General features: G+C 39.5%; 2 protein-coding genes across 2 annotated transcripts; one reads left to right on the top strand and one right to left on the bottom strand.

The window, feature by feature from the left end:
- Positions 1 to 1,369: 1,369 nt before the first annotated feature.
- Positions 1,370 to 97,173, bottom strand: LOC126089145 (ras-related C3 botulinum toxin substrate 1). Its single transcript, XM_049906888.1, has 7 exons — positions 97,060 to 97,173; positions 96,740 to 96,886; positions 76,385 to 76,499; positions 67,029 to 67,146; positions 53,943 to 54,103; positions 20,377 to 20,510; positions 1,370 to 4,023 (listed from the first exon to the last, which is right to left on the bottom strand). Exons 2-6 carry the CDS (start codon positions 96,853 to 96,855, stop codon positions 20,433 to 20,435), a joined length of 588 nt encoding a protein of 195 aa, XP_049762845.1. The 5' UTR covers positions 96,856 to 96,886; positions 97,060 to 97,173; the 3' UTR covers positions 1,370 to 4,023; positions 20,377 to 20,432.
- Positions 97,174 to 97,389: 216 nt separating this feature from the next.
- LOC126089102 (nucleoporin NDC1) lies at positions 97,390 to 99,492 on the top strand. Its single transcript, XM_049906885.1, has one exon. It carries the CDS (start codon positions 97,505 to 97,507, stop codon positions 99,182 to 99,184), a length of 1,680 nt encoding a protein of 559 aa, XP_049762842.1. The 5' UTR covers positions 97,390 to 97,504; the 3' UTR covers positions 99,185 to 99,492.
- The last annotated feature ends 44,687 nt before the right edge of the window (positions 99,493 to 144,179 follow it).

The following is a 144,179-nucleotide window of genomic DNA, read 5'->3' on the forward strand; positions in this document are numbered from 1 at the left end:
TGGTTTCTTGTATACAAAAATTACAATGTTGTATGGAAAAAAAAAATCTACACACACATTTATGTCCCCAATAGTTATGTTAGGAAAGGTAAGAAACAGTATCAAATATACACCATAACCTACTTCATAACAGCATTCTGCACCGTTTGCAATAGGGAAATGAACAGAATTTTCTTACAACAAATAAGCTACAATACACAGTTTCAAATGTATGATATATAATTCAATACATCTCTCACAGAATAACATAATGGTATTCAATAACAACAGAATGGCTTGGAGACAGCAGACATGAGGAGTAATGTTGACAAGTCTTCAAAAACAGTTTATGTGAATTACATGATGTAACTTAAAAGACTTTAATGATACTGAGACCATTCCTTTCATGAGGTGGACATTTTGTAGCTAATGTCAGTTTGTGATTATGGATAGCAACAAGAATGGCTCATGAGCATGAAAATCACAAGATTTGCAATCTGGCAAGACTCAACGGAGAATGACATTACAAATATCTTTACATGCACTTTGTACTAACAAAACTGTAATGTGTACCATAAAACAGAAATATGAAAAGTATTAACAAACATGTCTCAGAAAAGACATTCACACCATCCGAGATTTCTCAATATTAATAAAGTGTATCTAAGCAGAGTGGGCTAAAATCGTGTCTCACAACAAGTTCTCACAAACTGGAGGGATACAGTCGTTGGGAGGTTGTCATGGCAGAAACAATGTAAATTCAAAACCTAGTTGTTATGCACAACAAGATGTTCCAAGAAACTTGAGACTTTTTCACATCAGACCTTGTTAGCCACATTATTTATGAGATAAGGTGCACTGTATCCCTTCTTCACTTTATTTATTTCAGCAATAACACTCCTACCACCTGAACACAAAACTTAGCTGTTTAAGAACAGCACACTGATGCACCTTTCAAACATTATTTATATTTTACATATTAACAGTTTCACAATCCATGGAGAGTGAATAATTTACTTGTTACAATAACAATGGAAAAGACAGAGTGCTGCTTACCACATAGATGAGGCGTTGAGTTGCACACAGGCACAGTGAAAAGAATACTAAAAACATTTATGCTTTTTGACGAAGTCCTGCCCCAGAAGTAGAATTCTTGACATTCACTCAACTATTCAGACACATGGTACTGTCTGGCCACTAGGGCCCAACTACAACTACATCTGATGTAAGTAGCAATCTGCTAGGGGGGGGGGGGGGGGGGGGGGTGATGGGAAGTTTTGCTTACACCTCAAGAATTATTTCTGTATTAGTAATAGGCACACTTTTAGTACTCTTATTACTGATTCAAGACAGCTGCCTCAGAATATAATGTTCATGAAGTAAGATCAACACCAGCTTTTCTAAATTGCGCAGGTGGAAAATATCCTTACAACATATCGTTTGTTCCCGTAACCCCACGGCTTCAACCTTGGCTAGTCCCTGTCCTCCACCTCCCTATCCCCTTTCCTACTCCTGCTACAGTACACGCACTCACTTTCTATCCTACCAATGTGCCTAGAAGTCCTTTCCTCTTTTCTACTTTCTTCCCTTTTCTACTCCCCCACTCCAACCCCAGCCAATGCTATACCTTCCCTCCATATATCTCCACATTCTCACGGGCAGCACTTGTTGTTGTTCTTGTTGCTGCTGCTGCTGCTTGAATGTGTGAGAATTCTGCTTCTGGGGAAGGACTTTGCCCAAAAGATTAAATTTTCCTAGTATTCTTGTGCCTGTCTGCAAATCAACATCTCCTCTAAGTGGTAAGCTGCAATCTATCCTTTCCATTATTATTATTCTTACCCTATACTGGACTTTCCATTGTTTACTTCTTACTTATAATGATAAACGAAAAAAAAATCTGTGTGTGACATACATATATATAATTAACATAACACAAAAAGCTCACAAAAATCAGAGAGCCATGTAAAAGGAAATCCATACAATGGATTTCTTCCATACATGGAAGAAATGTAAGCTGAATTTTCTATTTTGTATTCAAGGAAGTTAAGCATTGTTGAAACTGCAACAAGATTTTGGGAACTTGAAATATACTGAATGACATTTTATTTCATAAAAATCATCATACAGGACACAAAATGGAAAGAAACTATGTAGGAATTTTATTCAAAAATTTCAATTTGAATGAAAGGGGCCCTCATTCCAAGACCTGAGAATTTAGTTTTCATTTCTGCATATAACCTGCAAGATCACTTTTACATTTACATTTATATTTATTGTTCACAAAAAGTTAACATGAGTGATATCCCAAATTTGTGTTAAAAAATGAAAAAAGCATAATCTTTTTACTTGAAAAGTTTACCAAAAACAAGCATCAATATGAAAAGAAAAGTTTTTTTAACAGCACATATAATGAAGGTAACTGTCCATACATGATCACAAACATTCTTACACGTTCCAAATATTTCATAATACTTTTTGTTCTGATGTTGATCACCCATTAGAGTTTAAATAGTGCTATACACAACGTAATACATGATCACTACTGTTTAAAAAGTAATTTAAAAACATTACTGAAAAATATTTTTGATGAATTTACGCTACTGCGGCATACACAAGGAGATTCATCTTTATTTATACAAAGGTATGACACTACAAACAGTTACAGATCTTTGTCTTCAATAACTACAATACAATAATAATTCATCCACAAGGTTTTCTTTACTACTTCAACAATGAAGTCTTCAATAACAAAAGTAAAGAAATTCAAAATATTAGGTACATAAAATTTCTTAGAATACTTTCATTGCCACACTGTTTCTGTTCCTAAACTTTAGAAGACCTACTATTATTATGACTCCATGAAAAGAGGTCACATATGTTCCTCTACTCCTTCCATCTTTGATGTTGCACGAATTTCTTCAATTATTTGACAATATGATTCAGACTTTAAAAAGTAGGAAACAAAGATATTAAGGCATGACACAGACAATTATCATGAAGACAACACATGAAGTGAGATTCTGCTAATGTTTCTATTGCACTGGCCACAGCGTCACATATTGTGTGACAAAACTCCCAAATGCCAATGTGATATATGATTTACGATAGAAATTTCCATCATATGAAAAGATTATTTGAAATAATGTGAACTCTAATCAATTTGGGTGCCAAACTAGGTACAGTGATCACGGACGGCAAACAGTGGTAAACATCAAATCCCATTGCGTAAAAATGGAACTGAGAAATTTATTATTGAATATCTCATGCAAAGGGTTTAAAGAGAATAAAAACTGTGAGATCTATTGTCACTCTTATCTGCGATTAACAAGCTTAGTAAGAGAAAATACGACTTTCATGATGATAATCTAATCTGTAATGTAAGCCATCCAAAAGAGTGATCCATCATGAAAACAATGGGATCTGGTTCACAAAGAACTTATTGTAATTGGAGGAAAGAACTGCCAGTGGCATATCAAACACATTTTCTTTACAAAATTTCTGTAACTATACAACAGCAGTGATCACCTATCACTTAAATACTGACTTCAATCATCTAATTTAAAGTAGTAGTTGAAACATTACACAAGTTATTGTGGAAATTTATTTGTCACAATCTTGATGCTGGTGTGAGGCACAGTAATTCATTTATGTAAATAATGATTTACTACTCCTTGTAACAGCTATGCATCACTCTTCTTCGCCCATACAAAAAGGAATAGAGCACAAAAAAAGAGATAAAATTAATGAACATGCAAAGCTTGTAGTTTTGCGTTTCAAACAGTTTTCACTAACCTATAAGTATTACATTCACTTTAAAATTCCTGAGCTACAGAGAAGATCACCCTGTAAAACAGCAAAAATAAAACTTTAGTCTAAGCAGTTCAAGTTTTGCAAATACAAATCACTTGTATAAACCAAAAAGTTGTTTCTGAACACAATGGTTTTTTTGTCCCACTGGTCATATAATTCAGTCATACTCTTCACATATTCTTAAAATGCAGGTGCTGGATGAAGAGGCAGTCTTCCAGTGGCAGACTTCAGTGACTGAAAAACAGATCAATGAAAAAGAATTCAACTTCCAGATCAATGAAAAAGAATTCAACTTCCATTTTACATACACCAAATGCTAAATCACCATGTGACTTTTTGAGTCAGTGTTCACTAAACTCACTCCACATATTTATATTTTCTACCACATTTAAAGTCTTTAAGGGAAATGATTTGAGTCTGACAATTACATACTCTGTTCTAAATGAGTACTGCAGAAAACTGTTTGGTTTTTAACAGTCTGATGAAAACTCAAAGGCTTGTAATTGTAATCATCACCTAATTGAAATATATGTTTAAGTGAATATTTTACAAGTACAGATTCTTTTAATCTTATACGACAAGACAATATTAATAACACATAGGCAAAATTATTTTTGAAAGGAAGAACAAATTTTAGAATGTTCGTGAACAATGCAAAATTGCATAAAAGTCTTCATTCAGACATTTTAAATAGCTATGAAATGTTATTTTTAAATTATTACAATTTTACAGTCTCTCTTTTCTTTCTTTCCTGCAAACACCATCCAGAAAGTTCATGTAGAGTTTTTCGCAGCTGTAAAAGAGTCAAAATAGAAATTCAGAAGCCAACAGTTTCTACACACCTGCAAGGACTACTTTGGAACATATCTGATCAATCACGACACAAAACAAGTACTTGATATGGTTTGTGGATGTTGCAGACCCACTTTCAAGCCACAACTTTCAAGCAGTTCTACTTGCAATATAAATAAATTTATGGCACTTGAGAAAGAATAGTTGAAAATCCAGGATGGAATGTAACAGTATTATGAAAAGGATAGCTGCTACTACTCTCCATGTAGTGGAGGTGCTGAGTCGCAGACAGGCACAACAAAAAGAATGTCACAAAATAAGTTTTTGGCCAACAAGGCCTTTGTCAAAAATAGACAACAGCAATCCCCCCCCCCCCACACACACACACACAACTGCAACACATACACACCTTTCTGGGCAAAAGCTTACTTGTTTGACAGTATTTTTGTTGTGCCTGCCTGTGACTCAGCACCTCTGCTATATAGTGAGTAGCAGACATTTGTCTGCTTGTGTCTGTGTATGTGTGGATGGATATGTGTGTGTGTGTGTGTGTGTGCGCGAGTGTATACCTGTCCTTTTTTCCCCCTAAGGTAAGTCTTTCCGCTCCCGGGATTGGAATGACTCCTTACCCTCTCCCTTAAAACCCATATCCTTTTGTCTTTCCTTCTCCTTCCCTCTTTCCTGACGAGGCAACCGTTGGTTGCGAAAGCTAGAATTTTGTGTGTATGTTTGTGTTTGTTTGTGTGTCTATCGACCTGCCAGCGCTTTTGTTTGGTAAGTCTCATCCTCTTTCTTTTTAAATATATTTTTCCCACGTGGAATGTTTCCCTCTATTATATTCATATATATATTACTTCCTAGATACTCAACAGTATCTACAGTACTACAAATCACATCCTTGATTTTTTTTTCATTTTTTTCCTGATTTCCATTACTTTACTTTTTGTTAAGCTTATTTCCACGCCTGCTTCTTCAATTACACTCTGCCAGGTCTTTACTTCTTTTCCCATTTCCCACTCATTTCTTCCCAAATCATCACATCTGCTTATGCTGCAATTTTAATATGATCTGTTATTGACCTTTGGTGAACTTTCCTTATGATGTCCATGGCTATATTGAAAAGCACTAGTGAGAGCACACTCCCTTGATGACCCCTCTGTCCGTTAGAAAGCATTGTAATCTTTTTGCCATTTATTAAGCCACAATTCCGACATTTCTTGTGCATGTTTCCTATTTTCAGTCACATTCCTTTTGACAGCTTCAGTCTACTTCGAATTTGCCATATCTCTTTCCTTCTAGCAGTGTCATATGCCTTCTTTATATCTATGAATGCAATTGTGATGTCTTTCCCAAACTCCCATTTCTTTTCTACAACTGTCTGGCTGTAAATAAGGCATCTACAGTTGATCTTATGAGGTTGAAATCCTTGTTGTTCCTCTCTTAATTGTGGTTCTATCTTATTCCCGATTTTCTGCAAAATTATCTTTTCGTAAATCTTCGGGTAGTGGCACAGTAGTGCTATTCTCCATAATGCTCACAGAGCATGTTGTTACCCTTCTTAAAGATAGGTACAATAAATGGCTTTGTCCAATCATGAGCAGTCTTTCCGTATGTCTATACTATCCTCATTATTCTATATGGGCACTAAATTTCGAAAGGTCCTGTGGCTTTGATCATTCCCACTGTGAAGTCATCTATTCCTTTCCCAATTTTCATTTTTAATAAAGCTTTCTCTACATCCAACATCTGCAGATCTTCTGTTTTTATTTCCTCTGTGATGGTCATATTTCTTTCATCTCCCTCTACTTTATCACATGTATTTGTTTCATCCTGTCCTTCATATGGTTTTTGCAAATATTCTTTCTGAACTTTCAAAACTTCTACTTCCTCCTGCAAGGGTTTTCCTTCTTTGTTGATGACTTTTGAAGTAATTTCTTTTTGCTTCCTTCTGTTGCCTAATGTGTGGTATAATATCTTCTTTTCATCCTTAAAATTTTCTTTTTCCCAAAAAATTTTCTTAGCCAATGCTATCATTTTTCTTGATGCCCTGATTAGTCATTTCCATCTGTCTCTACTATGCTCCTTTCTGTTCTGTTTTTGAACCATTCTGCCCACGAGTTATTTTTTTCTCTCTCGTTCACTCCATCTGGGGACTGTGTGTGCCTCAGGACCGCTATGGTAGGTGTGAAGGCCCTATAGGAATCCTGAAAAGTGCCAGCCATCAGGGCTCTGGCGAAGCTATGTTAGACCCAGCAAGCCAGAAGTCGATAACCAATCTGCTTTCAACAATCAAATGAGTCTCGGACCAAAACCAATACCGAAAGTGACAAAGCTTTTGAACAGATCTGCCAGCGTCCCAGCGAAATACAGAGCTGTCTGAAGAAATATAAAAGAATTGGCACTATTAATGTTGTATCCTTAGACAAAGATGCAAGAATACACGAAATCAGACAGTTGATGACAGAATGGAACATACTGATAACCGGACTAAGCGAGGTAAGAAGGAAATATTCTTAATGTAGTCCATGTTTACTCTTCTCAAATAGGATGTGAAACAGATGAGTAGGAAGAGTATCACTAAACTGGAAGATCTGAAACACCTAATAAGACTGTGATTATAGGAGACTTTAACGCTAGAGCTGGGAATGATAGAAGAGGATATGAAACAGTAATAGGAAACCATGGAGAAGACCACAAAAATGAGGAAGATGAGGTATTGCCAGACACATGGGTAAATCATAATGAATGGCGTAAGGAAACAGACAGCCACATTTTTTTTTTTTTTTTAATGATGCTGCCACCATTTGACTGTAACAATTTTTATTTTATTGCCGTACAAGCCAAACTTCAGTCTTGGGCCATTTTCAAGTACAAAAACTTATTTATATGTCAAGAGACATCAGATTGGTTTGAAGTACAAGTTCTTGTTGAAAAAGTGTATCTGGTTCTTGTTGAAAAAGTGTATCTGGTCATATAGGCCAGATCTGACATTAGTAAAAGTAAGAACATCTCTAAAATGCTTAAATATATAGCAAACTTTCATTTCTGGACCCTAAAGCACAGATGTTATACGAAATTGCTAACAAGTTTCATATAACAGCTGTGTTTCTTCAAATGTATTAATACTTCTTGAGATGTATTTTTTGGTTGCTGTGATGTTCTGTTTCCAAATTTTTTTAGAACTCATCTACAGTTTAGAAGCTTTGAATTCTACAGAAACCAAGATGAGCTAACAGGATTAATGAGGAAAAACAGTGGTGTGAAATTTTTACATGCCATATAGTCTGAGGTGATAATATAACTTTCCTCCTTCGTATTTATTTGCAAACTTATATTTTTGGTGCTTGAACATTTACCATTTACGTTATGAAGGACACAATTTAGTTTTAGGATTGCCTCATCTACCATCAAATCATTACGGATGAAACAGCAGCTCATTCGGAAATTGATGGGGAAGCATGTTGGCCAAGGAATAAGGAAAAATTGCACATTCACCTGAAATGAGTTAAGGAAACAGAAGGTGGTTTGAATCCTTAAATTTCCATATCAGAGTTTATTGATATAAGCAATTTCCCTCCCCGGGGTACCAATAGATTATTAATCCTCAAACCATAATACTATTAGATATTTGGAACTATATAATACACATTCTGTTTGAAAGAAACAATAACTAATACTTATTCATGTGTTTGTTTGGGTGTCTATGTGGTTGCTCATGTGAATCGCACTTTTGTTACAGGAAGGGCAAGAGCTTGAAAGCTAATGTGAATACTGCTTTCTATTGTGTGTTTCTATGCACCACACATCAATCAGCTATAGGTGAGCAAATGTCTTTCCTTGATTTTACGTAATATATATTCTGTATCTGCTTTCAGTATCATGCCTGAAATTCCATTGTAACAACCACTATCCACAGTAGAATTATTGAACACTTTAGTTAGGCCGCTAAAAGAAGGTTCCTAACACTTCACACATGTGGAGTGCATTGTATGGAGGGGACGATCTAGCACCAAACTGATCTCTGGAATTCGTAAACGTTGGCTTGGTGACAAGTGTTGCCAGCCACTTGTACAACTCTTGGTCGCACCTGGTGCTACACTTTCTGTGTGGTTGCAAAGCATTTGACACCAATCGTGAATTACCTATTGATTTAGTCTCATATTGTTCATTTCAAACTTATGTGATATGACCTTTTCCTCAAACTGCAGGAAAGTAAGTAGGGGCACTAACGTAAGGAGCCAATATCTTGAGCTTGTATTTAATGTATGCTGCTATTTTTATGAAGAAAGGGACAATTATGGGCCTCTTGTCAAGTTGTCAAACAAGTTGCACAAGGAAAGAATATAGCACATAGAAGCAACTGCTTCTCTCACTATGAGATTGTGAGTTGTTTTTGGGAGGGAAAATGGCCCTTCAGTGGTACTAAAGAAGATAGTGTTTTGATGGAAGACATTTTCTGGAAGAAGAGTTCTGCCTGAACTGGAGGATATCATTGCCTAGTCCATTTTTTGAGGGCAGTATCTAAGTGCAAAGCTCACAGAATCGTCTGGTTGGACAAAATGTGGGTAACTGCTGGTTATTACAGACCGACTCCATGGGCTGATGAGACTGCACGAGGAACAATGAAAGCTCCAGATGGAAAAGGCAGTAGCCTCATTCTTTCATACGTTGGAACAATCAGTGGGTTTGTTGCAAATGCCTTATTGTTGTTCAAATCAAATGAAATTTGAACAGTTATCAACACACTTTTTGCTTGAAAACACAGACAAGAATTCAGCAATGATATTTGATACTGTACCATATTACATTAATCAGTGAAACAAAAGCCCCAACATGCACCAGAAGGGATAATGACACTGTAGAATGTTACATTTTGTTACACTCCATCTTGGATTTTCCATTGGAGAAGAAAGACATAGAGTCATTTGATAGGGAACATCAAAAGACAGAACTTATATGAATGTGTGGTGTCTGTTCATTGGATGTGTCCCGAGGACTGTTGAAAAAAAGTTGAATGGAATAGAAAGAATCTTGGAAAGAAGTCGTATGATGAAATCAACCAATGTAGAAAAAGGTAATGGAATGTGATCGAAATAAATCAGGCAATGCTGAGGAATTAGAGTAAAAAACTAAACACTAAAAGCAGTAGCTGAATTATTTGGTTAGCATATGTCTAAAGTGAAAAGGATTTAAAAAGCGGACTTGCTATAGCAAGAAAGCAATTTTGAGGAAGAATAATTTGTTAATGATACAAATTTAAGTATTAAGAAGTCTTTTCTGAAGCTATTTGTTTGAAGTGTAGCCTTGTACGAAAGTGGACGATAAGTTATTCGGACAAGAAAAGAATAAAAGCCTTTGAAGTGTGGCACTACAGAAGAATTCTGAAGACTAGATAGGTAGATTGAATAACTAATGAAGCGATACTGAAGCTTTTGTGTTAGCAGAAGAGCCAACACCGTGTTACGAGTGGAGGCCTAAATGCACGCGTTTTAGCTCACGCAGGCTGGCGTGAGGAGGGAGGAACTATACTGATGTTAGGTCTGGAACATGACAAGGAATGAGAATTCAGAAAGTGGACGTAATTAGTTTGATACCTAACTTTAATCCATTAATGATGAACGTCGCTCTTGACGGTACATGATTCACAATATTATCTGTTCAGAATACACTGTTGAAAATATGAATTATAGTAACTGAATATCGTGCCTTGCTAGGTCGTAGCAAATGACGTAGCTGCTAAACTGTCATCTCTGCAAATGAGAGCGTATGTAGACAGTGAACCATCGCTAGCAAAGTCGGCTGTACAACTGGGGCGAGTGCTAGGGAGTCTCTCTAGACTAGATGTGCCGTGTGGCGGACCTCGGTCTGCAATCACTGATAGTGGCGACATGCGGGACCGACATATACTAACAGACCGCGGCCGATTTAAAGCTTACCACCAAGCAAGTGTGTTGTCTGGTGGTGACACCACAGAATCAAACTGGGGAAAATGAAATTTATGGCACAACTTGTCTAAAAGAAGGGATGAGCTGTCAGAACACATCCTTAGGCATCAATCAATCACCAATTTAGTAATGGAGCAAAGAGTGGGGGCTAACAACAGTATTGGACTGACACAGCGCTAACATACTATCGTATACTGGAGACATCACCTTTACAGATGGATGAGACATGAGACATCAGAGATTGTGGACAGAGTAGACGTTTCAGCAACAATAGTGTTTATACATATACATGAGCGCTAATAAGCTAAGTGATTCCACAAAAACACCTCGGCATCTCATCCATGCAAAATGAATGATGCAAAAAGTGACACACAGTGCAGCAAAGCCCTTCATGAAAACAAAAGCTTCTGAGTACTCAGAAACTAGTAGATCAGACAAACCTGAGGACATAATATAAATACACTGATGAGGAATTCTGTGTAAACGTGAAGGTTACTGCCACAAAAATACTAGAGTTAAAATACAAACTCACCCATCGGGCAATATCACCAGCAAAACTGACTGAGCATATAAAAAATTTAAAAAAGAAAATCGTAGGCTCAGCAAGGAAAATAAAGACAAGACAGTCTGGTCATTCACTAGTGTGGCAGCCACTGCACCATTCACTCAAGTGGCCACCACAAAATCAAAGACTGAAAGTGCACAAGCCAAGCAATGTAGCACACTATTCATCAAATCTAAGAACAGAAAAAGATGCAAAGGAAATACACATGCGCCTCATAGGGCTAATTGATCTGGAAAAGAGAGAGAGAGAGAGAGAGAGAGAGAGAGAGAGAGAGAGAGAGAGAGAGAGATCAGAACTGAGAAAACGAAGATAGCAAACAATATACTCATATCTGAAACAGAAAAGGAAAGTAGGAAGCTGACAAAAATTTCAGAGCTAAGAAAAGATAAACAGAACTTGAAGGTAACTATAGATAGTGAGCAATTCTTACAAGAAACAAAAGTCAAATTTAAAACAGAGCCACGGGGGAAGCTGACAGTAAAATATGTACTGCAGGTAAATCCAAAGTTCAGTGTACAGTAGGTTACACGGAACAGAATATACATTGGGTTTTAGTCAATCAGGGTGCAGGACAACCTTGTTGTCATCAAATGACTGTCATGACTATGGACACACTGCAAAGAACCATAAAGAAAAGAAACTGATATCCTGAAGGAAAAAAGGAAGGAAAATTGACTGTCATGACTATGACTGTCATGACTATGGACACACTGCAAAGAACCATAAAGAAAAGAAACTGATATCCTGAAGGAAAAAAGGAAGGAAGATTGGGTTCAAAGTCCCATCCACATTGAGGTCATTAGAGACTGAGCATGAGCTCAGATTGTGTCATGATGGGGAAGGAAATCAGGTGTGCCCTTTCAAAGCAACCATCCCTGCATTTGCGTGGAGCAATTTAGTGAATTCACAGAAAACTTAAATCTGGATGGCTGGACATGGGTTTAAACTGTCGTCCTCCAAGTGCGAGTGCAGTGTGCTAATCATTGCGCCATCTCGCTCGGTAACCAATATGCTCTCACTGTGCACCATCTGATTGTCTATACAAAAATTTGGGTTTCATATCACTTACCAAACTCATGCAGGTGTGGTAACAAATATAGATATAATCCTTGCAAACTTTAAAGTCAGTGACTATACTGCAAACTGGGACGTCCATAACAAACTTACAACAGGTGACAATCATCTCAATTATTTCACCGTTACAGATGCAGATAATGACTTAAGATGCTAACATCCAACTGAGTGAATATACAATCTATGCAAAGCGAATTGGGAACTTTTAAAGGGAGAATTCAAGAGGCAGTCATGTCAAGGAAGTGGATCCGATGCTGAAGCCATAGGTTCAAATAGCTTGGAAACAGGTTGGAGACTATGGGTCACGCTGCTGGAAAACCATTCTGGAGTGTAATTAGCAGTCTTCGAAAGGGAGGTAAGAAGGAAATGACAAGTATTTTGGACAGGTCAGGAAAACTGCTGGTGAATCCTGTGGATGCCTTGGGCAGATGGAGGGAATATTTTGAAGAGTTACTCAATGTAGGTGAAAATGCGATCAGTAATGTTTCAGATTTCGAGGTAGAATGGTATAGGAATGATGATGGAAATAGGATCACATTTGAGGAAGTGGAAAAAATGGTCAATAGATTGCAGTGCAATAAAGCGGCTGGGGTGGATGAAATTAAGTCGGAACTCATCAAATACAGTGGAATGTCAGGTCTTAAATGGCTACACAGGATAATTGAAATGGCCTGGGAGTTGGGACAGGTTCCATCAGACTGGACAAAAGCAGTAATCACACCAATCTTTAAACATGGAAACAGAAAAGATTGTAACAACTACAGAGGTATCTCTTTAATCAGCGTTGTGGGTAAAATCTTCTCAGGTATTGTTGAAAGGAAAGTGCGAGTTTTAGTTGAGGACCAATTGGATGAAAATCAGTGTGGGTTTAGGCCTCTTAGAGGTTGTAAGGACCAGATCTTTAGCTTACGGCAAATAATGGAGAAGTGTTATGAGTGGAACAGGGAATTGTATCTATGCTTTATAGATCTAGAAAAGGCATATGACCGGGTTCCTAGGAGGAAGTTATTGTCTGTTCTACAAGATTATGGAATAGGAGGCAAACTTTTGCAAGCAATTAAAGGTCTTTACATGGATAGTCAGGCAGCAGTTAGAGTTGACGGTAAATTGAGTTCATGGTTCAGAGTAGTTTCAGGGGTAAGACAAGGCTGCAACCTGTCTCCACTGTTGTTCATATTATTTATGGATCATATGTTGAAAACAATAGACTGGCTGGGTGAGATTAAGATATGTGAACACAAAATAAGCAGTCTTGCACATGCGGATGACTTAGTTGCGATGGCAGATTCGACTGAAAGTTTGCAAAGTAATATTTCAGAGCTAGATCAGAAATGTAAGGACTATGGTATGAAGATTAGCATCTCCAAAACGAAAGTAATGTCAGTGGGAAAGAAATATAAATGGATTGAGTGCCAAATAGGAGTAACAAAGTTAGAACAGGTGGACGGTTTCAAGTACTTAGGATGCATATTCTCACAGGATGGCAACATAGTGAAAGAACTGGAAGCGAGGTGTAGCAAAGCTAATGCAGTGAGCACTCAGCTACGATCTACTCTCTTCTGCAAGAAGGAAGTCAGTACCAAGACTAAGTTATCTGTGCACCGTTCAATCTTTCGACCAACTTTGTTGTATGGGAGCGAAAGCTGGGTGGATTCAGGTTACCTTATCAACAAGGTTGAGGTTACGGATATGAAAGTAGCTAGGATGATTGCAGGTACTAGTAGATGGGAACAATGGCAGGAGGGTGTCCACAATGAGGAAATCAAAGAAAAACTGGGAATGAACTCTATAGATGTAGCAGTCTGGGCGAACAGGCTTAGATGGTGGGGTCATGTTACACGCATGGGAGAAGCAAGGTTACCCAAGAGACTCATGGATTCAGCAGTAGAGGGTAGGAGGAGTCGGGGCAGACCGAGGAGAAGGTACCTGGATTCGGTTAAGAATGATTTTGAAGTAATAGGTTTAACATCAGAAGAGGCACCAATGTTAGCACTGAATAGGGGATCATGGAGGAACTGTATAAGGGGGACTATGCTCCAGACTGAACGCTGAAAGGCATAATCAGTCTTAAATGATGATGATGATGATGATGATGATAGCTCTAAGCACTATGGCACTTAACATCTGAGGTCATCAGTCCACTAGACTTAGAACTACTTAAACCTAACTAACCTAAGGACATCACACACATCCATGCCTGAGGCAGGATTCGAACCTGCGACCGTAGCAGCAGCACGGTTCCAGACTGAAGTGCCTACAACTGCTCGGCCACAGCGGCTGGCAAGGGGGTATAAATGTCCGGCCCTACAGTCATTCAGATGCAAAGCGAGGCAGATGAGGAGATATTATCATACATCCTTAAGGGAAACACAATGACAAAGACAGCTTTCTATCGAGCAGTTAAGCAACAATATGAAGAACTGTTACATCAAACCAGAGTAGAAAAATGGGAGGCATACATCAAGCATCAAATGGTAACAGAAATATGAGGTTTTCCAGACAAACTTCCAACAAACAAGGTTTGATTACCCACTGTATTATTAAGATTGAGGTACTCCGATGGCATGACGATGACAGACTTGGAACACCAGAGGAGTGCCTAATGAGATAAGACATGCAATATGATGATGAAAGACACAGAGTATCATCAGTATCTTCGGTCTGAGTACTACAGCAGCATGTGAACAATAGAATTGAGATTCCATTTGTCCAGGAAGAAGTGAGCTTGGCAATAATGAAGTTAAAGAAGAAGAAAGCACTTTGGCCAGTCAGAATTATGGCAGAGTGTTGCAACAGCTAGTAAACCAAATTGTCTCATACCTAACAATGCTGCTAAATGAGAGTCTTTTGCAGGGACGGGTGCCCAAAATATGCGAAATCTCAAATATCATTATACCAAAAATGGGGGTACAATAAAAACTCACAAGAACTGAAATCTTACCGGCTGATTGCCTGCTGAATGCCCTAGCCAAACTACAGGAAAATTTTCTGTGCCGCCGCCCGAGGTATCACAGATGGGTAACTGGCATGAGCCCCCAGCAATACTGTTTCAAGAAAGGGAAACCCACTAAGGATGCAGTAGATCACACAATGCATACTTTGTACACATCAGATGACAAGTATTCATTGTAGTCATAATGACTGAAACAGTTGGGGAATTCGATAACATATGGTGGCCCGCACTGTTCAAAAGACCGAGACAGATGGACTGTCTCAGGAATTTCTGTAACAGCTTACAAGATTACTGCACAGACAGGCAGGTGAAACTGGAATGTTCCACAAAGAAAACTGCGAAAAACATCACCAAAGGCTGCCGACAGGGCTCTGTTTGTGGTCCATAATTCTGGGATATTGGCATAGAGCTTTCACTGAATCAGCTGTAGATTATGACACACACTACAGGCTGCATAGCCTATGCAGACAATATACTAATTATAGTATCCGACAACATAAGAGCTAAATTAGGGGAAAATAGTGGGGGAAGTTCTTGCATAACTTTGCAATTGGTGTGCACAAAATAAATTAACAGCAGCAGCACACAAAGCAGTTTATATGTATTATCATGATAAAGAGATCACATAATCAGACTAAATGGCCGTTCTAAGAAGAGAAAACAATTTTATAGGTACTAGGTACGAGCATTGACAAAATCCAAACAAACAGAAATTGTTTGCCAGATAGGCATTAAAGCGAACAAAATAGCAACAATGGCCAAAGAAGCTTCCAGCTGTCTCTAAGTGCATAAAGAACGTACCAAAATGCAATCTTAATCACTATTGTGGGATATGGTTGAACATTTGGGGCTCATACAGCCATAAATCAAGAAGGTTGAATATGATGACTTGGAGGAGATAATAGACACAAAAGCTGCATAAAATAACAAAATAAAGGCATGCATTGATAGAAAAAGGCAGGAAATCTGGGACAGGGCAGAAACAGAAAGGAGAACCTACCTGTTCCTTCCTAATGTTAAAGAAAAATCAACAATGTCATACTTCCTTCTGATCAAGGAAGCTGCACAGAACCATTCAGGCCATGGTACACACCCCAGATACTTGATAAAAATATGACAGCATACCACAGATACTTGTGAATGTGGAGTAATCAGTACACAGGGATCACATTGTCCAGTAGTGTGCCGTTAGCCAACATATTACACACCAACATAGGGATGTCTTTGGTAATACACCTGTGCATAACATAATACAGAATGTAGAGCTTTGGTACAAGCTGAAATTGCTGACAGCTTTCAAGCTGCAAGCCCACACAGCCGAGAGACACAGCTTACAAGCTGCAAGCCCACACAGCTGAGAGACAGCCAAGAAGAGGCCATACATCATGACAACGAGATGTAATGCCAGAGAAGATCCATCTCAACAACCTTCCAGAAGCAGCCAGGAAATAAGCCTCGAGAAGAACGAGGAAGGATTTCCTGATATCCTGCAGCTACCTCCCAATCCTTTCAACTTTGAGTAGCACTGCAGTACAACTCCTGTGAACCCTGAGTTGCAACTCAGCATGCCAGAGGCTAACTACCCAGACAAATGAGGTAATCTAGGTTTTTTTCTGATACCAAATACAGGAATGTAGTGTAGTGCTATGTAGTGAGATGTTATGTGGTGGTCAAGAACAATAACTTACAAAATTTGTGATTTCAAACAAGGGGAAGTTCAGATTGGAAAGCAGCCATGTCATATACCAGCTCCGCTGCAAGCATTGCACACCTTTTTACACCAGTATGACTGCCAACCAGATGTACACCAGGATAAATGGCCACCGCCATCTTTTAAATTATTTTTATATTTTTTAAGTAGGTACTTTAGTGTGATTTTTTCATTAAACACGGAATTGCTTAGTTATTCTAACTTGTCTCCATCATTTCATCTGTTTTGCTTCCAGATAACAGATTAAAAGAAAATAACAAATAAAAAATAATCCACTTATTTCTGAAAAGTCTGGATGTGGAATGACAATATCAGTCATAAGCAAAGGTGCTGTTTTTGCTACCTCCAGTTTCATCTATGTAGTACACCTTGCCCTGAACAAATTTGGAGGAGCCATGATTCAGAAACTGTACACGCTATTAGGATTAGGTTCAAGAAACAAAAACTGGCCTACAATGCACAAATGATAAGCTTCTTAATACCAACTGGACACATTCAAAGCCTTTTAGTTACAAGTCAGGTATAATATGAATTGAAACAACCTGCTAGTTTCTACTCTATCAAAGAATATACCTATGGCACTAGTCCAGATTTAAACTTTTTTTTCTGAGCAAAGTTACCGCTAAATGACAAATAACCTTGCTTGTATTCTGAACTTTGACCTGGTCGGCAAATTAATTCTGTCTCCATGGTCAACAAATCTCTCTGTGGCCAGCTGTGCAATAGTCCTGACTTCTGCAACACCAATACAAATATATCTGAATGCAAGGAATCTGTGTAACGCAATACTCTTGTCACTATTGCCCACAAATTGAACAAATCTTTAAGCAAAAAGACAATAAATACATTTCATGAGCCACTTGGATTGAAATAAACGAATCAGCATCTCCACAATGGGTATTACCTTTTACTGAACGTATGTCCACCGAATGTCTATATGTTGACCAAAACATCTGTTTAGCTTGTTTTGCAATTTTAAGTATATGTCATTGTCTTATTACCCACAGAGAAATATATCTAAAAAGAAAGATGATGAGACTTACCAAACAAAAGCGCTGGCAGGTCGATAGACACACAAACAAACACACACATACACACAAAATTCAAGCTTTCGCAACAAACGGTTGCTTCGTCAGGAAAGAGGGAAGGAGAGGGAAAGACGAAAGGATGTGGGTTTTAAGGGAGAGGGTAAGGAGTCATTCCAATCCCGGGAGCGGAAAGACTTACCTTAGGGGGGAAAAAGGACAGGTACACTCGCGCGCACACACACACATATCCATCCAATCCATCCATCCATATCCATCAGGATGGATATGTGTGTGTGTTTGCGCGAGTGTATACCTGTCCTTTTTTCCCCCTAAGGTAAGTCTTTCCGCTCCCGGGATTGGAATGACTCCTTACCCTCTCCCTTAAAACCCACATCCTTTAGTCTTTCCCTCTCCTTCCCTCTTTCCTGACGAAGCAACTGTTTGTTGCGAAAGCTTGAATTTTGTGTGTATGTGTGTGTTTGTTTGTGTGTCTATTGACCTGCCAGCGCTTTTGTTTGGTAAGTCTCATCATCTTTCTTTTTAGATATATTTTTTTTCCACGTGGAGTGTTTCCCTCTATTATATTCATACCCACAGAGAAATGTTGATATACTCTGCATACCGCTACACCTTGATTTCTTATGGTATAATCTTTTGGGGTTGTGCAATTAACTTCATAAAAAGTAATTGTTCTACAAGAATGAACAATTAAAAAATTAAACATAACACACACTTCCAAAATTCAAGATGTAAAATTACTTTTCTTGCAGACTCTACATTTCTCTGTCTAGCTTCCTCAGTCCTCACATAGCATATAAGCTACATCCAATCCCCCCCCCCCCCCCGTTAGCTCAGACAAATAACTAAACTTACTGTGCCTGTTAGCAGCCAGTACTTTACGCTATGTGCTTTCTGTGCAACACTTGTTTTCATTTCTGCAATTTCCCAGCAAGTTTCCGCATCTGATGGAAGAAACCTGTTTTCTGCAGTGTTAGTGTGGCTTTGAGAAATAAAGATAATACCTACTTGTTTTTCGTAATTATGAAGCAGAAGGTGTTAAGAATAAGATGTAATAAGTTAATGTATCTTATATTACTTTTGTTTCCTCACAACAATGTGGCGATACATACTTTCAATGCAACACTAGGTCTGCATTCAACAATAACCTGTAATTTCACATTCAGATGAGAGAATACAAGAGGAACGAGAGAGTGAAGAAGAAGAAGAGGAGGAGGAATGTGTTGACAAAGACAATGCAAGGAAATGCTCCAGTAGACAAAGCCTTTGCCACCACCAACAGCAATGTTGTTCCATGCCATCTACCTGAGATGAAGAATAAAATGCAGCAAGTTGTTTCACATGTGTGTTTCCTGGACATAAGAGTTTCACATTTGCGCAGATTGCTGAATGCCAAATATGTCACTGTTTTGCCGAAAAAAAGTATCTTTTTTACAATGTCATAGAAAAATTGTAGAATGGACAATATACTTAGTGATTTCAAAAAATAAGTTTTGCTTGTCTTCCCAAGCTAAGATCACTGCATAACAAGAGTTGTGCGTTGTTAGATGAGATGTTCTGCTTTTCCTGCATACACAATGCCATATGGACAACAGATGCATCACAGTGTGGGAAATAAATGGCACAGCAACAGGAAACATGCTCCGAAGTCTAAGTAAGATGGGCAGTACAATTTTTGTGGGAAAAGTATCTAAATTGCACAGATTCCCCATAGATTTCTGGTGGGGTAATGGACCAAACGCAATGTCGCATAGAGCTGTAGGGAAATGGTGCCAATAATTCGATCAAAGCCACACAGACATGGGAAATGTTCAAGAAGCTGGTAGCTATCACTGAGAAACTGAGCAATTGGTAGAACGTTCAGACCACTGCTTACACACATTTGGTGACTATGTTGAAAAATAATGCTGTGTATCTGTGTCACTTGTGTGTGTAGCGCAGCATTCAATGAAAGTTACATGACCTGCAATGGTAGTGTGTAACTTACTTTTTGAAGTCCCCTGCTGTGAAAAGTGTTTAGATTGTATTTTCAGATATAATCAAATAACATTTTGCAGAACTTACATAAATCATATTTATGTATATCAGTCTTCAGTTTATAACTAAAATCCATCAAAGGAATCCCTGAAAAGATGCCACTGCTAGCATGAAAAATGTATTCTAATCCTGATTTACCATATCTGCTGCATGTCCTAATATTTGTGTGAACCACAATTTTTTTTAAATTCAATACTTTAGTCTTATTTTGCCACAGAACAACGAACTGGCCACCAATATAAACTCTGCGCTCAAACAAATCTAAGCTCAAGACTGAGGGGGCTAGGCCACCACAATTTTACACATGAAAGCTCCTGTACTAACTGACCAAGTTTGAACGCCAAGCTCTGCTCCCTTTTTTCCTGTAAGTACCATAACTATTTAGAAGTCATTTCAGTTCTCTAGAGCACACTTAAACTAAAACACATAACTACTTCCCTTAAAAATGTTTATCACATTCTTACCTTAAGTGTAATCGAGTTACACACTTCTGTACATATAGTTCTTTTGTTCTTAATTTTTACAGTATAGCACATTTTCTTTGGCGTCTTTTCTGAGGTTCTGGTCGTAATACAGCACGGACTGCCTCATCAAATACCTGCAGGCAGCATGTCATGAATTAGTAAAATATGTATGAGTTATTCTAGCAATACTAAGTGTATCAGGAAAGGGTATATACTGATTTTTAGTTGTATGATAATGAATTTCGTGTATTGATATATAAGATTATCACTGCAAAAATTTGCAGTGCTGGATGCACATGTACAAGGTAACTGCACAAATATTTGAGGACTTACAAGCAAGGTGGTTGTAAGCTTCCTTGAAAATGTATAACTATAAACAATGAGTAATACTATTAACAGTAAAATGTGGCTAAGAAATAAAGTGTGTACATGCAGTGCCTCTGAATTCCCTATTTCCTAATCCAAAGAAAACTCACTGTTTTATGTCTGATAACTTCTGGTTCCCTTATAAATCATTCCAGGATTAGAGTTTTAACATAATGTCAAAACATGGAAAACTTCAATGAAATTCTTAACACTGATGTTTCTCTTCACCTTTATATTAAGCAGTAGTCAATTGCAGCAACTTCTTTTCTACATTTCATACCACATGCATTCATCTGTCTGTCGGCATTGGCATCTTTACAGCTTAATCCATCAGATGTCATAATGTAAAGAAAAATACCATGATATGTATTAGTGTTATGAAAAGGCATGAAACTCATACAGAAATACAGCAAAATCATGGTAATTTGTCCCGCCATCATTAGCATAACTTCAGTAAAATTTCATTTCTGTGGTTATAAAAGTGCTATATTGTCTTCACAAAGTTTCAGATCCACTTAGAACATTCTAACCTTCATGTACGAGGCACAGCATTTCATTTAAACAGTGAGTTACATGTTTCATAATGAGTAATACATCGATTATTTAACTGAGAAAACAATCAATTATTGACAAAATTATCCCCTCCTTCATCAAAGATACCAACCATTTCCTTGAACATCTGAAATCCGGGCCTGTCCCACTCCCACCACACACCTTGCTTGTCACCATCGATGCAACCTCCATCTACACCAACATCCCCCACATACATGGTCTGTCTGCTGCTGAAAATTTTTTCAGTCAGTGACCACTTGATTCCAAACTTACGACATCATTCCTACTCAAATTAATCAAGTTTATGCTTATCAACAACTACTTCACCTTTGAGGGGCAGACATACAAACAGATCAGGGGTACGGCCATGGGAACCAGGATGGCTCCTTTCTATGGCAGCCTTTTCATGGGTTGCTTGGAGGGGGCATTCCTGGGATCTATGTCTTCAGCCCCTGGTCTGGTTTAAATACATTGATGAAATCTTTACCACATGGACTCATGGTGAGGCTGACCTGCTAAAATTCCTGCAAACTCTGAATACCCTCTCCCAATTAAATTTCCCATGGTCCTATTTCGAATTCCATGCCACTTTCCTTGGTGTTGATCTCATCCTCAACAAAGGCCAGCTACATACTTCCGTCCACATTAAACCTACCAACAAACAACAATATTTACATTTTGACAAGTGCCATTCTTTCCATGTTAAACGTTCCCTCCATATAGCCTTGGCATCAGAGGCAAATGTATTTGTTCAGAAGCAGACTCTTTACTGTAATTCACCACCATTCTCATCACAGCCTTCAGCCTTCACTGCACATAATTACCCCACCATCCTAGTTAAAAAGTAGATTTCCTGGGCCATCACATCCAATCCTGGTACTGCTGATCCCGCCAAAAAATAACTTCGGAGCACACCATTGGTGACTTAGTATTACCCTGGTCTGGAATACGTTAATCAGCTACTTCGACAGGGGTATGACTTCCTAAAATCATGCCCTGAAATGAGATCCATTCTATCTGAAATTTTCCTCACCACACCTAGAAAATCTTTCCACTGCCCTCCCAATCTCCGCAATATTCTTGTAACACCCTATGCTCCTTCTGCACCCATCTCTCTACCACATGGCTCCTACCCCTGTGATCGTCCCCGCTACAAGACTTACCTATGCCCCTCGTACCATCTCCTATAATAGCCCTGTAACTGGCAAAACACATACTACCAAAGGGAGAGCCACCTGCGAAACTACATGTCTTATATCAGCTGTTATGTAAACACTGTTTGGTCTTCTACATCGGCATGACTGCCACCAAATTATCAATTAGGATGATGGGCATAGGCAGAGGTGTATACTGGCAACTCACAATATCCTGCTGCAGAGCATGCTCTGCAACATGACATTCATGACCTTGGTGCCTGCTTCACCACATGCGCCATCTGGATTCTTCCCTGACACAAGTTTCTCATAACCCCACAGTGGGAACTAGCACTACACCATGTACCTCGTTCTAGCCATCCATCTGGCCTTTTTTTCTGTCTCAGCATTTCTTCACTGTAACTGCTCTTTGCTTAACTCCGTTTTAGTTTTCTACATCTTTCATTGTCTTTCCCATATATCTTTTTTCAATGTCCCCCTCCCACCTCTGGTCACATACAATGCACTTAGCTTTTCACTCTTATTAACTCATGCATGATATTTAAGCAGTAATCTCTGTCTGCATATTACCCTGTCTTCCACCTTTAATCTCTCAGGTTTTCAAATCTCGTCTGATGCAGTTTCCAACAATCAGTCTTTCCTTCTCATTCTGTACGGTAAGTCTCCCCTGACCCGCAGTTCTGGGTGACCCTCTCGAAATCTATCCATTTTCCTAGATCTCTCCAGTCCTTTTCCTTCACTCCTCTTCCTTCCCCTTCATCCCTTCTGCCTGAAGAAGGAGCCACTGGCTCCAAAAGCAACGAATTACAACCATCTTTTATGTGTGTGTTCTGCCGCTGCTTGGTGAGTAGACTTTATCTATCAAATTAAATAATTATATTGTGAAAAGGGAAGTTACTGCTCACCATACAGCGGAGATGCTGGGTCACAAACAGGCACAACAACAAGACTGTCACAAATAAAGCTTTTGGCCAGTAAGCCCTTCGTGAAGATTAGACGACAAACACACTCAAGCAAACGCAACTCGCGCACACATGACTTCAGTCTTTTTGTTTGCCTATCTGCGACTCAGCATCTCCGCTATATGGTGAGTGGCAACTTTCCTTTTCACAATATTGTTACATTCCATAATGGATTTTCAACTGTTCAATTCATAATTATTTAACTGAGATTCATACATGTGTAAAATATATATTTAAGGGAGCACAGAATGACCTAATTTTACAGCTACAGTAAATATTATAGTAAGCCAAATAATAAGAATCTTTATTCTCTTCATACACTTTGGAACATATTTTCCACAATAAACACCCTTCTTATGAGTCATTCTAAATTCTACATTACTGCAAGCTGTTTGACAAACTGCAACCCAATCAGTCAATTTCTCTGCCATAATTTCTTTTGAAACAATAAATTAGTAATAACCTACTTTCAAAACATGATGCACATAGCCAGTGTTCAACAAGTACTATATAAAAACCAACAACTGCCCTTGAAAAGTTACAGATCCACATAATGTGGGTCTGACCTGGCTAATGTATAGTTACATCCCAAACATACATTTAAATTATCAGTTGCAAATAAATAATAACAAAATTATCATATTCTGTGTAGTCCTTAAAATAAATTTTTTATATTACAGCATAAAAATCTATAGCAAAAATACTGAAAATGAAACTACAATCAAATACAGACAAGACCAATTTTCTACTTACCAGTTAGAGACTGACAAGCACAAAAACTCACAAAAGTTGACAGAAGTTGTTGACTTTGTAAAACTAGACTTTTTCATCTGATAAGGAAGGAAAGACCCCCCCCCCCATGAACCATGGACCTTGCCGTTGGTGGGGAGGCTTGCATGCCTTAGAGATACAGATAGCCATACCGTTGGTGCAACCACAAAAGTGGGGTTTCTGTTGAGAGGCCAGACAAACATGCGGTTCCTGACGAGGAGTAGCAGCCTTTTCAGTAGTTGCAGGGGCAAGAGCCTGGATGACTGACTGATCTGGCATTGTAACATTAACCAAAATGGCCTTGCTGCACTGGTACTATGAACGGCTGAAAGCAAGGGGAAACTACAGCTGTAATTTTTCCTGAGAGCATGCAGCTTTACCGTATGGTTAAATGATGATGGCGTCCTCTTGGATAAAATATTCCAGAGGTAAAATAGTCCCACATTCGGATCTCTAGGCGGGTACTATTCAAGAGAACATTGTTATCACGAGAAAGAATACTGGTGTTCTATGTATCGGAGTGTTGAATGTTATATCCCTTAATCGGGCAAGTAGGTTAGAAAATTTAAAAGGGAAGAGAAGGAAAAGTAGTAGGTGAGTATGGAAAGGGGGTAAAGAATGAAAGATGAAGCCACCTGGTAGAATTTTGCACAGAGCATAATTAAATCATAGCTAACACTTGGTTTAAGAATCATGAAAGGAGGTTGTATACATGTGTTGCAGCCACATGTAGTAAGCGTTGCTTCACGCAGTGGAGAATGGCAAAACAGAGGCATGCTGGCAACCAAGGCGTTGCGAAGTAAGCACGCACAGATAGCCTTGCTGACAGCAGCACTCTACCAACAGACTGACGCAAGGACACACACAGACCGAGCGCTGAGCGAAGCCTGGAGAATGCTGAGTAAGGGGAAGTGAGGCCAGCACGCTAAGTTACGCTGCAATATACTGCGGGAGTAATAACAAAAAGCTACCACCGAGGGTAAAAAACATCCTCCTGCTGGATATAAATAGTGGAGCTCAGGCAGCAACAGACAGAAGCCACTAGGAAGCAGTTCAAATCTGAGGACGGACATAGTCCGTGTCCGAATGTTCAATCTTCGTAGGTGACGATTCCGGAAGTCTGTTCCAGCTCGCAGGAGTCATCCGTTCACCGCCAGATGTCAACTTCAGCTCTGGAGGTCAGCCTGAGTTCGGTCGGCACCATGGCTGACTGACTACGGCGAGAACTTCCAGCAGGACCGGCTGCAGCACGGTCTTGGTCACAGGCGCCGCCGGGGACTGACATCCGGACTTCACGGCAACCCGGCCCCACGGCACGTGGTCCGTCCAATAAATACTTGTAAAACTCCACGCCGTCTCAGTCTTTGGCGTGGCCACTGTCTGCTGCTGCTAACAAGTGGTGCAGAAGTCGTAACAAGTGGTGTCAGGCGCACCCACGTCACGACTTTGACTAGCACTGTGCCAAGCAACCGAGTAACACCGAATATGGCGAGTCCAGCAACTGCCTTCTCTCTATATTTTCTGTGTAGCTAGACATGTCGAGGGTAACATTACGGGATGTGAGAGTGTCATTTGAAAGGCCTAGCAGCCCTGTGGACTTATCGCAGTTTTGTGGGAATGATAGTCATGTTAACTTAGTACCATCTAAATGTGTAGTGTATGGATTAACAGGTCACGTCGCTCCTTGCGATAAATTTGTACCAAGCACTTGTGATGTGTGTGGCTTCTATGGTCATGTAACGGGGCAATGTAGTAAGTCTAGATGGCTTTCCATTAGACGTGCTAGGAATTAACTTGCTTCTGGGTAATACAATTTTATTTTTGTGAGGGGAGGTATACCACACGGAAAATGACAGACACACATGCAACCGGAACAAGTGACGCCATAGTCGCATTGACAGAGCAAGTTAAGAAGCTGATTGAAGAAAATAAGTTGCAAAACATGCAGAGGATGAAGCAACAATTGTTGCAAACTACTCAATCAGGGTCGGGAAGCGATAGTGGACAATACAAGGGTACTGTCTTTTCCAGTGTGGCAGATTGTTCAGCGGCTAATTTGATACCTTCCATCTCGGGTAAAACATCAGAGGATGCGAATGTTTTCATTGGTGATGTACGTTGTACAGCTAGACTGTGTGGCTGGTCGAATGAAATGTGTTTGCAAATGGCGAGGTTACGGTTAGTAGGTGACGCAAAGACTTGTGTGGCATACCACGAAGGGTTAAAGGATGCTACTACATTCACAGAGTAGGCTGAGGGATTATTGCAAAGGTTTAGGAAACAAAACAATGCCAGATTTTTTAGAGAAAAATTGGGCAGGATGATGTAAAAAAACAGGTGAAACGGTACAAGTATTTTCAGACATAATTAGGAGAACGAATGCGCACACGTATGAGTTAACGCAAGATGTGAGTGCAAATGAAGTTCTATTGAAAGAAGCAGAGAACAGAGCTTTAGACGCATTTTTGCGAGGGGTCTCGCCGGATTTTTCATGCCGGATACGGATGGAAAATCCAAGTGACTTAGCAGCAGCATTGCGCGTAGCTACACATTTGCAGGAAGTGGATAGCACCACTAGAAGTCACAATGACAAGAAAATTTTTTCGTCTTCCAAAGAGTGTTACTGTTGTGGGAAGCAAGGTCATTTTAAGGGACAATGTCGGGAACCGCAGTGTTTCAATTGTCAGAAAATAGGGCATAAGGCACAGCAGTGTAAAGCCAAGAAACAGGTTAATGATACAGCAGGCAAAAAACTGTTAAATGAAAAAGGGAGTGTTCCAGCTGTTGGGAGGCATTCCCAGTAAAAAGAGGTACTCAAAGAGTGCATGAAGAGACGGATTGTAGTTTGATGGTCTGGATAAATGATAAGTGGCGAAGAGTTTTAGTGGACACTGGAGCGCATGTATGAGTTGTCAGTGTGGACCTCGTGGGCAAGAAAGGATTGGAAGTTCCGAATTACAGATTGCGCGCAGTAGTTGATAAAAAATTAGATTCACTAGGGACAGCACAGCTCAAGTTTAAGATAGGGAACGTGTGGTTCCGGGAGCAAATGGAGGTGTTGTCAACTGTGGGACAGGGATTTTCAGTGATACTTGGGTTAGACTTCCTGATTAAACATCACACCAAAATTGACCTTTCGAAACATACGCTGGAACTCGATGGAAACTTGTTCTCAATGGGTACAGCCATTGCAAATGTTTCGGAGTCGCAAGGTGCACCGATAGCTAAGGTGATACCAACTAAACTGCGTACAAGTGCATTAAAGGTGATTTCGTGTGACAAAGTACGAACAGGTACAGTTGATCTTGGTACCGGTGGATGTCAATGTGCCACAGCAGGGGTTATTCTTGGTAGAGCCACTACTGAGTAATGAGGTTTTAGATGAAAAGCATTGCTTTATTCGTAGGAGTGTATCACGGGTAACGGACATAAACGGGCAGTTTATGGTTCCTGTGAGTTTAGATAACTTTGGGCGGGATGATGTCGATCTGCCGAAGGGATTAGTAATAGCCACAGTAGAGTTAATGGATGAAGAGGACATCAATAGTTCGAGACTAGACTATGATGTAAAGCAAACCGTCAGCACTTCTGCACTTTGTGACAAGGTAAATAATTTGAGGTGAAATGATCGTTCGGGTATGAAAGCATTATTACTAAAGTATAAAGCATTGTTTGAAGCACAGAGTACGTTACCTGCTACACCGATAACACAGCATCGTATTCCGACAGGGGATCACACTACGGTGTATCGTAAGCCATACAGACTACTGAAGCAATTGCAACCAGTAGTAGAGCAATTAATAGAGCAACAACTGGAAGATGGGATAATCCAGCACAGTAATAGTCCTTGGTCTAGTAGCATGGTCCTAGTCCCGAAGCAGTTATCACCAGATTGAAATATGTCCAGAGGACTGGCAAAAAGTAGCATTTACGACGCATTGCGATCACTTCTAGTATAAAAGAATGCTGTTTGGACTAAAAAACGCTCCAGCAACATTTCAGAGGTTCTTGGATGGAGTCCTGCGCGGGTTGAAACCGAAAAAATGCATGGTGTATCTGGATGACATTATAGTTTTTTCAAGAAATATAGAGCAGCATGTGGAACGGTTAGAGGAGGTGTTTAAAAGATTAGAGGCAGCATGACTAACATTAACTTTGGAAAAATGCCATTTTGCGCAAGCACAAGTAAATTATCTCTGGCATGTTATCAGTCAGGACAGGGTAAGGACAGATCTTCATCTCACTTCTGCAGTACGAGATTTTACAGTTCCACAAACAGTTAAACAACTGCAATCGTATATTCGTCTTGCGAGCTATTATTGAAAATTTGTACAGGGGTTCGCAGAAATAGCGAGGACACTTACTAAGTTGCTAAGAAAAGGTGTTACCTTCCAGTGGCCATCAGAGTGCAAGAAAGCATTTCAAGAGTTGAAACGGATACTGACATCAGATCCAGTTTTGAAGTTTCCAGACTTTTTGAAGTTTATACTACAATGTGACGCGTCTAATCACGCTCTTGGGGTTGTAATTGGGCAAGAAATTGATGGCAAAGAACATCTGATTGCGTTCGCGTCTCGTCAACTTAACAAGGCAGAACAAAATTACTCCACGATGGAGAAGGAATTGTTAGTGGTAATATACGGGATTTCGTACTTTCAATGTATCTGTACGGTAGAAGGTTTAAGGTTTTGACGGGTCATTCAGCTCTTAACTGGTTATTAGGTCTGAAAGACCCAGCGAGTAGGCTAGTGAGATGGGCACTGAAACTCAGTGAGTTCGATGATAGGGTGATACTCAAGCCAGGTGTGAAACATGCCAATGCTGACGCATTGAGCAGGAAAGTGGCAGTATTACAAATAACAGGGGTGACTGAAGATGAGTGGAAAAGGCCACAATCCACGGATAGTGATTGCCAATTGTTCAGAAAGCAACCGCAGTTCCTAGTGCAGGACGGGTTACTTTGCAGGTCGATGAAATGTGGCCCGCGCGTCGTCATACCAACAACATTAAGATCTGAAGTTTTGCAACAAGCGCATGACGATTTTCTTTCAGGACATGGCAGGAGAAGAGCTATGGATAGGCAGATAGCGGAGAAGTTTTGGTGGAGGATACAATATCAAGACATGGACAAGTACGTCAGGAATTGTGTGCCATGCACACAGCGTGCGGACTTGAGCCATCAAAAGATTCAGCTTCAAAGATTACCAGAGGCAGACAGACCTTTGCAACAAATCGGAATTGATGTATTAGGCCCATTTAATAGGAGTACAGCAGGGAATAAGTATGTGTTAAAAGTGATTGACCACTTTTCTAGGTATTTAGTCATGGTCGCATTACCAGATCAGAAAGCAAGTACGGTGGCACCAAGCTTTAGTTAATAATTGGTTCCTCAGGTATAGGATACCTCAGTCCTTAATCTTGGATCAAGGTACTAATATCACGTCTGAACTGATGAAGCAACTGTGTAAGTTACTGAAGGTAAAGTAACTACGGACTAATCCATTCCATCCACAAGCAAACGGACAAACGGAGAGAGTGCATCACACGATCGCTAAGATGTTGAGTCACTATGCTATGTAAATAGTCAACACATCGACTGGGATGTGTACTTGCAATTCGTAACCAGTGCATATAATAGTAAGGTACATATGTCGATAGGATTGTCGCCGTACAAAGTGGTGTATGGGCGGAAGATGACATCATCTTTTGACATGCTTCGTCCAAGGCTGGGAGCGGAGGGCAAGCATGTAAGGCAATTTGTGAAAACCATTAAGGAAGTATGGCAGAGAGTTAGACGAGCTAAGACGAAAGCGTTGGAACAACAAGAACGGATGGGAGGTACAACGAGGAAGTTGCCACCGTACAGAGTAGGCCAATGGGTGCTACTAGCTAATCCGTATGTTCCAAAAGGGAGAACCAAGACTTTCACAAACAAGTTTCAGGGACTGTATAAGGTAGTGGAAAATTACAATTGCCTATCAAGACAACGGTGGTTCACGTTAGTAGAGTTAAGCCGTTCCAGGGGGTAGTAGATCCGTGTATATGTACTTCTCCTTCTGGCAGAAAGCGAAAAGAAGTGCCAGAAGCAGACAGCAAACCGGGTATTAAGTATAAGTTGTGTTCGAGGGCTGTGAAGTTAGCAGTAATTATCATGTGTGTATTATTTGCGTGCACGGACTAGGGTTATTTTACTGGTATTAAGGGGTAGTGATGGGAGTTTTTTCCTTTTCTCTCCATTCTGTAGGTGATACAGGATGGGGTACAAGTGGATAGTATGAGGCGTAGTCCTCTGGCAGCTGACACAAGCTGGCCAGGTACAGGATATGCCGTTGTGAAGTGGGGTGTTGTTCGGGAAACAACCGGATGTGGTCCTCACGAGTCACGAGGGGACGCTTCGGCTGGCACTCAACATCCTGCAGGTAAGGAACGAGATGCGGCAGCTACAAGAGGTGGTATCGAGTGTGGAAATGGTTGCATCTAAGAACAGAATATTACAGGATGTGCAAGAAGAGTACAAGGCTTTGGATAGGTCATGTAAGGAAATAAGGGAACAACTGCGCCAAGTTGTGAGCACAATTCCAGGGAGGAGAAAGAGAGTAAAGAGGGGTTGGTTGAATGCAGGTGGGAAGTTGCTGAAAACAATTTTTGGAACAGCGGATAGAGACGATATTGAGTGTTTGAACAATTCTTTAACAGTTATTCACGACAGGGAGGAAAGCATAGGGAAATTAGTGGATATACACACAACAGAGATACGGGGATTAGGTACAGAGTTGTTGAATGTGACACGCGTGGTGCGTGGGATGGCTACAGGTTTACGAGCATATATAGAACAAACACAGAAATTATTGAATACGGATCTGGAACACGTAGAAACGTGATTGGATATAGTGGAAAGGAAGCTGGAAATGTCTAAATTGCTGCGGGAACTGGTTAACAGCATTGGTGATGTACGAGTGAGGATGGATGAATTGCAAGAGGCAGTACATTACGCATTGCACGGGCAGGTGAGTGTGATGTTGATGTCAACAGAGAAATTCAGATGGAGTCTGAACCAGGCAGAGGGAGAGTTTCCAGCAGGGGGTAGAGCACATAGTGCTGATAATTGAAGTGAGTGTGTAACTTTTTTATTATATGGCTAGGATTAAAATAACAACGGATCTAGTTAAGATGTATATAGAGATTAGATTTCCAGTAACTAGTGTGGGGAGACAGTATCACTATTACAGTATCACTGTTACATTATCACTGTTAAATTATGACTGACGGCTTCCCAGCCGCCGGTGCAGCAGGCGTTGGCAGCTGACCTCACGGCGACGTGGCTTCGTGGGCGTGCCCGTACTGGGGCGCCAAGCGGCGACGAGTTCATCTCAACCACAGGGCATCCTGGCTTCAGCGGAGCACTGGTGGTCTGAGGGTCCCGAGTGCGATCAGCGGCACACGTTGCGTGCATTGTCGGAGAATCTATACAGCAGCAGCCAGGCGGAGGGATCTGCAGGGCTGGGCAGCGACGACGAGGGAGAAATTGTAAAGAAAGTTCAATAAATAATTGTAAAACTCCACGCCGTCTCAGTCTTGGGTGCAGTCACTGTGTCTGCTGCTAAAAATTTGTGCAGAAGTCTTAACACATGGAAGAGGCCTGGAGACACTGGAAGATTTCAGATGGATTATATAATGGTAAGACAGAGATTTAGGAACCAGGTTTTAAATTGTAAGACTTTTCCAGAGGTAGATGTGGACTCTGACCACAACTTATTGGTTATGAACTGTACATTAAAACTGAAGAAACAGCAGAAAGGTGGGAATTTAAAGAGATGGGACCTGGATAAACTGAAAGAACCAGAGGTTGCAGAGAGTTTCAGAGATAGCATTAGGGATGAAATAATGAAGGCCACAGAGGATCAAGTTGTAAAAAGACAAGGGCTAGTAGAAACCCTTGCGTAACAGAAAAGACATTGAATTTAATAGATGAGAGGAGAAAATATAAAAATGCAGTAAATGAATCAGGCAAAAAGGAATACAAACATCTCAAAAGTGAGACTGATATGAAGTGCAAAATGGCCAAGCAAAGATGGCTAGATGACAAATGTAAGGAGGTACAAGCATATATCACTAGGGGTAAGAAAGAACTACTAACAGCCTTGGGAGAGCCAGGCCTAACAAAACTCTACCATCTGGTGAGCAAGATGTATGAGACAGGCGAAATACCCTCAGACTTCAAGAAGAATATAATAATTCCAATCCCAAAGAAAGCAGGTGTTGACAGATGTGAAAATTACCAAAATATCAGTTTAATAAGCCATGGCTGCAAAATTCTAACACGAATTCTTTACAGACAAAAGGAAAAACTGGTAGAAGCTGACCTCGGGGAAGATCAGTTTGGATTCCGTAGAAATGTTGGAAAACGCGAGGCAATACTGACCCTATGACTTACCTTAGAAGAAAGATTAAAGAAAGGCACCCCTACGTTTCTAGCATTTGTAGACTTAGAGAAAGCTTTTGACAATGTTTAGTGGAATACTCTCTTTCAAATTCTGAAGGTGGCAGGGGTAAAATACAGGGAGTGAAAGGCTATTTACAATTTGTACAGAAACCAGGGTAGAGAGGCATGAAAGGAATGCAGTGGTTGAGAAGGGCGTGAGACAGAGTTGTAGGCTTTTCCTGATGTTATTCAATCTGTATATTGAGCAAGCAGTAAAGGACACAAAAGAAAAATCTGGAGCAGGAATTAAAATCCATGGAGAAGTAATAAAAACTTTAAGGTTTGCAGATGACACTGTAATTCTGTCAGAGACAGCAAAGGACCTGGAAGAGCAATTGAATGGAATGGACAGAGTCTTGAAAGGACGGTATCAGATGAACATCAACAAAAGCAAAACGAGGCTAATGGAATGTAGTCGAATGCCGAGGGGATTAGATTAGGAAATGACACACTTAAAGTAGTAGATGGGTTTTGCTATTTGGGGAGCAAAATAACTGATGATGGTCGAAGCAGAGAGGATATAAAATGTAGACTGACTATGGCAAGGAAAGCGTTTCTGAAGAAGAGAAATTTGTTAACATCGAGTATAGATGCGTTTCTGAAGAAGAGAAATTTGTTAACATCGAGTATAGATTTAAGTGTCAGGAAGTCATTTCTGAAAGTATTTGTATGAAGTGTAGCTATGAATGGAAGTGAAACATGGACGATAAATAGTTTGGACAAGAAGAGAATAGAAGCTTTTGAAATGTGGTGCTACAGAAGAATACTGAAGATTAGATGGGTAGAGCACGTAAGTAATGAGAAGGTATTTAATAAAATTGGGAAGAAGAGGAATTTGTGGCACAACCTGACTAAAAGAAGGGACTGGTTGGTAGGACACGTACTGAGGCATCAAGGGATCACCAATTTAGTATTGGAGGGTATCGTGGAGGGTTAAAATAGTAGAGGTAGACCAAGAGATGAATACACTAAGCAGATTCAGAAGGACCTAGGTTGCAGTAATTACTCAGAGATGAAGAAGCTTGCACAGGATAAGGTAACATGGAGAGCTGCATCAAACCAGTCTCTGGACTGAAGACCACAACAAGAACAACAACACAACAAGGAAGGAAAGAAGAAACAAAGATTGTATTTTATGTCCCGTTGATGTCGAGATCATTACAGACAGAGCACAAGCTCGGATTGTGTCAAGGATGGGGAAGCGAAATCAGCCATGCCCTTCCAAAGTAACTGTCATGGGCCTTGCCTGGAGCGATTTAGAGGAATCACAGAAAACCTAAATTCGTATACAGGGTGTATACGGGGACAAGGAAAAAAAAATCCCGGATTATTCCCGGATTTCTCCCGGATATCCCGTTTAAAAAATACGCTTTTTCCCGGGTGAAAATACACTTTTTCTGTGCTGAGTGACACTAGGTTTTCCGTAGATTTTCCCTCGGAACTGTAAAACTTATCAATCCTTTGAATGGTTAACGTCTTATACAATCGCGTAGAACTTCCCGGAAAAAAAAAAGAAAAGACGGGCATAGAAGTTTTGGAGAGACTTTTAATTTTTAAAAAAGGAGAGAAGTGTTGGAAAGACCTTTGATTTGCAGCAACATATACGTTCCATATTTTCGTATTACAAAAATACAAATTCGAATTGTACCAAAAAAAGCGCGTTAGTTTGCGGAGCGTTGAAACCGAGGTTGCGATGTCCTTTAGTAAGCAAGTCATATCTCAAGCCACGAGATCTCGTCAGCCAATGGCAGCAGCTATTCAGAGCATAGGACACGTGTTATAGTCAGCCAATAGCAAGATCACTGGTTACATAAAAAGGCGAATACGCAAGAGGAAAAGTTAATGGTTTACATTAATGTACACAGTATCGTATACCTACAAGAAAAGCTAAGCTTTCACATATAATATTAGTCTCTAAGATTAATACGCTACAACAGAAGCTAAGCTTTCACATGTAATATTGATCTTTTTTGCGTGTGTTATATTTTAAGATACATCACACAAATGTGCCAGTAAGCTTAAAATTATGACATAAATGTCTCGACTCGAAATTCTTGTAAGTGGCTGGTCCTCAAACTGTTCAGCTTCGAACGCTCTGTGATTTAGATATCAATCCCACTTTCTCACAGGTAACATAATTCATCTTGCGTAAAAAGAAATTTACTTTGAAAGTAACGCTTTTCTAACCACCGTTCGCAATACTATCCGACGACTGTTAGAAATAGGTTCGATTTACGTTTCCAGAGAGCGCCAGAAAACAGGCATTATTGTGCGTGTGCAACTGCAGTGGTGTAGGACGCCCGTATGTTCGTTTGTATAAAGCACTAAAAGAGCTTACATTACACCATAAAAGAAACAGGGCATCAGAGGGTACTCCAAAGAGCATCAGAATTTCGTAAACCATACTAAAATGCATAATTCGGCTTGAAGTGCGAATTAACTTTTTCCAGATTCACAGTGAAGTAGGTCCCATCTGATATTAAGCTTTTCAGTGTGGTTCTTGGGATGTAAATTTTCTTGGAGTACCAGTACTCTACGATCTCATTTTTGGTTCTTTATTATGGCATAATGCCATATATGGCAGAAGATGATAACGTGCACTTGAAATTCAGCGAAAAGTTGGGACTAGCCAATACTGTAGAATGAAACACTTCATTTCAAATAAAATTATTGCCTCAGCGGAAAGATTAATAAAGCTAAATTTCTTTAGCAAAGTTGCAAAAATAACTTCACTGTTCTGCAAGGCGATTGATGCTTGACTGCTACTAACTTGGAAATAAAATAAAATCAGAAAACTGAAATTAATAATATATTTTTGCCCTCCGTAATTATGTGAATGTATTTTAATTCACTTGATAGCTCCCGGCCACAGAAATCCGTTTTGTTTTCATTTGACTTGGGAGCTGTACACGAAGAGAAGCAGCGAAATCACTTAAAGTAAACACGTGTCACGTGGAGGTTAACCCCCTCCCCACCTCAACTCTGTGCAAGCGTGAATCTGGCAGCTAGGGCGCGCGAGAAAAATTTTTCTCGCTTGCATCTGGCTGCTTGCTGCTGCTACCGATACAGCTAACAGCCAAACTTCAAGTAGCGGGAGAAGCATACGCGTGTCAAGTGCGCATGCGCAACAAACCGCTGGCAATTGGTCAAACGAACCTAATGTGAACAGTTGTGACGTCATGCTCATAGCAAGCAGTTTATTGTTACGAAGAATTACTGTCTGCGCCCTACGGCCTTTGACATATTTTTGCTATTTGCAAACGCTTGTGCGTGCACGGTTTTTTGTTGTTGTAAATTGCACATTTCCTTTGTCACTAAAGTTTTATTTTTTTCCCCTTTCGTTTATATTTTATTGCTGCAGTATCACTCTCCAGCAGCAGGGTACAATAACATTCTTTGCTAGAGAATCAGTTCTGCGGCCAAAATTAAAAAAAATGTAACTGAAAGCTAAAACAATGAAAAATTCCCGGAATTCCGAAAAATTCCCGGGTTTTTCCCGGTTATCTCCCGGATGAAAAAATTCCCGGGTTTTTCCCGGATTTCCCGGTTGTCCCGGGTCGTATACACCTTGGTATAGCTGAATGCTGGTCTGAACCATCATCCTCCCAAATTTGAGTCCAGTTTCATCTGGAGAGTATTGGATGGACAAGACAATTCAGGAAGTAAGATAGAAAGGCAAGAAAGGGGGCAATGACAATCAACACAATCACTGTTGACTATATCCTACCTACTTTTCCTCCCTTAACCCAAGCCCACAAAGTGACTCCTACTCATTTAACCTTGAGATAAAAGAAATTATTCAAATCACTATGAAAATTTAATTTTGATGGGGCACAGGAAATCAACAGTAGGAAGAGCAAGACAAGGGGAAGAAGAAAAAAAAAAAAAGAAACTGCAAAACACTTCCTGAGACAGTTGTGATCTCTGGCCATAATTTATTGTTTAAGATTGGCAGATCAAAACTGACGAAAGTGTGGAAAGGGAGAAAATTAAAGAGATAGGACCTGGGTACATTAACAGAACCAGAAATTGTCAACAGTTTCAAAGGGAGCATTAGACAGTTATTGACTGAGACACAGGACAGAACCATAATAGAAGTTAAATGTGTAGCTTTGAGAAATGCTACAGTAAAGGGAGCAAATCATCAAACCAGCAAAAGACAAGGTTCCTCCTGCCAAGATTGATATGAGAGCTATGATATGTCGCCATGTTGCTTGTGTTATGCCACCTATAGCACTTGAGAATGGCCTGCAAAGTTGAATTTGACCAACGGCGCAAAATGCAATAAATAAAAATACTTGGAAATAAAGTAACTAAACCAAGGTAGAACAATGCCTCTAACCATAAATTACACAAACGGAAAAGGAAGTAGATGAAAAGGGTATGGGAACTGTGTTCCTGAAGGAGGAATCTTACAGAATACTGAAGGATCTAAGTTGAAAAAATGCCCTGGCACACGACATTCCTTCAACATTATTGAGATCCTAGGGAGAGCCAGTCATGACAAAACTATGCCACCTGGTATGCCAGATATATGAGACAGGTGAAATACCCTCAGACTCAAAGAACAATGTAGTAATTTTTGTTCCTCTTCATGTTCCATGGATAATTTGTATGACTGAGTGTAATGATGTGGAACAAGTCATTTTACATTCACATTACATATTAATTTGTAAATATGGCTATATGCTGACCATTTTTACAAATGTAAGTTAGTAACTCTTCTCTGCCAAGGTGAAGCAAATGGAGGAGAAATTGTTGAGGTTCTGGAGGAAAGTGGATAGGGTGTCCTCAAACTCGATCCAGATGTCAAAGTTCTCATCAATGAATCTGAACCAGGTAAGGGGCTTAGGATTCTAGGTGTTTACGAAGGATTCCTCTAGATAGCCCATGAATAGGTTAGCATAGGATGGTGTCATGTGGGTGTCCATAGCCATACCCCGGATTTGTTTGTAGATGCATTCCATCATCGACTTTCCATTATATTTATGAATTGTTTGAATTGAATTTCATTCACGATATGTTGCAAACAATAGATTCATACTGACAGATCAATCTTAAAAACAATAACCCACTCAGCAGAATAATCTCTTGACATTTTAATTGAAAAACTAAAAGCTCAGTTACACCATTCATTCACTGCAGAACAACAGGCAATTTTCCAGACTGAACTGAAATCAAAACTCCACCAAAATGCACATCTCATGGGACAGGTCCATGCAATGGTGAAACAGAAACAGTTAAGCGATTGGCTGCACATGCGTCTTCAGCGAGCCTACAATAATCAAATTATAACACCTCTTCAGCTTCATAACTGATGTGTGGAGAACATAAGGAGTTGTACATTTAAATACTTAACATCCCAACAGCATCAGGATGAAGACCTTAGTCTGTCAAAATGCTTTTAAAATGTGAAGATAGTGACAGGAACTCAAAAATAGCATGCCTTCATGCCAATTACTTCACACAAATTAATAACAAAAACCTACTCTAACCCTGACGAATTCAAGGAAGAAAACTTGAAACCATTGCACAAAGAAATCAATTTGGAAGGTATATCAGGATTCATTGCTAGTGTTCAGGATGACGAGTGGTGGACTGCAAGTGTTTTGAGTGTTGAAGAGGATATCAAACAAGTGAAAGTAATATTTCTTCATCATAATGGACCTCCTTCAGCACTTGCCTATTCCATGAAACCAGATATTCATTTACTTCATAAGAAATCCATAATCAGCAAAGTTGATTTGCATACCATAACTGGGAGGACCTATAATATTACAGCTCCGGTGACTGATGAAGTAAGAAATTTTTCAGATCTGTTAAATAATAGTTAAGAACTTCGTCTAATAATTCAAATAACTTATGGATGTAATTACCTGGTTGGCAAAGTATATTAAATTTAGTACAGCAGGTAAAAGTTCATTCAAACAGGACATACTGTATTATATTACATTTCATTTCTCGTAAAGTCTAGAGTGTTCCCACGTCAAACTACTGGAAAATAACTAACAGCATAAATCGACAATTTTACCAATTTTCCTGATTTTATGACATCAATAACTCAGAAAAAATTAAAATATACAAGTGACATATACTACATAGCCATCTCTCATAACACTAAATGTTTTACTAAAATCTAACATGGTGAGATTGAAACTGATACTTTGGCTTGTTGTTTTCACATGGATTGACCCATTAACAACATAGTTTTTAAAGAGATACTGATGTGGTAAGTAGGATCCAGAAACCTAAAATATCTTTTATCACACACTTAACAGTACCAACACACTTTCAGTAAAGTGTACTATCAATGGGAGTGAGGAGTGGGAGGTTGAGTAGGGAGGGATGGGGGTGGGGGTGGGGGACCATAATTTATGCCCAACGTGAAAGAAAAAAATTGTTAACTGCTGTTGACTTTTAATCACAACACACTTTTTAAAAAAATATTGATGTGTAAGGAAAGTCCTGAACCTGAAAATAGTGAATATGACATTCACTGAGGTAAGTGACATCTACTACTGGGACTTAAATTTTTGGTTAAGTTTCACTAACAAATTTAAATATTTATGAAATCTGGTAGAAGAATTAATTAAAAAACTATACTTGTTTTTACAAAATTTTAAAATATAAAGTAACTGGTTAGATTGCATTATTTTCAAAAGGTGGGCGATAAGTACCTCCTTCCCCCCCGGCACTGTGAGGGTTAATACAGGTAATAACTCCCCATTTTTCCCACATTACTTCCACTTGAGTACAACACTCAAATTTAATCTTTTATATGTAAGTTCCTTAACTCTGTGGTTATATGGTGCACACACAGGCATAGGATGTCTATTTTTTCACAGTTCTTTAAATTTTCCACACAGAGAAGCAGCTCTTCTATCTTATTACTCAATCCTCCAATATTCTGAAGAAATAACCTAACGTCACTTTGCCGTGCACTCTTAAGCATTCTCTTCTGTTATTTTAACTTCTTTCATAACAGGATGCCTAACTCCTGATTCTAATCTTAAAAAACTAACCCTCTGACACCAGTTATCATCACAGGGCTCTTGCTTTGTGTGGCAGTGGACCCCTGTACATTTTCTGCAAAAAGCTCAGCCAACCTGTCTTTCCCTCTCTTATTCAGGTGTAGGCCATGTCTAGTACATCCCCATTTTCCGACTGTAGCAACAGACACTGCACTCATATGAGATTTCATTTCAGTCAGCAGCAACCTTCACAACTCCGTGTTCACACAGATTGCAGCAGTGTTAACCCAGGGCTGGTTATGACACTGTAGGATCTTGTAGTGTAACGGAATTTAAGTGACAGTTACACCAGATTTCTTACCACCTCAAGTGGGTGCATGTGAGAAGATACGAAAATGGTTTTTATTGAATTCCAAAATTGTTTTCTTATTTAAATGTATTGTGTTGATAATTTTTGTAGAGTCTAAGTCATAAAACCCAGCCGCCTAAGAGCCGCTGCAGAGATTAATTTGGAGTCATTCACTTAAGGTGGTCAATATAACCAGCAGCCCCTCAGAATTCTATGTCTGGCCATATGCATGAACTGACAACACTGCAGGATGTGGAACTGTACGGAGGAAATGCTGTCATTCTTTGCTAACCACTACAAGCTGTATCTGCTCATGGTCTTCTGATAAACATCGCGCAAGATAGATATGAGGTCGCATGTTTGAGAGCCCCCGATGCCTTTTTTTAACACACCAATAATAGCAAAAACTTCAAGAAACAATTCCACTAAACAGTTTGTGGCTGCATCAAGAAGAGGAAAGTTCACATTCAAGAGCTCCCTCTCCCTACAGCGGGCACTGGCTACCAGCTGAACGCCATCTGCCGCCAAATGCCAGGTGCCATCCAACCAGCCTAATGCAGCATGGTGCTTCGAATGTATTATCAACTGTCATTTTCTTATTTGCAGTTCTAGTATTTATCTTGTAGTCAAATATGGGACTGTGCAAAGAAGACACTTATAAGAACCTTTATATTGTGTGTGGGGTGAGTGCTTTTGGGAAAAAAGCACATCAGAAAGTGGTTTTCTTCTTTCAAGAAATATTGTTCTAGCATGAATGATTTTTCCCCATTCAGGAAGCCTCGCTAACAGAATTACGTGGTGAACTGTGAACATTTAAATGTCTCGCTACATTTGCATTCAATAGGCAAGGTTCAGGAGTCTGGAGTAGGAGTACTGGATGCTCTATCTTAAAAAGCAACAAAAGTCAAAGGAATGACTATTGCTGCATTTTTCCTTGAACATCAGTTCGCTCACCAAAAATTCCAAAGTAATATTGTTACTTGTGAGGTGTTCAGATACCTTCACGTTAACTTCTTAACAAGAAATTAATCTCCGAGCCCTAACAAAAGAAACATACTTGAGCAAAAGGCAGTCTCAACACAGCATTTTCCATCTGGTGGCTCAAAAAGGACTGCACTGCAGAAACACAACGTATCTGCAATATGAATGAGCCTACATCATCAGGAATTAGCAAGGTATTACTCACACTGAAATTTGAAACATTCCATGTTTACTTTTTGTCCCATGTTGCTATTGAATAGTACAGGAATGTGGCAGTTAATAAATAAAATAAAGTTTTCTTGTTAATTTTAGATCTGGCTGCCTGTAGCTCTGTCACAAAACCGATACAAATAAGGCCATCAGCGGAACCGGAAACACGAACCCCTTTCCTTCACAGGTGTGTTAGGGAAGAGCTATAGCATTAATCTCTCCCTTATTGCCCCAGTTGACAGCTATGACAGCTAAATCACGATGTAAAAGATGTGGAACTAGAAAGTAATTGGTAACCTTATTTCACATCTTATGAAACAAACACTCAGGTTATTCAACGGAAGTAATACGAGTAGATCAAGTGAATTTAGCATGATAATTCAGTGCCGTCCAGGAAGTAACTCGTTGTTTACAGACTTGCCAAACATATCCCATCACTGTTGCCAAATTCAGTTACACTACCAGCATGAAGAATACCACCAGACATGTTCCTTGAGTCAGTTGTGATGTGACTACAGATTCTTTCTCCAACACATAGCTGCTGAGGGCTGAAATACCAAAAATGTACGCCACTGAACCTTAGTCGCATTTATGTAACTAGGTTTAGGGAGCAGAGCACAGTTATTAAATACTCAGATGCATCAACTGCAAACTAATCATCATACATCAAAAACTGTCACAATTGTTTACGTTTTTCTACCTTGAGCATACTGAAAACTATAATCCGTTCATCATAAGAATAAACTTGATGTAAACAAACACAAACACGATGATTGGTCAGAAGCTGTAGCACACATGCACTGGTGTTGTTATGCTCTTGGAAGTAGGTCCTACTTAAGTTTTAGATATCTAATTACTAAGTTATGTTAAATGAAATTTTAAGATATTCAAGTGTATTAAAAGCCATCAAAGTTTTCTTAATCACGCTTTAGCTACGTAGTTTTTATTTCAAGAATCATGTACAGTCACAGCCTCTGCAGCATTGTGCTCTGATAGTCGTGCTGTTAATGTGCACTATGAAAATGGCTGAGGCTGCTTTCTGTAACGTAGTGAAACACGTGGGTGGATCACGGTCAAAAAGTGCCGAGAAACAGGCTGTTCTTAATGTTTTTCATAAATTTGTGGAGATAATCAGCTCTGAAGTTTTCCCAGCCTTGTATACTATGCAGTTGACAATCCTTTACATGTTGAACATGTACTGCAGTCAGCAGTGTAATGGAATGTGAACCTATCGTTATTCGTGCATTGGTTCAGCAGTCCCCTCCCCCTCCTGGCCTCAAGCTTCATTAGTCACTGTCCTCACCCATCCAGCCCCCTCCTGTTCCCATTCCAGCACTACACAGCCTTCATTTCATGGCCACACCCAGTATTTTAATTTCCTTTTATTTCTCTCCTTTCCACTACTTACCCCCTCACCCTCTGCACCTTCTCTCCGGCCCTCCGTCAAAACTGCAACACTTCACTATCCGCCACTCTCACCATACTACCCCTCCCCCTCCCCACCCCAGCCTCATCATGCACTGGTGCTGCTGCTCGCAGTGTGGTTTCAGTTCTCTGAGACTGCAGACATGTATGCAAGTTGCAAGTGTGTGTGTGTGTGTGTGTGTGTGTGTGTGTGTGTGTGTGTGTGTGTGTACTGCTGACAAAGGCCTTCAAAAGCTATAATTGTGTGCATCTTTTTGTTGTGCCTATTGCGACTCATCATCTCTGCTATATAGAGGTAGATAAGTATCGTAGAAACATGAAAAGCAATCATTTTCACAGCATCGAGCACATCATACAAATGCCACATTTACATTTGCTACTGTACCATTACAATATGAACCGAACAGAAGTGATCCGGAGCCAAGCTGCGGGATTTGGCTCGAGAATTAACAAGACTGTTAAGCGGCCAGACATACTGGAACTAATGCACGCAGCTTTTTCACTCGTCACTGCCGAATGCTGGCGGGATATAGAACGGCTCGTCATAAAAGAAGAAGAGAAAACGCTGCGCCTGGTTGGCTTCGTGGATTCTGTTGCTGATAGGCTCATTATCAATGTAGCAAGTGATACTTTAAGAACTGAAATGTATTTCTCGGATTCGTATAAGGAAAAAGCTAAGAGATTACCAGATCACTGACTGTAAGTAATACCTTCAGGGGCTGCAATATTTAACTATATGGTGCAATCCTTCAATACTCTCTTACATTACACACAGCTTGTGCAGAAAAATTACCCCGTGGTTAAGTCAGGAATTCCATCATTCTTGTTTTTAATTACAATAATACATTAGCTAAAAACAATTAAGTGTTGCGGTTTTTCTCTATTCGTCAAGGAGCGTATTGTGGGAGATTTGCAGCGTATTATTTCATTCTTCCTAAAAATCAGATGACATCTGAAGCTGTATTGCTCCTGTGCTGGTCTCTTTTTACATGTGAACTGCAACTGGCCACGTCACTGCAGGCTAGCTATACCAGTTGACCACCAGTGTTGCCCAAGTTAACTGCGCCGGTAAAGCTGTTGCTCCCATATTATCACTAAGTCAATGTGTAAGTAACGCACAGCGTAAAATGTACCATTATTATCGTACTTGACAGTACTCGAGACAGCTTGGCTGCAGTCTCATGTGAAACTGAAATCCAATGGCGTTCCAGCAAACGTGGAAGAATACATAGTGCAATGTTTACATCGGGTTTATTCTTATGATGAACAGATTATAGCTAGTTCATCACCAAATGTGATTCACATTTCTGGAGCACCTCCAGTGTTTACACTGTCAATGTTATAAGTATGCAATACATGTTTTTACAAAATTTTAGTATTGGAGAATATTTTTATAAGATTGCTATTATTGGCACGATCCCTAAAACAAAGAGGTGAAGAGACAACAGCAAAGCATTGATTGCAAAATGTTAACATCCACAGGGACACTTCATACACTACAAAAAACTAAGTTCCAATCACGAAAGGCTACTGTGCAGGAAACCGCTTACAATACTATGTACACATTTCTGTTACTAGGCTTAGGGAGTACAGCGTAATTATTAACAATAATGATATAAAGAACAGTCATAATTATTTGTGTTTTTCAGTCTTCAGTGTACTGAAAACTAAAAACTCATCATCAGGTACGATTCACATTTCTGGAGCATCTCCAGTGTTTATATTGCTGAAGTTATAAGTAGACAAAGCATCTTTTTTATAATTATAGTATTAGAAAATATTTTTTGAAGATTGCTATCATTGGCACAATCCCGAAAAGAGAGGACTGAAGAGAGAACACAACAACACAACATTGCAAAATGTTAACACCCACAGGATACTTCACTTCATAAGCTACGAAGAACCAAGTCCCAGCCAAGAAAGGCTACTGTGCAGGAAACCATATGCAGTGACAGAAAATGTGGACTCAAAAAGCCATTGTAACTTAAACCAGTCACAGCTAGCGAGGCATCAAGAATGTTCACATTGTCTCATTGCTGTAGTTGAGGCAAAGGTAGAAAGAAGCAGGTTTCTCACTATGTAAATGACAGAGGCATTGGAATTTACTTGTAAAATAATCCTCTTGCAGTTGAAAACACCTTTTTCCAACTAACTGTCACCTATTTATACATGGATTGTTTGGAATATTTACACATAAATATCTAGCGAACGTAGTAGGACAACGCAGTTCCAGTCCTGGAAATCCATCGACTGTCACTCACAAGGGAAATTCCCCATTGTACCCCCCCTTACATTTAGTAGCAAGATGGCCCAGTGGACAGCCCCTGTCAAAATTGGACATGGATCGCGCATGAAAGCAGGAAGAAGGTGTACTGAATTGTGAAAAAAGAAGCAAAATAGAAACAGTGAACAGTCCAAGCTCAAGATATGCCACATTGAGCGAACATGAATAGCTCTGTCATCATGGTTATGTGGTCACGGTGGTGGGCTGTGAAGGGGGAGATAAGTGTTCAAATCTATCTCATGCCCCATTCTTCCCCCCCCCCCCCCCCACCCTCCCCCACGCACACACACACAAAAAATTATGAACTGCCCGTCTGGCCATTAACGTGTATGTTCATTGTATTCAAATTTGTGTCTGTGCCATGATGCAATGTCTGTTTGCAACAGCGAGGTGTAAAGAAGGGACCCCAGACGTACGCACCTCCTATTTGTTCAACATAAGTACCTTATGTTACAACTCTTGCGTCCCATTTCGGAAGTTTTGACTCCAAAACTTCTTTGTTGCAATGTAGTCCACACCAGTTTATTTGTTGCTTTCATTTCTGTGAGATGTCTATGCAGCATCTCGCCTCCTCTCACTATTCATTACATTTACTTGTGACGGACATTGGAAATACAGTCTTACCACATAACTCATAGTCTATAACCAATGTATAGTATGACAATTGTTAAGTCTACAGAAGGAGAATAGACAAATCAATGACTGGATGGAAAGTTGATAATTCTGCGAGGAAAAAAAATGGGGCACAAGGTAGATTCAAACATGTATCTCCCGCTTTACAGTCCAACACCACAACCACGATGCCATCATTCTCGGAGCCTGCTCAATGTTTCAGATCTTGAGCTTGGACCGTTCACTCTTTCTATTTTGCGTCTATTTTACAGTTCAGGACACCTTCTTCCTGCTTTCATGCTTGATCCATGGTCAGTTTTTGATGCCATCTACTGGGCCATTCTACCACTAAATATGAGGGGAGTGGGGGGGGGGGGGGGGGGGGGGGGCACGGGGAGTTCCTCTTGTATGTCACCAAACATTTTCTGGACAGCAATTTATATACTAGCAATATGTGAACATTTGTCTTGCTTTCTGTGTGATAACACTTTAACTACATCCTTTCCTTAGTCATTGTTCTGTGATGCCTCTAACTCATGTCAGATACACATGAATCAGAGTATAACACCTATATAGTCAAGTAACTAATGGTCAAAGCAATGGAAGCAGGAATGCAGCAAGCTTATTACCTAACTAATTGTAACGTGTAGTGACTGCCATTTCAGCTGCACAGCAGACGGTAATATCTGATATGGAACTTTCAATAGAATTAATGTAATTATCGCAAGAAAAACTCTGTGTCCACTTGGTGCTAAAGAGTCATGTGCTTCATATATTATATTGAGCAGATGGACCAGTGTTTCCTTACAGACATTAGGAGTTTTTGGTTCCATTCTCTGCTTGGTCTGGACAAAAATGTGAGAATGTGTAGCAGGGCAGGTGTTCCTAGTTGCAAGTCTGTGTACAGCGTATGCTTGCTCACATAGCAGGACAAAGTAAGCCTCATCAGAGTTGTTGCCCATAAGAAGCACCAATGCCCTCAAACTATCCTCACACAGGTAGTCAGTGCTAAAGTAAGTGTGTCACCACTAACATCATTCAAACCAGGTGGACAGTCAGGGTGTATATATGGACAAGGAAAAAAAAATTCTGGATTTTTCCCGTATTTCCTGGTTAAAAATACACTTTCCCCCGGGTGAAAGTACATTTTTTCCGTGTTACGTGACAGTATACTCTTCCTCGGCACTGTAAAACTAGTCAATCCTTTGAATGTTTATGGTTTTATATACCGGAGTAGAATTTACCGGCACTTTAGTTAACGAAACTCAGGAGGGAAAAACACATTTTGAAAGACCTTTGATGTGCAGCAACATGTACACTGCATACCTTCGTATTACGAAGGTGTAAATTTGAATTCCACCAAACACTGCATGTTACTTTCCAAAACATTGAAATCAAGATTGTAATGCGTTTTTGTAAGACAGTCGTAGCTCATGTCATGTGATGTCATGTGCAGCTGATGGCAGCATAGGTCACGTGATGTAGTGATCCAATAGCAAGGTCACTCTTAAGTAGTGCGAACACACAAGTAAGAAAAGTTAATGGTTTAAATTAATATACATAGCATTCACATACAATATTGGTCTCGAAGATTAATAAGCTGGAAGAGAAGCTAAGCTTCCACATATAATGTTGATCTTTCTAGCGTGTGTTACATTTTTAAGATACATCACACAAATGTTCCAGCAAAATTTTTAATAACGACATAAATGTCTAATCTTCTGGGCTCGACATTCTTCTAAATGGTCGTCCTCAAAGAGTTGATTTTTAAATCAGAGTCAAACGCTTTGTGATTTAAGAAATTCATCGTACATTCTCGTACATAGTTCATCTTGCGCAAAAGGAAATCTGCTTTGAATGTAACGCTTTTCAAACCATCATTCGCAATATTTTCCCGTGACCTGTTAGAAATCGGTTTGTTTCAGCAGTTGCAAAAGAGCGCCAGATAACAGGCGTCACCGCACTTGCGAAGCTACGATGACACAGGAAGCCCATATGTTTGTACATGTAAAACATTAGAAGATCTTATATATGTCATAAAAGAAACAAGATATAAGACGATACTTCAAGAGTGTTGGAATTTCGTGAACCATAATAAAATGCATAATTTGGCTTAAAATGCACATTTGTATGTAAATTTTCTTGGAGTACCAGTACTGTATTATCTCGTGTTTGGTTCTTTATTATGGCATAATGTCATACGTGCACTTGAAATGCAGCGAACAGTTGAAACTAGTTAATTGTGTGAAATTAAACACTTTGTTTCAAATAAATTGACTGCCTCAGCAGAAAAGATTAATTTTAAGCCAAATCTCTTTAGCAAACCAGCAAAAATAACTTCATTGTTCTGTAAGGTGATTAATGCTTGGCTGTCAGAAAGGTGGAAAAAAAATTGGAAACTAATAACATATTTTAGCCTTCCGTAATTATGCGAACATATTTTAATTCATCTGATAGCTCCTGGCCACAAAAATCCGTTTTTTATCGTTTAAAGTAAGAGCAATAAATGAAGAGGAAACAACAAAATTAATGAACGTAAACACAGGTCACATGGAGACTACCCACCTCAACTCAGACTGCTCTGCGCATCAGCCCCAGATTTACTATATTTCCGAACCGGGGCAATATTAAGTAGTGGCACCCAGCCACACTGCTGTAACCAGAAGTGGGAGAAGGTACTACTCATACGCGACTTAACTGCGCATGCTCAGGAGCCTGCCTACAGCAGGTCAAACGAATCTAATTTAAACAGTTGTCACATCATGCTCATCGGAAGCAATTTGTTATTATAAAGCATTACATAGTCTTCATAAAGCCTTTGACACACTTTGCTGTAGGTAGACGTTTGTATAAGCACTGTTTTGTTGTTGTATACAACGCATTTCCTTTCCAAATTAAGTTTTTTTAATTTTTTTTATTTTTATTTTTTTTCTGCAGTATTATTCTGCAGTAGCGGGATACAGTAATATACTTTGTCAGAGTATTAATTATTACCAGTCAAAATCACAAAAATTTAACTGAAAACTAAAACAATGAAAGATTCCCGGAATTCTAGACAATTCTCAGGTTTTTCCTGGTTTTCTCCCGGATGAAAAAATTCCCGGTTTTTTTCCGGGATCTCCCAGTTGTCCCGGGTCATATACACCCTGACAGTGTAAAACCACCACATTCACTGAGCACTCATGCCATTCTGATCATGCATTATCACTTACTTGTTATTACTGCAATATAACTGCTACTGATGCTTTGCCAAGAAATGCAAAAAGTGCCTTATGAATGACAACTTCTATTTGCTTTACGCCTAAGACTGAGTTCAAAAATAACAATAACAAGTTAACAAAACTGAGTGAAGGGAAGAGCCTCTACTTATGTTCTAGAGTTCTTGCTGTTCGATCGTAATTAATTCTTGATAGCTGAGCACTATCAGGTCTTTTGGCTATCGAAATAATCATATGGGTATTATCAAAGTTTAATCACTGTAACACTTGATTACCTTAAGCAATACTCCATTCTGGATTGAATACGATTCTGAATGCGACGTTAATTTGGCAATTGGTCGCTCTCCTGACGACTTATGGAATGATGTTTGAACTGCTCTGAAAGTTGTGTTGCCTGTTGCCTGACTTTTAAAAGAAGTTGTGATATCTGGCAGTCAGTGCTGAATATAGGTATGTGCAAAGAAATTAGAGAAATAACAAAAGACTCATTCTGCTGGAAAACTCAATGTGCCAAAGTCCTTAACTATGAGTCTGAGTGCGGTATTAATGCTTGAAAGGAAAAAGCCCGAGACATGGCAGTGTACTGTCATAAAACTGTGCACACCTGAGTTGATACTATCCATATGAAGATGCGGCATACCAAAAAGGATAGTTAGGCATAGGTGAAGTGGTTATGTTGAAACAGGACGTACCAGACGAAAAAATGGCAGTGTGGAACCCCGTGTTTCCAGTGAGACAGAAAACCAATGTCTGTTCGACAACATAGTGCCAATCCAATTCTCAATTGCCATCAAATGGGATAGATTTCTCTGTTTTCTGGAAGTGCAAGAACTCTGAGACGTAGACTAAACAACAACGAAACTTTTATGCCAAAGAGTTCTATAAAGCAATGCTTGACTGTCTATCAAATGGCTTTTGCATAATGACTGACTGGTGCAGAGACATTTTTCTGACTGGAAAACATTTTCTGTCATTACCAACTACCCATTTCAGGTGAGATATCACTAGATTGATTGTGTATAGTATCGTAAACGCAATTAATTTGTTTATCTCTTAATTTATGGTCTAGCTCTATTTCTTTGTTTTCATTCCCTCTTGCATTCCACCTAGCAATTTTCATCTAGCTATCATACATAATCCTTGACTTGCCTACGTTGTCTCCAAGAAATGATGACATTAGGAATGAACTAGATAATTTTAATATTAATTAAAAGATTGAACTAAATAAAACATTATGGAAACATCACCAACATAGAATGAGTGCAGAGACATTCCCACATAAGCCCAGACAAGAAGGAGGGACACAGGAAGATACAGAATAAGATGGCACTGAAAAGTGAAGACTGAACACACAGAAGTGCCCACACCTTGAACTGCAGAAGAACCAGACGGTAGTAAATGCAAATGCTTTAGATAAAACTGGCTTTATGTTATTGTAGTGCAGAGCACATCTGTAAAATGTGTTTACCTTGTTTAAGTTACATCTGTTTTGTTTTGCATTCATCAAATAAATGAATTTGTGAGCCATTTTCTGAGGGTTTTGCTCCATGACAGTCAAGACACCGCCAAACAAATGCCCACAAATAACTAGTATTGTCACAAAAACAATTATATGTAAAATGCTATCCAGAAAATATTTGGTGACTGAGTGATAGTTGCCAGACTTCCAGGACTGGAGCTGCATTATCCTACTATGTTCGCTAGATATTTATGTGTAACTTTGATGAAATATTCCAAACAATCCATGTGTAAATAGGTGGCAGTGAGTTGGAAAAAGGTGTTTTCAACTGCAAGAAGATTATTTTACAAGTAAATTCCAATGCCTCTGTCATTTACATAGTGGGAAACCTGCTTCTTTCTACCTTTGCCTCAACTACAGCAAGACAATGTGAACATTCTTGATGCCTCACTAGCTGTGACTGGTTTAAGTTTCAATGGCTTTTTGAGTCCACATTTTCTGTCACTGCATATGGTTTCCCACCAGTAGCCTTTATTGACTGGAACTTGGTTCTTCGTAGCTTATGAAGTGAAGTGGCCCATGGATGTTAACATTTTGCAATGTTGTGTTGTCTCTTCATTCCTCTCGTTTTGGGATTGTGCTAATGATAGCAATCTTCGAAAAATATTTTCTAATACTATAATTACGAAAAAGATGTTTTGTTTACTTACAACTTCGACAATATAAACACTGGAGATGCTTCAGAAATGTGAATCATGTCTGATGAGTTTTTTAGTTTTCAGTACACTGAAGACAGAAAAACACAAATAATTGTCACTGTTCTTGATGTATGATGTTTAATTTGCAGTTTGTGTATACGATTATTATTAATAATTACACTGTACTTCCTTAGCCTAGAAACAGAGATGCGAGTAAGACTCTGTACATATAACTGGCATCTTTGAGACAGGATCTATAGACACTTCACAGATGACTCAAGGAACAGATCTGCTGGTATCCTTCGTGTAGGTAGTACAACAATCTTGCCAACAATGCTGGATATGTTTGACAACTCTGTTACTTCCTGCATGGCACAGAATTATCATTCCACATGGAAATTGCAAGTAATCTCCTCTCTAACATTGTGATCATGGTGTATACGCGGACAATGAAAAAAAATCCCCGGATTTTTCCCGGATAAAATTACACTTTCTCCCGGGTGAAAATACACTTTTTCCATGTTAAGTGACAGTATACTTTTCCTCGGAACTGTAAAACTTAATCCTTTGAATGGTTATGGTTTCATACACCGGTGTATAACTTGAGGACCTTTAGAAAACCAAACTCAGTAAAAAAAAACACGTTTTGGAAAGATCTTTGATGTGCAGTAACATGTACACTGCATATTTCCGTATTACGAAAGTGTAAATTTAAATTCCACCACACGCCGCATGTTACTTTCCGAAGCATTGAAATCAAGATTACAATGCGTTTTTGTAGCGAGTCAAAGCTTGTCACGTGATATCGCCAGCCGATGACAGCGGATCTTCTAGCGTAGGATACGTGATGTAGTCAGCCAATAGCAATATTACTGTCAAGTAGAGCGTACACACAAATAGGAAAAGTTAATGGTTTAAATTAACATACACAGCATTACTACAAGAAAAGAAAAGCTTTGACATACAATATTGGCCTCTAAGATTAATAAGCTGCAAGAGAAGCTAAGTTTTCACATATGTATTTTTGCGCGCATTACACTTTAAGGTACATCACACAAATGTGTCAGTAAAATTTTTAATAAAGACATAAATGTCCGATCTTCTGAGGTCGAAATTTTTCTAAATGTACATCCTCAAAGACTAGATTTTTAAATGAGAGTCAAACGCTCTCTGATTTAAGAAATTCATCACACATAATTCATCTTGCATAAAAGGAAATTTACTTTGAAAGTAACGCTTTTCAAACAACCATTCGCAATATTTTCCCGTGAGCTGTTAGAAATATGTTCGTTTCAGCAGTTTCCAGAGAATGCCAGAAACAGGCGTCACCGCGCTTGCGCAGCTACGATGATGCAGGAAGCCCGTATGTTCGTAGGTGTAAAACATTAAAAGATCTTACACTATGTCGTAAAAGAAACAAGACATCAGAGGATACTCCAAGAACATCGTAATTTCGTGAACCATACTAAAATGCGTAATTCGGCTTAAAGTGCATATTCGTATGTAAATTTTCTTGAGTACCGGTACTGTATTATCTCATGTTTGGTTCTTTATTATGGCATAATGTCATACGTGCTAGAGGATGAAAACATGCACTTTTGAAATGCAACGAACAGTTGAAACTAGCCCATAGTATGGAATCAAACACATCATTTCAAATAAATTGACTGCCTCAGCGAAAAATATTAATAAAAGCCAAATTTATTTAGCAAACCGACAAAAATAACTTCATTGTTCTGCAAGGCGATTAATGATTAACTGTCAGAAAGGTGGAAATAAAACCTGAAACTAATAACATATTTTAGCCTTCCATAATTATGGGAACGTGTTTTAATTCATTTGATAGCTCACGGTCATAGATATCTGTTTTGTTTTCATTTAATGAGAGAGCAATAAATGAAGAGGAAACAGCAAAATCACTAAACGTGAACACGGGTCACACGGAGACTCCCCTCTACAGCACAGACTGCTCTGTGGATCAGCCCCGGATCTCCGATATTTCCAAACCGGGGCAATGCTAGATAGTGGCCCCCAACCACACGTCTGTAGCCAGAAGCGGGAGAAGGTACTTCTCATACGTGACTAAACTGCACATGCACAAGAGCCCGCCCGCAACTGCTCAAACGAATCTAACAGTTGTGACGTCACGCTCATCAGAGGCAATTTGTTGTTAGAAAGCATTGCATAGTCTTACCAAAGCTTTTGACACACTTTGCAGTTGGCAAACGCTTGTATGAGCACATTGTTTTATTGTTGTATATGGTGTATTTCCTTTGAAACTTAAGTTTTATTGTCGTCTTTTTTCTCTCATTCATGTTTTGTTGCTGCAGTATTATTCTGCAGAAGCAGGATACAGTAATATCCTTTGTTACAGTATTTGTTCTTACCCGTCAAAATTGCAACAATTTAACTGAAAACTAAAACAATGAAAAATTCCAAAAAATTCCCGGGTTTATCCCGGACGAAAAAATTCCCGGGTTTTTCCCGGATCTCCCAGGTCGTATACACCCTGTGTGATTTAAGTAGTTTTAAATAAAAAAGTATGCAAGTTAAGAAGATTTTGAAAAGCACCTTATATGCACTACAATGAAAAATTTCTCTTCCAAACACAGAACAACTTCTGTTTCTTGTCCCTTTGTCCTGCACTGGTGCAAGATCACATGGTTTTTAACGAATTAACATACGGCGTGGACAGATGCCCTTCCTGTCGGCACTCCACTACTCTCTACGACAGAATCTGTGTACCCCAACTGTCTACATCCAGTGTTAATCATGTGAAAGTGAATTAAAGTTTTAGAAATGTTTGTGGATTGTGTAACTGACTTGGGTAGTAGACCAGTGGGAAACTGCCTGAAAACCACTTCTGGAATGGTCTACACGCCAACCTTTGTCATTAATCTGCTGGTCGGATTCAATTAACGGCTGGTGCACCTCCCCGTCCCAGGAGTGGTGCTTTAATACGCATGGCTACCTGGTTGGGTCTCCAAAACACAGAACAGCCTCGAACAATTTTGTAAAGATACTTTTCAACATCACAGAGTATACATGCATAAATAAGGACAAAATCAATACCTGTTTAAGTCCACGCTGTGTTAGAGCTGAGCATTCCATGTATTTTACTGCTCTGATCTTATTTGCTAATTTCTGTCCCTGTTCCCTCTTAATAGGTGACAGGCCTTGCTCTGCAAGAGCTGTCAAAGTTTCACGATCATCACGGAGATCAATTTTGGTTCCTGCAATGATTAAAAACTTTTAACTACAACTCTACAAGTAATCTTAAAATAATCTTTAGAACACTCATGTACTTTCCTATCACTGAAACTTCACACAACAGTGGTCACATAATTACATCTTCCTGTTTGTACTTGGAATAAAAATTATTTGCAGCACACACTGCAGCTAGATGAGATGGTAGAGACTCAAACAAACATTTATGGATATCCCATGTCCTGTGATGTTTGCTATGTTTTCCAAAGATGTTGAAGACAATGTGGAGAAGGATCTATTCAGTGAACATGACAATCAAGGTGGTACCACAGCTTTTAGTTTGGTTAAGAACCAGGTAATTCAGGGGCCAGAGGGGTATGTCAAGGTGTGGAACATGGTCTTCCAGCTTTTTGCGGTCATCTTTAGTCATGGGGCAAGGTGTATTATTTTTCTAACAGATCCCTCTCCTCAGGGAAGATGGTGTACAGCTCTTGAGATTGATTGGTAACCAAATCAGAAAAGAGTAGTAGTTCTTCCATAGAGACAGAAACATTTTCCAACCCTAACTCTTTCCAAACCATATTATGTTCTTTCATAAACAGTAACAGCATAGTCTGTAAAGTTTTTACAATATGGAGCTTTTCTTTCCATTGAAGCCCTATTATTAGCTGGATGCAAATAGCTTCTCTCTTCACCAAACCATCATCTGCTGCAAAACACGCTGAACTGTTGTGATAGACGGGTACTGCTATCTCCTGATTTATATAGACAGATTTCCAGTGTAGCATTTCTGATGATTTCTCTGCAGCATCAAAGTCAACAGAAATGCCCAATATCAATGGCACATGGAGCTCTACAGTTTCCACAAATGTTTCTTAAATTAGTGCTCTTAGTCCAATTATATGTTTTCATCACAAAATCACATTAACAGTACACCAACTTAAATGTTTTATTTACTAATGACAGCTGTGAGAAAAATGAATACTGTGTCCTGAATGTTTATTTTAAATCCCATAAACACCTTTCAGTCTCCTAGGTTGGCTTAACAAGTGTATTACAGAATTACAGTCTGCCTGAAATGTAGAGACAACCAGTTCTAGTCCCATATACCCTCACTTTACAAATGTGGGTCATGGAACACATCACGCGTTATGCCAAAAATCACACAAAAGAGGTGGTCTCAGAATTTGTAGTTAAAATAAGTACACAGCAGAGGTACACGTAAAGAACACACACTATAATTAAAAGTGAACTTTCAAAGATAAGCACCAAAAATTAAAGTTAGGATACATTTTTTGCATAATAAAAAGAATATCATTTTTTTTTTATAAATTCTGTAGGCATATTATATTCTCTACTGCCTGGCCCTTTCTCCAGTGGTGAGCATCCAGAACCAGCAGCACCCCAGTTGTCTCTTCTTTCACTCTTAAAACTTCAATTTCCACTAACGGTGCAGAGACCATTCTGCCCCCCCCCCCCCCCCCCCAACATGCACATAGTGACACATTGTTACAGCCTTGCAATAATGTAAATAACTAAATTTGAATACCTGCATGAACACAGCCTTACTTGCTGATATAATGATACATTTAAATAAAAATTCTAAACAAAATGGAGATATCAGGTTGGCAAGTACCTTTTGCAGAACAAACAAGTCATATAGAGGCTAAGGTATACTTCTGGTTAGTGATATAAATTATGAAACCGGTAATTGTTTTAATTATTTAAATAACGTGTGTGTTGAGAGCTGTTCTGTAGAAACAATGCACTCACCAGTAAATGTTACAGAAATCTTAACACACAGAACTATTCTTATCTATGTTTCAAAAGAAGCTAGGAGATCTTTGGAGAGGGAAAAACAAAAATAACCTAATAGCTGCTGATTTTAATATTGATATCAGATTTGACAGTAGCCATGCTTCAAGATTCTGACCTGGTAAAGAAACAGTTTCAAACTGAATTTCTTCAAACAGCCAACCAGCAACTTGTATGCCAATGTTTTAAGAAATTACGTGTATGAAGATGTGTGTAAATTTTGTATAGATTCAGGTATTTAAGATCATTGTGATTGTTCATTGAGTTTCTACAGACAGACGGAAACATTTCAAGTGTGAAAACCCACATGAGAAGGAGCTTAACAAAGTAAACTTGTTGATAGTTAGTAATAAGTTAAAAGTGGAAAAAAATTGCATTTTGATCATTGTAACTCAAGTGACAAAAACTCTGAAAAATTCCTAAATAGTTTTCTTGGTTTCATTAACGAAACATTTCCACCTAGAGTTTGCAGCAACAAAGTCAGGATCACCTACGGCAGAAAAATTTCCAGTGTACAGAAAAGGCAGCTGCACAGTGAATTAAAATATAATAAAGATACTGATTTCATTGAGTATGTTACACTCACTCAATAAAATTATATTGAAATGAGTTGCCAAGGCAGCAAAACAATTTGCAAATAAGTGGCTAACTACAAACCATCAAAATAAATAATTAAAACTGAGTTAGGTGTTAAAGGCTGTAACCAATAAATTTCAAAAATTATGATGGAAATGTAACAGTTACTGGAGGGGGGGGGGGGGGGGGGGGCACTTGAGTCTACTTTCAAATAGTTACCCTAAATGGCAGTGGCTTCAATCTACCCTTGATACTGTATGTTGGTGAAAAAATACGTGTTCAAAGTCAGAAGTGGGCATAAAATGTCATCTGAAATCATTCTGAATGTGTTCTCAAAAAATTATTTTGAACAATTAGTTCAGGAGCCCACTCAAAGTGTCAAAGTGTAAATGGTTGCAAAAATATACTTGACTTCTAAACAACAAATAATCCTGAGCAAGTAGGGAGCATCATGATGGATAAAGGGATTAGTGACCAAAAGGTTGCTGTAGTGAGACTGAATGCCATAACATCCAAACCCACCAAAAATAAAAGAACAATATATCTATTTAGAAAAGCAGAAACTTGCTTGAGGCCTTCCCAAGAGATAAGTCTCCACATCTTCCAATCTGACTGTGTAAGCATAGACCAGATGTGGTTTGTATTCAAAGAAATAGTATTGACAGCTATTGAGAGAGACACCAAACAAATTGGAAATGATTTAGACACAATATTTGTATGGTGTGAAAAGTGGAATTGACTAAAGAAGGAAAAGTCACATGGTCTTCCACATGAATACTAAAATCACTCCATTACATTTTGGTCACATGATAAATCACAAAAATTTAATGGTTTGAAGTTTCAACAAAATACTTATGGATTAAAATTACGAATAACTTATGTTGGAATGATCACTTAGATAACGTAATGGGGAAGGCAAAGCAAGGACTATGATTTATTGGCAGAATACTGAGGAAATGTGACAGATCTACTAAACTGCCTATACCACACTTGTATATCTTCTGCTGTCGTATTGCTGTGCAGTGTGAGATCCGCATCAGATATGATTGACAGAAGAAATCACATAAGTTCAAAGAAGGGCAGCTCATTTTGTACTACAGTGAAACGAGTGACAGTGCCCTGGACATGATACATGAATTGGGGTGGTAATCATTAATACAAATGGGTTTTCTTTGTAGCGAGATCTTCTTATACAATTTCAGTCACTAACTTTCTCTTCAGAGTGTGAAAATATTTTGTTGGCACCCATCTACATAGAGAGGAATGAGCATCATAACAAAATATGAGAAATCTGAGTTCACATAGAAAGAATTACTGTTTATTTTTCCTGTGTAATGTTCAAGAGTGTAACAGTAGAGAATTAGCTTGAATGTTGATTGATGAACCCTCTGCCAGGCACTTGGATGTAAATTAGCACAGCAAAATAAACCTCTTTGGCCTTCAAGAAAACTCTGGACAGCTTACAAAATTTTTAAAAGTTTCTATGAAGCAGGTAGAGAATGCAATCCTAGCATTAAAACACAAACTCTGGAGGTTGGGATGAAATACCCACTAAAGTTATTGAAGTAGTACACAACAAAATGACAAACTCACTAGCTAAAATAATAAATCAATGCTTTGAAGAGGACTGCTTCCCAGAGGTACTGCAATATGCCCTAGTCAAACCACTTTTCAAAAAGAGATAAAGAGAGGTCAGGGAAATTATCATCCTATCTCAATTCTCCCAGTAACATGTAAAAATCTTAAAAGTTGGTGCTGCCCAAATCCAAACCTTCATGCACAATATTCTGCATTTAATCAGGGGAGAAACAACACAGAAGCAGTCAATAGTTTCACTGAGAAAATAAGCACATCGTTAGTCAAGAGCAATAAGGTGGTAGGAATTTTCTATGACCTCAAAAAGGTGTTTGGTTCTGTAATCTTTGCTTATTTACTTGAAAAGTATGGCATTATGGGTAGTGCCCTAAAATGGCTTAAACCCAACTCATCAAACAAAAAACAAAGAGTTCGCATATTTCTTAAATGGGGCAAATTATTATTCCGACTGGACAAAAATTATCTCAGGGTATTCCACAAGGCTCGATACTAGGACCAGTCCTGCTTTTCTTCCATGTTAATGACTTATCATTAAATATCAACTCCCTAGACACTCCTGTGTTACTTGAAAGTCAGGACTTGGAAATATACATGAAGTATTGTACTGGTTTTCAGGGTAGCTCAACAAACACAGTGCACATATATATATATATATATATATACACCCAAATCTGTGATCAGTACCCTCAGTGCCTTAGAAACTTGGTTTCAGGTAGAGGGGTTGAATTTCAACATACCTAAGACACACATAATGCAATTCAAAATCAAACAGTGAAACTGTGAGCACATTAAGATTATTCATAACAATCAAGATACATAAGATGATGACTGAGTCAAATTCTTAGGATTAAATGTGGTTAAAAATTACAGCTGGCAGGCACACATTGAGTACCTAGCAAACAAACTGGGCAGCTTTGCATTTGCAATACAAATATTATCAACTGCAACTGACATGGACACACAACAAGTAGCAAATAAAACTACTTTGAATCCATTATTAAGTATAGTACTGGTTTCCAGAGTAACTCAACAAACACAGTGCGGATACTAAAAACACAGGGAAAAAATCATTTGAAATATGTGCACTGTAAATCGTAAAGAACCATATCATCCATTATTTACAAAACTTATTAAAATATTAACTCTCTCTCATATATAAAGGATGACAATTAATGAACACCATGAAAAAAAAGTTACAAACTAATGGCAAGCACACACTTTATTCAACACGTAAACGTCACTACAGATACTCAGATTTAGGTTATGACATATTTGATAGGCCTGCCATTATTGGCGATGATGTGGCGCACACGAATAGCAAACTTCTTCATGACCCACTGAAGTGTCGGAACATCAATGCTGTCAATGACCTCCTGAATGGCTTTTTCAGTTCATCAATGGTTTTGGGGTTATTGCTGTACACCTTGTCTTTAATACAGCCCCACAAAAAGGAGTTGCATGTGTTCAGATCTGGAGAATATGGCAGCCAATCGAGGCTGATAGCAGTGGGCTCTCGGTGCCACAGAGGCAGAATGCGGTCCCCAAAGTGTTTCTCCAAGCAGGGTGTATACCCAGATAAGGAAAAAAAAAATTCCTGGCTTTTTCCCGGATTTCCCGGTTAAAAATACACTTTCTCCCAGGTGAAAACACACTTTTTCTGTGTTAAGTGACAGTATATTTTCCCTTGGAACTGCAAATCTTATCAATCCTTTGAATGTTTATGGTTTCATACCTGGGCGTAGAATTTCCCGGCACTTCAGATAACGAAACTCAGGGAAAAAAAAAAGACACATTTTAGAAATATCTTTGATGTGCAGTAACATGTACACAGCATATTTTTGTATTACGAAAGTACACATTTGAATTCCACCAAACACCACATGTTACTTTCTGAACCACTGAAATCGAGATTGCGATGCGCTTTTGTAAGGCAGTCATAGCTCATGTCTCGTGATCTCGCCAGCTGATGACAGCGGATATTCAGAGCATAGGACCAGCCAAAAGCAACACACAAACACACAAACGAAGAAAGTTAATAGGTTAAACTAATATACATAGTGTTGCTACAAGGAAAGCAAGGCTTTCACATATAATATTGGTCTCTAAGGTTAATAAGCTGCAAGAGAAGCTACGCTTTCGCATATAACGTTGATTTTTTTTGTGTGTTACACTTTAAGATACATCACACAAATGCGCCAGTAAAATTTTTAATAATGACATAAATGTCTGATCATCAGGGTTCGAAATTCTTCTAAATGGCTCGTCATCAAAGAGTTGATTTTTAAATGAGAGTCAAATGCTCTGTGATTTAAGAAATTCATGGTACATTCTTGCACCTAGTTCAACTTACATAAAAGGATATTTAGTTTGAACTTAATGCTTTTGAAACCACCATTCGCAATATTTTCCCGCGACCTGTTAGAAATAGGTTCGTTTCTGCAATTGCCAGAGACCGCAGATAACAGGCAACACAGCACTTGTGCAGCTACCATGACGTAGGAAGCCCATATGTACGTACGTGTAAAACATTGATAGATCATACATTATGTCATAAAAGAAACAAGACATCAGAGGATACCCAAGAGCATCGGAATTTCATGAATCATACTAAAATGTGCTCATTAAAGTGCATACTTAAAGTGCACATTCGTATGCCCAGATTCCCAAAGAAGTAGACCTCGACCTGATATTAAGCTTTTCAGTGTGGTTTTCGGGATGTAAATTTTCTTGGAGTACCAGTACTGTATTATATCAAGTTTGGTTCTTTATTACGGCATAATGCTATACGTGCTAGAAGATGAGAACGTGCACTTGAAATGCAGTGAACAGTTGAAAGTAGCCAGTACTGTGGAATTAAACATTTTGTTTCAAATACATTGACTGCATCTGTGGAAAAGGTTAATGAAAGTCAAATTTCTTTAGCAAACAGACTAAAATAACTACATTGTTCTGCAAGGTGATTAATGCTGACTGTCAGAAAGGTGGAAATAAAATAAAATCTGAAACTAATAACATATTTTAGCCTTCTGTAATTATGTGAATGTATTTTAATTCATTTCATAGCTCCCGTCCACAGATATCCGTTTTGTTTTCATTTAACTTGAGAGTAAATTAAGGGGGAACAGCAAAATCACTAAATGTAAACACGGGTCACATTGAGACTACCCACTATAACTCAGACTGCTCTCGCATCCGCTCTGGAACATAAAACATCTGTGTTCGAGGTAATTTAAGACATGTTATTTGGTCTTAAGTGTGCCAAAGTGCAGTGTCATGCCTCTTCATACAGCTTTCTTCTACTGCACACCACTGTATTTCACTCTGTGGAACTGAAATGTGTATATTTTGTAATGGATGCCATCAAACTATATTCAGAACAGTGGGAACTGAAATGTCCTGTGGTGCCTCTCCTGCTCCCACAATTAATAGCGAATGGGATTATTTTTAATCGGGAGAACAAGAACTCCTCAGAAAATCTGCACTCTTTATTGCCTATTACCTAATAACTTGCTGTTTTGTGTGACATAAAATTAAATATAGGATACATAAAACCAATAAAGACAAGAGACAAGCAAGAAATTACACATTTCTTCAATCCTTAGCTCATAGTATTTTTTTTCTCTCTAACCTTGCTACAGCTTTACACGGCATACTTTCCTTTCTGCGAAAGAATCTATTACCTCATTAAAGTTTGTCAAACCTTTTGCTACTTGAAAAATCGAAATGTCTTTATCTAATACTGAAAAAGCTGTTAATACCCAAGACTGGTGTGGTTTCTCGATCTGATTATGTCTATTTTGTCATCGTTTGCAAGATAAAACACAATAGGCCTTTCTAATATTGCAGCAGTGTTGTAACACACACCAAATAAACAAGACTGTTTTGGTACAAATGGTCATTTTTATAACACGACAGAATATAATTCACGAAGTACCACTATCAAATGCCTATTAGGCCTATTACAAGCAAAAAGCTTTATGTTAGGAAATAGTTTCACATTTCATTCATATGCACCAGTTTCTCAATCATGAGATCGAAAAGTAGTATTACCAAATTTTTATATACATTTGGAATCATCTAATTCTTCCATTATTTGTGTGATGTCCCCGTTTCTTCTCCTTCCTCATTCTAACAAGCCATCTTGTCATCACCAATTGTGTAGCTATTCCAGCCACTGTCAAAATTTGTTTGCCGATTAACTTCACTAACCCTGCCAGAATCACAGGTTTAGTTATCCTGTGATTATTCTCCGGTTAGGCGTTATTACATGTTTGTACAACATGTTTTCCATGTTATTTCCAGAATAGAACTTAAGCAGCTACCAGCTGGGGACTGAACAACTGGTCCTTACTAGTGCAGTGATCTGGCCAAACATTTTCTGTCAAAATTTCATTTTCTTGGATACACCGAGAAGATAATACATAATCTTTCTCGCCTGTTATTCCTATTAGTCGTTTATTTCCATTCTGGTAGTCTGAATCTACAGATTTTGCTAGTAATTGTAACAACGCTGATCATTCGCAATCCCAATCAACCACATAATCAGACAGCGATTGGCATTCATCCGTTTGGCTTTTCTCCGCTCAGCCCTTATAGCCCCGCCCCCTTTTGTCGGGAGAAAGTTTATTTCTAGATGCGACGAGGATTCTCCTGACAGAGACATAACGTACACTATGCACACATTCAAAAATCAACTAACAATTCATTTAGAAATAAACTTAAAATGTCTTCAAAAATGTCCAAAAACCAACAGGGATGCATTTCAAAATCATATAAATAATCGATAGACCAACGTGCGCTGGATGCAAGTCGCTTTGTGAAACAGGTTTTTTTCCCCCCCTCAAGAATATGAATTTGGTGCCCCCTTTTCCCAGTAGCATCTAGCTGCTTGCTGCGACTGCTTGCACAGCCAACAGCCACATTTCTGTAGCCAGAAGCGGGAGAATCTACTACTCAAACGTGACAACTGTGTATGCGCATGAACCTGCTTGTAACTGCTAAAACGAATCTAACGTAAACAGTTGTGATATCATGCTCATCGGAGGCAATTTGTTGTTATGAAGCATTGCACAGTCTTCCTAGAGCCTTTTGAGACACTTTGCTGTTGGGAGACACTTGCATGAGCACTGTGTGTCGTCGTCGTATATGGCGCATTTCCTTTGCAATTTAAGTTATTTTCGTTTTTCTCTCTCATTTATGTTTTATTGTTGAAGTATTATTCTGCAGTAGTGGGATACAGTAATATCCTTTGTTAGATTATAGGTTCTTACCAGTCAAAATTACAAAAATTTAACAGGAAACAAAAAAAAAATGAAATATTCCTGGAACTCTAAAAAAATTCCCAGGTTTTTCCCGGTTTTCTCCTAGATGAAAAAATTCCCGGGTATTTCTCAAATCTCGCGGTTGTCCTGGGTCAGTCTTGCATGAACAATATCTTGTTGAAATCAGTGTCACTTTGGATAATGAGGATGAAATCATCTTCCAAAACCTTCATGTACCATGCCATCAAGGAGTATCACGCCAATTATTCCGTGACTGGACATTGCACACCGTCTTCTTCCAAAACCTTCATGTACCATTCGGCAGTCACCATGCTGTCAAGGAATATCGCACTGATTATTCCGTGAATGGACACTGCACACCGCACAGTTACCGGTTGAGCCTGAAGAGACTTCTCTATTGCAAAATGCCAATTCTGTCCCCCACATCTGCCAATCTGGGTTATTGACGAACCCATCCAAATGAAAGTAGGCTTCATTGCTAAACCAAACCATATAGAGCATACAAATTCCCATCATGCCCTGTGGCCAACCGTGCAGTCTGAACTTCTTAACAATAGTTCAATAATTGTCACCCAGTATGTGTGAGATTTCCTTCACATGATACAGGAAACAAAGAAAATTTTATACTTCCCACCCACTGCCTCAAACTGTATTCAAAATGACCCAGTATAAGGGAACAAAAATTTATAATAAATTATTAGGGAAAAAATAATGCCGATGAATTTAGGTCCAGTTAAAAGAAAGTTTACGAGCCACTGATACTAGAATGTTATTACTCAGTGGATTAATTCAAGCAGGACAAACTGGAAATTTGAGCTGGATATCTGTTACAAGCCCAAGGAATATCATTTCATTGATACTATTTATTTTAGTACTATTATTTATTACTGTAAAATTATTGTAACTGTATTATAAACTTTTGACATGTCTCCTGTATGCAAATAAAATTGCATATGTATGTCATCAGATGAATAAATCAGAATTCCAGTTAAACACAAGATTTCAATGGAAAGAATTACTATTTATTAACATATGCAATAAAATTAATGCTCCATGAGCAGATTTTGTCTGTGTGAAAGTTAGCTTGGTACAGGCAACCTAACACAACATTTATTTCATAGGTACCATTACTATGGGCAACGTGTTTCCTGGTTTATTACCAAAACATTGTGAAACTTTGTTAGAGTTCTGATACAAGGCTTCAGGATCTGTGTAGGCTAGAAACTGACCTAACAATATTTTGCACTCCATTTTCAGTTGCACGGGATACTGCGACTTGCTCGAAGACAAGTATCACAACAGCACAAATTTGTTGCTGTGGTACCATAATGTAAGCACAGAAGACTTCCCAAGCAAACGGAACTGTACATGAGATCATGTCCATTTCTGTGAAAATTGTGTTGTGAATAACTTTCTCCTGTCATGCAGAGCATTCTGCATCTTATGTTAGCTCAGGCTCTAATACCAAACATTCTGTAAATACCGAAAAATATTTTGTACCTTTTGCATAAAAATAAATGTCATTTTCCAACATATAATACAATATATTTTTTACTTAGGCTGAATTTTTTTCTGTTAAACAGACTCAGTTACTATCTTATTTTATGTGATGTAGCCTACAGAGCGAGAGCAAGTGAACCAAGTTACTTCACCTTCCACAGGTAACTCCACACTTTTCTGTATGATAACGTCCAAAGTCAGAGCTGTGTACACAGCCAAAACCATTTTTTTGATTAATAATTATCTGCCTAACTGTCACTGGTTGGTTTAAAATATCCTTTTCCTTTGCAATCATCACTACTTTACTATTTCAGGTGTACAGTATAACCCATTAAATATACGTACTTGATTACAGTTGAAGTGTTCATCGATAGTAAAAACATACTTGGTTGGCTGGACATTACAATTACAGACATAATGCCAATTGTTTCCAAAAATAGAGACATAGTGCCAATTGTTCCCAAAATAGTTGTGACGTAGCATATCACAAGTGCAAGAAATGGATACTATTGTAATGACTACCCGCCACACTTGCTTTTTATATATTTATGTTATTTATTGCTATCATTTTTGAGCATAGCTCACATTCATGTGGTACACTATTAGATCATAAGTGCTATTTCTCAAATATTATGTATGATCTTACGGCATACCACATGAAAATGAACTACGCTCAACACAGATAGCAAATTAAATATTTACACACACACATATATAAAAGCAGCTATGGTGGACTACCATTACAGTAGTATGCATTTGATACCATTTACTAAGGCTGCAGAACATCCTCCAAAAGAAATATACAAGTCAAACAAACAAAAGTCCAGGACAGAACAACAATATGAAAAGGACAGATTGCAACTTACTACACACAGGAGGCACTGAGATGCAGACAGGCACAACGAAAAAGAATACTAAACTGTTTAGACTTTCGGACAGAGCGACACAAATGCGCGCATACACACACAGCCACTGTCACTGGGCACTGGAGGGCTTCCAACTCCTTGCCTCCTGGTTCATATCCCTGCAATAGACCTAGATTCAAGACCACTGCCATACATCTTCCTACAACCACCTTCTCCAATTCTGTCACTATCATCTCCTAGCCTGTCAAAGGCTGGCCACCTGAGAAAGCAACTATGTGATCTACTGACTAAGCTACAACCACTGTGCCACTTTCTATGTGGGCATAAAAAATAACAAGCTGTCTGTCCACATGAATCGCTACTGCCAAACTGTGTCCAAGACACAGCTGGAACACCCAGTTGCTGAATACGTCACAACATGATGTGCTTTACTTAAATGCCTTATTCAGGGCCTGCGCCATCTTGATTCTTCCTACCAACACCAGCTTTTCTATATTGTGCAGGTGGGAACTTTCCCTTCAACACATCCCTAATTTCTGTAGCCCCCTGGCCTCAATCTTCACTAGTCACAGCCCTCTAACTACCTATCCCCCTCCCTGCTCCCACTCCAGCACTACACACACTTTCTATACCACCAATGCATCTACTAGTCCTTTCTCCTTTTCTACTTCTCTCCTCATCCCTCTCCCTCTTCCCCTTCGCCCCCCCCCCCCCCCACTCAACCACAATACTGCACCTAGCAGTCCTATCCTGCCCCACATCACCACATGCTCCCAAAGGCAGCACAGCATCTTCCTCCACCCCCACTTTGCACTCTCTCTCTCTCTCTCTCTCTCTCTCTCTCTCTCTCTCTCTCTCTATCTCTCCCCCCCCCCACCCCCCACCCTCCACTGTGTCTCTGCCTCTTCCTTACCCCCACAACCCAACCCAGCAGAATGCTGCTCACATAAGATGCAGTCACACTTGAGCCCCAATGCCTGGAGACAATGGGCATAAGAGTGTGAGTTGTGCTTATGTGAATGTGTGAGGGAGTTTTCTGCTTCCGAAGGAGGACTCTGTCTAAAAGCTTAAAACATTTTAGCATTTGAGTTAATGCTTCCTCTATGTGGTGAGCTGTAATTTATCCTTTCCATGTTGCTGTAGAAATATAGAACTGTAAGAGTCTCCAAATACAGGTACTCAGTGCTAAAATTCTCAAATTATTGGGAGTGACACAAACTAAACTAGGATAAGCACTTAAAAAATAAATAATGTAAAACAGCAAAGCTTTGTTGATTTAATATATACCCCAAATACAGTTCCTATCAAATACATACCAACTAATATCATTGGCGCATCTGGACAGTGGTGTTTTATCTCTGGGTACCATTTTGAAGTGACATTCTCAAAGGAAGAAGGACTTGTCACACTAAAGCAAATTAAAAATACGTCTGTCTGAAAGAGAAACATTGTGCATTAAATAGCTGAGATGAACATAAAATTATTAATTTCATTCAAACATAAGATTATGGAAGAAATACACAGAATGTCTAACTATATTTATAGGGGCAGACATGATTTCCAGCTGCCACAAAAACCTTATACAAATTATTAAATATAATGCTGGGCACCTAAATTAATAATATTTGAAAGCTTGTCATCTCAGTGAATGACAAACTACAGCACAGGATGTAATTGGGAGAATTCTAGGGAAGTGTAGATCACTGTAAGGAGAACACACATAGAATACTTGTGCAACCCATTCTTGTGTCTGATTTAAGGAAAAAGTTGAGACAATTGAGAGGTGTGTTGCTAGATTTATTACCAGCAGGTTCAATCAATACACAAGTATGCAGAATATGTTTGTAGATGTAACAATGTTGACGAATCTTTGTTGGTCATCTGAGAGTATGGCGAATAACGTTTGCAAAACAAGAGGTCAAAATAAATCATTTCAGAATACTAATCAAGCCAGATTCATGGAAGTTATGTGATGACTGTTTCTCACAGATTAATGTCAGTAGGCTTCAATTCAGGTGAAACCACAACAGTCAAGCGTCAGTTGCAATGGCCAACATAAAGATAATAGAAATTACTGTCAGCTAACTAGTGTTGCTACAGCACACAGATTGGCCACAGTGCAGTATATTACTCAACAACTCAATGTTGATCATCATCATCATCAACCATTTGATATCTACTGCTGCTTAAAGGCCTCCACTATATATATCCATGCATTTCACTCTGCAAGAAAACATTCACATAGAATTATAGAGCGAAAGTAGAACTGGCTTAGAAAAGTTACTTTCAGGAGGTGAAATTTAAATGCTGCCAACAGATACATTAAAACTAGAAAAATCTTTCCTGTCTTTCAAGACTCTTTATTTCTTAATCAAGGAGGGATGAGAGACAGTTTTTGGAAGCCGGAGAATTAAGGGCAGGCCACCCGGACCCATGATAAAGATGGACTGAGAGGAAAAGAAATGAAAAGTAGAATGAATAGTGTAATTACGAACCAAAGAGAAACCAGAAAAGGAAATGGCACAAAAGAGAGGGGGGAAAAGGGTGAAAGTAGGAGGGATATGGAGTAAAGCAATAAATAGAATATAAAGAAAAGTACCAGAGGGCTCTAGGATATGTCATTAACATCAAAGACCTAATGATGGGGAAGTTCCTGATCTACACATTCCCAAGGCAAAGAGGATGCAACATCGGTTCGTTTTTGAGTCAGCAGTCTTCTGACTGGTTTTATGCAGAACTCCTCTCCCACACCAACCCCTTCATCTTAGAGTAGCACTTACAACCTACATCCTCAATTACTTGCCAGATGCATTCCAATCTCTGTCTTTCTCTACAATTTTTACCCTCTACAGTTCCCTCTAGATCCATGTATGTTATTCACTGATTTCTTACAGATGTCTTATCATCCCATCCCTTCTTCTTGTCAGTGTTTCCCACATATTCCTTCCCTTTCCAATCCTGCGCAGAACCTCCTCATTCCTTACGTTATCAGTCCAACCAATTTTCAACATTCATCAGAAGTGCCACATCACGAATGCTTCGACTCTATGGTGTTCCAGTTTTCCCAGAGCCCATGTTTCACTACCATACAAAGCTGCACTCCAAATGTACATCCTCAGAAATTTCTTCCTCAAATTAAGGCCTATGATTCATATTAGTAGACTTCTCTTGGCCAGGAATGCCCTTTTTGCCAGTGCTAGTCTGCATCTGATGTCCTCCTTACTTGTCCATCATTAATTATTTTGCTGCTTAGGTAGTAGAATTCCTTAACTTCTTCTACTTTGTGACATCAACTCTGATATTAAGTTTCTCACTATTCTCATTTCCGTTACTTCTCAGTACTTTCTTCAATTTATTCCCAATCCATATTCTGGACTCATTAGACTGTTCATCCCATTCAGCATATCATGTAATTCTTCTTCGCTTTCACTGAAGCTAGCAATGTCATTAGTGAATTGTATGACTGATATTCTTTCATCTTTAATTTTAATTCCACTCCTGAACCTTTGTTTTATTTCCATCATTGCTTCTTCGATGAAGAGATTGAACAGTAGGGGCGAAGACTACATTCCCATCTTACATCTTTTTTAATCGAGCACTTCATTCTTGGTCTTTCACTTTTATTACATCCCCTTGGCTCTTGTCCATGTTGTATAGTACCCATCTCTACCTATAGCTTACCCATATTTTCCTCAGAATTTTGAACATTTTGCACCATTTGACACTGTACAATGCTTCATCCAGGTTGACAAATACTATGAACATGTCTTGATTTTCATTTAATCTTGCTTCCATTATCAACTGCAACTCTCTTGTGCCTTTACCTTTCCTTAAGCCAAACTGACTGTCATACATCACATCTTCAATTTTATTTTCAATTCTTTGGTATATTATTCTTGTCAGCAACTTGGATACAGGAGCTGTTAAACTGATTATGCGATATTCTCGCATTTGTCAGCTCCTGCGGTCATCAGAATTGTGCGGACAATATTTTTCCGAAAGTCAGACAGTTTATTGCCAGACTTATACATTCTACATACCAACGTGAATAGTCGTTTTGTTTCCATTTCCCCAAATGACTTTTAGAAATACTGATAGGATGTTATCTATCCTTTCCATCTTTTTTGAGCTAGTCTTCCAAAGCTCTTTTAAATTCTGATTCTAATACTGGATCCCCTATCTCTTCTAAATTGGCTCTTCTTCTATCATATCAGACATATCTTTCCCCTCATTGAGATCTTCAATGTACTCTTTTCACCAATCCACTTTCTCCTCCGCATTTAACAGTGGAATTCCCGCTCCAGTCTTAATGTTATCACCCTTGCTTTTAATTTGATCACAGGTTGCTTTGACTTTCCAACATGCTGAGTCAGTCCTTCTGACAATCATTTTTTTTTCCAATTTCTTCACATTTTTCATGCAGCCATTTTGTCTTAGCTTCCCTGCACTTCCTATGAATTTCATTCCTCAGTAACCTGCATTTCTGCAGTCCTAAATTTCCCAGGACATTTCTGTCTTCTTTCTTTCATCTATCAACTGAAGTATTTCTTCTCTTACTCATGATTTATTCAGAATTACCTTCTTTGCACCTATGTTTTTCTTTCCAACTTTTTTTAGAGATGTTCACTCCTCTTCAACTGACCTACCAACTGAATTATTTCTTATTGCAATATCTATAGCCCTCGAGAACGTCAAGTGTGTATCTCCATTCCTTAATACTTCAGTATCTCACTTCTTTGCGGGACTCTTCCTAGCTAATCTCTTATCCTTCAGCCTACTCTTCATCATTACTAAATTATGGTCTGAGTCTATATCTGCTCCTGGGTACACCTTACAATCAAGTATCTGATTTTGGAATCTCTGCCTGATTATGATGTAATCTAACTGAAATCTTCCCGTAACTCCTGGCCTTTTACAAGTATATCTCTGCTTCTTGTGATTCTTGAACAAAGTATTTGCTATTACTAGCTGAAATTTATTGCAGAACTCCAGTCTTTCTCCTCTCTCTTTCCTAGTATCAAGCCCATATTCTGCCCTAACCCTTTCTTCTGCTTCTTCCCCTACAAATGCATTCCTATCCCCCACGACTATTAGATTTTCCACCTCCTTTTGCATACTGTATTACTCATTCAATATCCTCACATACTTTCTGTATCTCTTCGGCTTGCGATGTCTGCATGTATGCCTGAACTATTGTGTCACTGTTGGCTTACTGTCAATTACAATGAGAACAACCCTATCACTGAACTGTTCACAGCAACACACACTCTGCTCAACCTTGCTATTCGTAAAGAATTCTACTGCCATCATACTACTTTCTGACCAGAAATCCTTGTCTTCTTCATTTCACTTGACTGACCCCCCACTATATCTAACAGAGCCTTTGTATTTCCCTTCTTGATTTTTTAGCTTCCCTAGCATGTTCACACTTCTGACACTCCACACCCTGACTCAAAGAATGTTACCCTCCTGTTGGTTAATCAATCTTTTTCTCATAGTCACCTCCCCCTTGGCAATCCCCACCCATAGAACAGAAAGAGGGACTATTCCAGAATCTTTTGCTAATGGAGAAATCATCATGACATTTTATCAATTACAGGCCACAATGTCCTATGGATACATATTGTTTGTCTTTAATGCAGTGCTTTCCACTGCCTTCTGCAACCTCATGCCGTTTACCATTGCTGATTCGTTTGCCTTTAGATGCAGTTTCCCTTTAGGAGCAGTTTTCTACCCTAGGGCAAGAATACCCTGAACCTCTGCCTTCTCCACTGCCCTCTTTGACAATATCGTTGGTAGAAGGAGGGTGACTTTTTATGCCAGAAGTCTTCGGCCATCAATGCTGATTTTTATTTAAAATTTAACCGGTGGCGGGGTTCAAACCCAGGACTGAGGACACTTTGACTGCTAATTAAAGACGTTACTCCTAGACCATGGGTGCAATAAAATGCTGGAGTGATTACTTATCCCAGCCACGCTTCAGTTCCTGTCTACATTTGCCACCAATAAACGCCACTTTATGTGACAGCTAACATAGACAGGAACTGAAGAATGACTGGGATAAGTTGTCAACCCAGCATTTGCTGGGAAGGGCACACTCTTGTCCTGGCAATGAGACCCACTTCTAAAGGTGGAAGAACCAACTGATGGTCAATAGCACAGGATGTGGAAGCAAAGGGAAACCACCACATTAAAGATCCACAGATATCACAAGCATCAGCAATAAAACATGCCAGGATCTTCTGTAACACTTAAAGTAGTAAAGGAGTTTTGCTATTTGGGGAGCAAAATAACTGATGATGGTCGAAGTAGAGAGGATATAAAATGTAGACTGGCAATGGCAAGGAAAGCATTTCTGAAGAAGAGAAATTTGTTAACATCGAGTATAGATTTAAGCATAAGGAAGTCCTTTCTGAAAGTACACTCCTGGAAATGGAAAAAAGAACACATTGACACCGGTGTGTCAGACCCACCATACTTGCTCCGGACACTGCGAGAGGGCTGTACAAGCAATGATCACACGCACGGCACAGCAGACACACCAGGAACCGCGGTGTAGGCCGTCGAATGGCACTAGCTGCGCAGCATTTGTGCACCACCGCCGTCAGTGTCAGCCAGTTTGCCGTGGCATACGGAGCTCCATCGCAGTCTTTAACACTGGTAGCATGCCGCGACAGCGTGGACGTGAACTGTATGTGCAGTTGACGGACTTTGAGCGAGGGCGTATAGTGGGCATGCGGAAGGCCGGGTGGACGTACCGCCAAATTGCTCAACACGTGGGGCGTGAGGTCTCCACAGTACATCGATGTTGTCGCTAGTGGTCGGCGGAAGGTGCACGTGCCCGTCGACCTGGGACCGGACCGCAGCGACACACGGATGCACGCCAAGACCGTAGGATCTTACGCAGTACCGTAGGGGACCGCACCGCCACTTCCCAGCAAATTAGGGACACTGTTGCTCCTGGGGTATCGGCGAGGACCATTCGCAACCGTCTCCATGAAGCTGGGCTACGGTCCCGCACACCGTTAGGCCGTCTTCCGCTCACGCCCCAACATCGTGCAGCCCGCCTCCAGTGGTGTCGCGACAGGCGTGAATGGAGGGACGAATGGAGACGTGTCGTCTTCAGTGATGAGAGTCGCTTCTGCCTTGGTGCCAATGATGGTCGTATGCGTGTTTGGCGCCGTGCAGGTGAGCGCCACAATCAGGACTGCATACGACCGAGGCACACAGGGCCAACACCCGGCATCATGGTGTGGGGAGCGATCTCCTACACTGGCCGTACACCACTGGTGATCGTCGAGGGGACACTGAATAGTGCACGGTACATCCAAACAGTCATCGAACCCATCGTTCTACCATTCCTAGACCGGCAAGGGAACTTGCTGTTCCAACAGGACAATGCACGTCCGCATGTATCCCGTGCCACCCAACGTGCTCTAGAAGGTGTAAGTCAACTACCCTGGCCAGCAAGATCTCCGGATCTGTCCCCCATTGAGCATGTTTGGGACTGGATGAAGCGTCGTCTCACGCGGTCTGCACGTCCAGCACGAACGCTGGTCCAACTGAGGCGCCAGGTGGAAATGCCATGGCAAGCCGTTCCACAGGACTACATCCAGCATCTCTACGGTCGTCTCCATGGGAGAATAGCAGCCTGCATTGCTGCGAAAGGTGGATATACACTGTACTAGTGCCGACATTGTGCATGCTCTGTTGCCTGTGTCTATGTGCCTGTGGTTCTGTCAGTGTGATCATGTGATGTATCTGACCCCAGGAATGTGTCAATAAAGTTTCCCCTTCCTGGGACAATGAATTCACGGTGTTCTTATTTCAATTTCCAGGAGTGTATTTGTATGGAGTGTAGCTATGTATGGAAGTGAAACATGGACGATAAATAGTTTGGACAAGAAGAGAATAGAAACTTTCGAAATGTGGTGCTATGGCAGAAGAATGTTGAAGATTAGATGGGTAGATCACATAACTAATGAGGAGGTATTGGGGAGAAGAGGAATTTGTGGCACAACTTGACTAGAAAAAGGGATCGGCTGGTAGGACATGTTCTAAGGCATCAAGGGATCACCAATTTAGTATTGGAGGGTATCATGGAGGGTTAAAATAGTAGAGGTAGACCCAAGAGATGAACACACTAAGCAGATTCAGAAGGATGTAGGTTGCAGTAATTACTCAGAGATGAAGAAGCTTGCACAGGATAGAGTAACATGGAGAGCTGCATCAAACCAGTCTCAGGACTGAAGACCACAACGATAACGATAACAACAACAACAACAACAACAACAACAACAACAACAACAACATCTTCAGTAAAATTTTCTGGAGATAAAATAGTCCCCCAACTGGATCTCTTGGCGGGGATTGCGAAAAATGCAGATACGGCGAAGAAAACAATCCAAATTTTAAAACAGCCACTTCGAATGTGAGAGACTGCTGCAGTGCAGCTAAGTAGAATGGAACAACTGGAAATCAATATATTTGGTCTGTCAGATATGAGACGGCCAATTAGGAACCATCTGGTCTGGTGAGTACAGTCACTGACACTGAATCTGATCAAGACAGATCACGAGTAGGAGATGGAGTAATTTCGAGAGGAAAAAAAACACTGGCTCAAGTGTCAAGGGATTCGTATAATACGGTATAATACACACAACACACATTGTACAGACAATACTCCAGCATGAAACTAAGCCAAAGTACATTGTGATAATACAATACTAACATCCAAAGCAGAGGATGCAGTAGCTGATGAAATATACAAAGAAATAAGTAATGCGATGACACACATTACGGGAGAGGAAAACCTGATTTTCATGCAGGGCTGGAATGCAAATGTGGATGGAGAACTGAAAGAGGGAAATGTTGGCAACTAAAGACTTTCTTGGAAAAGAAATCAAAGAGTTGCCCAACTAACAGAGTTCTGCTCACAGCACCAGTTAGTTGTTGCAAACACTCTTTTCCAACATTATAAGCAGACAAGGAACTATAGCAGAAAGAGCTACTGAGGGAAAGAATAGGTGGGAATGACCAAGGATGTCACACATGCAGCAGATTATGAATGACGTGGCATGCACTAAAAATGTGGAAGTGAAGGGGAAGACAGACGGAAGAGGAGAATTGAGTACTGAACTTGCAAATCAACCTCAAGGTCAAACACTGAAGTGAGAAAGAAGGAGAAATGTTCACCAAGGACTTTTCAGACCATATTATATTGGCAGCTGAATTCATCTGTGATGACACAGTCTTTTCAATTACAGCCAAATCACTGAAAAGATGGATAATAAATAAATAAAATAATCTCCTATACTCACACTGCACAGTCTTTACACTATTTATAACCTCATTTACATTCAACAATCAATTATTCCTCTAATATGTTTCTCATTTTATCTAAGTAAAAGTTCTAGGAAAGACTTATCTCAGTAAAACTTGATTTTTCAGTGTTGTCCCCCTGTATACTAACACATTGGTCCAGGTATGTTCCAATGCTTTGATCCCAACTCTAACTTTAGATTTCTCCAGCCTACAAAATACCCATCAAATTCAGCTGGCTGTTCAACATTTGAGGAGACTATGTTCAGTGAGGCAAATTTTGGGCTCGGGGGAAGAGACAGAAGCCTGATGGAGCCAAAACAGCCAAATAAGACAGGTATGGAAACAATTTGTATCGTAGTTCATATATTTTTGCCATGGTAACACTTGTGTGAGGGTGCACAGCTTTCTGGCCAACCATGCTGCCTTTGCTTTCTTTCATGGTGGTGAATCAACGTGTTTCCACCCCTTTGACCACTGTTTCCTCTCTGGGGTATGGTAGTTGACCCCAAGTTTCATCTTCAGTCACAACTAGCCCCAGAAATTTTGTGGGTTGCTCTGAAAACAGGACCAACATTGTTCGGAAATTTCCACTCTCATGGATTTCTGTTCCTGCACCCATCCAGCAGATAATTTTCTCATATCCAATTCCAATATTAATATGTGGTTAGCCCAGTCAGATGACATCCCTAAAGCTTCAGCAACTTCTCACATTTTCAGCCAGTTATTCTCCATCACCAGGTTATGCATTTTTGCAATAATTTCTGGGGTAGTGACACATCTTGGGAGACCATCATTTAGACAGTCCCAATAAAATTTGAGCTCATTTGTCCACTTGGCAACAGTTGCATATGATAGAGCTGAGTCTCTTATTGTGTTATGGAAGATGGCATGAATTTCCTTTGGTTTCATACATTTCTTGACTAATTACTTATTCACTGCTTGAATCTCAATTTTTTTCCATCTTTACAAATCACTACACTAGAACAATAAGAGAGAGACATCTGCACTACTGATCTCTACCCAGAGCATGCTTCATATGTTCACTAAAGGGTGTCCTATTATTATGCGGGAACCTCGTTGTGCTAGTGCTGACATCTGGTGGTGATTCTGCAAATGTTTGAAACTGCCCATGTAATACCTACAAAAATTTATTTTTAAATCACAGTGTTTGAAACTCTAGTAAATTCTGAAATAATTGTAAAATAAAATGTTTATAATCATCTGCACAAGGGAAATCTTTTCAGTGAGAACAAAACCCATCTGACTTATTATCTTTTGCCAGTATGCAAACAAATGGAATTCCTCATTATATCCACCCACAGGAAGTTCTTGGCATTACTTTACTTACCTGAGGATAAGATAATGGCCTCAATCTGTCATAATCTTCTTGGCCAGCAGTGTCCCATAATCCTAAACTGACTGGAATACCATCCACAACCATAGGTGCAGAATAGTTATCAAACCTAAAACAAAAATGGCTTTATTACTTTCAGTTAGTTAACGCATCACAGCAAATAGGTGGAGAATTGATGACTTTCTCTCTTGCTAGATCAATTAGATTTTATATACTTTTCGTTTCACACTCCTTGAGGAGATTCTCAATGATGTAGAGTAAGTCATAAAACAAGAATACTTAATATAAATAATTCAGGGACATTTAGAGTCGTTGGTACACAAAAGAGATTTCAAACTTCGCAAGTGTTTGGACAAATCCCCATGGTTGTGACCAGGAGGCTTACAGGAACAAAAGATGTGTTGCAAGGATAACTCCAAACTAAGTAGTTCAGAAGAGATGGTGCTGGGAGGGAACGGACCGGATGGCTTGAGTTGTGAAGCAGCCACTGAGCTTGAGCACGTTGTGCTCAGCAGCATGTACAATAACTGGGTGCTCTTATCTTGGTCACAGTTCAGTGGTGGCCATTCATTTTGGTGAATACCTGGTTCGCGGTCATATGCAGTTTTTGCAGCAAAGATGATGTGTGACACGACTACTTTCACATCTCTGATGGGATAGGATAAATCTGTTACAGAACTACAGAAGGATGTCCTTGGGTGAATCATGGGGCAGGTCTTGCAATTGTGCCTTCCACAGGTACATCACCACTATGACGTGGGGTTTGGGGTGGGGGTGGAATAGGCATGGACCAAGATGATGTGTAGGTTAGCTGGACAGGGGGGGGGGGGAGGGGAGGGGAGGGGGGCAGACTACCACTTTAGGAAAAGTAGGCAGGATTGTAGATAAGATGTCTCCAATTTCCAGGCACGATGATAGATGAAGGCAGCAAGGGACAGGAAATGACACCAGGTGCACTCAGTATGCATGCCTGGGGGCGTCATTCACATGTTGAAGAGGCTATTCTGCCAGCCACTGAGGGAATAGGGTGCAACCAACTGCAGATTGTGGCAAACGGAACAAATGATGCCGGTCACGTGGCCTCTGAGGTCAATCTTGGGTCATTTCAATAACTGTCAGAGAAGGTTGAGAAGACCAGCCTTGTGCATGGAGTTTCAATGAAGCTCTCAATTTGCAGCTATTGTGCCTAGAACTGATCGTGATCCTTTGGTTCTGAGTCAAACGGATGGACTGAACCAGAAACTTCGAAAGTTCTGTGGCAAGCCAGGTTGTGAGTTCCTGGACTTGCGCCATATAGATGAGTACTGTAAGGTCCCCCTAAAAGGGTCAGGTGTGCACTGTACATCAGAGGCTGCTACCCAGCAGGTAGCTGACTGTGTGTATTAAGTACAGGCAAATGGGAAAGGGAGGTGTTGTATTTGTTGCATTAGACAAGAAACTCAAATCTATCGAGGCAGAAATGGAAGCTGCATGTGAGATTCTTTGAGCAAGACTCGGTATAAGGGTTGGCCATAAAATGGTAATTGGATCCTTCTATTGCCCACCTGACTCATCTCCTGATGTAACCAAAAGCTATAGTGAAAACCTCAGCTCACTTGCAGAATGCGATTTTCACTCTGCAGTGGAGTGTGCACTGATATGAAACTTCCTGGCAGTTCCCCAATAGTGCTGTAATCATCAGTGGGGACTTTAATCATCCAACAATTAATTAGGAAAATTACAGTTTTGTTAGTGGTGGGTCTGATAAGACACCCTGGGAAACTTTACTAAATGTCTTCTCTGGAAACTATCTAGAGCAGATAATTAGGAACCCCACTCATGACGGAAATATACTGGATGTATTGGCAACAAATGGACCTGACCTCTTTTAGGATGTCAACATCAAAACTGGTACCACTGACCAGGACACAGTTGTGGCAACAATGATTACCAAAGTACAAAGGACAACTAAAATATACATATGTTTGGTACACTAGATAAAAAATCACATCTCAATGATGAACTTGAAACTTTCAGCACAGGGCAGGAGCATGCAGAGGAAGCATGCTTAAAAGAATAGTGACCATGCACTGAATAGATATGTACCCAGTAGAACAGTTCATAAGGGAGGGAACCTAAACTGTATACAGTCACTGTAAAGAAATTTCTAAAAAAGCAAGAGATTACTACATATTAGGTGTAAAACAAAGCATAGAGCTACAGATAGAGGCGCACTGAATGAAACACATTTGGCTGTCAGAGAGCAATGCGCGATACCTTCAACGACTATCATAGCAGAATATTGTCAAGTGATCTTTCACAAAATCCAAAGAAATTCTGGTTGAATGTAAAGACTGAGTGGCACCATAGCTAGTATCCAGCTCCTAGTGAATGAGACCAGAACTGCAATTGAGAGTAGCAAAGTAAAAGCTGAAATGCTGAACTCCACTTTCAAATGTTCCTTTACAAAGGAAAATCCAAGTGAATTGCCCCAATTTAATCCCCATCCCACCGAAAAGATGAATTAAATAATTATTAGGGACATTGGTGTTGACAAAAAGCTGAAATCATTAAAACTGAACAAAGTTCCAGGGCCTGATGGAATCTGTCAGGTTCTATACTGAATTTGCGGCTGAGTTAGCCCCTCTTCTAACTATAGGCTGTCACAGAGCCCTCGAATAAAAGAATGTGACATTTCTTGGGAAAAAAAAGCACAGGTCACACCCATCTACAAGATGGATAGTAGAAGTTACATCACATAACTACCACCAATATCCTTGACAGTTGATTTGTTGTGAATCTTGAAACATATTCTAAGCTCTAGCATAAGGAGGTCTCTTGAATAGAATGACCACCTCAATGCCAACCAGCATGGATTTCGAAAACATCGATAGTGTGAAACATAGCTCACACTTTTCTAACACCAAAATGAAAGTTTTGGATCAAGGTAATCAGGTAGATGCAGTATTTCTTGATTTCCGAAAAGCATTAGACTCAGTACCACACCTATGCTTATTGTCAAAAGCACGATCAAGTGAAATTTGTTACTAGACTGAGGACCTTTTGATAGGGAGGACGCAGTATGTTATCTTCGATGGTGTCATCATCAGACGCAAAAGTAATGTTAGGAGTGCCCCAGGGAGTGTGTTGGGACCCTTGCTGTTCATGTTGTATATTAATGACCTTGCAGGCAATATTAATAGTAACCATAGACTTGATGCAGATATCGATAATGAAGTACTATCTTAAAGAAGCTGCATAAATATTCAGCCAGATCTTGATAAGATCTGAAAGTGGTGCAGAGATTGACAACTTGCTTTAAATTTCAGAAATGTAAAATTTGGCACTTCACAAAACTAAAAAACATAGTATCTTATGACTATAAAATCAATGAGTCACTGTTGGAATTGGCCAACTCACATAAATACCTTGTAAGGATATGGACTGGAATGTTCACGTAAAGCAGGTGGTAGACTTCGGTTTACTGGTAGAATACTGGGGAAGTGCAAACGATCTACAAAGGAGACTGGTTACAAATCACTCGTGAGACCAGTTCTAAAGTGTCTGGGACCCGAACCAGATAGGACTAACATAGGATATTGAACGTATACAGAGAAGGGCAGCACGAATGATCAGAGATTTGTTTAATCTGTGGGAGAGTGTCACAAGAGATACTGAAGGAACTGAACTGGAAGAGTGTTCGAGATAGATGTAAACTATCCTGAGAAAATCTATCAACAAAGTTTCATGAACTGGCTTTAAATGATTATTTTAGGAATACAGGGTGTACATAAAGTCTGGAAACACTTTCAATTATTTACTGCAGAAGAACCAAACATTGTACAGATATCATACATACGTCATTTTGAAGAGAAACACTGAAAGCTTTTTTTTTTTTTTTTATGTATACTGGCACAGCGTAGTTTGGTAATTTGCCGATAGTCAGTGCTAGTTGCAAACCGGCCAAGTTCAGGTGCAGAGCGAGCTTTCTGTGTTGGAGTTCAACAAAAACAAGTGTGCTACAGGTGTTCAACAGATGTTTAGAACCAAGTACAGTAAGCAGCCACCAACAAAGATTTTGAGGGCGATTCCCTGACGGTAAATGCTTTTTGTGCCTTATCACGTCGAAAACTGTACGAGCCATTCTTCTTTGCCGAGGGCGCTGTCCCTGGATATTCCTACTTGGACATATTGCAGCAATGGCTGATGCCTCAAATACAATCGGACTCTCCGTTCATCTTTCAGCAGGTTGGGCCTCCACCCCATTTTTATCGTGAAGTTCGTGGGTACCTGAACATGGAGCTGCCGCATTGATGGATTGGCCGTGCTACGGAAGGGGATACCTGTTTCATGAAATGGCCTTCCCGATCACCAGATCTCACTTCATGTGACTTTTTTCTGTGGGGACACATTAAAGATCTGGTGCATGTACTGCCTCTACCATATGATGTAGCAGAGCTCCGGGAGAGAATACGGGAAGTGACTGATACAGTCGACGATGCCATGCTGGGGTGGGTATGGCAAGAATTCAATTACCATATTGACATCTGCTGGGCCACTCATGGTTCGCATATCGAATGTTTGTGGGAGAAAAAAAAAACTTTCAGAGTTTCTCTTCAAAATGCAATATGCATGATTTCGTTCTTGTGCAATAAATAATTGAAAGTGTTCCCGGACTTTATGTATACCCTGCATACTGCAACTCCCTATATATCGCTCACATAGGGATCATGAGGATAAGATATTTACTGCACACATAGAGGCATTCAAACAATCATTCTTATGGAACAGGAAGAAACCCTAATAACTGGTACAATGGAATGTACCTTCTGCCATGCACTTCACGGTGGTTCGCAGAGTATAGATGCAGATGTAGGGGTAGAAGCCTGACACAGGACATGATTCAGTTGCTCCAATTCTTGAAGATACTGCATGATGATGATTGGGGGGGGGGGGGGGGTCCTCCTTTGCAGCTGGTTCTTGGGGCTGTTGGGAGGATTAGGAGTGTGTAAGGAAACCGAGTTGGAAAACTGGTTGCAGGCTACGTTTGAAGAACAGTGAAAAAATATATATATATATGTGTGTGTGAAAGTCCTTCTGAGATCTCACTGTACTGGGCAATGGAGTTGTTTTCATTGTAGATATGACATCCAAGGGTGTCCAGGCTATATGGGAGGGACGCTGGCTGTCAAAATGCAGGTATGTTGATAGCTGGTGGGTTTGATGTGGGCAGAGGTATGCATGGAACCATCGGAGTGGTGTAGGTCAATGTCCAGAAAAGTGCCACACTGGGCTGAGGAGGTCCAGGTGCAACAAATGATGAGGTGGAGTTGAGGCTGTGGAGGATTGAGGATAGTGTGTCTTGGCCTTGGGTCCAGATCATGAAGATACTGTCAGTGAACCTTAACTATATGATGGATTAGGGGTTTTACGAGGCTGGAAAGGTCTCCTCTAGGTGTCCCACAAACAGATTGACATACGAGGTTGTCTTGCAGATGCCCATGACCATGCAGCGGATTTATTTACATATCTCCCCCTCAAAGGAGAAGTATTTATCGATGAGGATATAGCTGGTCAGATGTAGAAGAAATAATGTAATGGGTTTGGATTCAGCAGGATGCTGGGATAACTAGTATTTACAAACAGCAAGGCTATGGACATGGGAGATGTGATGTACAGGGAGGTGTCATCAAGAGTGACGACGAAAAGGAATACAGATGGTAACAGTGCGGAGACAGTCAATAGTTGGTGAAAGAAGTGGTTCATAATTTTAATATGAGTGGCTAAGTTTCAAGCAATAAGTTGGAGGTGTAACGTCAACCAGAGTGGAGATTGCTGCAATGGGAGCAAAATAAACAGCTACAATGAGTCATCCAGGACTGTTGGGTGTATGAATATAGAGAACCTACAGAACTGTTGGACTTATGGAACTGTGTAGGAGTTGGGTGTGAGGGGGGATCCTTTTTGAGGGTGAGGGGGGGGGGGGGTAGTTGGAGTGAGAAAGAAGATTGATTAAGAGGAAAGATTTCCATCACAGAAGTCAAACATAATCTTCAATATCCATTCAAAACCTTTGGCCTCCTAGAATCTTTCCCCTGAATCCATCTCCTTCATCACCCCAATGTTCTTCCACAAACACCTTGCACTGGCTTCCCAAAATCCATCAATCCAATAATCATGGATGCCCATTGTAACTGTTTACTGTGCTCCCACTGAAAGAATCTCCCTTCCTGTCAACCAACAACTCCAACCAACTGCTCGTAGCCTAGTCTCTCATGTTAAAGAACAGACCACTTCCTTCGCTGACTCTTGACCGTCCTTACACTATTATCACCTGGATACCTACTTCTCGCTACCAACTGGTTCAGGTTCAGTGACTAGCCTCATTCCTCCACAGCCCCGACACCTCTCCCACTCGTTTCACCTGCTAATGACCGTAGCAGTTTTGCGCCCTAAAACCATAACATAACTCGTTTCACCTAGTTCTCTTCCGTCATATGTGCCACCTTCCTGGATGTTGACCTCCAGTTCTCTATTGGCCCAATTCCACCTCCATCCACATCAAAATCGCCAACAACAGTATCTGCATTTTGGCAGCTATCATCCCTTCCTCACCAAAAATCTCCCAGACAGCGTGACACCTATGGAAGGCCTATCTCTAATGATGAGAATTACTTTTCCCCATAAGCTGAAGGTCTCACAAAGGCCTTCGCAGACTACTCCCCAAACCTAGTCTGCAAACAGATTTCTCTTGCCATCAGCCTTAATCCTCCAGCCAGCCCCAAGAACCAGCTGCACTGGAGCACCCCCCACACCCTCATCATCCAAAATCATCAAGGACTGGTGAAACTGAATCACGAACTTCGCTAGGGTTTTGACTATCTTTGTGCCCGGAAATGAAGGGCATCCTACCCACAATCCTTCCTTCCCCTCCTAAATCAGTATTCCACCACCCACCAAACCTACACAACATCCTGGTACATCCCTATGCCACTCCCACTCCCTTACCATATGGATGTACCGTTTGGAAGACACAGGTGTGAGATTTATACCAGCTCTGATGCAATTTCTGCACAGCATTTTACGTGACCAAGATCACCAACCAGAGATATACTGCGGCCACAAGCAGAGTTGGCCATCTACTTGCGGAACAGCTGCTGAGCAAAATAGGCTCCAGTTCAATGGATGATTCACAATCTGTGCCATCTGAATCCTCTTCCCCTCCCTCCCTCTCCTCAGCATTAGATTTCTGAACTACGTAGATGGGTGTTACGCAACACATCCGTTGTTGCCATAATCCTCCTGTCCTCGACCTCTGCTAACTCGCTGCACTTACTACCTAAACCAAGTAGCCTCACTTTCTTTTGTCCTGTCCTCCATGTCATCATGCACCTCATAAACTCAGTGGCTCCAGAGCCATGTGTTGCAGCACCTGCTGCCCCGCCCCTTCCCCACACCACGGCCCATTCCTATCCCGCACACCTGCTGCCTCAATAAATTGGTCCGAAAGCTACCATATTTTTCTTTCTTTTCTACAACTCAATCCTTCTAATGTATGGTGAGTGACCTCATTTACTTGTAAATTATTTACATTCTTGCAGAACTTTCCTTAAAAAGGATAGAGATAGACAGACAGACAGATAGATAGATAGATAGATAGATAGATAGATAGATACAGAGAAAGAGAGAGAGAGAGAGAGAGAGAGAGAGAGAGAGAGAGAGAGATGCTAATGTTCCCTGCACAGTGTACTGTTCATAAGTAAAATGGTTCTCATAGTTGTGGAATACGTAAAAAACATGAAACATAGTTATATTTAGGTTGTAATAGCAAACTTGCCCTAAACATATACTGAAGTGCAAAAGATAATTCTTAAGCTATTGTAATCACTCATCATCAAACTAAGCACAGTTTACAACACTTCTTTGCACAGATCATATTATTATATTGAAGACATGTGTATGTCAGATTTTAACAAAATGCTCATTTTATCTGATATTACTAAAATATATATCAATTGGTTCTACTAAGACTAAAAGGATTTGGCCACCAATAAATCCTTAACCTTCTCTTAAACTGACCTCTATTAGTAGCCTATGTTAGTACAGGTGCTCACAACCTAATGAAAATGTATGTTTCTGAATAACAGAAATCTTTCTGCAGCAAAGTACATGGCTTGTCATCTTTACATAGATTTTTATATCTAGTATTAATTCCATGAATTAAGTTGTCAGTTCGTATCTTTATATAGTTTGTATAAATTCATCTGCTACCTATTAAAAACTCAAATTTCCCGAAGTGTTTCAACCATGCTCTGAACTTTATTAGCCACCATTTCCAATTAAAATCACTTGATGAGAAATCCATGTTTTTCCTACATCTGTTTCGAGATTCCCAGGTCCCCAGTAAACAACAGGCTGGTTTCTTTGAATAGGTCATGCTATATTTCCTTCCTCATCCTTGTTCAACCGAGGAAAAGATCCACTGCTACTGACTATGCTATCAATAGGAACCTCTCTGACCTCTCTATCCAAAGGAACCAATGCCCAATCACAAGTACTTTACTCATTCAGAACCCTCACAGGAAAGAATCTGTCAGGGGAAATTTTGTAGCAGACACAAGTGACACTGCAGTGCAGTGCAATTTGTTTGGTTTTCACATGTAATTTTGTAATGCTGTCACAAAGTGCTTCCATGCCAGCCATCAGAGGAACTGTATTCCATGATGCTTGTGCGCTTACTCCTAGAATAGTTTTAGCATTCTGTTGTTAATTAGTTACAGAGTTGCTTTTGACTATTGCATGTTCTAGTTGTTGGGTTGATTCTTCTACTTCCATGGAGAATATCTCGATCTAACATTTTTATTGACGAAATCTTTGTGCATTTGAATAAAGTGTTACTGATTCTGACATGAAGAGTCTCTTTCACTGTATTGGCAACTAACAGTACTCACACACAGTAATTTCTTCAGATGGTCACAGACACAAGGCCACACCAACACTAGTGACTACAATGTGGTTAAATTAGCCGGAATGTATCACAGGAAGGACTCCTGTTTGACATGAAGGACACATTGATGGAGCCTGTTTCTGTCTCATGATTCACCATGTATTTGTTACCTTCTTGGTCACATAACCCAGCATTACAGTTTGAGCTTTCTCTATGCTGGAATTACAGCAGAGACAATCAAATTCGCAACCGTTGTTAGTCAGCTGGAACAGAAATAAGCAGCAGAGTTTGAATATGTGATCAACACTCTGCCCACAATGGACGCACATGAGACGTTAAAAACAGAACTGATATGAAAGGACTCTGCTTTACAGACAGAAAACATCAGACAAGTCCTAGCCCAAGAAGCCCTTACATTTGCGACACCTGTGGAGTAAGGTGGATATGTGAAACATGCCTGATAGCCTTTTGTACATGCTGTGGAGTAATCTCACCCCAAGTGAAAGCCATTATTGCGTTACAAACTGGCATGCCCTTAGATGCTGTTGCAGAGTCAGCTGACAATCTGACACTATATCACCTGCGACAGAGAGTTAAGTGGCAGCGGTATGCTACAGCTTGTCTTTGCACATGGTAAGACGGGTCAATTATGATGTGCTGCCCACCAAAGTGGATTAACTGACCAAGAAGATGGAAGGATTATTGGCTCAACACAACTGCAACAGAGAATTGTGAACTGTGGTTTATCTGGCTCATAATGTACATAATCTAAGTCATTTGGTTCAGATACAGGAGACACATCAGATTTGTGGTGAAATTTCACCATAAACACAGAACAGCTGATGTTAACAAACAGCATCACAATAATAGTACAATTTTATTATTTTTACATACAATAAAATCTACCACTTAATTACCCCTTTCTCAAATTATTGTTTCATCCTCTATTAATTCTTCTATTAAATAGTTGCATCTCTCCCACAGAATCTGCTGTAGCCTCATTTTTAAAATTTCTGGCTTCATATTAAATATGTTTTTGCCCATTAACTTGTAATACATTGTCAGCATCAATCGTTCAACACATTTCACAGAACTCACGACAGCACAACGATAATACCGGGAGCTGCACGACCTGCGTGAAGACTCTGAATCATTGCTCAAACTTCAAACAATGGAGATTAAAAATTAAATAGATTTACTGTGGAGTTCATACACATAATTTCAACTGGTGTGGGGGTAGCACGAAATTATTTTGTTTCTCATGTTATATGTGTGGTTAAAATGATTCTCCTCAAATAACTTTTGTCTGCTGTCTAGGCAAATTATAATTTCATAAATATATATGGTGGGAACAGTTAGGATTCCAAAATAATGGATGACAAGACTGTTTGCTGTGCAGTACACACGTATCTGACAATTTTCTTTTGCAGATTCAGTATTCGAGATACACTACTTGAACTTCCCCAGAAAATTATCCCACATCTAATAACAGATTCAAAATAACTGTGATAAGAAATTTTTTGTGTACTCAAGTCAGTAATTTGCTGGTGTTTGCATTGCAAATGTAAAATTAAATACTTTATTTAATCAGAAGTCAATATGTGTATTCCAGCTTAAGTTCTTGTCCACATTTAGCCCCAGGAATCTGACTGTGTCAACTTCTTTCATAAGTTGATTGTTACAGTGTGTTTTGAGTTCCATACAACTTGAATATTTGGTTTTGAAACAAACAATATGGGTTTTTGCAATTTTCAGTTTCAACTCATTTAACTGGAACCAGTTTTCTATTGTATTTAGTGTGCTTATGATGAAGCTTGGAATTCTTTCTGCATAGCTCAGAATTCTTTCCGTATCGTCATCTTCAATTAAAACAGAAGTAACGTCTGGAAACAGACTTGATGGGGAACTTATATTTATGGGTACGTTATTTATGTAGAATAGGACCAGGATTGGCCCCAAAATTGAGCCCTGAGGCACTCCCTGTGATACTTTACTTCATTTAGAATAATAATTCACTGCATTTGAGGTAAAAGTTACCCTTTGTTTTCTGTTGCGTGAGTGTGATGTTAGCCAATTTAGAGCCTTGTCCTGAATATTGTATTTGTCTAATTTGTAGATAAGCAAGTCATGGTTCACGGAGTCAAAAGCTTTTATGAGATCTCAGAAGGTACCTGTAACTTTACTCCCCTGATCCATTGATGTGCATATCTTTTCAATAAAGTAATTCATTGCATCCAGAGTGTTTTTTCCTGGTTGAAATACAAATTGGTTACTTATAATAGTATAATTTTTACAATAAAAGTTTTGATCTGGTTTGCAGCTACTTTCTCTAACACTTTTGATAGGACTGGAAGAATAGAAATAGGGTGATTGTTTCCCATGTCTTCCCTCGATCCTTTCTTGAACAGAGTTCCAACTTCAGCATTCTTCAAAACATTGAGAAAACATCCCTGTTCAAAAGATTAGTTGTGTATTTTAGTCAGGGAAGGTACTATTATGTCACACACTGTTTTAATCACTTTAGTGTGTATCTCATCCCTCCCAGCAGAGTTTTTATTTTTTAATGATAACATTTTCCACATCCTTTACTGTGACTTCTTTAAAATGCATAAGATACTCAGCTTCTGGTGGAGTCCAAAGGGATTTATTTTACTCTGATGCTCTACTACATCAACATCTGACTTTGCCACATTTATGAAGAATTCATTTAAACACACTGATATTTGAGCTGGGTTTACAATAAAGCTATCATCATCATTAATCCTAGATATTTCATTACTACTTACTCTAACACCTAACTCTGATTTAACAACAGACCACACTGCTTTCGTTTTACTTTCATATTGTACAATGAACTTATTGTTTGCAATCTGTTTGGCTGCCTTCACAACTTTTTTTTTTAATTTAGCTTTATAATGGTGTACATACTCAGTAAAATGTCTGCCGTTATAGTATTTCAGCTCATTGTGAAGTTTCCTCTTCCTGGTACTAGAAATTTTTATACCGAGTTGTCCATTTAAGTTCATTAGTAGTTTTGTTACATGTGGTTCTAAGTGGAAAAGTTTCATTAAATATTTCAAGAAAGCTACTTAAAAACTGTTGAAGTTACTATTACTCAAAATACAGCTGTTGTAATGCCATTCAACCTTTCTTAGCTCATTTCTAAATGTAGGCTAACCGAATTTTTTTCACTGAAGTTGTACAGAGCGCTGCAAATCAACCTGGACCTTAGACTATGGTGCATCTTTACATGGGATCTCACATTTGAAGACAGGTCAAGACCAATAATGGGTGGGATTTGTTGGCACATTATCAACTGTTTACCAACACTGGGTTGACAGCTGTTAGTTTTTGTTGAGATTCAGCAGTGCACAGTGCTAAACTTGTGCAAGACACCAGTGGCGAATACACTGACTTACTGAAGAGATTCCCAGCACGTACAAAACCACTACAAGCACTGAAGGAGATACCCTGTGACACGGGGCATCACATACCGACTACAGAAGGCCCACCAGTCTCCTGCTGAACATGGTGCTTGGCACCAAACCGATTCACCATAGTTAAAGTGGAATTTGATGGCACAATTCGTGAATGCATAATGCGGCCATTGAGTAACCCCTGGTGGTCTCCGTAAAAAAGAATGACGCAGCTTTTACCATTACTTTTGGCCTTTTTTAGAGTAGGTCCATAATGTTTGGCCTACGAAAAGCAGTGCACACATGGAAAAAGGTTCATTAACTCTGTGCTACCAGGACTTAACTTTTACTTCACTTATCTTGATGAGAGTCTGGTCTTCTCTCCTTCCCATAGCAACATCAGCAGCTTCTTACCAAAATGTTCATAAGATTGGAATGGTATGACTTCATTCTAAATCCTTGTGTGTCTTCACCCACACATAAGTTGATTTTTTGGACCACAGTATCACACTGTCAGGCTATCCTTGCTGGAGAAAGTTGAAACCATCCTGCAGATTACTTAGCCAATGACCTGCAAGGAACTGCATTGTTTCCTCAGTGTCATCAATTTATATTACCCAAAATTTACCTCACGCGGTGGAGTTGCAAGTGCCATTAACAGCAGCATTCACCAGCCCAAAGAGCAAGGGAAACTCAGCAGTTTTACAGACGGATGAAATGATCTCAGCTTTCTAAGCAGCCAAGCAGAGTATAGTGGAGGTGGCATTACTCGCAAACACTGAACTGAGTGCACCATTGGCTTTGGTAGTTGACGTGAGTCAGGCAGCAACTGGTGCAGAGTCACAATAACTTTGCATGACAGGCACTAGCATTCTTTTCGTACAAGAGCATGACAAATGCTAACATTCTTCTCGCACAAACTGTCTCTGTCTCAATAGAAATGGAGTGCCTGACAGAGAGCTTTTAGCAATCTATGAAACCATTACATATTTCTGATCTCAACTGGAAGCCAGAGAATTTAGTATCTTTGCTGACCATAAGCCTCTTGCATATGCCTTCCAACAAAATAACATGAATTTTCACATCGGCAGCACAACCAGTTAGTCTATATTTCAGGAATACACACTATATTGGCCAATGGCCTCCCAATGTCAGCAGCATCAATCGTTCAACACATTTCACAGAACTCACGACAACAGAACTCACGACAGCACAACGATAATACCGGGAGCTGCACGACCTGCATGAAGACTCTGAATCATTGCTCAAACTTCAAACAATGGAGATTTCGAATACCGATGTCAAGTTGTACTGAGTGTCCAGTGGCGAACCTCCCTCTCCTACCCAGGTCGTTCATGAAGTGTGTTTTTGATAATGCACATAACCTGTGCCACCTAAAGTTCATGTTACAACACAACTAGTCTCCAATCGCTTTGTTTCACCACGAGTCAAGAAAGACTGCCAATAATGGGTACAGACATGTATTAAATGCTAGCACAGCAAAGACAACAGATATGCGCACATACCAGTGGGCAATTTTCCAGATACAACAGCTCGGTTGGCATATGTTCATAGCGATGTTGTCAGCCTCTTACCTCCATTGCACAGCAAATGATATTAATTAATAATGATAGACTGCTTTACTGGCTGGCCAGAAGCTGCACCAATAGACAACATCAAGGCAGAGACCTTAGCTTCCACCTTTGTTCCTTGTTACGTGTCATACTTTGGCTGTCCTTCACAATTCACAAAAGACCACCAATGCCAGTTTGAGTCCAACCTGTTTGCACAACTGAGTAAATTCTGTGTCACTGTGTATAATAGAACAACAAGCTATCACCCTGCCAGCAATATTATGATAGAATGCTGGCACAAACACTAAAGGCAGCCTGATGTGGCATGATACAGCTTCTCTACCAATAGTATTGCTAAGTATGAGAAATAGTTACAAACTGGATTTGGACGCTCCAGCTGTTGAACTTGAGTTTGGTGAAACATTACCCTTGCCAGGGGAGTTTGTTGATCCACTGTCCTTGTGGGAACCCAACTTGACACATGGTGAATTTATTTGTCAGTTGAGAGGTCACATCTGCCATCTCAGGCTCCGACAACCATCTTGACATGGCACCAGTCCTTCAAATGTACACCAAGACCTACACACAATGCTATGCTATGACAGCATAAAACCTCCATTAAACCATCTTATTCAGGACCGCATGAAGTGGTGCAACAAGAAGCCCACACACTCGACATTATTGTCAATGGCAAAAGCACTACTGTCTCACTAAACTGTTGAAACCTACACATCTCTTTCAAGAAAAAATTCCAATGAGAACAAAACAGCACAATCCCAACCCAGTTCAAACTGCTTCATCACCACCAGTTCCCGTGACTGTCAATGCAAAGAAGCCCTCTGGACAAACAATGCTCTCCTTTTCCGATGGGGGCCCATATAGCAGAGAGAAATTACGCTACAGTGCAGTGCAAGGTATGTGGGTTTTGCACATAGTTTTGTAACTACATCAAAGTGCTTATGCACCAGGTGTAATCTATGATGATTGCACGCTAACTCTTAGAATAATTTTAGCATTCCACTGTTAATTAGTGATGGAGTTGCTTTTGGCTACTGCATGTTCTAGTTTTTGGACCAATTCTACTCCCATGTAAAATGCCTTGATCTAGCATTTGTCATTAACCAACTCCCTGTGCAATTTAATAAAGTGTTACTGATTATGATATGAAGAATCTATTTCACTATATTTGTAGCTAATAGCATGTACACAGTAATTTGTTCAGAAGGCCAGAGACACAAGGCCACACCGACAACAGTATTTAACAAACAAAACGGCTACAGCATACTGAAATTTCCAGTTACTTTTGCCATCTTGATCACAGCACTAGTGTTCAAACAGACTTGCCAAAGATTCTAAAACCCCTGGGTATCTTCGAAAACTTCAGGGTAACAGCTCCTTTATTTGTTCCACTTTGTGACTGGCTTATCTTTGACACTACTGTAGTTCAAAAAGTCAATGAAGAGTCAAGAGGATTTTGTTCAGTTAAGAGGTATATTTTGGCCCTCAGCTTTAATAGTGTAAGACGTTTTTCTTTCAATATATGTTAAAATATGTAATATGACTTTTCATACTATTTCAACAATGGTTATGGGCCTAGGAGTGCTAATAAAAAAACTGTAGAAAATTTCATCAGGGGCGATTAGCCAATCTTAACACTACCTCATGTGGCAAAAATGAAACATTTGCCAATACCGAATTAGCATTTCTGTGTGATGCATTTGGAGAACATTAACTGATGTCAAGCTGAGTTCGGAATTTTACTGGAAAGAAAATATGTTCTTTTAACAACAGTAGACAATTTTCGAAATATATGGAGACGGTGGAGAAAAGAAATTGTGCTGAGAAACCAAATGGAATGAATTATGTTTCTTGGTCATACCAGATGAAAATTAATTATTCAAATAGATTCAGATTTGTGGATTATAACTAAGCTTGATGAAGGTGATAAAAATAGGCATATATATTATGTCAATACGTCATGAATATAATGAAGATAAACATTCTATGATGTTTTTGAAAGCTAATACCGGTAATCGAAGGTACCATAAAAAACACCATTTATTGAATACCACGACACTGGACAAGAACAAACAAGGTTAAGCAAAATAAAAAAGGTCCTTTTGTTTGTTAAAACAGTCACAAGGTCAGTCACATATCCATAAATCGCCTTGAAAATGGGAAATTTAAGAGAGATCAAAAGAAGCAAGGAGCTGTTCGTACGAGGGCTTCCTGTAGCACAGTTACATTGAATAGATACTACTGGATAGTGGATTCCTAGACTACTGATCACGTGATTTGAAATGAAACTTATTTTTCAGCTGTTGATAAAAAATATTTTAGTTGAAAACATAGCTTTCGCTGATGGCACAAAAACAGGAGCATGGGGAAAGGTACAGTAAACGCGAAGATAATTTACAAAAAGAAGGTTTGGCTACAGAAGTTGTAGCTAAAAATACACTGTGGGAGCAATATGTAGTAGGCTGAACTTTTATTTTTAGACTTTACAGGTTATGCTGGTTCTTGAAACTCTGTAAGGAGGCTTCCAAGGGATATATGATAACTGTCTTCAAGCATCTACAATTCAGATATTCCATCTCTATGTGACAATTCGAAGTATCCTTCTTTATAGTTAGATAGTTACATGTTCCACAGATCATTTGAGCAACTCTTTTATTGAAATGGTATGGAGAGAGTCATTACAGGATATGTTTACATGATTAGTGTTAACATTTATGAGTACAATATTAGTTTAGCCCTACACAAGCTACTACATTTGCAAACTTTTTTTTTCTCTACCAGTTTTTAAGTAGAAATTTGTCAATTGAATAGAAGTTGTCCACATAAATATTTTTAAGTTAGATTTAAAACTTACTTTGCAAACTGTCAGACATGTTATGCTATTGGACAAATGATCAAACTTTTTGTTACTCCATTCTGAACTCCTTTCTGAGCCGCTGACAGTTTTAATTATGGGTAATGAAGGTCATTTTATCCTCGAGTGTTGTAGCTATGGACATCACTATTCTTCTCAAATTTTAATAAATTATTTATGACAAATTTCATTGGCAAATATATGTATTGGGACAGTGAAGTTAAAATGCTTCTTGGAGAGGTACCTAGATGACATATACAGGTGAACACCACATATTATTCTTACTGCTTGCTTTTGTGCAATTAATACAATCTTTGTAATTGATGAGTTAGCCTCGAAAATTATTCTGTAACATTAATGAGTGGAAATATGCAAAATGTGCCAGGAAGCTGATTCATCTGTTTCCAAGACTATCAATTATACAAAGAGCAAACATAGCTGAACGTAACCATTTGAGAAGCTCAGTAATATGCTTCTGTTAGGGCAAGTTTTCAGCAATATGTACACTCAAAAATTTGGAGCATTCAACCCTATGTAATGACTCCTCATGTGCTACATCAATTGTTGGTGTCACTACTTGTTGTACAGAACTTACTATAGTGGAGTTTTTAAAAATTTATGGGAAGTCCAATTTCTGAGAAGCACTTTATAATTATTCAGAAAATATCACGCACCATCTCTTCTGTTCTATGTTCAATATCCCTTGTTCGTAATATTTTGCAAGGGTCCCATACATCTGAGTCATGCTTAAGGGGGTACGCATAAATGTTTTGTAAGCAGTCTTCTTCAAACCCTGATAGCAGTTCGGCAGTATCTCGCCAATGAACCCAAGTCTGCACCTGCCTTACTTATGACTGTGGATATGCGATTATTCTAGTTCATACCTACAAAGTTGTTACTTACTGGTATTAGAATGAGCTAACCAATTCTAATTATGACTCACTGATATTGTAGTCACAAGAAATTACTTTTTAGCATTTTGTGAAGTGCACAATTATAAATGTCTGTACATCTGTATGTTATTAGTTTCGAATCCCATAACATAAGGTCTTGTAATATTAGTAAATAAGCTGTTGTTCTGAATCAATTGCAACACTGGTCGTATATTATCTCCACTATTTGCTTAGCGCAGTCTATTATGTGTGTGTCTGAGCCCTTCGTCAGTACACATATCATCAGCAAATATTAATTTTTTATTTGTCATTAAATGTTTGTGGTAAATCATTTACACATATCAATAAATACTGGTCCAAGTACCAAACCTTGTGGCACACCATACTGAATGTTTCCCTGCTCTGGATGTAGTTTTATTCCCATTGTATCATTTGTTAATGTGGCCATCTGTTTTCTGTTTTTGAGACAGGATTACATCCATGTACATTAATACCAAGTAAAACAACAAGCTCTTAGAGCCAAGGTCATAGGATATGATGACAGGTGATTATTCTTGTTTAGTTCTACCAGAATCACATTTATGAGACAAAATATTACCTTATTTCTGGAGAATCTTTTACAGAAACCAAACTGACCAGCAGTTAAAAAAAACTAGGCATATTGTAAAAAATGTTTCTATGCTCTATTACAATCTGCATTCTGATAAAAATGTGATAACATAGGAAGGAGGGAGATGGGTCTTACTTAGAGGTCTCTTGCTTATCTCCACTTTCATAAAGGACATTACTACAGCATATTTCAGTCTTCCAGGACTCATCGACTGACTGCAAACATAACTTATGAGAGGTGTTATCAATCTGTCATATTATTTTAGTATTTTGGTTGAAATACCACCATAACCAAAAAATTTTTATTGCTTTTCATTGAGCTAATAATTTTTTTAATCTCTTACGAGCTTCGATGGCAAAACAGATGTCTGCTGGTGAAGTATGCAATGCCTGTCTAAATAAATTTAATGGATTTGCCTTTTGTGTTTCTTTTTTTGGTTCTGTCTTTTCAACTTGTGTCAGGAAGAATTCATTAGGTCTAAATTCAGTTGCCAATGATTTGTATGCAACAACATTTAGCGTACAGGCATTGTCATTAGGGAACTGAATACCATTTGCCACAGAGAGTTTATTTCATGCCCAATAATGCTCAAAATTGGGTCTGGATATCGAATTTTCTGTGTGTAATGAGTGGTTTTCGCTTTTCGACGAGACAGTAGTATTCTGTAACATTGCTTGAAATGTATGTTTAAATCTTGACTAAAGCCACTCCTCGGCATTAAAATGAAGTTCCTTCTTCGAGGCAAATGCAACTTTGACCAAAGAGGTTAACCAACCTTTCTATTTACTTCTACCATGATTTACCTCTGACCTGATGATTACATGACATTGTCAGCTGTACTGGATGCACTCTCAGAATCTAAACAATGGAATGTCATCTCTCTAAGGTATGTTTAGTTTGAACTTGTATGCATTTATATTAGTTTGACATTAGAATTTCCCATAAGTGTACATTCATGTACATTACAGTGGTGTCCAATTAATGTGAACAGATGATGAAATGGATTGGCCCTGTAATTTTTTTTTTTCTATGCACATGATCTGATGATGGCAATTTAATTTACTGAAACCAGTAACTGTGTATTTTGTCTGATATGAGAGAACAAACTTCTGTAATTAGAAGAGCAACTGTGGTTATCTCTGGCCTATTGTAAAGGAAAACTCAAAGAATCCTGTAACAATATTTTAGGAAATCATTAAATTTCTGATCTACTGTGTGCATTTGGTAATTTGATTGTTCAGTTAGTTGCCTCTCAATAGTGTGACTGAGTTAGGATTTGTGATTCAATGGAAACTTAATTTTCCTTTCTTAGCAAACTACTATTACAGTCACACACTCCTTTTACTAAGGTATTCACATCTACTTCATGAAAGGTAGATGGTTTATAGGCTCTCTCACAAGCGTAATTATAGAAGAAAAATCTGTGTTACAAACTGTAGGCCTGCCAAAAATATTGACATGAAAACTTGCTGAAGACATGAGAAATTTCTATAACATACAGCTCATAAATTAATTCCATACATCTTGGGACAGATCAGAAAACAAACATGAGCGGATTAAGAACATACAAATGTTTCACGGGACTTAACTGCATACTATTATGATAAAAACATATGAAGAATAGCCATCAAAAAGATAAATATATTCAGCTGCAACTCTTGCAATGGTCACAATATATTCATAACAATAATCTGATTCAAATGAACCAGAAAACAGAAATTTGGTTACATACTGAAGCAGCAGTGAAACATATCACCACCGCAGTCATCCTTGCAGACTAGTGTAGAAAAATTAATGGAAATTTTCATACTGCTATTGAACCCAAGTTACTACAGGATAGTATGTCAACGTCACAATCAATTTAAAAAACGGTTCTTCTAATTACTTCCGAGAAATTACATTGAATATCCAATGTCAAATCCTCAAATAATAACTACAACTCTTATTAAACTGATGATGCTGCCTGATAAGTTGTGCTTTAAATAAAATGACTTCTGTATCCGCAACGACACGTTCAGCCTGCAAACAGACAGTGAATGGTTTTCAATGTTGACTTACACGGTGGGCACGTATTCTCCGGGAAAGCTGTCTGTTGTATAAGATATCAGCATACACGTTTTTCCCACCGTTCCGTCTCCGACCACAACACATTTTATTGGTCTCCCCGAAGACATTGCGAACTTCACAGCACGAAAATCCGTTGGTCTGCGAAAAGAAAAAACTACTTCAGCATCATAACATCAATTGGCAAAGAAAAATCACTGCTCCCGTTGACAGATCCTCAAACTTCTGGTAACGGTAAACAAATCTTCTTGATGAGACATGTTCACGCATAAATATTACGTGGTCTTACTTTTACTCCATGACAAGTTAATTACCTTTATTGTCTAATAACAGAAATTCACAGCAAAAACACCACACCTCTCGAGTAGTACACGCAATACTTCAGTTCCGACAGCGCCAAACAATTATTTACAGTGCCATATTGCAATGATGAAGCCGTTTAAAATGTGATCTTTGAGTTTTTCCTGGCAATAAGCTTCTTTAAATATATTACCAGTTACTGTTCGACAGAAATTAATAAAAAGTATTAAGGCGAATTCTATGAACATTGAAATTTTTAATGTTATGAGAACAGTTCAAGAAAATCGCTTCACCGAAGCGCTATTAACTACTGTATCTCTGACTCCAACGTTCAGACATTTCAGTGTTTTGGCGGGTGTTGAACCGTTATACGGTTAGTGTGTTTGGCGGTGTGTTTTTGCCGGCTAGGTTGAAGAAATGTGTTAATGTCCATGTGTTCCAGCCAGTTTCGAACAAAACATGAATGAAGGAAAGAAAATCTGTTCTAGAAGAATATTGTCAGCAGTTACGTGGACTATAATATTTGAGATATTGTTAGCATGTGCTTTCCTCGCTGTGATTCACTTCGATTTGTGGAGCCCCTTGACATGGATGATGGATGCTGTAACTGTGCTAGTTTCACCAAAAACCTGGGTATTTTTTATTCCAGTGATGACATGTACGGTTTCATTTGTATACCTTTATGGCTCAGAGTTTGCAAACGTAACTCCTTATACTCCAAACAGAATATCGTGCATTCAGCGCACACTCACCTTACATAATGGTTGTTTGGCACTGTCACTTTTACTGCTTAGTACGTTTTCATCGTTTTTTTATTTATCGGTAATTAACGAGAGGTCCCCCAGTACAACAGGAACTGGTGGAAGCTCTGTGGTCGAAGAAAATCTATACCTCATTGTTGGTAGCGTGTTTGTGGGGGTATATATTTTCTTAACAGAATGTATATTACAAGCGAATGCTCTACAATATCCAGTTGTGCAACAGTTGAGGTTAATTCAAATCAAAGAAGAATTTCTCAATCTATTGAAACAGTCCATAATCAGAAGTATCTCACCAGTTGTAATGTTTGCCGTTTTGTATTTCATCTTTGGCAGTGCTTTAAGAAATTGTATATCCAACCTCTTCTCTTTGAAAATTGCAGGAAATGAATCTTTTAACGTCATGGTTGTATTTTACTTTTATGGACTGACATTCTTTTATGTTTTTGCTGTCACAGCAGGCAAATATTTGTTAAACTTGCATCTTACTGAAAGATGTGTGTTTCCAATTGTAATAAATGAGAGCAACACAGACAAAATTAAACTTGCAGACGCCATGGCTCTGCAACAGTTACCATTAATACAAAATTTGGCATATTTAGACCTCAAGTTATTAGCAGAGAAAGACTTGTTACGTCGACAGCAATTATATATTTTAAGTCAACCTGGTGGTCATCCATACAACTGGAATGGGGTTATTTCAGAATGCATAAAGCTAATTAAATCATACACAGAATTTATCAATTTAGCTTGTATGGAAATGTCAGGAGAAAAATGTGGTGGAGGAGTATCTTCACAAAAGAGAGAGACTCCACAGCCAACATTACCTAAAGCTAACAGTGTGTCCATGCGAAACTTATCTTTAGTGTCATTAAATGAGTCTGTTCAAGAATCCGTGTCTCCACTTGGTAGTAATATTTCTTTTTCTGATGCAATAAAGTCATACTGGACTCAAATTGTAGATTACATATGCAAAAATACTGTGGTTTCATATCTTTGTGGGGTTGTCCCAGATTCAAGACTTCACTGGACCTTATCTCAAGCGTACCCTGTTATTTGGGCAGCTCAGGGACTAGCTTTTATTACAACAGCATCCTTCAAAGAGGATGATTATGGTATTTCTCTCAGAGACCTTCCTAATATAATAATCTCTCTTGTTAATCTAAATAGGGCTGTAATAAAAATACCAAAGTTTGTTGTGCAGAAAAAGGCTAGGTACCTGGAAGCAAGAAGCAACAGAATGAAACAAGCACTCAAAAGTGCATTAGAACGCGGTCTCTTCAAGCTAATTATTACTTATGACATTTATTTGAGGGAGATAAAGCTGCCAGTTGATATCTTCCAAGAGCTGCAGAATTTTAGGAATCAGTTAGAAGGTTAAATAATGCAAAGTACTTGCCACACAAGCTTTTTCTTGAAAGTGTGTTTTTGTGAGCTTTACATCAAGAAAATTTTGCTCAAAGTGAAATTAAGTCTGAATACAATTTATTGAACATCTAAATGTTGTCTCTTTCCAATATGTTATGTATCTTTTTACTTATGATGTTGAATGTGTGTGTTTGTAGTGATCAAATACTATAACTATTTTGTATGTTTTATAAGGTTGTTGTTGCAATTTGAAATAAAATGTGATTTTTTTCCCTTATAGTGTTGGTTATGATACTGTTTATAAAACTAATGAAAATTGCATTTTAGTGTAAATTTATTTTTACTGTAGTGAACTTATCATTTTTTGCCGTACCTGTTGTACTAAATAGTACGCTGCCTAGGATTTGCTACTGTAAAAATGAACTAGCCATTGAGCCCACACAGGTTGGTGTGTGTTTCTGACAATGCTGGTACTGGCATTTCTGAAGCCTCTGAATGTATGTTAGCATACACTGTATATGTTTGTTTATTATTTATTTATTTATTTTGTTTGATTTTTTTAAGATTGTAAGAATAAGAAATTTTTAGTCATGGAACAGATCAGAATAGCGGTATATTCATACTATTTTGAAAGAAATACATATTTTACCAGTCTGAAGATTACTGTCATTAATAAAAAATCATACTCTTTAGATAAGTAGAACATGTTTTACAATGGCACCATTACAACTATGTGAGAGAATTTTGTAGTAAATAGTATGAATATGAAAATTTGGAAAGTGGCGTGAATATATTTTTATAAAAGTTTTCATTTAAAAGCCATCTTGTCTTAAATTTGTATCACCCAACTCCATTGTTTGTATTGTCATGGTTCATTGTCAATTTCCTCTTTTGTATTTATGTTCATTTTTTTATACTGTCAAGTGAAAGCTTCAGAATTCTGTGGATATTAATTATTTAACCATTGTGTCTCACAGCTTGCAATTTAAGCATACATATTTCATAGGCAGCATTGCTGGCAGAGGGAATAATAGTCACATAAAGCACATCTGTAATCAGTAAATAATTTGAAATGGAAGGTAATGACTGACTGAAGAGTGGGGCATAGTCAACAGACATATAAACGATGCAGACGGCACACACGCATTTTTTTGGAAGGGGGGGGGGGGGGGGGCTCTGGCTCGAGAAAGGATTCTTCCGAAAGCTAGCTGGTTTTCAGTCTTGTTTACATGAGTGTTAAGACTTGATGCTTCCACTGTTTGGTGAGTTGTTCCCTGTACTTCTAAATTATGTACACTCTCCTAGGATTTTTCCACTACCCTATTTACGTCTATAGTCAGAACACAGTAGTGGACATCATATATACTAAGAATGTTAAGACTGTTTCAACAAGAGAATTTAAAATTCTGTCCACTTGCTGATTGTTAAAAGTAGTCTTTCTTAAATCCTGGTAGAAAATATTGGTTAACTGAAACGTTCTATACTGGTTTGCCACAAAACCATTGTCACTTTTCGATCTCATAGATGTCAATATGTTGCCATATTTAAGATTTTTTATTCACCTTCTGTGTCTTTGCCAACTCTGCACCAGACTGTCATCTGTCAACGTAACCTAGATCTGGACTAACGGTTCAACACCCGCCAAAACACTGAAATGTCTGAACGCTGGAGTCAGAGATACAGTAGTTAATAGCGCTTCGGTGAAGCGATTTTCTTGAAATGTTCTCATAACATAAAAAATTTCAATGTTCATAGAATTTGCCTTAACAGATCAGTCTGTCACCACAACCCACATTCCAAAAAGTGATACAGACTCGTAAGAAATGTTGTATGATTCTGATCTTATCCTTATGTGAGCAGTACACAGGGGATTGTAGCATATACCTGGAGTTGTCATTTTAAGCCGGTTCTTGAAACTTTGTTTATAGACTTTCTCGGGACAGTGTACTTGTATCTTCAAGAGTCTACCAGTTCAGTTCCAGCAGTACCTATGGGACACTCACCCACAGATCAAACAAACCTGTGACATGCTGGCCTTCATTGTATACATCAGGCCAATCAGCCACTGCACAGAGAGTATGCCTGGACTGCACAAATTGTCATTAATTTCACCTGAGAATTCAAAGACTAGATACTGTATCAATGTTAAAGTTAATGGAATTTTAATAATAAGTTCTCCAGGTTGGTTCATAGTATTATTGTGAAATATAAATTTTTAATCAATAACATCCTATTAAGTTGTTGCATGTCGGAGAATAGATGGCAAGTTTTCATTGTAACACCCGTTAACAGTATCACATTCTCTGATCACAGAATCCTTAGCATGAAACCTAAAGTAGAAGTTTCTTACAATATTTGATTAATGTTGCATTTCAGTTCGTAGATTCCTCACTAGTGAGTGATGAAATGTATTTTGAGGACTGTGTGTTGAGCAGAACACAATTTCTTGTTGTTGACTGTTTCACATTTATTTTTTGGTGATGTTACACCACAACTACCATCGGCTTTCTCTTTATTTTACTAAACATCACATTTTGTTGTTCATCTGCAGATTTTTCCTCCAAGTTGTCATAACATTGTAAGACAGTATACACAACAAACACTGTTACAGTGTACAATATACACTGAGTAGTTGAGTGTATAATAAACTTTGTAAAAGTGTGTGCTGTGCATATAGTTGTGAAAACAATAGACAGCGTGAAAAACCAATGACACTGCATGTGAGAAACCTTAAATAAATTCTACTTGTACTGCATCACAACATGAACAATCAAATGTAGGTGCCCACAGGCGAAATACGGAGAAAAAACTTATGTTAACTTCACAGTGATGACCAGTTATGTTCTACAGCACACTGTAAATATTACACTGAAATTAATCCATTTCTCTTGGAGTGTGAGCTGAAATTACAGTAAAATTATGACCTTTCTCTTTGAATAGGTGCTGGTATGTGAATAAAGTGGACAAAAACATGTTTTGTAGCACTCTCGTCACGATACCTAGAAATCAGTGTCAAGTCCTGAAATGATGGTCAGTCACTCAGCTCTGAGAACGGATGCAGTTGTCTGTTTTCGACTGTGCTTGCTCCGATGCGACACCAACCCTTCCAGCACTATGAGTGCTATGTTGCTTACAGCACCGGGTCAGTTTTTCTTCCAGATTACACATAACCTATTGCACAGAGTAGAGGGGTTTATGATGAGTGTGGCTGAATGGTTAGCAGCACTGACTGGTAATTTATTGGCCTAGATTTGATTCCGGCTGCTACTAATAATTTTTTTCTTCATTTTATTTTATTCCTTGCAGTGTTAAAGAATTAATTATAAGAGGTAAATATATTTAAATAGTTTAATTTGTGCAATTAAAATTAATTTATTCGGTTTAGTTATGATTCCTACCTTTATAAGTTAGAAGACTACAGGTGGTTGTAAAAAGTGAGTATATGGACAAATTAAATTTAGTATGAAAGTTAAGGGGGGTGGGAGGGGCCAGGTACATTACAGCAATGCATTTGATAAAAGAAGGTGGCATTCTCCACTTTTGCTGTATTCATTTTATTTGTTAACAATTACTTTCAGCCATCTCCATTCAAGCTGTAAAACCAAAAAGACAGCATTTTTGAACCAAAATGAATAGAAGACACAAATTTAAAGATGCTGACATTTCAGTGCGTAAGGTATAGTTTTCTCTTGTAGAACCAGAAAATCATTTGAGAATGGCCTAGAAAATGGAACTAACAATGAACAAATAAAATTAGTACGGAAAAAAATGAAAAATGCCACCTTCTTATAGTATGAAAGTTTTTTACTGTAAATCAAACAACAGATGTGCATGAGATGAGGCTCACTGATTTGGTTCACAATTATGTTAATAGAAGCAGATAAATGCCCCTTTCAAGTACCTAGAATATTTCACCTAATTGGGACATAGGAAAAGGTAAAATGCTCTCTAAAAGATTTATGCATAGAGAATAAGAAAAATTCCAGCAGTGGATGTTAGACAAACATGGTAGCTGCCGAGCGGTTCAAGAGTGCAGACTCGCTGCTCAGTGGATTTAGTTCATTTCCTGCTGGTCTCAAAAAATTTTTTTCCTTTGTTCCTCACAATATTAAACGATTAATTATAAAATTTAAATACACTTAAACAGTTAAATTATATATGTCAAATTAATGTAGTTAGGATTACTACCCACGTAAGTCAAAAGGCTGTAGGCCAACACATTGGTGGAATTTTGCATGAGCCACCACTGTCAAACATCAGAATGTGTAAGGAACTTAGTAACAAGAAGCAGCCATATTTTGTTGTTGGTAAAATCTCAGAGTTCATGACGTTGCATTTTAAAAAGAATGATAATATATATTGTTTGAACGCTGTAATATAGTAACTGTTTGAACGGTGTAATATAGTAACATTTAGGACTGCCAATAGGCACATCACATCCTCAAAACAAGTGAGTCCTCCTCATTTCAGGGTCTGACTGAGTGACCAGCCCTCCCTTTTTATCCTTTGCTAACTTATCCCTTTCTTGTTAATTGATTCTTCTTTATATCCTCCATGAAGACGGAACTACAAGGTGTACAACTTTGCTTCTGCCATTTTTTCTCCAACATTTGAAGCTTTAATGAAACAAATTGGTTACACATGTACCATTCAAAGTATTTTCCATCGCTGGCCGCTACTTACTCCCATCTTTTGGGCAGTGTATGAATTCCACGTTGAAAAAATTGTTAATCTTTTGAAGTGATCCATGAATCGATTAAATTTGTGACTTCTTCATGAGATCAGAAGTGTTGGTCAGCCAGGCCATGCACCGTTGATCTAAACAGGTGATAGTCAGAGGGAGCAATGTCTGGAAAATATGGCAGGTGGGGTAGGACTTCCCATTGTAGTGTTTCCAAGGATGTTTTGACCTCTTTTGCAACGGGGGTCGAGCATTGTTGTGCTGCAATATCACTTTATCGTGCCTCTTGCTGTATTGCTGCCGTTTGTCTTTTAATGCTCTGCTCAAACGCATTAATTGTGTTCGATAATGAGCACCTGTGATTGTTTCACTTGGTTTCAACACCTCATAGTACATGACACTGAGCTGGTCCCACCAAATGCAGAGCATTATGTTGGAGCCGTGAATATTTGATTTGGCCGTCGACTTGGAAGCATTGGGATATCCCAATGATTTTTTGCATTTAGGGTAATCATAATGAACATATTTTTCATCCCTGGTCACCATGCTATGCAGAAATCCCTTCTGTTTTTGCCTCTGAAGCAACTGTTCACAAACGCCGTTCAACGTCTCTTGGTTTCAGCTCACACGGGACCCAAGTTGCTGTGTCATTCCCACTGATCACACCAATTCTTCTCGAGTTTGACGCGAGTCTTGACTCAGCAGTATCTCCAATTCTGCGTCTTCGAAAACATTCTCTCTTCCACCACTGTGCCAGTCTACGATGTTAGAATCACCGTTCTTGAAGCGTTTAAACCACTCACATTTTCTTTCACTAATAACGTCCTTACCATACATGCTTGAGAGCATTCGATGATACTCAGCCACCGGTTTCTTCATATTGAAACAAAACAGTAACAATTCCCGCAAATGACGAGAATTAGGCTCGTAAACTGAAATTTTCAATCAAGAACAACTTTATGATGCAGACACAAATCGACTAATGTTTGAATGAGGTTATGTTGACCGAGGTCCAAGCCAACTGCCTGACATCTGTTTCTGTCGACTGCTACTTACCGTTGTCACCACCTATCGGCAAACGATGGAAGCAAAGTTATACACCTATTAATAGTTCCAAAAGCTAGGACAATGTTGTGTGCCTTTACGTATACTGTAAGTGTAGGCAATACAAAATATTTTGTTTCTTGTAGGTAAGTATGGGCCAGTAATACTGGATTTAAATTTTAAAACTTCTAAAACATAACCGTTCTTTAAATCTGACAGATGCTTCAGTTTATTTTTTATGTACAGAGCTGTCAAGTCTACTGAAATCTGAATTTATGCATTAATGTGCAGTCTTAAATGATCTTACAACAATCCAATGCCTTCATTGCTTTCTGTGGCCACACATTGCTGCACAAAGCCTGCTACTGTGTACTGCATTATGAGGTGGTGTACAGGGTGATTGTAATTAAACTTTCAAACCGTTATAGAAATAACACCACTGGTCAGAGTGACTATCAAAATGTAATGGAATATTATCGGAGGAGGTGGGAAATGTATGGCAGAAGAAAACTAGTTAGTTACTAAATGTAACAATAGATGGAGCTGTAAGCATCATAATTTAATAGTGGTCGGCTACAATTGACAAATGAATCGTACAACGTCTTAAGGTGTACATTTGATGTTAAACAAACTGTACTACACAGTGCGCATGAGTTTACAGGTGCGATTCTTTTAGTTACATAAGCCCATCCCCCAGAGTATGGTCATATCAGATCAGAAAAATTGCTTTTTAATTGTCCTGAGGTCAAAAACCGCACAAAAAGCATCACTCACATCGGTTTTTAACTGTCCTGAGGCCAAAAACTGCATAAAAGGCATCAATCAAATCAGATTATTAATTTCCATGTGACTGACACAAAACATGTTCAATACGCTGCCCAATGTTTTATGCAACAAGTTGAAATTGAGAAACAACTAATTGAAGTGCTTCCAGGGTCACGTTCAGAATGTGTTGCGCAATGCGTTCCTTGAATGCAACTAAGTTTGCAGTCGGAACACTGAACACAACATCTTTCAGACAGCCCCACAGCCGGAAGTCACATGGATTAAAAATCAGGTGGTCGGGACGGCCAGGCTGCAGGGGAATGGCGGCTGATAATTCTAGCATTTCCAAAATGGTGCTTCAGCAGCTGCGTAACTAGATTTACAATGTGCAGAGGTGCGCCATCTTGCGTAAAAATGATTTCATCCATGCTGCTGTTGTAGAGCTGCAATGACATGGTTTCATAGCGCTTACCAGTGACTGGAAGCATGTGTGTCTTCAAAAAAATATGGCCATATGAGAAATTACGCCGTGAACCCACACAGTCACCTTTTCAGGATGGAGTGGTACTGGTTGATTTGCATGTGGATTTTCCATTGCCCGTGTTCAACAACTCTGTGTAATGACATATCCTGCCAGATGGAAGTAGGCTTCATCTGTCCACAAAATCTTCCATGGCCAATCATTGTCCACTTCCATGCAAGCAAGAAATTCTGAAGCAAAGGTCTCCCTTGCTGGCAGGTCAACAGGAAGCAACTCGTGCACATGGATAATTTGGAATGGATAGTAAAGAAGGATATTTCATAGGATTTTACACAGCGTGCTCAAGCGTATGTCCGATGTTCGGGCAATTCTTTGCACACAACATGTTTGCACACCACCACTCATCTTTTCCTGCATTGCTGTGGCCACTGACATTGAATCAGTTTGTTTCCTCCCTCTACCAGGTTGCTTACCAAAAGAACTCATCTTTTCAAATTTCCAAACCATTTTCTCCAGACCCACGGCAGTCGTCGGACCAATGCCTTTTTTCAAACCCTTCAGTGTCCAGAACATCTACGGAGCAATGTGTGCACAGTCATTCTCGTAATACATCTTAACGAGCAGAGTGTGATCCTGCATTAAGACAGTCACTGCGAAAAGAGCAAAAGCCGTGTACCCAGCATGTTTATACCAACTTCAGTGGGTCGTGTGCATGACAGGTGTTTTCATTTACATATTCTTACACTTACAGCACCATCTGTTGATCAGTTTTCACACTATTTTTTTTTTCTTTTTCCACATGTTTCCCCCTTCTCGGATAATATTCCATAGCAATCTGACGTCATTCTGACCAGGGGTGTTATTTCTACAACATTTTGAAAGTTTCACTTCAAATTATTTTCTGTGTTAATAAACCAGAGAATATTTCACATTACTAAGTGCAACTTCTATGTATTCCATCACTGATGTATTTCAAGTCCTGAAATTTTCTGTTTGTAAGCTGTGTGTTTGTTACACAGAGTGATCTGCAACAGATTATGGCAATTTAATTTTGAGTTCACAATTTCTACTTCTAACTTTAAATCTTCTAGGAGTGTATAATGGGTAACAAGGTTTCGTACATGAATATTGGTTATTTGTACTGTAACAACAGATCTGACTCTGTCTGCATAAGACATATTTGAACTTTTGCGTTTAAGGGCCTAGAATTCAATACTTAGTTGGTCCACTTATTGTGATAAATGCATAGTTACACTATGGCAGGTCCCCCTATAATACAGTGCCCATTCGTCCCATTTCTCTGAGGACAGTCTCATTTCACCCTCCCCACAAACTGTCCCAGTAGCTTTTTGGGGATGCTCAAATGTCACAATTTTGTTGTTGTTTGGTATGGCAAAGTGCTTTAGGACTACCGGCACTTGAACAATTTGCTCTACAGTCTTTGTTTACTTACTGTTAATGTTTTGTACTGTCAGCCATACCAATTCATGTTAACTCATAATGCCAAAATGAAAGTAATTTTAAGAGCAGTGTAAAAAGTGGGTTTGCTTTTACCACTGGCGTTGGAGAAACTGTATAATGTACATTGTGAAAATCAAATTGTGCTCTTGTACATGACGAACCATGTTAAGACAAAGAAATGTCACAAGACTGTTAAAATGAACATGCACTTCTTTATAAAATACATGTGAGTGAAAAGTATGGTGACAGTACAGCAGAATAATTGCAAAAAGTCATTTGGAATCATCTGAGTTCATTGGCACAAAGATATACTTCTATGTTCATTAAAATTGTCAGCTCAGTTTGTGTCCCTTTTTTATCTGTCTTTCCTTAATTGTCCCAGATTTTTTCTAAACTTTTTAAAATGTCCCATTTTTAAAATAAAAACAGAATGGATCCCCTACCCCATAATTGTTTTTATATGTCAGTTCATACTATCTCCAAAGTTGAATTTTGCTCTACCTATGACATTTGCATCAATGCTAAGTTCAACAAGTATTCAAAGTACACACCAACTTCATGCTTTACATAAAAGTTGGGGAAAAAAAGACGACTGTGGTAGGAAAAGAGGAGGTATATTCCTTTTCAATTATAACCAAGACTGAATGTGAAAAACTATCTAACATTCAAACCTTTATACAGTAGAGTATGAGTGTATGTACTGACTTGGCAGAAAATCCTAAGAAATTTTGGTCTTATGTCAAAGCGGTAGGTGGATCAAAACAAAATGTCCAGACACTCTGTGACCAAAATGGTACTGAAACAACAGAGGATGACAGACTAAAGGCCGAAATACTAAATGTCTTTTTCCAAAGTTGTTTCACAGAGGAAGATTGCACTGTAGTTCCTTCTCTAGATTGTCGCACAGATGACAAAATGGTAGATATCAAAATAGACGACAGAGGGATAGAGAAACAATTAAAATCGCTCACAAGAGGAAAGGCCTCTGGACCTGATGGGATATCAGTTCAATTTTACACAGAGTACCCGAAGGAACTTGCCCCCCTTCTTGCAGCGGTGTACCGTAGGTCTCTAGAAGAGCGTAGCGGTCCAAAGGATTGGAAAAGGGCACAGGTCATCCCCGTTTTCAAAAAGGGACGTCGAACAGGTATGCAGAACTATAGACCTATATCTCTAACGTCGATCAGTTGTAGAATTTTGGAACACGTATTGTGTTCGAGTATAATGACTTGTCTGGAGACTAGAAATCTACTCTGTAGGAATCAGCATGGGTTTCGAAAAAGACGGTCACGTGAAACCCAGCTCGCGCTATTCGTCCACAAGACTCAGAGGGCCATAGACACGGGTTCACAGGTAGATGCCGTGTTTCTTGACTTCCGCAAGGCGTTCGATACAGTTCCCCACAGTCGTTTAATGAACAAAGTAAGAGCATATGGACTATCAGACCAATTGTGTGATTGGATTGAGGAGTTCCTAGATAACAGGACGCAGCATGTCATTCTCAATGGAGAGAAGTCTTCCGAAGTAAGAGTGATTTCAGGTGTGCCGCAGGGGAGTGTCATAGGACCGTTGCTATTCACAATATACATAAACGACCTGGTGGATGACATCGGAAGTTCACTGAGGCTTTTTGCAGATGATGCTGTGGTGTATCGAGAGGTTGTAACAATGGAAAATTGTACTGAAATGCAGGAGGATCTGCAGCGAATTGACGCATGGTGCAGGTAATGGCAATTGAATCTCAATGTAGACAAGTGTAATGTGCTGCAAATACTCAGAAAGATAGATCCTTTATCATTTAGCTACAAAATAGCAGGTCAGCAACTGGAAGCAGTTAATACCATAAATTATCTGGGAGTACGCATTAGGAGTGATTTAAAATGGAATGATCATATAATGTTGATCGTCGGTAAAGCAGATGCCAGACAGATTCATTGGAAGAATCCTAAGGAAATGCAATCCGAAAACAAAGGAAGTAGGTTACAGTACGCTTGTTCACCCACTGCTTGAATACTGCTCAGTAGTGTGGGATCCGTACCAGATAGGGTTGATAGACGATATAGAGAAGATGCAACGGAGAGCAGCGCGCTTCGTTACAGGATCATTTAGTAATCGCGAAAGCGTTACGGAGATGATAGATAAACTCCAGTGGAAGACTCTGCAGGAGAGACGCTCAGTAGCTTGGTACGGGCTTTTGTCAAAGTTTCGAGAACATACCTTCACCGAAGAGTCAAGCAGTATATTGCTCCCTCCTACGTATATCTCGCAAAGAGACCATGAGGATAAAATCAGAGAGATTAGAGCCCACACAGAGGCATACCGACAATCCTTCTTTCCACGAACAATACGAGACTGGAATAGAAGGGAGAACCGATAGAGGTACTCAAGGTACCCTCCGCCACACACCGTCAGGTGGCTTGCGGAGTATGGATGTAGATGTAGATGTCACAAGTGATAACACCTATCTTTGGATTAAAATGATTAGGCATGCCAAAGAAACATTATTTTGTAAACAAAATATACCACAAATCTAGGATTTGTACAACATGGTCAGTAAGTGTTCGCATAACCACTGACAGTTGCTTACCTGATAGCTTATTAGCATGTATGGTGCAACAGGTTGCCTAATACAGAAGGCTGTGTTATATAAATCATTGATCAGATCTATGTACTGTCTTGCTGCAAAATTAAGATAGTTATATATCAGCATTGTGTAATACAAGTTGTGATAAGATGTCCTGGGGTGTGGTTTCTGTCTTTTAGTGGGGTTAGTCAACCATTATGCCAAACGCACCATTCACCTTAGAGCTGTCTTACTCTTACAGTCTGTCGACATGTGTGGAATCTCTGCACCCAGGTTCTGCCGCTGTATCTATTAATTTATTTAGAAACATGTATAGTCTGCACTGAAACAGATCCATAAAAGAAATTCAGGTCTACACTACTGTGATTAAGTATGTCAAGCACAAGTCTCAATGTGACTGAAGCTTTGGCAGTAATTTCTTCTTATGCACGTACAGCTGTATAACTTCATCCATTTTTTTAAAGGTACACACAGTTCATGAGGAGCATCATATGTATGCTTCTTGAGGCTCCTTGTAAATCCTTCATGAACATCTCTAACACTAACCTGTTATTGAAAGTGTGCCCCAGCTCTTGGTGTTGACTGTCAACTGACTGAAAGATGTTCCTTTACACTGGATTGTTGGTAATACTTCATTCTGAACTTACACTGCACTATTTTGGCCAACCACAAACTGGACACAACTTGTTTTTGTAGAGGTGCAATTTTTATCTACACTGAAATACCAAATTAATACAGTGTTGCAAAATTGCACACAAACTTAAGAAAATAGCCAATTATATATAGTGTTATAATTTTGCTGGGACAATAATAATTTGTAAACAGTATTTTGCCTGGCTAGTACAGTTAACTCAGTTCCTATTTGTGTCATAAATGATTGCCTCTAATAAGGTAGTAACTTGAAATGAGTACTTCATAGTTAATTGATCCTTATTTATTGTGGTTCTGAATAAGTTTTAAGTATGCACAAGTAGCTCCATAGTATAGTGTGTCCTAGGAGTTTCTGTAGCCTAATGTATAAACAGTGTATTTTATATATAAGTATTTCTATATATGAACTATGTATTCAACAGATCTCAATGAGGCCATGCATCTTGGCTTCACCATTCAGATGATGATAAAAATCTCTGTCTCAAGATGTACTGCACACTGATGAGATGCATAGCTGTTGAGGTGTAACAGTCATTAACTGGTAGCCTCTTAGGAACCTGCAACATCTCAGTGATATAAGGCTTACATAGGCATGTGGGGTTCTGTATGGGTGGAACCTTATTTTTATAACTGCTTGTGGGGCTGAGATGGAACTCTTGAAATTTCCTCCTCCCACTGGAACACATGGGCCACTGGTAGGTTGTGCTGACCCCTAGTTCAGCGGTTCCACTGCAAAATTCAGGTGCTCTGCATGTGACACATGGAAGTACCTGTTACAACCACAAAAACCGCACATGGATTCATTGTGATGAAATTTACGTTGTGGGTCAGATTGAGCCTCTGTGAAGTTATGTGGAGCACACAGCGTTTTCTTAAGTATGTTCTACTGTCCCAAAACTCTTGTCTCAGTTCTTTCGTTGCTGATGTCTAACTGATGTCCACATTTATCTTACATATGATGTCAATGAAAATTTACATGTATGTTTACAGTTTCCACAGGAAGATAAAGGAAGTTCTACAGGAATAGCAACACCCTGTAACTTGTGTACAATGAGGACGTCTGTTACTGAAGGATCATCATTCCAACTTAGAGGCTCAAAGACAACACCGAAATGAAGTTTCTGTCAGGAAATAGTGGAGACACATTTTCCGTAATGTTTAGATACTCCAAAGCTTCTGCCAGTGGTTAGTCTTCGAGATTAGAGAGCTCATTTGGAAGCAAAGCTGTTCCTTTTATAGGAGAGAATGCTTTTGTGAGCCACTGCATTTTTGTATATAGCATGATTATGAAAATAAAAGTCGTTTGTTGAAATGTGTCGGCTCCAAGTGAGTGGAAGCTAACTTGTTGCAAACTTTCAGTCAGCAAATTCTGGGGAAGTATCTTGTCGATAAAACTTACAGTTGATCATTGTTAAAAAGTTATTAATGAACAATAACTTGCAAAGTAATCTAATTCACAATCTCAAGTCCACAGTTGCTCTTATACACAATTCAAGGGTATATAAAATAACATGTGATGCATGACCCATTTATTATATAGAACAAACTGGAAGGTGTTTTAGTGTCCAATACAAGGAACATTTATCGGAAAAAAGAGGCACTAATACACAACATTTGCTGATCATCTGCTAACTTCTGGACGCAGATCGAAATGCATTGAAGAAATTTCCATTTTACATAGAGGAAAGAAAGGTCATAGGGTCGCTGTACTCGAAGAAATGGAGATATTTAAGTATATTTCTAAGAATGATGGCCTCATCCTCGATGAGCAGTTACAACTACATAACAAAAAATTTTTTTTGTTGGTTTCAATCCACTGCTCACAGAATTTTGACTCCTCTATTTTTACTATATTTTCCTGCCTCTGGTTCCGAAACATCATTTTCTTCAAGCCTCATAGATACATGCTACTAAAGTTATCTTAATGCAACTAGTTTTTGGATTGTACAGCTGTTTGTAAAATTTTTCTATATTATTCTGTCCTTTATGTAATAGTAATTTCTGTGAAGCCCAATTGATGGCTCTTAGTTATACTTAATCTGCTTGATTACTGTGTATTTTCAAAAATACATAAGCTCTCTTCCTTTATATTTTGTTTTTGAAAGTAACTGTCATTTTTCTCAGTTATTTGTGTTGTAACGTTTCATATGGGCACATGTTACTGTCCGCACCCGATAGGCAGCACAACTTTCTTGGCAGCAATGTAAGCCACTGGTCTGATCACTCTGATGATGATCCTACAGTGATCTCTATGCTATCTGGATGTTGAACTAAAGCTGTCTGATCGTGCCAGCCATAGATGCTTATATTTTGTTTCTTTCCAAACTACAACATCGCTGCTGGGAAATGGCACTAGAACCAAAAAGAAAATTATTTTCGATTCCACTCCCAAATCAGCCTGTTACATCACGTGTTGATGTAAAGTTCAGAACAAGAAATCAGTCTGCGATTCTTTGCCACATAGAGACTGATCTAAATTTGTTTGCCAAACTACAACATGGGGGACACTGGAAAGCACATGAATCTACGAACACGATTCAGTTCTATACTCAGAGACCAGACTTCTACATCCAGGTAGTATAGAGATCATGGTGTTCCTAGCTAGGCATACATGACAAAGAGTGCAACGTTTTATTTTATTTTTGATTTTAGCATAGCTGCTTGAAATTCTGACCATGGCTTTTTTGCAGTGTAATTTTTCGTAAGCAACCTTTGTATGTCATGACAACTGTCATCTTAAGTAATTTGTTTTTTGTCTTACTAAATTTTCTATGTGTTGGTTTATAGGGTTTGTCAAAATTTCATTCTGATGAAGACATCTTTAGTAGGTGTTGAAACCTAGGCCAATGTACAAAACAGTTACTTGCAACCGGTCGGCTGTGTAATCCTATGTTGAGAGAAATGGCATCATTCATGAACATGAAGTTATAGTTACCAACAAGAACTCGTTCTCGCTTCCCGAGCACGGGGTCCCGGGTTCGATTCCCAGCGGGGTCGGGGATTTTCACCTGCCTCGAGATGACTGGGTGTTTGTGTTGTCCTCATCATTTCATCATCATCCAGGAAAGTGGCGAAATTGGACTGAGCAAAGATTGGGTAATTGTACAGGCGCTGATAACCACGCAGTTGAGCGCCCCACAAACCAAACATCATCACCAACAAGAACTTCCACTGTCCACTCAGGATGCAGCAAGCCTTTTATGGGTGCTTTAGACACTTCAAGACAATTGATAGTACCGGTGCTAGCAAGAAAAGTTAAAACTATCAAGGGTAGAAAAGAAACAGAACCTGACTAGCAAAAAGTAAACAGGCTGATTTGCAGTTTGTCCAAATCCCTGTCAATTGTCCCGCATAGTTGTCTTCACATATCCCATTAACTCTGTAGTTAATTGCACATCACTGTGGTGTTTTTCAACACATCTTGCTTCAGATGTGCCAAATGAGAAATATGCTTTTCCACAGTCATTCTGTTAGCAGCAGCTACTTGTGCCAGCATGTATTTAGTTCCAGGCTGTCATCTCTATCTGCTGATCCAAACACCATCTTAAATAACTCTGGGCCTGCATGTAACCATCCCCTTTTCCACCATAACAACGTAGATGGCACTCAATCCATCACTTGGTACAACTGATCCTGTTGCTGCTCATACGAGAGTTGCAGCCTTTGATACTCTCCTGTACTTTCCTTAATATTCCTTCACTCTCAGCTTTGACATGCAGCTCAACGAATGTTTCTTCTAATTTCTGTGTTTCATTTCTTATTTCCCAAGTTATAGGTTAGCCATAATTGCTACTGATGGTTAGTTAGCATGACGTTCTCCTGCCTGGGAAACAGCACTCCCAATTTGAGCTGTTGGTTTCATAGTGCATCCACTACAGCTCCCTGAAGAGATGCAGTAACATCAGAATTATCATACTCATTCTTGATTTTCTCAAAGGTTAAGCCACCTGGGGGAAAGAAATTCACATCATTCTCACTACCCTCTGGAAAAGTTGGCTTACACAATTCATTACTACATTAACAACATATTACAATAGCACACTCCTGTTCCTTAGAAACTCAACACCTACCCCAAACACTTAGCAGAATGCAACACAACCCCATTACAATAAGACAATGATATAATTATTATACATATTCATAAAACTATTTTGTATATGCCACCTCACTGATATCTATTAGCATGACCTGAGTGTAAAATGATTTTCGATTCCACTCCCAAATCAGCCTGTTACATCACGTGTTGATGTAAAGTTCAGAACAAGAAATCAGTCTGCGATTCTTTGCCACATAGAGACTGATCTAAATTTGTTTGCCAAACTACAACATGGGGGACACTGGAAAGCAAAGGGGATGGTTACATGCAGGCAAAGGGGATGGTTACATGCAGGCCCAGAGTTATTTAAGTACACACTGACATTCCGCTGTGGCAGCGGAATGTCAACCGTCGTCTTGCCGAAATGGAAATCAGCTTGCGGCATGACGACTCACGGGATCAGCAGATAGAGATGACATCCTGGAACTAAATACGTGCTGGCACAAGTAGCTGCTGCTAACGAAGCAAGATGTGTTGAAAAACACCACAGTGATGTGCAATTAACTACAGAGTTAATGGGATATGTGAAGACAACTATGCGGGACAATTGACAGGGATTTGGACAAACTGCAAACTTGACTGAACTTATTGGATGAGAGAATGGCTGTAGCAAAGTTGTTGCAGTCCCTGACAGACATCCTAGATGATGCGTAGGTGAACGTGACAGCACTGCAGGAAGGAGTACATCATGTAGTACACGGATAACTAAGCCCTGCATTGCTACCTCCATGACGGTACCTAGATGGCCATTAGAAGCTACAGCAGGAATTAATGGCAAAACTTGTAATATTCGTTAAAATGTTTTTGTTCGGATAAGTAAACAGGTACAGATTCAGAGACCAGATTTATTCAGAGAAAGAAGGTGTGTTGTGTCATGCCCTAATCTGGAGCATTGAACTGCCTATTGCCAATGCAGCAAATTGAAGTCATAGGGGGAGAGATGCCATAATTTTAATGACCACACGTTATGAAATAAGATGATGTAGTCACAGGGCAAGGGTGCTTATTCATGAAGTTGATGAAGTGAGAAAAGCTACCCAGCACCTCTGAATGGTGAAGTTGACCAATGTGACAGCTCCAACTAGGCTTATTCAGGACCTGACTAAACAAGAAGAGCAGAATAAATGAAGTGATTACGACACCCTAATGCTACAGATTGGTGTCTCTTCTGAAATACTGCTGACAAGATTTGCAGCAGACTGCAGAGTGATTTTACTGCTTCCAATGAACATTTCACATAAGGGCTGCTAAGACTTTCCACTGTCTAATACCCAATTATTTGTGTGAAATACTGTTGTTGTATTCTCCAAATTTGTCTTGAGCCAAAAATGTAAAGTGTTGTTCTTACTTTTATTTGTGCTGATAGTGACAGTAGTTGCTCTAAAGCATTTTAGTGGTTTAGAAAATCGTTGTACCTCAAGCCCTATCTCTACTGCTGTGGGCAAACCAATACCTCCAACTCAGCCGAGTTTAAGTTATGCCCATGGGCATCTGCATCTACATCTATACTGTGCAAACCACCATGAGGTGCATGGCAGAGAGTATGTCCCATTGTACCAGTTTATTGGGGTTTTGTCCTGTTCCATTCATGTATGCCATACATTTATTTCATTTCATTTCTTTTTTTTTCCATGGGGCATGCAAAGAATGATTTAATGCCTCTGTGTGTGCAGTAATTATTCAAAACTTAACTTCCTCATCCCTATGTGAGTGATATACAGGGTGTCCCACCCTAAATAACTGTTTGTTCTAATGCAAATTACAAAATGTTTCAAGCAAATGTTCTTTAGCCGTCAGGGTGACATCAATCAATATGATTGCCTTCGTTGTACTTATGTTTTTTTACAAAGATATGAACAGCGGCATGACTTTTTTAAATGGTACCCTATATTTTTTATTCAGTAATTCATTTCCTCTCCTAAATACCTATTCAAAAATGTATCACAGTGTACCATTCACTGTAGCACAATGTTATTAATTACATAAAACAACACTGACTTTGAGCCCTGGAACACAAACTCATCCACTTGCTGGAGTTGTAAGAAAGCAAATGAAAACCAAGTAAAATCATAACACAAAATTGACATTGACTCTCCTGTACCATTGCCCAAGAGTAGAACATTTAAAGGTGGTCAAAGTGGTGACACCGATACACTGGTGCACTCGTTCAATTAAAGAATTATTTGCTGCTTCCACTGTTACCTGCTGAAGAGAATTACAAGCAAGCACGATATGTTCCTGCATGTCCTCTGGAGTTGTTGGAATATCGTGATAGACAACATCTTTAATGCATCCCAAAAGTCCAGAGGATTTAAATCAGGAGACCTAGCAGGCTAAGTAAATGTTCCTCCTCGACCAAACCATCTGACAGGATACCTTCGATTCAGAACACGATATGCATGCAAGGCATTATGTGCTGGACATCCATCATATTGATATCACATAAGCATTCTGGTTCTTAGCGACACTTCATCCAGAAGAGGAAGAATTCGTCTGAGGAAGTTGGCATATGCTGTGCCATTTAGACTACCATTGATGAAATAAGGGCCGATAATTGTAGTACCAAGCATCCCACACCAGATGTTAACTCTCTATTGACGCTGATGTTCCACCTGTATAAGCCTTCGTGGCTTGTCGCTGGACCAATAATGCATGTTCCTTGTATTTACATGTCCTTTGTTTGAGAATGAAAATTCATTGGTAAATAGAACATTGGAGGAGAGGTTTGGGTTGGCGAGGATTTGCTGCTGTGTCCACTGACAGAACTGTAAACGATTCTGGAAATCATTCCCATGCAATTCGTGTTATAGGTGTACATGGAAAGGATGGAACCGGTGTCATGTAAGAATACAATGTACACTGGTTTTAGGAATGCCAGTCTTGTGTTCAAGCTATTGTGTGCTCACATGTGGGTTCATAGCAACAGAAGCAAGAACAGTAACTTCGGCAGCTTCATCCGTGCAAGTGCTACGACGATTGCGTTGTCGTGGGTTGAAACTGCCCGTCTCCTGAAGCGTCACAACAAGATGAGAAAACATCTGTCGGGAAGGTGGGGTCTTGTCAGGATATCGCTCTCCGTACAGTTGCCTGCCTGCGTAGCATTTCGCATGCCTTCAACAACAAAAATAAAAGAAACGTTATGTCGATGCAGTTTGTAGGAAGGATAGCCTCTACTGTATGCCTACTCTACACAACAGTATTTAAAAAGGACTAAACTACTTTATTAAATATACCCGTACAAAAGAGAACAGTGTTGCAATCACTGTTATGCTTGCGTCCCCATAGATAGGTATGATTTCTACCTTCTCTTCAGTGGTGTACATTCTACTCACACAACTCTTCAACTGATGGTGGTTAATGGAATGATGGGTGCCCATTCTACTTACGTTTACATTTGTCCTCTTATCAGTGTCAGCACGTGGATGTGTTCCATTACCCCGAGCACCTGCATTAAGCACTGGGAGTGTCAACATCAGTGTTGTGTTATGTAATTAATAATGTGTTTCAGTGAATGGTACATTTTTGAATAGGTGTTTGGGAGAGGAAATGAATTACCAAGTAAAAAATACAGGATGCCATTTTAAAAAAGTCATACTGCTGTTCATATCTTTGTAACAAAGCTACAACGAAGGCAATCATGCTGATTGATGTCCCCCTGACAGCTAAAAAACATTTGCTTGAAACATTTTGTAATTTGCATCTGGACAAACCGTTATTTAGGGTGGTCAAGATAAATGGAACACCCTGTATAGTGGGTTGTAGCACACTACTAGAGTAATCATTTAAAGCTGCTTCATAAAACTTTATTATAGACTTTCTCATGATAGTTTATGTCTATCTTTAAGTGTCTTCCAATTCAGTACCTCAGTGACACTCTCCCCTGGATTAAACAAACCTCTGAACGTTCGTGCTGCCCTTTGCTGTATACATTCAGTATACCCTGTTAGTTCTATCTCACATGGGTCCCACACACTTGAGCAATAATCTAGAACTGATTGCATGAGCGATTTGTAAGTAATCTCCTTCATAGATTGATTGCACTTCCGAAGTGTTCTATCAGTAAACTGAAGTCTACCACGAACTTTATCCACGTTGGAACTTATGTGGTCATTCCATTTTACATCCCTACAATGCATTACATCCAGGTATTTGTATAAGTAGGTTGATTCCAACACTGACTTACTGATATTGTAGTCATAGGATACTATATTTTTTACTTTTGCCAAATTTTACACCACTTCGAAATCTTATCAAGATCTGACTGAATACACTGTGCAACAATGAAAATGTAAATCGAATGAAAACAGCCATTTCCTATCACATCTAATGTGCTGATCGCGAATATCACAAATACAATTCAAAATTAGCTCTAGTTTTCATTTTACACTATTTTATTACAGTGAGATAATTATATATGGATTTTTATGTGAATTACAATGTCGTGTGAGAGACATAGCGTGCCGACCTGGCCAAACATCACCTAGACGTATCAGAGACGTGGTAAGTTTACCGCGCCGAACAAGCACATGTCGTGTGAGAGACGTCGTCGGTCGGCCGCGCCAAATGTAAACAGAACGTCTCTGACACGTTGCGGAGCTGATCGAGTACACGCGGCATACATGAAGTGTTCGCCGCATTCGGACCTGCCGACATTACAAAAATACTTTCACAATGTTTCCGACGTGTAGCAAACGAGTTCACGAGGAAAGGGAGACATGGGCTGGCATAGCCAACAATGATTTTGCAGGATTTTTGACAGCGGCAGTGACAGTGATGGCGACATTTTACCTCCTGTACGAAAACGGTGTAAGCGGCTGGTGATTGAAGATGATACTGACGAAGAAGAGCAAACCTACCAGCAACAATCTGAGTCGTGGATGTGGCAAAAGGAAGATTAGATTAGATGAACCAACAATCTGGACGTATACGGAAATTCCCGGAATAAAGGAAGTAGCTTTACAGCACGTGAGAACAAGCATTAGAAAATTAGACGTTTTCTATGTAATATTTAGTAGTACATTTTGGGAAAACATCGTAACTGAGACGAATATATTACACAAGACGTACTCAACAATGAACAGAAGAGAAGGAAAATAGACCAAAATTGGTCTCGTATCGGCTGTAATGAAATAAAAATATACACTGCGCTATGTACAGGGTGTTTCAAAAATGACCGGTATATTTGAAACGGCAATAAAAACTAAACGAGCAGCGATAGAAATACATCGTTTGTTGCCATATGCTTGGGACAACAGTACATTTCCAGGCAGACAAACTTTCGAAATTACAGTAGTTACAATTTTCTATCGCTGCTCATTTAGTTTTTATTGCCGTTTCAAATATACCGGTCATTTTTGAAACACCCTGTATAATTATGGCTGAAGTAAGGAAACCGTCGATTCAGATGTATTGGTGTACGAGGACCATTATAGAAACGCCAATATTTAGGAAGACGATGCCATTCGGGAGATTTCTGTACATAAGTAGATTTCTGCATCTAGCTAATAACAATTCAGCCAACAACACAAATAAGCTGTACAAACTAAGGCCAGTCATAGATATGTTCAATCAGAAATTTAAGGAAGTGTACACAGTGCAAGAGAATATTGCCATTGATGAATCATTAATGAAATTTAAGGGGCGCTTATCCTACAAACAATTTAACCTATCAAAAAGAGCGAGGTTTGGTATTAAAATTCATAAACTGGTGAGTCAAGTTCAGGATACTGCTATGATTTTAAGATATACACGGGTAGTGACAAACATGATGCTAGTGGTAGTGCCTCTGAAAGTGTAGCTCTAGAACTATCACAGTCGGTATTACACAAAGGGCATACTCTATATTTAGATAACTGGTTTTCTTCACCGAAACTTTCCAAAACTCTCCTCACCAATAAAACTAATGTGATTGGAACAATGCGCTCAAATAGAAAAAATATGCCCACAGACTTCCTGAAGGCAAAATTAAAGAAGGGAGAATATACAGTGAGGAGTTGTAATGGAATATTGGGACTAAAATGGAAAGATAAACGAGACGTTTACATGCTTTCCACAAAACATTCAACAGCAGAAATGATTGCCACAGACACACCTCTCTACAATGCGTCGTGGAAACCAAAATGTTTCGTCGAATACAATAGAGGCATGATTGGAATTGATCGCCGAGATCAGATGCTCGCATGCTTCCCTGTGATGTATGAAAGGATACCGCAAGATGTTCTTTTACCTATTTGATTTTGCTTTATTTAACACGTACGTTCTGTATTACAAAATACATTGCGGCAAACGACAGAGCTACGTAGAATATAAGATTCATATTGCAGAATCATTGTTGAAAACTACACCTTTACCGGAATATAATCGGAAGGGACGATTAGCATCCGGCGATATACTAAAGACTGCACGCGCAACATTGGGCACATTTTCCCAGACACATTGACCCAACACCATCAAAAGTAAATCCTGCAAGAGCATGTGTAGTGTGCAGAAAGCATAAACGACGCAGCGAAACAACGTGGGAATACAAAAAGAACAGGGTTGCATTACATGTGCTAGATTGTTTTGAAAGATGTCATACAATCGAAGGCTATTAAATTCGTGTACATGTCATTGTGAAGACGTTGCGTTTGAAAATGTGTTTGCCAACGTACTAACGTAACAGGTCCCAGCATGTTTTGAACAAAATATTATCCAGTCTTAGATTATTGCATTGTTGTGAATATTCATCAATATATGTTTGCTTATAAAGGGGAATAAAATGTTTGTGAATATATCGTTGCGTTTGAGACAATGAATGTTTCGTTTCCAATGGGCAACTAATCGTCATTATTTATGGTACCTGTCGAAATGTCACGTTACTGGTATCTCACACACGTACTTAAAATCTCGAGGGCGTTTGCACGACTTCGGACGCCACCAGGCGTAGTGCAATGCAGCCGTAGCGTGTGTGAGCGCCGGGAATCGTAAGGCGCATCCGTACCTTGCAGCCACTTACGGCTCACGCTAAAGGAACTTAAATCGTAAGGCAAAGGGTTAAAATGAGATATTATAATGGTTTGTCAAAGTCAATGGATTATGTTATTGTCCCTGGCCTTACTTGTGTGCAATATTTTGGATATAAATTTAGTCATCTTTTTGACTCCCTCCTCTTCAACTTCAGTGACTTTATTAATGCATGTAGGAATTTTTGCACATTTGTTTCCAGATTAACTACCAGTTGTTCAAGTTGACTGCTACTGAAGTGAACAAAAATGACATGTGTTTGTGTTAACAGTGCCGACACATTTTGCAGTGTGTGTAGAAAAATGACATTTGCTTCACAAAACAGCAAATAACTCCATTGATTAAAAAAGCTTACAGTTGTTATTTTGGGTGTAAAACCGGTGATCGGGATAAATCCTGGGCTCCACATTTGATCTGCAACCCATATGCCAGCAACCTCATGAAATGGATGCATGGGAAAGGATGTTCAATGCCCTTTGCAGTGCCCATGATTTGGCGCGAACCAACTAACCATGTCAGTCACTGCTGCATTTGTATGGTTCCTCCTATGAAGAAGGGAGTATCTAAGAAGAAGAAGTGGACAGTGATCTATCCTAACAGTCCATCTGCTATATGTCCAGTTATACATGGGAATGATTGCCAATACTTGAACAACTGACTGAGTACGAGATTACTTCTGATGGGGGTTCTGAATGTCCTGAATCATGTACATCACAAAGACCAGAAGTTCTTTCAAATATATCATCAGCTGATGATCCACAAAAATTGTCTCAGGATGAGTTAATTGATCTCATTAGAGATTTGGAGCTCTATAAAGCTAAGGCTGAGATTTTAGCATCAATATTGCAGCAGGACAATTTTCTGTTCATTTCTACTGCAGATGATGTGACCACTGGTATAGAACTTTCAAGTGTTACAGGGTTTAGGTTAGCATCTCACTTTTGTAGATCAGAAATTCAGAAAGGAAGAGTTGCCACATTCATCAGGAACTGTAATAAATTTAAGAACATAGACAATCATAAATTTTGCCTAGAACAGCATATGGAAGCATGTGCAACAGAAGTAGAATTTCACAAAAAATCCTTCATAATATTAAGTGTATATTGAGCACCTGCAGGTAACTTCAATCTGTTCGTAAACCACCTTAAAGCTGTACTGGCCCATTTAACACCCAAAAACAAAGAAATAGTGGTAGCTGGTGATTTCAATGTAGATTTCCATAAAGACTCTACCAATAAGAACTTATTTGAGTTAGTAACACTATCATTCAACTTAATTCCCACTGTAAAGTTCCTCAATAGGGTAGCCAATTGCTCACAAACAGCCATTGATAGTACCTTTATAGAAAAGTCCAATGAACAAAATTATATTACAGAACCAATAGTCATTGGCCTCTCAGAACATGACATGCAGTTCCTTCTGTTACATGTTAACAGTGAACAGGATATAAAATCTGTTAAATCTGAGCTCAAGAGGGTAATCAATAAGCCAAAAATTTATTATGTTAAGGCATTCCTCAGAGATATTCACTGGTGTAATATCTCTTTATATTCGATGAATTATTGAGATACAATTCTACCCTTGAATGACGTTTACTAATTTTCTATCTTCATACTCGCAGAATCCATGCGAAAAGTAGTTCATACAATAGCTATGCCATGAGCGCATAAGTATTCTTTGTAGTACTCTCTCTGGTGGTTGTTAGAAAAAAAAGAAAGAAAGCTTCCGAGATTGTCTTTGTGCTGATTAGCCTGAGCTTGGTTTGGAAGAACTGTAATCTGATTATTGAGATTTATTAGAGAAGATAACTGATATGAACTGTACGATTAAATGGAAATATATATATAGATGGCTCCTTCAAGTAAATGGTGTGTATTTTAAATTTGAGAATTAATGATATTTATCGATATATTGCGTAGTTGTTAATCAGAAGGGACTTCCGAAAGACTGGATACGAACCTGCATTTAATAATCCAAGAGCTCCATTACTTCTTCGGAAGGTTAAACTTCATCAAAGCCAAATATCCGCTTGATCTGAGGTTTCCCGACTGATTATACAACGCTCCCAAAATTACGAGGCATTTTATTTGTACAAATTAGCAGACAGCCGCAAAGCACGAGCCTGCAGAGAAGAAGAATCATCGCCTGATTTCATTTTAACAAGTAAAATTTCAGAATCATTTTGAGTGACTGAGCTATGACTGTGTTTCCTATCATGAATGATTGATTGCTCGAACGAATTGAGAGCTACAGAATTACGTAGATAGATCGGAGAAAAAATTACACTGGACTGATGTTTACAGTGCTCATGGCATGGATGAAAAATATAACACTTTTGCTAATAAAGTGCTTACTTTATTCGAACTTTGTTTTCCCCCAAAATTTACCAAGTTTAGAGCAAAGTCTACGAAGAAGCCATGGATTACTCAAGGAATAGGGGTATCATGTAAAACAAAAAGAAAACTGTATCTGTCAATCCGAAACAGTGCCAATGTTGATGCTATAGCACATTACAAGAAATACAGCAAATTATTAAAGACTGTAACACGGACATCAAAGCAAATATATTGCAAGGAAAAGATAGTCATATCAGATAACAAAATAAAGATAATATGGGATATAGTGAAGGAGAAGACCATTAGAACCAGACATGAAGACGGACAAATATCTTTAGGAGTAAATGATACATTGTTGACAGATGTGTATAGTGTTGCAGAACTTTTTAACAAACATTTCATAACTATTACTGAAAAGATGGAGTTGTCAGGTTCTGTAGATGCTGCTATGGAATACCTCAGACCAGACATTTAAAGTGACTTCCATAATATGAATTTGACCTTCACTACCCCAACAGAAATAATGTCCATCATAAAATCTTTAAAATCAAAAACATCTAGTGGGTATGATGAAATATCAACAAAGCTAATTAAAGAATGTGATTCTGGGTTAAGTAACATACTAAGCTATAGTCAAGTAACATATTAAGCTATCTGTGTAACCAGTCATTTATCAGTGGAATATTTCCTGAATGGTTAAAATTTGCTGAAGTTAAGCCACTGTTTAAGAAGTTGCGCTATCCCCGCCCCACTGATGAGTTTTATTATTTGCATAGTTCAGCTCTGTCTTAATGTTGACTAAATTCATCGAGTGAAAGGGGAGACGGCGCAGCTGATGAAGAAAATGTCGCCTATGGCGATCATTCACAAGTAACTGACGGTGTCTGACTGCTTCTCGTAATAACTCTTATTCAGAACTCCTTTTTTACAAGAGTTACAACGATTTCTTTCTGATACCTATATACAGTCAGCTCTTGAGGTACCGCCTACAGCGTTAGCGGCCGTTAAATTGCTTCTTCCTACTTTCGCTGTTATTCACAAAGTTCCTCATTATACATTCTTCGTTCTTTTTTTTTTTTTTTTTCTCCGAAGTCCAACAACCGCCTCGGAGTATCCCGCCGCCGCGACTCTGGACCTCCATGGAGCGACATCATCAGCCTCACTGTGTTCGCTCCATGGCGGCCCACTACTTGCCGTGTCAACGGAAGTCCGCACCGGTTGCTGGCTCGGAGACTGAATTATCTGCACATATAAAAACAAAATACTTCCGAAGTATTTATGCACATAACCAACAAATCCTAACCCGCAACTCAATTTTATCATTTAATTAGGATTTGTGCTAGGCCAGGGGCGATAGATGACGCATACAACAGACCACTTGTCGTCTATTACACCACAAAGGGAGATAAAGAAATAGCATCAAATTTCCGTCCAATTTCACTTTTGCCAGACTTCTCAAAAATTTTAGAAAAAGTAATGTACAATTGGCTTTATAACCATCTTATCTCAAATAACATACTGTCAAAGTCACAGTTCGGATTTCTAAAGGGTTCTGATATTGAGAAGGCTATCTACACTTACAGTGAAAATGTGCTTAATTCATTAGATAAAAAATTGCAGGCAACTGGTATATTTCGTGATCTGTCAAAGGCATTTGACTGTGTAAATCACAATATCCTTTTAAGTAAATTAGAATATTATAGTGTACCAGGAAATGCTGCAGAATGGTTCAAATCTTATATCTCTGGCAGGAAACAAAGGGTGTTATTAGGAAAGAGACATGTATCAAGCTATCAGGCATCACCCAACTGGGAACTAATTACATGTGGGGTCCCACAAGGTTCAATTTTAGGGCCCTTACTTTTTCTTGTGTATATCAGTGACCTTTCATCAGTAACATTACCAGAAGCCAAGCTCGTTTTGTTTGCCGATGATACAAACATTGCAATAAAGCAAATCATGTGTAGTCTTAGAAAGGTCAGCTATGGTAATAAAATATTTGTGGACATTAATCACTGTTTCCTAGCCAATTCCTTGTCACTAAACTTTGAAAAAACACACTACATGCAGTTCAGAACTTGTAAGGGATGTCCCACGAGTATATGCCTAACATACGATGACAAGCAGATAGAAGAAGTAGGCAGTGTTAAATTCTTGGGATTACAGGTTGATAATAAATTCAACTGGGAGGAGCACACCACAGAACTGCTGAAGCGTCTTAACAAATCTCTATTTGCAATGTGAATTGTGCCAGACATAGGGGATATAAAAATGAAAAAGCTGGCATACAATGCTTACTTTCATTCTATAATGTCATATGGGATTATTTTTGAGGTAATTCATCAAGCCAAACTTAAGTTATCTGGGCACAAAAACGAGCACTAAGAGTTATATGTTGTGTGAACTCAAGAACATCCTGCAGAAGCCTGTTTAGGGAACTAGGGATACTAACTACTGCTTCCCAATATATTTATTCTTTAATGAAATTTGTCATTAAAAATATATCACTTTTTCAAACCAACAGCTCAATTCATGGAATCAATACTAGAAATAAGAATAATCTTCAGAAGGATTTAAAGTCACTTACTCTTGTACAAAAAGGTTTGCATTATTCAGGAAGACACGTTTTCAATAACTTGCCAGCAGCCATAAAAAGCTTAAGAACCAATGAAATTCAGTTTAAGAAAAGCCTAAAGGATTTATTGGTGGCCAACTCCTTCTACTTCATTGATGAATTTCTCAGTAGAACCAACTGATTTGTACAATATAACTTCTGCACAATTTCAGTGCAGTAATGTGTTCATTGTAAATAAGTGTGTGTGCGTGTGTGTGTGTGTGTGTGTGTGTGTGTGTGTGTGTGTGTAAATAAGTACAATCTAACTTCTGCACCATTTCAGTGCAGTAATGTGTTCATTGTAAATAAGTATTGTAGTAGATGTATTACGCGTTTATTACCTTATAAATGAATTTAAAAAAAAACTTTATTTTATATTCAGTGCATTAGTATTTGTAAAATGATTCTTTCATATAGTGTTCATTAAAAAATGACGATCATTCCACTTGGGGCCTGTGGAATGGTACATTAGCTTATTTGTTTGAGTTGTAAATATCTGTCATGTATTGTTGTTTTTGTGACATGTTCTACATCCTGGAGGACCTCATCACTACAAATCAACTGGAATGAAAGTAAATCTAATCTAATCTAAGAGAGCAACAATTCACTTCTTTTTTTTAACATGCAAGATAGTCTTGTGGCATGTGTAGACATAAATGGTCTAATGAAGGTTCTCAGAATTAATTACAACCCTGATGAGTGGAGATTGTTTATTGATTCATCAAAGTTGAGATTAAAAGCAGTGCTTTTACATATTGGTAATGAGCTTCCTTCTATTCCAGTTGGGCATAGTGTGCACATGAAAGAGTCATACCAAAATATAAAAATTTTACTAGTAGCCATCAAGTATAATGACTCGCAATGGCAGATTTGTGGCGGCTTGAAAGTGGTTGCACTGCTATTAGGAGTGCAGTGAGGGTATACTCAATATTACAGCTCTCTCTGTGAATGGGATAGCTGAGCTCGTGCATCTCATTACACTAAACATGAATGGCCCGCCAGAAAATCTCTTCAACCAGGTATAAAAAACATTAAATATTCTGCTCCCGCCCTTGCAAATCAAGTTGGGTATCATGAAAAACTTTGTTAAGATGGTGACACATTTAAGTACTTAAGGCAAAAATTCCGTTACTGAAGTGAGGCCAAAGTAAAGGAGGGCATCTTTGTAGACCCACAGGTTAGAGAGCTTTTTGAAGACTATACTTCTGATGGAATCATACAAGATGATGGGAATGTTTTAAGACAGTCTGTTTACAGTTCTTAGGGAACAAACGAGCAATAAATTACAAGGAGATTGTAGATAACATATTGTCATCTTATGAAAAACGTGGTTGCAACACATCATTGAAAAATGTGTTTCTTACATAGTCATCTTGACTTCTTATGTATAAATATCAAGCCAAGTGAAAATGGTCATCTTCGGAATTTATCTTTGAACAAAACATGTAATTGTATATACTGTACATATGGACATTTAACATTTGTAATTCTTGATATGCATTTTTGACCAGTTAATTTACATATTTTCTTTTGTGCTTTACATAGTTCTGGTACAAAGTATTTTCATTCATGTAATATTATATCCATTTTTTCTTAATATTTTGCTTTTGTAATTCCAGAATCCCCCCCATGAACCATGGACCTTGCCGTTGTTGGGGAGGCTTGCATGCCTCAGCGATACAGATAGCCGTACCGTAGGTACAACCACAACGGAGGGGTATCTGTTGAGAGGCCAGACAAACGTGTGGTTCCTGAAGAGGGGCAGCAGCCTTTTCAGTAGTTGCAGGGGCAACAGTCTGGATGATTGACTGATCTGGCCTTGTAACAATAACCAAAACGGCGTTGCTGTGCTGGTACTGCGAACGGCTGAAAACAAGGGGAAACTACGGCCGTAATTTTTCCCGAGGGCATGCAGCATTACTGTATGATTAAATGATGATGGCGTCTTCTTGGGTAAAATATTCCGGAGGTAAAATACTCCCCCATTCGGATCTCCGGGCGGGGACTACTCAAGAGGATGTCGTTATCAGGAGAAAGAAAACTGGCGTTCTACGGATCGGAGCGTGGAATGTCAGATCCCTTAATCGGGGAGGTAGGTTAGAAAATTTAAAAAGGGAAATGGCTAGGTTAAAGTTAGATATAGTGGGAATTAGTGAAGTTCGGTGGCAGGAGGAACAAGACTTCTGGTCAGGTGACTACGGGGTTATAAACACAAAATCAAATAGGGGTAATGCAGGAGTAGGTATAATAATGAATAGGAAAATAGGAATGTGGGTAAGCTACTACAAACAGCACAGCGAACGCATTGTTGTGGCCAAGATACATACGAAGCCCACACCTACTACAGTAGTACAAGTTTATATGCCAACTAGCTCTGCAGATGACGACGAAATTGAAGAAATGTATGATGAAATAAAAGAAACAATTCAGATAGTGAAGGGAGGCGAAAATTTAATAGTCATGGGTGACTGGAATTCGAGTGTAGGAAAAGGTAGAGAAGGAAACGTAGTAGGTGAATATGGATTGGGGCTAAGAAATGAAAGAGGAAGCCGCCTGGTAGAATTTGGCACAGAGCACAACATAATCACAGCTAACACTTGGTTGAAGAATCATGAAAGAAGGTTGAATACATGGAAGAACCCTGGAGATAGATTATACACTCCTGGAAATTGAAATAAGAACACCGTGAATTCATTGTCCCAGGAAGGGGAAACTTTATTGACACATTCCTGGGGTCAGATACATCACATGATCACACTGACAGAACCACAGGCACATAGACACAGGCAACAGAGCATGCACAATGTCGGCACTAGTACAGTGTATATCCACCTTTCGCAGCAATGCAGGCTGCTATTCTCCCATGGAGACGATCGTAGAGATGCTGGATGTAGTCCTGTGGAACGGCTTGCCATGCCATTTCCACCTGGCGCCTCAGTTGGACCAGCGTTCGTGCTGGACGTGCAGACCGCGTGAGACGACGCTTCATCCAGTCCCAAACATGCTCGATGGGGGACAGATCCGGAGATCTTGCTGGCCAGGGTAGTTGACTTACACCTTCTAGAGCACGTTGGGTGGCACGAGATACATGCGGACGTGCATTGTCCTGTTGGAACAGCAAGTTCCCTTGCCGGTCTAGGAATGGTAGAACGATGGGTTCGATGACGGTTTGGATGTACCATGCACTATTCAGTGTCCCCTCGACGATCACCAGTGGTGTACGGCCAGTGTAGGAGATCGCTCCCCACACCATGATGCCGGGTGTTGGCCCTGTGTGCCTCGGTCGTATGCAGTCCTGATTGTGGCGCTCACCTGCACGGCGCCAAACACGCATACGACCATCATTGGCACCAAGACAGAAGCGACTCTCATCGCTGAAGACGACACGTCTCCATTCGTCCCTCCATTCACGCCTGTCGCGACACCACTGGAGGCGGGCTGCACGATGTTGGGGCGTGAGCGGAAGACGGCCTAACGGTGAGCGGGACCGTAGCCCAGCTTCATGGAGACGGTTGCGAATGGTCCTCGCCGATACCCCAGGAGCAACAGTGTCCCTAATTTGCTGGGAACTGGCGGTGCGGTCCCCTACGGCACTGCGTAGCATCCTACGGTCTTGGCGTGCATCTGTGCGTCGCTGCGGTCCGGTCCCAGGTCGACGGGCACGTGCACCTTCCGCCGACCACTGGCGACAACATCGATGTACTGTGGAGACCTCACGCCCCACGTGTTGAGCAATTCGGCGGTACGTCCACCCGGCCTCCCGCATGCCCACTATACGCCCTCGCTCAAAGTCCGTCAACTGCACATACGGTTCACGTCCACGCTGTCGTGGCATGCTACCAGTGTTAAAGACTGCGATGGAGCTCCGTATGCCACGGCAAACTGGCTGACACTGACGGCGGCGGTGCACAAATGCTGCGCAGCTAGCGCCATTCGACGGCCAACACCGCGGTTCCTGGTGTGTCCGCTGTGCCGTGCGTGTGATCATTGCTTGTACAGCCCTCTCGCAGTGTCCGGAGCAAGTATGGTGGGTCTGACACACCGGTGTCAATGTGTTCTTTTTTCCATTTCCAGGACTGTATAATGGTAAGACAGAGATTTAGGAACCAGGTTTTAAATTGTAAGACATTTCCAGGGGCAGATGTGGACTCTGACCACAATCTATTGGTTATGACCTGTAGATTAAAACTGAAGAAACTGCAAAAAGGTAGCAATTTAAGGAGATGGGACCTGGATAAACTGAAAGAACCAGAGGTTGTACAGAGTTTCAGGGAGAGAATAAGGGAACAATTGACAGGAATGGGGGAAAGAAATACAGTAGAAGAAGAATGGGTAGCTTTGAGGAATAAAGTAGTGAAGGCAGCAGAGGATCAAGTAGGTAAAAAGACGAGGGCTAGTAGAAATCCTTGGATGACAGAAGAAATATTGAATTTAATTGATGAAAGGAGAAAATATAAAAACGCAGTAAATCAAGCAGGCAAAAAGGAATACAAACGTCTCAAAAATGAGATCGACAGGAAGTGCAAAATGGCTAAGCAGGGATGGCTAGAGGACAAATGTAAGGATGTAGAGGCTTATCTCACTAGGGGTAAGATAGATACTGCCTACAGGAAAATTAAAGAGACCTTTGGAGAAATGAGAACCACTCATATGAACATCAAGAGCTCAGATGGAAACCCAGTTCTAAGCAAAGAAGGGAAAGCAGAAAGGTGAAAGGAGTATATAGAGGGTCTATACAAGGGCGATGTACTTGAGGACAATATTATGGAAATGGGAGAGGATGTAGATGAAGATGAAATGGGAGATATGATACTGCGTGAAGAGTTTACAGAGCACTGAAAGACCTGAGTCGGAACAAGGCCCCCGGAGTAGACAACATTCCATTGGAACTACTGACGGCCTTGGGAGAGCCAGTCCTGTCAGAACTCTACCATCTGGAGAGCAAGATGTAAGAAACAAGCAAAGTACCCTCAGACTTTAAGAAGAATATAATAATTTCAATCCTAAAGAAAGCAGGTGTTGACTGATGTGAAAATTACCGAACAATCAGTTTAATAACCCACAGCTGCAAAATATTAACACCAATTCTTTACAGACGAATGGAAAAACTAGTAGAAGCCGACCTCGGGGAAGATCAGTTTGGATTCCGTAGAAACACTGGAACAGGTGAGGCAATACTGACCTTACGACTTATCTTAGAAGAAAAATTAAGGAAAGGCAAACCTACGTTTCTAGCATTTGTAGACTTAGAGAAAGCTTTTGACAATGTTGACTGGAATACTCTCTTTCAAATTCTGAAGGTGGCAGGGGTAAAATACAGGGAGCGAAAGGCTATTTACAATTTGTACAGAAACCAGATGGCAGTTATAAGAGTCGAGGGACATGAAAGGGAAGCAGTGGTTGGGAAGGGAGTAAGACAGGGTTGTTATTGAATCTGTATATTGAGCAAGCAGTAAAGGAAAGAAAAGAAAAATTCGGAGCAGGTATTAAAATCCATGGAGAAGAAATAAAAACTTTGAGGTTCGCCGATGACATTGTAATTCTGTCAGAGACAGCAAAGGACTTGGAAGAGCAGTTGAATGGAATTTGACAGTGTCTTGAAAGGAGGATATGAGATGAACATCAACAAAAGCAAAACGAGGATAATGGAATGTAGTCGAATTAAGTCAGGTGATGCTGAGGGGATTAGATTAGGAAATGAGACACTTAAAGTAGTAAAGGAGTTTTGCTATTTGGGGAGCAAAATAACTGATGATGGTCGAAGTCGAGAGGATATAAAATGTAGACTGGCAATGGCAAGGAAAGCGTTTCTGAAGAAGAGAAATTTGTTAACATCGAGTATAGATTTAAGTGTCAGGAAGTCATTTCTGAAAGTATTTGTATGGAGTGTAGCCATGTATGGAAGTGAAACATGGACGATACATAGTTTGGACAAGAAGAGAATAGAAGCTTTCGAAATGTGGTGCTACAGAAGAATGCTGAAAATTAGATGGGTAGATCACATAACTAATGAGGAAGTATTGAATAGGATTGGGGAGAAGAGAAGTTTGTGGCACAACTTGACCAGAAGAAGGGATCGGTTGGTAGGACATGTTATGAGGCATCAAGGGATCACCAATTTAGTACTGGAGGGCAGCGTGGAGGGTAAAAATCGTAGAGGGAGACCAAGTGATGAATACACTAAGCAGATTCAGAAGGATGTAGGTTGCAGTAGGTACTGGGAGATGAAGAAGCTTGCACAGGATTGAGTAGCATGGAGAGCTGCATCAAACCCGTCTCAGGACTGAAGACCCCAACAACAACTTCCAGAATGGCACTGACATTTAACAACGCATAATACACAACATAATTCAAGTAATTATTCACTTAAAATTTGTTATGCTGTATCTTGGAACGTGAACGCATATTTAGTTAGTGAGTTATTTATAGAAAAATGTAGATTATTTAAAAAAACTAGTGCTAAATATTTATGAAGATGGTTTTGTATCATTATATACTGAAATAAACATAACTAACTCAAAATCATGCAATTTACACACTTTCACTTCTAATTTGTTGTTCGGTGATACGTATGCAGCTTCTTTAAGATAGCACTTCCTTATAGATAACAGCATCATCTGCAAAAAGAGACAAAATGCTTTATAATGTGCGCCTACACCAAGACGCACGTCCAGCGTTAAAATATTTCTAATAAACACTGGCCCACTAGGCGCAGATATTTAAATTATTGCCACAGTGCTCGATAGCAATAAGCTGCGACACATTTGAAAGAACAATCCATCATTTGTTAAGAAATGTTCTAGAGACATCATTACCTTTTTGCCGTTCGGTCGCCGATTTGTTAAGACGTGTTGTGTAGCACCGCTACAGGTTATATTTTATTTAGTGACAAAAACCATGTAATCACCAAGTAAAACGCTTCGGTAAACCGTGTGACGCTAAAAAGTACTTACGCGCACGCAAGAACATTTAATTTTCAAGAAATCTTGGACAGACAAAAGCAGCGGTTGTTGGATTGCTCCATGTTTGAAAGAAACATAAAAATGTAAGTTTTGTATTCATTGTATATTTGTTAATGTCTGTTAGTTTAACGCCCTTTCCTTTGAGAATATATAGATGCTTCACATTACAGAAAATCTCTGCTTATTCTTTTCTTTAAACTCACCATGATTTTTCAATGTATGTAAGTTTCTTTACAGGTTCGCTCTTCATCGTGGTATCTCGATTGTATTCGGTAGGACATTAATCTGTTCAATTTCCAATCTGATATCTTTTTACAAAATTTCACTGTTTTGCATTCATTTCCATTTTTTTTATTATTCAAATAGGTGCCTTAGGTATTTTCATCGAAGATTCTGAATGCATGAAGGCAATCTGGGTCGAAGGTCAGTCACGAAACCACCTTTGCGTAATCAAACCTTACGTCTCTTGAACACAATCGAGAATCGGCGATCATACATTATTTTTTCTCTCTTTCCAAGTCGTACTAAAAAAGGCAAAGCAGAAATGCCATGAGTCCGCAATCTAGTGTTATAGTTTGCATTCTTTATCTTGTCGGCAACACTGAAAACTAATCTGTTCTTTTTATTTTTCACGCAATCAACTGGAGGAGATTTTGAAGCGAGTTGCAGAAAAATCAGTAAAAGAAAAAAAAATCGCAGTACGAAACCACAACAGCCCTAAATTGCAGCAAAGACAACGAAAGTGAGTACGACTTTTCATTACGTTTGAAGCTTTCTGTACCAAGTATTCAATCGGCTAATGGGAATTCGTTCCCTACGCTTTATTCCTTTTCCTTTTGTTCTCTAAATTCCAAATTTCCGTTTCCTTTTTTCAGTTAGAACAGTCTCTTTCACACCATTTCGTTTAAAATAGTTAGAAATAATTTTGTAAAAATTCTCATTGTTGTAAACTTTGGTGAAACTTAACGGCTGCTATCTGCACCAGTTCCAGTGCTGCATAAGTGCTTTTCATTTGTTTTGCCTCTCCGGTTGGCATCTTAGAGTTTCAACTGTGTACTATGTGGAAGCAATATCTGAGAAATCAGGACGCGAAATCGTTGGCGCGCCTGACAAGTGAAAATCATAATCATAAAATATTTTCTCTGTCTTGTGTGGTGTAACTACGCTAAATCTAAGATGGCAGATGAGCAACACAGATAACTTAGATTGCGCATGGGTGTAAACAAATCTGAATCTCGTGTTGAAATGAAATGATCGTATGGCGTTGGCTGGGAGGCCCTATGCACGGAAGTTCGGCCGCCGTATTGCAAGTTCTTTTTAGTTGACGCCACTTAGGCGACTTTGCGCGTCAGTGATGAAGAGCACACAACATCCCGTCATCACGAGGTAGAGAAAATTCCTGACCCCGCCGGGAATCGATCCCGGGACCACGTGCGCAGGAAGCGAGAACGCTACCGCAAGAGCACGAGCTGCGGACAGTGAAGGACTAACAGACGATGACGTAGTACGCGATGCGTCGGCGCCACAGTCCGCGTGAATGTTCGCTAACAGATGTGTTAAAATTGTTTGCTGACATGAAACTCACATGAGTAATCTTGACACTCGAATGGGACAGTTAGCGCACAAAAGTGACAATCTTGAGGCTCACATGGGTAATCTTGGAAGTCAAATAGCAAATTTTGATGCCAGGTTGCAGGAGCAAAACAGGACAGTTGACACCAAATTAAAAAATTTAGAATTGAGGATAGAAGATACTCAAGTGGGCATGACTTACATAAATTCCGTTATCACCGACATCCAAGCCATTACCACTGCATACGCAAGCGAGTTAAGTGCAAGAGTGAATGCCAAAACTGACAGTATTGTTTCCTTGGTGGAATCCGCCGATGCCAACACTAGTAGAAAGTTTACGGATTTGCAGAGCCAAATAGACGTATGTAAATCGCCTGTAAATCAAAGAGATCAAGTCAACTGACAGAAGGTGTCAATAACATTGGCGAACGAGTTGAAAACCTTGCCCAGTGTATATCAGATGTCAATATTGACAAAAAGATCAAAGATGTCACCACAGGCATGAGCACTACACTTAATAGGGAATTTGAAGAGTGGATACAATCTAAAGAACAGTACATAGAGAGTAAGGTACAATCCGAACTGGAGGCACAGTTAAATCTACCACAGTAGAAATTTTGACGGCTCCCGGGACTTCTGGTGACACTAAGCACTGAACTAGGTGAAATCAGACGAGCATTCAGCCATGATCTTGCGGGATGGAAGCAACAGCTGACCAGTGACATCGATCAACTTAAGAAACAAATTATCGAATTGCAAGGCGATAATCAAAGCGACTATTCGCTTCCGCAAGAACCAGATTCTCGGCACTATCCGGAATATCATGTGCAATTCTCACCAACAGCAAATAATATGTGTGAAAAAACTTCAACGTCACGTAGTCACACTGATCAGCTGACACTTGTCGAACTAAAGCGAGATGAGAGTGTTTTGAAACATAGAGTTTTCCAGCCATTTATACCTGAAAAACGGAATATACATCCCATGGTATTTCTAAAATCATTCTCAGGTGCCTTTCCCGATTCATGGAATAACAAACAGCGAATACAGTTCACATTAGGGTATATACATGGAGAAGGATCAATCTGGGGTACAGAAATAGAAGACAAATGTCGCACCTATGCAGATTTCGAAAGACATTTTTTGAATAAATTCTGGAGTTCAGGTATTCAACAACGACTTCGAAAAGAGATCTATAGCGCCGAACATTTCAACGCCAAAGGAGGAAGTGTGAGGCGTTATTTCCAAAAATACCTACGTAAAATTCAGTATTGGGACACGCCCATTTCAACCAAAGATGTCATCAAGATCTTAAAGTCGAAACTTCCAGTGTCAATAAAGGAAAAATTAGTCAATGTAAGCAAAGATGACCAAGAAGCTTTCCTTTCCGTTCTTGACAACTTGGATGTGATATATGAGGACGTGCGTGCGAGTGTGCGGAATAGCTATAATAACTGACCGCTCGCTCCACGACAGCACGTAGTAAACAGTGTCAACAGTATGTAATACCAACACAACACAAGACCACCAAACATGCAGCCTTACAGTAATCATAATAATTTCAATCGCCGCAATGAGCAACCATACGCCAAATACCCAAATCAAAATAGATACAAATCCGATTTATCAAAACACACAGTGACAGTACGGTAATTCTTCGTTAAATCACAGTATCAGAACAACAGGAAACACAATGGCAGTCGCCACAGGGGAAGGAAATGGAACAATTATAACAGGCCACAACAGTTTAATCAGCAAAGTAACTTCACTCCCTCACACCAAATGAATTTTTCACACCCTCAGAATGCGACCTTTCCTCACCAACCCAATCAACAGATGAGGAACAATAATCAAAACAATTCGTCACATGCTTTACCGAACACCACCAGTCACAATAACCAAGGAAACCCCACCATTTTCAACACACAGGCGAATCAAGCAACAAACGCGATGTCAAATGACCCGCAGTTAAGTGACTCACAGTTCGTATGGAATACGAACGCAAGTTTCCAGCCAAATATCATACAGAATACTAATCAGTTGAAAATAACGGAAAGTTCATTTCCAGCCAAGATGCAAAACAGTAGCAGTTTCTTTATGCCTCCATAGAGAAGCTGTGGAACATTTGGGGGGCAACTTCATTAAAGAACATATCAACGTAATTAGATACGAAGAAGACAGTGACTTATGGGACGACCTATTAGACGAATAGAACACATACGACAACAACGACCTGTGGGAGAACCAAGTCCAGGCATGAACTCTGATTCACATCTGTGATATACCTATCATTGCCGTTATCGACATAGGTGCAAACGTCAGTGCTTTGTCTATGTGTGTATACAAAAAGGTGTGCTCTGTAATCACTCCCTGTACAAGGATGTACTATACCGGAGCATTGGGTTCCCTGGTACAGAAGGTTAGCCTGCAACTACAAGCACCGATACTGTTTGAATCCAACTGTATACAGTCCACATTTTTAGTAGTTAAGAACGTGTCTGTTCCATGCTTGTTAGGAATGGACTTTCTAAGAAATAATCGTGCTATTATCGATCTAGCTGAAGGTAAATGTGCGCTAAGAATCAACGATAGGACATTAGACATACATCTAATGAGAACAAAAGTCAGGATAACCAACCTTGAGCGCAAAGTAAAAATACGCAGGCTCTCTGACAGGCAATATTATTATCGTGCGACTGACGAGTCAAGCGACATCACCAATGATCCTTACTTGTTACCAACTGCAGACGAGCTATGCACGAAAACTTTGGAAACAGACTGACTCGACGATCGACAGAAACATGAACTGCATGAGTTACTATCAAAATTTGTGAACATTTTTTCCCGAAAACCAGGCATCATAGCTAACTATGAATCTGACATGAAAGTGAAACCCCATGATCCTTTTTGTAAAACAACCTATTCTGTTCCGCAGGCCCGTAAGGAAGCAATCAAACAAGAAATTCGTAAAATGCTTAAATAGAAAATAATAGAACCACCCGACTCTCCTTACAGTAGTCCTTTGCTGTCTATTTTTAAACATGATGGAAGCGTCAGACTTGTCTAGGACGTGAAGCATATCAATAAAATCATCATGCCAGTATGCACAAGACCTGAAGTCCTGGAGGAACAATTACAAAGATTCCATGGTGTGAAATTTCTATCCTCCATTGACCTCAACAGTAGCCATTGGCAGGTGAAACTGTCATCATCATCCAGGAAGTACACAGCATTCATCTTTGCTGGTCGCTCTTACCATTTTCGAGTGGTACCTTTTGGTCCAAACATTGTTTCTGGTGTTTTCATTGTAACCTTTGATCATGTGCTAGGTCCGAAGTTACTTGACCAAATAACCATCTACGTTGACGATTTACTGATAGCAACAGCTTCTTGGGAAGAACATTTAACTTTTCTGCAACAGATCTTTCAAAGATTCTCTGATTTCGGAGTTACTACTAATTTTCAAAAATCCAAATTCACCAAGAGAAAAGTTAAGTTTTTAGGACATCTAATTTCTTTGGAAGGAATCTCTCCTGATCCCAACAAGTTAACAGCAATAAAAATTTTTACTGTACCTTGCACTAAAAGGCAATTCCAGATCAATAAACCATCCAGCGTTGTTGAATTTACTCAAGAAAAACGTCCACTGGATGTAGACTTCTGAATGTCAAAATGACTTTCAGAAAACCAAAGAAGCTCTTCTTGTCACTTATGCTGGAAGGATTGCCGGCGTCTACTGAATTAATAGAACAGATTTTTAATCACAAGATACTTCTCATGAAAGATCCTCTGCATCGAAGTTACTTTCTTCATCTGTGCCATCGAATGAACACTCTTCAAGACACAGAGCGCAACTGGTTAAAAATTAAACAGCGTCTTAAAATAATCCTGATCACTTGTTGTCGAAATTTTATAAAATACACAATGCAGTTGTGTTCCACAGAACTTCTCTTTTGACAGGAAGGTGGTGTGTCTGTATTCCTAAAGATTATGTTGAACATCTCATCTGGTACACTCACCTTTCCTGGGGTAATTATGGCCTGGAGATATGTAAACGCAAAATTTCAGCATATTGTTATGTACCTAATCTTCACAAGAAAGTTCACAAGCTGTTAATAAATTGCTCCGTTTGTCAAAAGGCGAAACCTTTCAACCTATCAAATGCCTTACCTTTAAAACCGATACGTACTGAAAGGCCAAACCAAATCGTCAGTTTAGATTATTCAGATCTGCTTCCTCAGAGAAGAGGAGATGGGAAGTATCTGGTCGTATTGTTAGATCTTTTTACCAAACATGTAAAATTCTATGCAGTGAAGTCATCTAACGCACTTCCACTGATCAGACGAATTGAAAAAGATTATTTTTCTCGCTTTGGCAAACCTGAAGCCATGTTATCCGATAATGCATCAACTTTTGTAGGGAAATGGTGGAGACATTTTCTTGCAACCAGCAACATCAGGCAAATTTTGATATCCCGATATACGAGGTGCATTCAAGTTCTAAGGCCTCCGATTTTTTTCTAATTAACTACTCAACCGAAATCGATGAAATTGGCGTTACTTCTCGACGTAATCGCCCTGCAGACGTACACATTTTTCACAACGCTGACGCCATGATTCCATGGCAGCGGCGAAGGCTTCTTTAGGAGTCTGTTTTGACCACTGGAAAATCGCTGAGGCAATAGCAACACTGCTGGTGAATGTGCGGCCACGGAGAGTGTCTTTCATTGTTGGGAAAAGCCAAAAGTCACTAGGAGCCAGGTCAGGTGAGTAGGGAGCATGAGGAATCACTTCAAAGTTGTTATCACGAAGAAACTGTTGCGTAACGTTAGCTCGATGTGCGGGTGCGTTGTCTTGGTGAAACAGCACACGCGCAGCCCTTCCCGGACGTTTTTGTTGCAGTGCAGGAAGGAATTTGTTCTTCAAAACATTTTCGTAGTATGCACCTGTTACCGTAGTGCCCTTTGGAACGCAATGGGTAAGGATTACGCCCTCGCTGTCCCAGAACATGGACACCATCATTTTTTCAGCACTGGCGGTTATCCGAAATTTTTTTGGTGGTGGTGAATCTGTGTGCTTCCATTGAGCTGACTGGCCCTTTGTTTCTGGATTGAAAAATGGCTTCCACGTCTCATCCATTGTCACAACCGACGAAAATAAAGTCCCATTCATGCTGTCGTTGCGCGTGAACATTGCTTAGCAACGTGCCACACGGGCAGCCATGTGGTCGTCCGTCAGCATTCGTGGCACCCACCTGTATGACACTTTTCGCATTTTCAGGTCGTCATGCAGGATTGTGTGCACAGAACCCACAGAAATTCCAACTCTGGAGGCGATCTGTTCAACAGTCATTCGGCGATCCCCCAAAACAATTCTCTCCACTTTCTCGATCATGCTGTCAGATCGGCTTGTGCGAGCCCGAGGCTTTTTCGGTTTGTTGTCACACGATGTTCTGCCTTCATTAAACTGTCGCACCCACGAACGCACTTTCGACACATCCATAACTCCATCACCACATGTCTCCTTCAACTGTTGATGAATTTCAATTGGTTTCACATCACGCAAATTCAGAAAACAAATGATTGCATGCTGTTCAAGTAAGGAAAACGTCGCCATTTTAAGTATTTAAAACAGTTCTCATTCTCGCCGCTGGCGGTAAAATTCCATCTGCCATACGGTGCTGCCATCTCTGGGACGTATTGACAATAGACGCAGCCTCATTTTAAAACAATGCACATGTTTCTATCTCTTTCCAGTCCAGAGAAAAAAAATCGGAGGCCTTAGAACTTGAATGCACCTCGTAGACCGCAGAGTAATCGCACAGAGAGAATCTTCAGAGAGTTCAATTGTTTCATACGAACTCATATTCCAAACCAGCAGACTCGCTGGATTGATTTCGTCACACCCTGTGAAGAGATTGTCAATAACCTACCTCACACATCAACAGCTTGCTTTCACACCATGTGAACTAGTTTCTAAATGACTAGAAAGAAATCAATGGGAGACCCTATTCCGAAATTACAACACCCTGAAGTAACATTAGACGACAAGTTAAGGCAAGCTCTCATATCTTTAACCACTCATGCCGACCTAAGAAAAAAGGCGCATGACAAGCACATTAGCAAAGTTATATCAAATCGTATAAATGAACAAGTGCTATTGAAGACCCGCTTCAAACCAATTTGATTCATCATAAGAATTGCAAGTGGCAGCACTTACAGAAGGACCATTTATCATCCTAGGAAAGCCGTTCATTGGTTGCTATCTACACTCCTGGAAATTGAAAAAAGAACACATTGACACCGGTGTGTCAGACCCACCATACTTGCTCCGGACACTGTGAGAGGGCTGTACAAGCAATGATCACACGCACGGCACAGCGGACACACCAGGAACCGCGGTGTTGGCCGTCGAATGGCGCTAGCTGCGCAGCATTTGTGCACCGCCGCCGTCAGTGTCAGCCAGTTTGCCGTGGCATACGGAGCTCCATCGCAGTCTTTAACACTGGTAGCATGCCACGACAGCGTGGACGTGAACCGTATGTGCAGTTGACGGACTTTGAGCGAGGGCGTATAGTGGGCATGCGGGAGGCCGGGTGGACGTACCGCCAAATTGCTCAACACGTGGGGCGTGAGGTCTCCACAGTACATCGATGTTGTCGCCAGTGGTCGGCGGAAGGTGCACATGCCCGTCGACCTGGGACCGGACCGCAGCGATGCACAGATGCACGCCAAGACCGTAGGATCCTACGCAGTGCCGTAGGGGACCGCACCGCCACTTCCCAGCAAATTAGGGACACTGTTGCTCCTGGGGTATCGGCGAGGACCATTCACAACCGTCTCCATGAAGCTGGGCTACGGTCCCGCACTCCGTTAGGCCGTCTTCCGCTCATGCCCCAACATCGTGCAGCCCGCCTCCAGTGGTGTCGCGACAGGTGTGAATGGAGGGACGAATGGAGACGTGTCGTCTTCAGCGATGAGAGTCGCTTCTGTCTTGGTGCCAATGATGGTCGTATGCGTGTTTGGCGCCGTGCAGGTGAGCGCCACAATCAGGACTGCATACGACCGAGGCACACAGGGCCAACACCCGGCATCATGGTGTGGGGAGCGATCTCCTACACTGGCCGTACACCACTGGTGATCGTCGAGGGGACACTGAATAGTGCACGGTACATCCAAACCGTCATCGAACCCATCGTTCTACCATTCCTAGACCGGCAAGGGAACTTGCTGTTCCAACAGGACAATGCACGTCCGCATGTATCTCGTGCCACCCAACGTGCTCTAGAAGGTGTAAGTCAACTACCCTGGCCAGCAAGATCTCCGGATCTGTCCCCCATTGAGCATGTTTGGGACTGGATGAAGTGTCGTCTCACGCGGTCTGCACGTCCAGCACGAACGCTGGTCCAACTGAGGCGCCAGGTGGAAATGGCATGGCAAGCCGTTCCACAGGACTACATCCAGCATCTCTAAGATCGTCTCCATGGGAGAATAGCAGCCTGCATTGCTGCGAAAGGTGGATATACACTGTACTAGTGCCGACATTGTGCATGCTCCGTTGCCTGTGTCTATGTGCCTGTGGTTCTGTCAGTGTGATCATGTGATGTATCTGACCCCAGGAATGTGTCAATAAAGTTTCCCCTTCCTGGGACAATGAATTCACGGTGTTCTTATTTCAATTTCAAGGAGTGTATTAGCTGATCCTGTATCTGGTAGAATAAAAGAATTGTATCACCATGCAGACTTGAAGAAATACTGAGCAAATCCTTGAAGATATGTGCTAAGTTAAGCATATATATATCTGTGTGTGTGTGTGTATGCGTATAATTATAAATTGCATACTATGTATGAAGTACCAGGATACATAATTAAGAATAGTGCACAGGATTAATATCCTGTCAACATGCCTCAACAAGAGAATTAACATTATAGTTATGAGGGTCACTCCAAAAGAAACGCACACTGTTTTTTTTAATCCATCTTTTATTCTACTTGTTTGAAAGTTTTACAGTGTGTAGATACATCCTTTAGGAATAATATTTTCATTTCTCCACATAATTTCCATCCCTCTCAACTGCCTTACGCCATCTTGGAACCAGTGCCTGTATACCCGCACAGTAAGATTCTGGACCAACCTGTTGGAGCCACTGTTTGGCAGCATGCACAAGTGAGTCATCATTTTCAAACCTTGTTCCATGAAGAGAGTCTTTCAGTTTCCCAAAGGTGTGATAGTCACATGGAGCCAGGTCAGGACTGTAAGGCGGGTGTTTCAGTGTTGTCCATCTGAGTTTTGTGATCACTTCCATGGTTTTTTGACTGACATGTGGCCGTGCATTGTCGTGCAACAGCAAAACATCCTGCTTTTGCCGATGTGGTCGAACATGACTCAGTCGAGCTTGAAGTTTCTTCGGTCTCGTCACATATGCATCAGAATTTATGATGGTTCCACTTGGGATGATGTCCACAAGCAAGAGTCCTTCAGAATCGAAAAACACCATAACTTTTTAAGCAGACACCACCACTGATTGCCTTTTCGTCTCTGGTGAAAAACTGATGGAGCCATATTTCATCACCTGTCACAGTTCTTCGAAGAAATTCATCTCTACCATTCTCGTAGTGTTCCAAAAGTTCGCTGCACACCGTTTTTCTTGTTTCTTTGTGAGCCACTGTCAACATCCTGGGAACCCACCTGGCACAAACCTTTTTTAACGCCAACACTTTCAGTATTCTGCAAACACTTCCTTCCTCTATCCCAACGCAG

This window comes from Schistocerca cancellata, chromosome 1 (assembly GCF_023864275.1).
Source record: "Schistocerca cancellata isolate TAMUIC-IGC-003103 chromosome 1, iqSchCanc2.1, whole genome shotgun sequence".
Taxonomy (NCBI): domain Eukaryota; kingdom Metazoa; phylum Arthropoda; class Insecta; order Orthoptera; family Acrididae; genus Schistocerca; species Schistocerca cancellata.

Bases quoted from the DNA above. Each gene is read 5' to 3' on its own strand.
- LOC126089102 (XM_049906885.1), top strand. From the start codon at position 97,505: ATGAATGAAGGAAAGAAAATCTGTTCTAGAAGAATATTGTCAGCAGTT.
- LOC126089145 (XM_049906888.1), bottom strand. From the start codon at position 96,855: ATGTCTTCGGGGAGACCAATAAAATGTGTTGTGGTCGGAGACGGAACG. The intron at 67,147-76,384 runs GTAAGTAAAGTA...TTTCTCTTTCAG, and splicing joins GGCCATTATCTTATCCTCAG to ACAGACGTATTTTTAATTTG. The intron at 54,104-67,028 runs GTATGTATTTGA...TAATCATTGCAG, and splicing joins TGCGCCAATGATATTAGTTG to GAACCAAAATTGATCTCCGT.